This window comes from Littorina saxatilis, linkage group LG14 (genome assembly GCF_037325665.1).
Source record: "Littorina saxatilis isolate snail1 linkage group LG14, US_GU_Lsax_2.0, whole genome shotgun sequence".
NCBI classification, from domain to species: domain Eukaryota; kingdom Metazoa; phylum Mollusca; class Gastropoda; order Littorinimorpha; family Littorinidae; genus Littorina; species Littorina saxatilis.
Window position 1 is genome coordinate 3,491,862 of NC_090258.1, and position 141,835 is coordinate 3,633,696.

At 42.6% G+C, this 141,835-nt stretch overlaps 4 protein-coding genes and 3 long non-coding RNA genes across 10 annotated transcripts; 2 read left to right on the forward strand and 5 right to left on the reverse strand.

Moving 5' to 3' along the window:
- The first annotated feature begins 21,696 nt into the window (after positions 1 to 21,696).
- LOC138946911 (nucleolin-like) lies at positions 21,697 to 40,889 on the forward strand. Its single transcript, XM_070318311.1, has 11 exons — positions 21,697 to 21,906; positions 23,407 to 23,489; positions 24,709 to 24,760; positions 25,065 to 25,178; positions 26,918 to 27,039; positions 27,905 to 27,974; positions 28,308 to 28,476; positions 29,328 to 29,385; positions 30,211 to 30,282; positions 33,212 to 33,326; positions 39,914 to 40,889. The coding sequence occupies exons 1-11, from the start codon at positions 21,806 to 21,808 to the stop codon at positions 40,008 to 40,010; spliced, it is 1,053 nt and encodes a 350-aa protein (XP_070174412.1). The 5' UTR covers positions 21,697 to 21,805; the 3' UTR covers positions 40,011 to 40,889.
- Positions 40,890 to 41,703: 814 nt separating this feature from the next.
- LOC138946914 (uncharacterized) lies at positions 41,704 to 49,344 on the reverse strand. Of its 3 annotated transcripts, none has more exons than XM_070318316.1 (4): positions 49,242 to 49,344; positions 48,305 to 48,895; positions 44,673 to 44,947; positions 41,704 to 42,162 (listed from the first exon to the last, which is right to left on the reverse strand). In XM_070318316.1, the coding sequence occupies exons 2-4, from the start codon at positions 48,475 to 48,477 to the stop codon at positions 42,083 to 42,085; spliced, it is 528 nt and encodes a 175-aa protein (XP_070174417.1). In that variant the 5' UTR covers positions 48,478 to 48,895; positions 49,242 to 49,344; the 3' UTR covers positions 41,704 to 42,082. The 3 variants fall into 3 exon arrangements, with proteins under 3 accessions (XP_070174417.1, XP_070174416.1, XP_070174415.1); XM_070318315.1 differs by having other exon boundaries at positions 44,634 to 44,947; XM_070318314.1 differs by having other exon boundaries at positions 44,630 to 44,947.
- A 3,039-nt stretch (positions 49,345 to 52,383) lies between these two features.
- On the reverse strand, positions 52,384 to 53,443 carry LOC138946634 (histone 24-like). Its single transcript, XM_070318074.1, has one exon. The coding sequence runs from the start codon at positions 53,374 to 53,376 to the stop codon at positions 52,786 to 52,788; it is 591 nt and encodes a 196-aa protein (XP_070174175.1). The 5' UTR covers positions 53,377 to 53,443; the 3' UTR covers positions 52,384 to 52,785.
- Positions 53,444 to 62,705: 9,262 nt separating this feature from the next.
- On the reverse strand, positions 62,706 to 100,277 carry LOC138946915 (uncharacterized). 2 transcript variants are annotated; one of them, XM_070318318.1, is made up of 12 exons: positions 99,768 to 100,277; positions 95,017 to 95,326; positions 84,365 to 85,998; positions 81,397 to 81,514; positions 80,804 to 81,034; positions 79,769 to 79,875; positions 78,185 to 78,318; positions 76,900 to 77,062; positions 76,104 to 76,361; positions 70,925 to 71,026; positions 70,162 to 70,359; positions 62,706 to 69,689 (listed from the first exon to the last, which is right to left on the reverse strand). In XM_070318318.1, exons 2-12 carry the CDS (start codon positions 95,259 to 95,261, stop codon positions 68,395 to 68,397), a joined length of 4,485 nt encoding a protein of 1,494 aa, XP_070174419.1. In that variant the 5' UTR covers positions 95,262 to 95,326; positions 99,768 to 100,277; the 3' UTR covers positions 62,706 to 68,394. The 2 variants fall into 2 exon arrangements, with proteins under 2 accessions (XP_070174419.1, XP_070174418.1); XM_070318317.1 differs by lacking the exon at positions 99,768 to 100,277 and adding an exon at positions 98,731 to 98,843.
- On the reverse strand, positions 86,252 to 94,239 carry LOC138946916 (uncharacterized). Its single transcript, XR_011449470.1, has 3 exons — positions 94,049 to 94,239; positions 92,413 to 92,571; positions 86,252 to 88,278 (listed from the first exon to the last, which is right to left on the reverse strand). It is a non-coding gene; the product is annotated as an uncharacterized lncRNA (long non-coding RNA).
- Positions 100,278 to 109,125: 8,848 nt separating the features above from the next.
- On the forward strand, positions 109,126 to 113,651 carry LOC138946918 (uncharacterized). The gene is made up of 3 exons (XR_011449471.1): positions 109,126 to 109,900; positions 110,688 to 110,778; positions 111,792 to 113,651. It is a non-coding gene; the product is annotated as an uncharacterized lncRNA (long non-coding RNA).
- An 18,603-nt stretch (positions 113,652 to 132,254) lies between these two features.
- Positions 132,255 to 136,919, reverse strand: LOC138946919 (uncharacterized). Its single transcript, XR_011449472.1, has 2 exons — positions 135,365 to 136,919; positions 132,255 to 135,322 (listed from the first exon to the last, which is right to left on the reverse strand). It is a non-coding gene; the product is annotated as an uncharacterized lncRNA (long non-coding RNA).
- Between the last annotated feature and the right edge of the window lie 4,916 nt (positions 136,920 to 141,835).

A 141,835-nucleotide genomic window follows, 5' to 3' on the forward strand; every position in this document is an offset into this window, starting at 1 on the left:
TCTCTGCGAAAAAATGACCACAATGACCTTTTTCAAGTTCACCAGCGAAAACTGGTCTTGGATCATGGCCGACCCGGGTAGCTGTGGACACGGCTGGTTGAGCTCGTTGGGTACATTAGGAGTACATGTCAACCAGGCAAGTCCTTATCGTGATCCCACCTTTTTACCACTCCTTTAGCTGGAAAGCTATATTTCAAGAACAAAACTGCAGATTAAAATTCTGACCCGTTCTCCCCCTTTCTGCCACCAATACTGAAGAACAACTCATATGTTGAAACAGTTCGAATTTTTTATTTTTATTTTCTTTTTGTTTTGTTTGTTCATGTACACCCATGGGGTTTCTTGAATAAAATCATTCTCCTTGCCTTGCCTTGCCACAAGTGTGTGCGCGTGCGTGTGCCCGTGCGTTGGTACGTGCGTGCGTGTGTGTGTGTGCGTGCGTGCGTGCGCGTGCGCGTGCGTTGGTACGTCCGTGCGTACGTGTGTGTGTGTGTGTGCATGCGAAGTTGCGTGCGCGCGTAAGTGCGTGCGTGCGTGTGTGTGTGTCCCTAAGTCGAAACTAGTACAGTGGTCGCCGGTTAATATGACCGCGGTTAATATGACCAGCCGCGTATTATGACCAATTTTACCCGGTCCGGAATTGTCCTTCTTTGTTATGTATTAGAAAAAGCCGCTTAATATGACCACAACGCCGCTTAATATGGCCACATTGTTTCGAGAAAATGGCAACAAGTTCACATCTTTTTCAGTTTGAAATCACTCGGGGGGAAAAATACATACGATTTTTTGAAAAAGGCAAAAAAGCGTGCGATCTTTTCATTATTTCCCGTGAATAAATCTAAAGTGATCACGAACATTATTCTCTCTCCAGTTTTGGCAAACAGAGCACGACCAACCAATCTTTCAGTCTGATTCAAGAGGAAACAATGTCGAAACGAAAACGCCAAGATCGTACAGCCGAGGAAAAGCTAGAACTTATTGACAAATTTAAAGCTCTACCATCCTGTAGTATGCGTGAGAGTGCTGCACAGTTGGGCGTCAACAGAGGATTTTTGACAAACATTCTCAACTAGAATGAAGACAGCGTGAGGAAGGAGTGCGCAACGCAGGATTCACCGCAACGAAAGCGCCTACGACATGGAAAAGACAAAGATGTGGAAGATGGTCTTTTTCAGTGGTTCCAGAAGATGAGAGCAAAGAACGCGCTAATTTATGGACCATTGTTGTGTACAAAAGCAGAAGAATTGGCAACGGCTCTCGGACACACTGAATTCAAACCAACCGATGGATGGTTTTCTCGTTGGAAAGTTCGCAACGGCTTGACATTTCATAAAATTCACGGTGAAGCCCAAGACGCCGATTTTGATGCTGCTTAAGACATGGAAAGACGACGTCCTTCCGAATCTGCTCGCAGATTATGCCCCATCGGAAATTTACAAAGCTGATGAAACCGGGATTTACTTCAGAGCTTGGCCGGACAGCACATACGTCTCGAACAGACACATTTTCTTACAATTATTAATTACAAAAAAATGTTTCGTTTTGCGATTTTTTTTAGTCGTTTTCTCTAACATCGGTTAATATGACCAGCCGCTTATTATGACCATTTTATCCCGGTCCCAAAGTGGTCATATTAACCGGCGACCACTGTAATTAGACATTGCGGCATTCTGAGCTGCGGCAGACTGGGCTGCAACATGATAGTGGGACACGGCAGACTGGAATGACACCCCCATTCCCACCTGCTATGCAGATTTTGTTTACCTGTGTCAGGGCCCCGTGACCGTGACTTAAGAATGCTGAGAATAAACTCACCTCAACCCTTCACACGGTTTTCTCCTACCCGCTCCCATATTCATTTGCTCTACCAGTACATTTGTACCCAGTGCGTCTTCTTCTCTGCTTTTGTGTTCTTTTTACATTTAGTCAAGTTTTGACTAAATGTGTTAACGTAGAGGGGGGAATCGAGACGAGGGTGTGGTGTATGTGTGTGTGTCTGTGCGTGTGTGTGTGTGTGTGTGTGTGTGTGTGTGTAGAGCGATGCAGACTAAACTACTGGACCGACCTTTATGAAATATTACATGAGAGTTCCTGGGTATGATATCCCCATATGTTTTTTTCATTTTTTTTATAAATGTCTTTGATGACGTCATATCCGGCTTTTCGTGAAAGTTGAGGCGGCACTGTCACGCCCTCATTTTTCAACCAAATTGGTTGAAATTTTGGTCAAGTAATGTTCGACGAAGCCCGGACTTCGGTATTGCATTTCAGCTTGGTGGCTTAAAATTTAATTAATGACTTTGGTCATTAAAAATCTGAAAATTGTAAAAAAAATATTTTTTTTATAAAACGATCCAAATTTACATACATCTTATTCTCCATCATTTGCTGATTCCAAAAACATATAAATATGTTATATTCGGATTAAAAACAAGCTCTGAAAATTAAATATATAAAAATTATTACCAAAATTAAATTTTCCAAATCAATTTAAAAACACTTTCATCTTATTCCTTGTCGGTTCCTGATTCCAAAAACATATAGATATGATATGTTTGGATTAAAAACACGCTCAGAAAGTTAAAACGAAGAGAGGTGCAGAAAAGTGTGCTATCCTTCTCAGCGCAACTACTACCCCGCTCTTCTTGTCAATGTCACTGCCTTTGCCGTGAGCGGTGGTCTGACGATGCTACGAGTATACGGTCTTGCTGCGTTGCATTGCGTTCAGTTTCATTCAATCAATCAATCAATGAGGCTTATATCGCGCATATTCCGTGGGTACAGTTCTAGGCGCTCTGCAGTGATGCCGTGTGAGATGAAATTTTATACGGCCAGTAATTGCAGCCATTTCGGCGCATATTTACCTTTCACGGCCTATTATTCCAAGTCACACGGGTATAGGTAGACAATTATTAACTGTGCCTAAGCAATTTTGCCAGGAAAGACCCTTTTGTCAATCGTGGGATCTTTAACGTGCACACCCAATGTAGTGTACACGGGGGGGAGTTCGGACACCGAAGAGAGTCTGCACACAAAGTTTACTCTGAAATAAATTTCCGCCGAACCTGGGATCGAACTCACGCTGACAGCGGCCAACTGAATACAAATCCAGCGCGCTACCAACTGAGCTATATCCCCGCCCCATTCTGTGAGTTCGACAGCTACTTGACTAAATGTTGTATTTTCGCCTTGCGCGACTTGGTTTTTATATTTAGTCAAGTTTTGACTAAATATTTTAACATCGAGGGGGAATCGAAACGAGGGTCGTGGTGTATGTGTGTGTGTGTGTGTGTGTGTGTGTGTGTGTGTGTGTGTGCGTGCGTGCGTGCGTGCGTGCGTGTAGAGCGATTCAGACCAAACTACTGGGCCGATCTTTATGAAATTTTACATGAGAGTTCCTGGGATTGATATCCCCGAACGTTTTTCTCCTTTTTTCGATAAATGTCTTTGATGACGTCATATCCGGCTTTTCGTGAAAGTTCAGTTGAGGCGGCACTGTCACGCTCTCATTTTTCAACCAAATTGGTTCAAATTTTGGTCAAGTAGTCTTCGACGAAGCCCGGACTTCGGTATTGCATTTCAGCGTGATGACTTAAAAATTAATTAATGACTTTGGTCATTAAAAATCTGAAAATTGTAAAAAAAAAATAAAAAATTATAAAACGATCCAAATTTACGTTTATCTTATTCTCCATTATTTTCTGATTCCAAAAACATATAAATATGTTATATTTGAATTAAAAACAAGCTCTGAAAATTAAAAATATAAAAATTATTATCAAAATTAAATTTTCCAAATCAATTTAAAAACACTTTCATCTTATTCCTTGTCGGTTCCTGATTCCAAAAACATATAGATATGATATGTTTGGATTAAAAGCACGCTCAGAAAGTTAAAACGAAGAGAGGTATAGAAAAGCGTGCTATCCTTCTCAGCGCAACTACTAAACCGCTCTTCTTGTCAATTTCACTGCCTGAACGGTGGACTGACGATGCTATGAGTATACGGTCTTGCTGAAAAATTGCATTGCGTTCAGTTTCATTCTGTGAGTTCGACAGCTACTTGACTAAATATTGTATTTTCGCCTTACGCGACTTGTTTATATTTAGTCAAGTTTTGACTAAATATTTTAACATCGAGGGGGAATCGAAACGAGGGTCGTGGTGTATGTGTGTCTGTCTGTGCGTGTGTGTGTGTGTGTGTGTGTGTGTGTGTAGAGCGATTTAGACTAAACTACTGGACCGATCTTTATGAAATTTGACATGAGAGTTCCTGGGTATGAAATCCCCGAATTTTTTTTTCATTTTTTTGATAAATGTCTTTGATGACGTCATATCCGGCTTTTCGTGAAAGTTGAGGCGGCACTGTCACGCCCTCATTTTTCAACCAAATTGGTTGAAATTTGGGTCAAGTAATCTTCGACGAAGCCCGGACTTCGGTATTGCATTTCAGCGTGGTGGCTTAAAAATTAATTAATGACTTTGGTCATTAAAAATCTGAAAATTGTAAAAAAAAAAATAAAAATTTATAAAACGATCCAAATTTACGTTTATCTTATTCTCCATCATTTGCTGATTCCAAAAACATATAAATATGTTATATTCGGATTAAAAACAAGCTCTGAAAATTAAATATATAAAAATTATTATCAAAATTAAAGTGTCCAAATCAATTTAAAAACACTTTCATCTCATTCCTTGTCGGTTCCTGATTCCAAAAACATATAGATATGATATGTTTGGATTAAAAACACGCTCAGAAAGTTAAATCAAAGACAGGTACAGAAAAGCGTGCTATCCTTCTTAGCGCAACTACTACCCCGCTCTTCCTGTCAATTTCACTGCCTATGCCGTGAGCGGTGGACTACGAGTATACGGTCTTGCTGCGTTGCATTGCGTTCAGTTTCATTCTGTGAGTTCGACAGCTACTTGACTAAATATTGTATTTTCGCCTTACGCGACTTGTTCTTCTTTTGTGTGTGTTTCAATTCCCAAAGCCAGTCTGTGATTGCCCCCATTTCCAAGTTCTCCAATGGCCTTTCTGTGAGAGCATACGAATGACAGCTTAAGTTTGTTTCTTTCTGCGTGGGAAAAACGACCCTCTTTCTCGGTGTTGTGTAATATGAAAGTAACCCCATGAGTCGATTTGTTTGAGTTTAGAGTGTTTGTTTGTTCGTTCGTTCGTTCGTTTGGGCGCGCGTGCGTGTGTTCGTTTATTCGTTCGTTCATTCGTTCGTTGGTTCGTCTGTCTATCAGTCTGTTTGTTCGTTTTTTGTTTGTTTTTCTGTGTTTTCCTGTAATTGTTTCAAAACAGAAAAAAGGATTTTTTAACAAAGTCGCTGCCTTTTGTTGGGAATACCTACCTGTTTGCTGCGTCTTGACACCCCTTAATTAGACACACTGTTAATGCCCGTAAGCAAGAGACGGGTACAGGTGAACGTGATCGCGGCTGATTGTGTTTTCTGTCAACCATGACCAAGTAAGTTCTTTACGCACTGTTGAACGGCCTCTGGGTTCTCTTCCCATGTACCCACAGGGTGCAGTCGTCTGGTGTGCGTGTACGTAGAGTGAGAAGGGGGCCGGGGGGTAATGTTGTTTTTATATTTAGTCAAGTTTTGACTAAATATTTTAACATCGAGGGGGAATCGAAACGAGGGTCGTGGTGTATGTGTGTGTGTGTGTGCGTGTGTGCGTGTGTGTGTGTGTGTAGAGCGATTCAGACTAAACTACTGGACCGATCTTTATGAAATTTGACATGAGAGTTCCTGGGTATGAAATCCCCGAATTTTTTTTTCATTTTTTTGATAAATGTCTTTGATGACGTCATATCCGGCTTTTCGTGAAAGTTGAGGCGGCACTGTCACGCCCTCATTTTTCAACCAAATTGGTTGAAATTTTGGTCAAGTAATCTTCGACGAAGCCCGGGGTTCGGTATTGCATTTCAGCTTGGTGGCTTAAAAATTAATTAATGACTTTGGTCATTAAAAATCTGAAAATTGTAAAAAAAAATAAAAATTTATAAAACGATCCAAATTTACGTTTATCTTATTCTCCATCATTTGCTGATTCAAAAAACATATAAATATGTTATATTCGGATTAAAAACAAGCTCTGAAAATTAAATATATAAAAATTATTATCAAAATTTTTTTTTCGAAATCGTTTTAAAAACACTTTCATCTTATTCCTTGTCGGTTCCTGATTCTAAAAACATATAGATATGATATGTTTGGATTAAAAACACGCTCAGAAAGTTAAAACGAAGAGAGGTACAGAAAAGCGTGCTATGCAGCATAGCGTAACCACTACCCCGCTCTTCTTGTCAATTTCACTGCCTATGCCGTGAGCGATGGACCACGAGTATACGGTCTTGCTGCGTTGCATTGCGTTCAGTTTCATTCTGTGAGTTCGACAGCTACTTGACTAAATATTGTATTTTCGCCTTACGCGACTTGTTATATTTAGTCAAGTTTTGACTAAATATTTTAACATCGAGGGGGAATCGAAACGAGGGTCGTGGTGTATGTGCGTGTGTCTGTGTGTCTGTGTGTGTGTGTAGAGCGATTCAGACTAAACTACTGGACCGACCTTTATGAAATTTGACATGAGAGTTCCTGGGTATGAAATCCCCGAACGTTTTTTTCATTTTTTTGATAAATGTCTTTGATGACGTCATATCCGGCTTTTCGTGAAAGTTGAGGCGGCCCTGTCACGCCCTCATTTTTCAACCAAATTGCTTGAAATTTTGGTCAAGTAATTTTCGACGAAGCCCGGACTTCGGTATTGCATTTCAGCTTGGTGGCTTAAAAATTAATTAATGACTTTGGTCATTAAAAATCTGAAAATTGTAAAAAAAAAATACAAATTTATAAAACGATCCAAATTTACGTTTATCTTATTCTCCATCATTTGCTGATTCCAAAAACATATAAATATGTTATATTCGGATTAAAAACAAGCTCTGAAAATTAAATATATAAAAATTATTATCAAAATTAAATTGTCCAAATCAATTTAAAAACACTTTCATCTTATTCCTTGTCGGTTCCTGATTCCAAAAACATATAGATATGATATGTTTGGATTAAAAACACGCTCAGAAAGTTAAAACAAAGAGAGGTACAGAAAAGCGTGCTATCCTTCTTAGCGCAACTATTACCCCGCTCTTCTTGTCAATTTCACTGCCTTTGCCATGAGCGGTGGACTGACGATGCTACGAGTATACGGTCTTGCTGAAAAATGGCATTGCGTTCCGAAGTTTCATTCTGTGAGTTCGACAGCTACTTGACTAAATATTGTATTTTCGCCTTACGCGACTTGTTCTTTCTTTTTCCCCCGTATCGCAATGACTAGTCTTTTGTGTTATACCTGTAGGACAGGAATCTTGCTTTTAGTAATGTTGGTTTTAGAGGTACAGTGCTGTCTGTCTGTCTGTCTGTCTGCCTGTCTGCCCATTATTGTTGTTGATGGTATTTTTTCTTATTGGGGGTGAGCTTTGGATTGTAGTGCACATTGTGCGACGCACTGCGTTGCGAAATTTGGAATGATGAAGTCACCGGCGCAATAATTTTATGAAGACTCGAGTCGTAAATAGAGAATACTACATTTCGGTAGTAATGAAATGTTTTGAACGCATCCTTCTGCCTCGTCTTCTCAACTGCACACAACCTTTCATGGACCCTTCTCAGTTTGCCTACAAGAAAAACAGAGGCACAGATGACGCCACACTCACACTTCTGCAACAAGCATATAGTCACTTAGAAAAACCTGGTTCCTTCGTCCGTATTCTATTTATAGACTTTTCATCTGCTTTCAACACAATACAACCTCACCTGCTTGTTCAAAAACTGCTTTCTTACAACGTCACTCCCAGACTCGTCCTTTGGATCACACAGTTTCTAGTGAACAGAACCCAGTCCGTCCGTTTCCATAGCGCACTTTCATCCATAGTTAGTACTTCTACTGGAGCCCCTCAGGGCACAGTATTGTCTCCAGTTCTGTTCACATTATACACTAACGATTGTCAAGGCACTGTTACGACCCCTCTTGTGAAATATTCTGACGATTCTGCCCTTGAAGACCTGTCTGACTCCGATTCTGTTTATTTTTCTGAAGTTCAAAATTTCAGCTCCTGGTGTAAAGATAACTATTTAGCCCTAAATGTGACAAAAACAAAAGAGCTAGTTATTGACTTTCGCAAAAACCCAGCTACAGTTTCAGATTTATACATAGATGGTGTGAAAGTTGAGCGAGTGACTGAATACAAATATCTCGGTACAGTCATTGACAACAAACTAAATTTCTCCTCAAACACTAAAGCTATCCACAAGAAGTGTCAGTCAAGAATCTACTGCTTACAAAAGCTCAGAAGTCTGAACATCAACAGCCGCATCCTCCAAACATTCTATACTTCATTCATTGAATCCATTCTCACTTTCTCTTTCATCTGCTGGTATGGAGGTCTGTGTGTGAAGAGTAAGAATGTGCTTGGGCGGGTGGTGAACACATGTGGTAAGATTGTGGGGGTGAGACAGGAAGGACTGACTGTGCTGTATGAACGACGTGTGGTGCGAAAGGCCCGCTGCATCATCCAGGATAGTAGTCATGTGCTCGCTCACCACTTTGAGGTCCTGCCCTCAGGACGTCGCCTCCGCACTCCCAGATTCCGCACGCTCAGAACTAAGAACAGTTTTATTCCAAAGTCAATTGGCTTTTTAAATACCTAAGTTAATTAAAACTAGTATGTGTGCCGGTGAACATATGCACTGATTTCTGTGATGAATATTTTTTATATTCTTTGATGTGCACCCTTATGCTGAGTGTGATAACCCTCGAATGACTAGTCCTGTGATAAATATTGTTCAATGACATATCTAGTCCTGTGATAATGATAGTTTTTAGCGGTAAACTTTTAGCTAAAGCTGACGGCAATTTACCTATTTGGAATCATGTTACTATTCCTGTTAGTGTACATATGCGTGCGCGAGTGTAGTATGCTTCGTATGGTATTTTTATCTGTTGTCTTATTATTTGTTTTGTCTTTTAATGTGCACCACACTGAAATTTCTCTGTATGAGATAATAAAGTATTCGTATTCGTATTCGTATTCGTATTCGTACATGGCTTGCTGTGTCGTACCAGATTTACACGAGTTGTTTTTTTAAATATTGAACTGCGAGCGAAAGCGAGCTGTTCACTATTTGAAAAAGCAACGAATGTAAATCTGGTACGGAACAGCAAGCCATGTAGTATTCTGTTTATCCTACATACTGTACTTACGTGTGTACAACAAGGAAAACTTAGTTTGAATTATCGAACACAATCTGTATCAATACCGAAAACAAATACAAAACAAGAACAAAAGACACAACAAAATATCAAAAAGTAGATGGGCCCCAAGTAATATATATATTTTTTTTTAAACACCAACACCATCGAACTAAGGTGTCCCAAAGCGGTTTGATTTCTCAATATAGCTTTGGACAACAACAAAAATAGCACTATTTTCAAATATGGAAATGTTTGAATCACCTGTCAGGAATGTGTCAATATTAACAAATTCTGGAGCTAATGTACCGATTGTTGCGGTTCTTGCATCATTAAACAGGGGACATGATAACAAGTAATGAAGAACAGTTTCAGAAAAATAACCACAAGAACATTCCGGGTTGTTTACTAGATGGCGATTAAACATATCATATTGTAAATCACTCATTCCAAGTCTTAACCTGCAATGCAAAACTTCAGTTTTGCGATTTGGGGAATAGTATTAGTAATATGGTGGAATTGAAATATCAAAAGCTGTGAAATGTCGCTTGAACAGACCAACAGAATCACATTGTTGTATATTTTCAGGCAACTTATTCCAGAGACTAGTTGTAGATAATAAAAGATGACTTGTACAAATCTGATTTACACTGGGGAGTCTTACACTCTAGTGGGTGTCTGCGGTGGTAGGGATTTAGGTCAGAAACAAGAGGTGGCAATAAAACGTTGAGGTAATTAGGTACTTTGTTTTGATCAAAGTAAGATATGATTAGGCCACAAAAAAAATAGGTCTGTTTACGGTAACATAGGCCAAAAAGATAGGGTCGGTAGGTCGGGATTTTTTTTTTCCCCCAAAAAACCATATTTTTACTTTTTTTTTTTTCTCCCCCAAATGCCAAAAAAAAGTCTAGGGTCGCGCGAAAAAAATAGGGTCGGTCGGGTTACCGTAAACAGACTTTTTTTTTTTTGGCCTTACAATCATTGTCTTCTGTTGTGTGTACTCTCATCTGTGTGTGGGAGAATATTTGACACATATGTGTGTGTGTAATATATCAAAACAAAAAGAAAACCACAGCAACCTGTCTTGGTAAATCCATCATCAAATTTTCGTCACACTTCTTCAGGATGGTAGGAAAAGTGAGGAATGATGGCACGTGATGTACAGTGTATTGTTATGATAGATATTATGTCATTTTCTTAAGCGCATATTCTTTCTTTCAACACACACACACACACACCACATACACACACACACACACACACACACACACACACACACACATCATTCGGGTGTCTTTACTGGCACTTGTGTACAAACCGAGCAAACACCAAATGACCATTCTGACAACCATACAACAGGGCGGGGATGTAGCTCAGTCGGTAGCGTGCTGGATTTGTATCCAGTTGGCCGCTGTCAGCGTGAGTTCGTCCCCACGTTCGGCGAGAGATTTATTTCTCAGAGTCAACTTTGTGTGCAGACTCTCCACGGTGTCCGAACACCCCCGTGTGTACACGCAAGCACAAGACCAAATGCGCACGAAAAAGATCCTGTAATCCATGTCAGAGTTCGGTGGATTATAGAAACACGAAAATACCCAGCATGCTTCCTCCGAAAGTGGCGTATGGCTGCCTAAATGGCGGGGTAAAAACGGTCATACACGTAAAAGCCGTGGGAGTTTCAGCCCATGAACGAACAAACAAACAAACAACCATGTAAGACTGAACTTTGATGTTCATTTTACTTCCACATTCAATTGAACAATCAGATCAATCAATCATAAAAACAATACACATTTACACAGAAAACATATAATGCACTTCAATGGACTACAGACGTTCGGATGAACCCAGTCCATACCAAGAAAGAAGATGTGTATTTATCACTCTTGTCGTGCTTACACCACTTACACTCACACACCCACACACTGCACAAACTAATATGTACAGTTACAGCACTTGAGTATCACGAACAAACATACACACCCTGCACAAATTGATGAATTCCCTTACACCTATTCGCCTGCACACACACACACAAAAGCAAACATACACACACACACACACACACAAATGCACACACACACAAAAGCAAACATACACACACACACACACACACACACACAAATGCACACACACACAAAAGCAAACATACACACACACACACAAATGAACACATACACACACACCAAGAGTGACATACAGACACATGTGGTCTCCATCGCACTCAATTCTCCCTCCTCATTAAACGACACCATTTCTCGCCCAACACTCTCCAAATTGTATTACGACACTAATTTCTCTGCATCCTGCTGTCTTCTCATCAGCTCAGCTTCCTTCTCTATCTGTTCCTGCGCAATCATTTCCTCCGCCATCAGCCGCTTTCTCTCCGCCTGCATGGGACGCACATCTAGAACAAAGGAAGAAGGAATGAATCCGTTACAGTCATAGCGTTCTCCAAAGATCGCCATGGTTACAGTGGAATAATCCCTCTTATAAGACCCCGTATTTAAGACTGCTCCCTTTTAAGACTCTGTGTTCACAGATTTTTTTTTCAAAACCTCTCGAAATGTACCCCCACTTTAAGACTACCTCTCTGTTTTCTCAGATTTTTTGTCGAACACCTCGATCTGCACATTAACCCACATTTTAATTAAGTCTTCCTCCTTTCTAAGATGTTATGTTTTCTCAGATTTTGTGTTCAAAACCTCTGTACATGAACCCCCATTGTAAGACTTCCTCCTTGTCAAGACTTGCATGATTTGCTCAGATTTTAGGAGGAATTAAAAAAGGGGTTCCACAGTAGTTTGAAAGGTAAATATACCTGCAGCAGAATATACAGAAAACCTGAGCAATGCAAGCTGAAATCAACACATCTGATCCCAAAATGAACCTTACCGGAACAGTAAAAGGCAATCATCCATTAATGAGCATAGTTAACGAGCAGTTGCCATTTTTTCAACTCATTTCAAGGATCATCATGCTATGTCGAGTACAAGTAGTACACTGGAATCCCCCTTTTAAAAATAACAAATTTGAGACTTCACCCTTTCTTTGACCTTGACTTGTCAGATTTTCTGTTCATTACATCTAGAAATTCACCTCCATTTAAGACTCTCCTTTTTAATTTTCTCAGATTTTTGGAAATCTTAAAATACGGGTTCCACAGTACTGAGTGAAGTTAACCAAGGGACACCACCCAAGCAGGAACAAGGTGTCTGGGATGGATGATGTCCCCTGTTTAAGCTCCTGCTCATTGGTGAGCTGCTTGGATGGACCAAGTGTTCCACTGTCCAACAACAAAAACTCACACATCTATTTGACTTGAGGAAGAGAGTCGCTTGTTTATTTCAATGCTTGTTATTCTCTTAGGTGAAGGAAGACTGGTTCCACATACCTGTCACTTACTCATGTCCTAATTATACGCATTAAGAGCGCTCATTTCCCTCTGTTTATCAGATCTCACACATTCATTTTTTTTAAAGTGAAAAGTTACTTCCCTTTGTTTATCAGATCTCACACATCGAATAATTATTTTTTTAAGTGAAAAGTTACTTCCCTTTGTTTATCAGATCTCTCTCATTTAATAACTTTTTTTTTTTAGTGAACAGTTACTTCCCTTTGTTTATCAGATATTGCACATCTAAACAAACAAATTTTAAGTGAAAAGTTACTTCCCTTTGTTTATCAGATCTCGCACATCTAAACAAACAAATTCTAAGTAAAAAGGTACTTCCCTTTGTTTATCAGATCTCACACATCTAAACAAACAAATTTTAAGTGAACAGTTACTTCCCTTTGATTATCAGATCTCGCACATCTAAACAAACAAATTTTAAGTGAAAAGTTACTTCCCTTTGATTATCAGATCTCGCACATCTAAACAAACAAATCTGAAGTGAAAAGTTACTTCCCTTTGTTTATCAGATCTCGCTCATCTGAACAAACAAATCTTAAGTGAAAAGTGAACTGACATGTGAAATATCTGTAGGCCCTGATGGTAAGGAGGTAGGCAGGAGTTTCATTCCGCATAACTCTCATTTATTCTATTACACATGTCATGTATTATGCATTTAGAGCGCTTACTTCCCTTTCTTTATCAGATCTCACACATCTAACAAAAAAAACTATAAAAACAAAATTTAAGCAAACAAGAAGGGCAAAGCCCATACGACTCACATGCTTTACACATTTTTCCTACCAAAATACATGTGACCTTGACCCAAGGTCAAGGTCATCCAAGGTCATGCAACACAAAGCTGTTAATTCAAGACATAGGAAGTACAATGGTGCTTATTGGCTCTTTCTACCATGAGATATGGTCACTTTTAGTGGTTCACTACCTTATTTTGGTCACATTTCATAAGGGTCAAAGTGACCTTGACCTTGATCATATGTGACCAAATGTGTCTCATGATGAAAGCATAACATGTGCCCCACATAATTTTTAAGTTTGAAACAGTTATCTTCCATAGTTCAGGGTCAAGGTCACTTCAAAATATATATACAATCCAACTTTGAAGAGCTCCTGTGACCTTGACCTTGAAGCAAGGTAAACCAAACTGGTATCAAAAGATGGGGCTCACTTTGCCCTATATATCATATATAGGTGAGGTATTGAATCTCAAAAACTTCAGAGAAAATGGGAAAAATGTGAAAAATAGCTGTTTTTTAGGCAACATTTATGGCCCCTGCGACCTTGACCTTGAAGCAAGGTCAAGATGCTATGTATGTTTTTTGGGGCCTTATCATCATACACCATCTTGCCAAATTTGGTACTGATAGACTGAATAGTGTCCAAGAAATATCCAACGTTAAAGTTTTCCGGACGGCCGGATGGCCGGCCGGACGGACGGACGGACGGACGGACGACTCGGGTGAGTACATAGACTCACTTTTGCTTCGCATGTGAGTCAAAAATGAACTGACCATTGAAGTATCTGTATGTCCTGACGGTCAGGAGGTAGGCACCGAATCCAGTCAAGGCCAGCATACTGATCACCCCCGCCTTGTGGATACGATCAAACAGCTGCGTCCTGCTCAGACGCATTTTGCCTCCTGTCTGCAACACAACCAACAAATTTGAATAAAATTATACATATTTTTATAACTGGAACACCCCTTGTATGCCCTAAAATAAATCTGAAAAAATCAGGGTCTTAAAATAGGGGTAAAATTACATAGGCTTTAAACAGAAAGTCTGACAAAAGAAGGTCTTAAAAGGGAGGGAGTCTTAAATTGGGGGGTTTTCAGATACAGTAGAACCTCCAAAGACCTCCAAAAACCTAAAAAAAAAACAAGTCCTTACAAAGGAGGGAGTCTTAAAACGGGTGTAAATATCACCAGTGACTTGTGAGTGCTGCAGAAGTTTACTAGCTTGGTGACTGCAGGTGTGCTACTGGAAAGATTCAGTAAAGTGGAACCCCTCCCCCCCCCCCCCCGCTGTAATATGATTGCCTACACTACGATCGAGTATACGAAACCATAACATAAGTAAACCTAAATGTCGCATAGCTCTGTATCGTATAATGCACGCGCATGCGCTATGCCTTCCTATGCTTGCAGCTTCCTGAATAAACCACTGAAAACATTTGTTTATTTGTTTATTTGTTGCTTAACGTCCAGCCGACTACGCAGAGCCATATCAGGACGAGGAAGGGGGGGATGAAGGGGGCCACTTGTCAAGCGATTCCTGTTTACAAATGCACCAACCCATTACTTGTGTCCCAGCAGGCCTTAGTAAAACTAAATCAATACCTACTGGAAGATTACCAGTTTCCAGTATGTTAAAACAGGCCCAACCCATCCACTGCTGGACCTACATCAGAACACTAACAGATCAAACTATACATGAATCGCGAGACAAGCGGCAAGAGAAGAGACCCCTGGAAAAAACACAGGTGAATGAGCAAGAAGGCAGAAAAAAGAAAAGAATTCATGAAGAAAAAGAGAGCATGACAGGAAAGAGGAACCAAAAATCCACCCAACAGCAAACCAGAAAGCTCCTGCGGTTCCAAAAACAGGAGGGGCCTTTAATTTCATAACCGCAGTGCCCCACTGCGGGAACTGAAAACATGAACAACATGTTTTGCCTTTGTGTCAACAAATAACATTATATGGTGGCAGCGGAAAAGGTAACAAGCAGCAGATCCAGTCCCCGTGAGTGTGCATCTAGTTAGAAGCCTACAATCGGACTTTTTTGGGCTGAATACACTGTTGTGTTGTTAGTAATAGCCTCTTCGCTCGAGCACGTGTTCGCGACCGTTACACAGATTACGGTTAGAAAAAGTCGTCTCCAATCATGTCTTCAAAACAAGTTCCCGAGATGGTATGGGACAGTGAAAACGTCGCAGAGTCTTTCAAAATGTTCAAGCAAAGACTAGAACTGTATTTTATCACAAAGAAGGTGCCGAAAGAGAATGAGGTTGCCCACATACTCCTCCAAATTGGTGAAAAAGGCCTTCGCATGTACAATGCTATGACCCTCACAGATGAAGAAAAGAAGAGCTCCAAGATTGTTTTCCAAAAATTGAGTGAACAGATCGAACCAGCTGAACACTTTCGTGTGAGCAGGCTCAAACTCATGAGCATGAGGCAGGCCAAATCAGAGTCACTCGATGATTTTGTGACAAGGGCACAGCTCCAGGCACAGAAGTGTGTTTTTGACGCTGCAGCAGAATTGGAGGAGAGACTGATAGAATTGATCATCTCGAGCACACCCATTGAAGAATTCCAAAGGAAACTCCTGGAACAAGAGAAGGGTGTCAAGTTGGCTGATGTGGTAAAGATGGGTCGCACGTTCGAGGCTACTGCATCACATGTAGAGCAGCTACAAACAATGGCCGGCTCTGCCAGTATCAGTACCATTAAGTCTAACAACCGTCCCTCTCAAACTCATCCTACCTGCAGAAACTGTGGCGGACGACACAAACCACGAGAATGCCCAGCCCATGGTGTTACCTGCCATGCCTGCGGCAAAAATAATCACTTTGCCAAAGTTTGCCGTTCCGAGCAACACCAGTCTCCACGCATCCCTTCACATGGACGCGGGCAACGACGTGGCGGATCAAGCAGCCGCGGTGGAGGACATCACCGGAGGTCAGAAGCGAAAATCAAGGCGATGCAGGCGGAAATCGACGAAGAGAACTTCGACGAACTAACTTTTAGTCCGGTCGTCATCTCTTCAGTCTCTTCAACGCCCCAACAACGTGACGAAGCATTCGTCAGACTCAAAACACAACTTCCACGTAGAGCCGGACAACACAACGTCATCGTCAAGGTCGACACAGGTGCACAGGGGAACACACTGCCCCTGCGCATGTTTAGAGACATGTTCCCTGATCTACTGACAAAGGAGGGGACACCTATCAACAAGATCTTGAAAGAGAAAGGCGGCACGAAGCTGACTGCCTATAACGGCACAGACATTTCCTGCCTTGGCAAGATTACGTTTCCCTGTCGCTACAGAGGCGAGTGGCAGGAAACGGGGTTCTACATTGTAGATGTAGAGGGACCAGCCATCATTGGGTTGCCGTCGTGCGAAAAGTTGAAAATCGTGACACTGCACTGCAGCATTTCAGCGTCACCCCCAGCAGCTAAGAACAAGATCACCTGTGTCCAAGACCTGCTGAAAGACAATCCGGAGCAGTTTGACAAAATTGGCAAGATGCCTGGTCCTGTCAAACTTGTGGTGGATCCAGACGTCCCGCCACACATTGACGCACCAAGAAAAACTCCAATCGCTCTCAGAGACGCGATCAAAGAAGAGCTCGACAGCATGGTAGAAAGTGGTGTGATCAGAAAGGTGACAGAGCCGACGGACTGGGTGTCCAGTCTCGCCTACTCCAAGAAGCGGTCGGGAAAGCTTAGAATCTGCCTTGACCCCCGTCATCTCAACCTCGCACTGAAACGCCCACACCACAAGATTCCGACCATTGAAGAGCTGACGCATCAGTTCTGTGGAAGTCGCTACTTTTCCAAGCTAGACGCCAAGAGTGGCTACTGGTCAGTTCAGCTCGACGAAGAAAGCCAGCTCTTGACGACGTTCCAGACTCCCTATGGCAGATATTGCTTCTCCAGACTTCCATTTGGTCTCAAGGTCAGCCAAGATATTTTCCAGCTTAAAATGGATCAGATCCTTGAAAACGTGAAAGGAGCCACCGGCATCTCAGACGATGTTGTAGTCTACGGCAAGACAGAAGAAGAGCACGACGAAAGCCTGTGCAACCTAATGAAAGCCGCAGCAGAGAATGGATTGGTTTTCAACTCGGAGAAGTGTACCATCAAGACACAGTCCATCACATTTTTCGGCGCAACATACACTCCGGAAGGCGTGCATCCTGATCCTGACAAGGTCAACGACCTGAAAGCCATGCCAGCGCCGACGTCCAAAAAGGAACTGCAAGAGTTCCTTGGATTTGTGACATACATGTCGCCATTCATCAACAACCTGGCCGAGAAAGCAGCTGCACTCAGAGAACTCATCAAGAAAGACTCAGTATTCATCTGGGGTGAACACCATCAAAAGTGCTTCCAGTCCCTAAAGGATGCAGTCTCAGAGGATGCCACGCTGGTCTATTTTGACACAAGTGCTACACCAACACTGGAGACAGACGCCAGCATCAAGGGTCTTGGCGTAACACTGCTCCAGCAGGGAAAGCCGATAGCATATGCATCAAAGACGCTGACGGACGCTGAAACGCGATACGCCTGTATTGAGCGAGAACTTTTGGCCATCGTCTACGGGGTTGAACGATTTCACACCTACCTATACGGTCAGAAATTCCTCGTCAAAACGGATCACAAACCACTGGTTATGATCCTCAACAAACCTCTCGTCAGAGCACCCCCAAGACTGCAGCGAATGCTCCTCAGACTACAACAGTATGATTTTACAATCGAATATAAACCCGGCAAGGACATGACAGTAGCAGACACACTGTCCAGACTGCCGAGCCCTGGCAACGTCAAGACCATTGATCTCGACCTCACTGTTGGCCAGGTCAGATTCAGCACGGAGAGAACCAAGTCACTCCAAGAGGAAACCAAACATGACCCCACTCTGAGCAAGCTTATCCCAACAATCATCAACGGATGGCCAGACACCATACAAGAAGTCCCCGAACCGATTCGCAGTTTTTGGTCATTCCGAGACGAACTTTCTGTGGAGGACGGAATCGTACTCAAAGGTGATCGTGTGGTCATTCCGCTAAACCTCCAGCAAGAGATGCTGAGACAACTGCACGCAGCCCACCAAGGGATAGAGAAGACCAGACTAAGGGCACGAGCCTCGGTGTACTGGCAAGGTATCTCGAAGGACATCGAAAAACTGACATCTCAATGCCCCATCTGCCAGGAGCACCAAAAGAACCAAGTGCCGGAAACACTCAATCCTCATGAGATTCCGACACAGCCCTGGGAAGTCTTGGGTGTAGACTTCTTTGCAGTGGACAACACCCAACACATCCTCGTCGCTGATTATTACAGCAAGTTCTTCGTCTGCAGGAAACTCCCAAACGACTACACCTGCAAGACCACCATCGCAGTGATGAAGCAGATATTTGCCGAGCACGGAATTCCCAAAACGCTCAAATCGGACAACGGGCCCCAGTTTTCGGCAAAAGCATTTCAAGAGTTCGCCAAGGAGTGGTGTTTTGACCATGTCACTTCTTCCCCCATCTACCCCAAGTCAAATGGCTTCATTGAGAGACAGGTGCAGACAGTAAAGCAAGCTCTCATCAAGGCAAAACAGGACGGCAGTGACCCTGACCTTACCCTATTGTGCCTTCGCACAACTCCAGTTTCCCCCAAAATTCCTAGTCCCTCAGAGCTGATCACCGGAAGAAAACCTCGTGGAAATCTTCCTACTCGACACACCGGAAATCCAACCGACGACCTCATTCGCGAAAGACTACAGCACCGCCAAGACAACCAGAAGTCATACCACGACACCAAGGCTAAGGACTTGCCACAACTGACCCCAGGCCAGCACGTCAGATTCCAAGACGAACCTTCAAGCAAATGGAAAGAAGCGGTGGTCAAAGAGAAATGTCAGGAACCAAGGTCATACCTGATAGAAACACCAACCGGAAGAATAATGAGAAGAAACAGAGTCAACATCAGAAACTCGCCACAGCAACAATTAACTGAAAACACAGACTCGCCGGTTGCTGATAAAACTCCGACTCCAGTCAACGCTTCAGTCAACACTCCAGCCGACACCCCAGTCAGAGCCCCAGTAAATAACACAGCATCTCCAACTGTCAACAACCCAGCTGCACACTCACCAGCAGCAGCACCAGAGCCATCTGCTGTGTTCACTCGTAGTGGTAGAAAGATCAACCAACCTGTTAGATATAAAGAATAAACCCATGGCCTGTGCACAAGTAGACAGCATGTGTAGCTAGGCTGTTCTATTTGTCTAGTATCTGCCAAAGTATGAGCAGTTGTGTTTTAAAGTTGGTAGAAGCATTAGTATGCCTTTAGTTGTGAAATTCATGGCCTGTTATAGGTGAACAGCATGTGTATGTAGGCTGTCACACCTGTATGTATGTAAGTAACCGTGTAGCAGGTTACACATTATAGTGCATAGCAGCTGGATATTCCATATCTTTTTGTTATCTGACCACAGCCAGCTGAACAATCCAAAGACAGTTCCAGAAGATGTCATCATATGTGCCAAAGACAATTTTAGTCAAATCGTGTTTCTAGCATGTTTACCTGAAGCAACTATGTAATGTTAATAATACAAACTTGTAACATGAACACTCCAAAGCTGAAAACAGACTCAGAAATGTTCAACAATATTGTGTGCTCTTGATGTATGAACATTGAAATAGGAAAGACATTTGTTTGAAACAATCCAGCATAACTCCCTGTATGGAATTTTTATCTTGGAAAGGGAGATGTAATATGATTGCCTACACTACGATCGAGTATACGAAACCATAACATAAGTAAACCTAAATGTCGCATAGCTCTGTATCGTATAATGCACGCGCATGCGCTATGCCTTCCTATGCTTGCAGCTTCCTGAATAAACCACTGAAAACATGAACAACATGTTTTGCCTTTGTGTCAACAAATAACATTATACCCGCCTCCCCCTTTTCTCAGGCTTTCTGTTCATAGCCTTTGTAACTGTACCTGCATATTAAGACTCCCACCTTTTAAAGGCCCGATTATCTCAGATTTTAAGGGGGCACTGTAGTGTGATTGTCTGCTGGATAGTTAATTCAGTCACATGTTTGAGAGCAATTGCCACCTACATCAGAAGCAGGTGTCAACATAACACCAGAGCTTGCCTGACTAAACGACATCAAAAGCAGTTGTCGACACAACACCAGAGCTTGCCTGACTAAACAACATCAGAAGCAGGTGTCAACATAACACCAGAGCTTGCCTGATTAAACAACATCAAAAGAAGGTGTCAACATAACACCAGAGCTTGCCTGACTAAACAACATCAAAAGCAGGTGTCGACATAACACCAGAGCTTGCCTGACTAAATGACATCAGAAGCAGGTGTCAACATAACACCAGAGCTAGCTTGACTAAACAATATTACCTCAAGGATTTTTAAAACAAAAAAATCTGCTTTCAGTACATGTGACATTAAATTCCTTCCATGGGGAAAATGGCACCGCAATGCATGGGAGTATACATAAAACACATGACAGAATAAAAATTGGTTTAAATTGACTCTATGGACTCTCTTTGCCGGCTTCAATCACAAACACATTCCTTCATCGTTACACCACTGTCAAAATCATGTATAACTAAACGAACCAGACCAGAAAAGTCGTATGGATGTGTTGTAACTGTAACTTAATTGTAAGTACAGGCACAATGATTGTTATGAAAAACAGATTGCTGCGTGTGTAGATTCCTCGCTACAGCAACACGTTGTTGGTAAATGTACTCAAGAAACATTGACATTCGGACTACGTGTGGTGCTACTTTCTCAAGTGTGCGCTTTCTGCTGGGTAACCTCGCTGAGGTCAATTTTTGTATACAAACACTTTGCACAACATCATTACAGAAGATCATGACACAAATAAATACCCAATATCTTGGAAAAATACAAAATTCACGTTCAAATAAAGAATGTACAACAAGGTCTTACGCAGTATTCTCTGTCCGTGCAAAAATGCAGAAAGATGATAAATTTTACTTCGAAAACACCTTCACAATCGTGTCTCCCACGCTGATTCTGGCAGAAGATTCACCTTGACCTCTGTTTACGAAACTGAACTGCGGAATTATAAATATTGTAAATCCGTTAAGCGGTTACTTTGTGGCCATTTCCACTTACTTCAATCAATATCGCGTATTGAGATAAATAGAAAAACAAAGATTTTTAGGAGTTGAGTACAAGTTTGTGGTGCTGCGAAACTAAATACTACAGCTTTGTTTACGTATCTAGTTGTGACGTCACATGTAAACAAGATGGCTGCATTTTTCACGTCTGGATTGCATGTCGGATGACTCATAGTACATTTATCACAGTTGTAGGTCTGCGAAAGGGTAAATAAAAATAAAAATGAGTGGCCAGGTGAGAACATCTTCTAGGAACAGCAAAGTTGACACGAAAGATGCAGCTGGCGGTGGTGCAGGTGACGTGTCAGCCAGGCGAAAACTCAGGTGAGAACAACCCCTTATTATCACTAGTATCGGTAAAGGTAATGGGGACAAGGGATAGACCTTGCGGCCTTCTTACGTTCTCTAATTGACATCCAAATCGTTTTGGATCTGAATATGCACGCGTTATTCTGAACTTGTGTGACAGCTGTCACTCATTATAATCATTAAAAAAAAATGTCATCGCTCGCGCTCACCGCAACCTGTTTGTCTACCGTATCACCATGTTGTGTATTTCTGACAGTCATAATTTAAGTGTGTGGTAGGCTCATGTGCTGTGCTAGTTAAATTTGTGCTGAGCTAGTGAATTACTTGAAGTTACTCGCCCAGCTGGCGAGTTAACTTTTTGAGATTTAGCCATCCCTTGAAAAGGGTATCAACACGCTGCATGACACCCTCATCAGAGTTAATTGTTCTTCCCGATCACATGTCAAACCCAATCGGAAGCCTGGTACATGATGTACATGCTTTGCCTCATTTTGAAAAGCTTGTACCCATAAATGAGGTTCTTACTCTTCTACACGGCTTACAAATCCAGTTATTTCCACAAAATGTCAATTGGAAATTCATCAAGAAAGCACTATGTATCTTTCTGTAGAGAAAGAGATTGTGTGTGTGCAGGTGGGGTTTTCCTTTTTTAATCTTGTTTTAAGGCTCTTTTCTTCTTCTTCTTCTTCAGCGTTCCAGAATTGTCTGGTTACGTGTGAGCTCATTGCCCATTTGGGTTCCCCACACTATACTCAGAGAGCATAGTCAGCTCACTCCGCTTTCGTTGAGTAGGCATGCTGGGTATTTTCGTGTTTCCATAACCCACCGAACTCCGACATGGATTACAGTATCTTTTCCGTGCGCACTTGGTCTTGTGCTTGCGTGTACACACGAAGGGGGTTAAGTCACTAGCAGGTCTGCACATAAGTTGACCTGGGAGATCGGAAAAATCTCCACTCTTAACCCACCAGGCGGCAGCAACCGGGATTCGAACTCACGACCTCCCGATTAGGAGGCCGACGTCTTACCACCACGCCACTGCGCCCGTCATGGGCTCTTTTAAAACTGCTTGTCTCTCAGGTTGAAACACTTTTAGTATTGAGTGCTAATTTATGGATTATTATAAAGCTAATAAGCAGTGATTTATGTCTATATTTATGCATCAGAGTATTTGTTTGTCTGCTTACTGTAATTTTGTTTACAGTCATAGACCTGGTTCAGTGGTTAGCGCGTTACCAGTTATGGTGTACAATTGTCTTGACATATGCAGGTGGAAAGGCACTATTTATTTATCATTGTGACTACAGTCAGAATTGGCAATGTAAAAAAAGCACAATGAAAAGGGTTAATTATCATTAATCTTCATTTTCAGTAATCTTACTAGAACAGCTTAATTATCTTGCTTTTTTCAATTGATGATTGGTTGGATAGGAGTTGTTTTGAGGGTTTTTCATGTACATGTATTCTTCGTTTGTTTTTGTTTTGAAGATGAATTTGTATACATGTCATGTTCAGTTCCAGAAGAGAATCTTCTTTGGCCGCCAAGCAGTCTGATGCTGCTGCCAGTTCCCCTGCCATGAAGGTCCTGGAACAAGGAGGTAAATTCATGTACTTGCCGTCAGGTTCACTGTGACATGGTCAAACAAAATCCATACATTTGCAAATATACAGACATCAGTGTATTTGACGACGGGCGCAGTGGCGTGGTGGTAAGACGTCAGCCTCCTAATCGGGAGTTCGTGAGTTCGAATCCCGGTCGCTGCCGCCTGGTGGGTTAAGAGTGGAGATTTTTCCGATCTCCCAGGTCAACTTATGTGCAGACCTGCTAGTGACTTAACCCCCTTCGTGTGTACACGCACGCACAAGACCAAGTGCGCACGGAAAAGATACTGTAATCCATGTCAGAGTTTGGTGGGTTATAGAAACATGAAAATACCCAGCATGCCTCCCCCGAAATCGGCGTATGCTGCCTGCATGGTGGGGTAAAAACGGTCATACACGTAAAAATCCACTCGTGCTAAAACATGAGTGAACGTGGGAGTTTCAGCCCATGAACGAAGAAGAAGAAGAAGAAGAAGTGTATTTGTGTGTGTGTGGGGAGGGATGTTTCTTTCTCACTGTAATTCATGGATATTATACGTTAATTGGATCTGTGATCCAAACATGGCTTTTGGGGCGAGTGGAATAAACTGCCATCGAGATTGACCAAAAGGCATGTTTGGATCACAGATCCAATTAACATATATATATCTCGACATTCACTGGTCTTAGGGTTTTTGTTTTCAAAGAAGAAAGAAACTTGCTTGCTTGAACACGGACCACTTCTCCGAGCAAAATCAACAAACCTAATCACTCGCATTCCATCTCAAGGTCTCGGCCAACCAAGACTATGGCATACTCGTAGCAAAGTCGCCGAATGGTACCGTAAACCAAGAATAGTGACGTAAGAGAATAGAATGTCGTCTTTTGATTTGGAACGTGACGTGTTTCAGAACTTCTTCTGGACAACTCGGATGGTCTTCTGCGTAGTGGTTGGCACGAGATTCTTTTTCTTCTTCGACAGTTCATCCTCCGATACTGTAGCAAAATGTTTCATCTTTTTTTCACTTTCGAGTATGCGGACGACTGAACTTGACCGCTAAAAAGTAATCTTTTCGGAATCATTACGCCGAGTCTGAACATGAGGTCTGAACATTGTTTTTAGGCAGGATCGAGGTGAAAGCGAGGCTGTTCTTATCTCTGTATACAGTCGAGAGAGAGAGAAATACATGTCGAGACATACTATGCTTTTGCAACTTAATTCTTGTTTTGTCTCAGATGTCAGTACAGCATCGAGTCGAAGCAGCAGTCGTCTCTCCCTTGGAAGCAGGTATGATAATACAGGCTTACAAACACACACACACACACACACACACACACACACACACACACACACACACACACACACACACACACACACACACACACACACACAACACACACAAATCACGGATAAAAAAAAAGGACCTCATTAATAATAATCCTACATTAGCTGAGCTAAAACAAATCTTCTGTGACAGTATTTTTCATTCAGTATTTCTGCAGCACCTGCTATTACATCTCAATGAATACAATAACAGAGAGGCACGAAAGTAAACCTGTTCATGACCATTGACACGATTATATTTCTGCAGGTCAAGGTCAAACTTGGGTCAGGTGTCCCCAAGAAACGAGTCATCACTGAGTCAACGTGCAGGCACACCCACCAAACACGTGGCTCTGACAGCTGTCAGACGAAAACAGGACAGGTGTGTCATCAATATTTTCAAGAAAAGAGAAAGTGTGATGTGAATGCTTTGGGGTGTGCACGTTAAAGATCCCACGATTGACAAAAGGGTCTTTCCTGGCAAAATTGTATAGGCATAGATAAAAATGTCCACCAAAATACCCGTGTGACTTGGAATAATAGGCCGTGAAAAGTAGGATATGCGCCGAAATGGCTGCGATCTGCTGGCCGATGTGAATGCGTGATGTATTGTGTAAAAAAAATTCCATCTCACACGGCATAAATAAATCCCTGCGCCTTGAATATGTGCGCGATATAAATTGCATAAAATAAAATAAATAAATCCCTGCGCTTAGAACTGTACCCACGGAATACGCGCGATATAAGCCTCATATTGATTGATTGATTGATTGATGGATACTCTGTTTTGCCCAAATATCTTTTAACCCTGTTTGATGATTTCTGTTATACTGTACAGTGGAGCCCCCTTTTCAAAGCACCCCAATGTAAGACTTCTCCGCTTTTAAGATTTTCAATTTTCAAATTTCTGTACATAAATTCTGTAACTTCGCTTCAATTTTAAGCTTAACTCCTGATTTTTGGCTCACGTAAGTGTAGCCTATGCGATCGTAACTTTGTCTGTCTGTGCGTGCGTATGTGCGTGCGTGTGTATGTCTGTGGTAGAAACTTTAACATTTCGTCATTTGAAGACGTCACATTATGACGTAAGAGGGTTAGACGTCACGCGAAGGAATTACTGAAAGTCTCGGTCATTGTTATTTTGAGCGGGCCGAGACTAGTTGGCAGTCGTGTCCCTGTAAGTAGGCTACATGCAGACAGACAGATCTAGATCTAGTGTCTCGCTTTCTTGCACAGTGTCACCTATGCTTACTGTGTGTGTGTGTGTGTATGTGTGTATGTGTGACGGAGTGATTGAGTTTGTGTTACTGTTTGTCGATTTCTTACGTGAGCCTTGAAGGCTTCGCCTCTTGTTTGTTAGGTCTTAAAAAGCACAACAATCACCTTTGGAGGCAAAGCCAGTCAATCAGGGTTGTGAGTGTTAGAGCTAAGTCAATAGCCCTACAAAAACTGCCATGGCTACACAAAGGTTCCCAAGAGCATACAAGGTGACAACAGCAGCCAGGCCCCATCACAAACAGCTACTCACATCTAACTGGTGTGCTGCCGGGGTCAGGCTATCTCCAATTAGGTGGCGGGGCGACCATCCCCAACCCGGCGGGTCCCCAGGTGGCGGATAGGGGGTGTCCCTTAGATATAAGGGATTGCAGCGATATAAGTCGGGCTTGCCCGGACGAATAAGCTGTCCTGGACCAACTGGCGGTGTTCCTATCAGAGCGGGGTGGTTAACAGGTGGCACTGTTGACTTGTAAATACCCTATGTGCTCATACGGGTTCATCACGCGGGTAAGAGGCGCGTTAAAACCCCTGCTACCTGTGCTCCCAGGTAAGGTCCCTGACCAGGAGCTAAGGGTGGGGTAACCCCGACAGAAACCTCTAGTGCTGAAGTCGGCGGTACTGAGCGAGACAGCGCACTTTAACGGATCACAGTACCACGCACACCATCGCCATGAATACACACTGGTGTGCTGTCTTCCAACATACAAAAAACGTCGAGCTACTATAAATTGCTCACGATTTGGCAGGGAGACAGCTCCAGCAATGCAGAGTATCTGCCTGTGACAATGGGACTACTGCGTCACCCTGTCACAGACCCTTTAAATAATTGTTTTTTTGTGACAGTGACTATGATCTTCCAGTGGAGCCAGAACTTGACTGGAGAGAGTTCAAGAGGTCCAACAGCAATCTGAACCGAGGGCCATTGTCACACAGTAACTCCTTTCAGCTGTCTGAAACTTCTGAAGGTAAATTGTCGTTAAATATTCTGGTTGTTTGTCTTTCTGATTTTCTCAGTTTACCTGTCTGTCTCTCTCTCTCTCTCTCTCTCTCTCTCTCTCTCTCTCTCTCTCTCTCTCTCTCTCTCTCTCTCTCTCTCTCTCTCTCTCCCACACACACACACACACACCCTCCCCTCTCTCATTACTCAGTGAATGCATGTGCATACTTCTACCACATTTTTATGCAAAGATAGATGTGTATTATATTAACAACACTATTCAAGGTAGACAAAGATACAAATATAATGTATTAAAAAAAACACCAGATATTGCTTATGATACATTTGACGTTTATTATGTTAATGTATGTAAAGTACATGTACTTGCACATTTTTGGCTCACGTAAGTGTAGCCTATGCGATGATAAACTTTGTCTGTCTGTGCGTGCGTGCGTGTGTGTGTGTGTGTGTGTGTGTGTGTGTGTGTGTGTGTGATAGAAACTTTAACATTTCCGAGTCTATGGATAAAGCTCGCATAAGAAGATTACGTCTCGGTCAAAAGTGTTTGACGTGTGTGATAGAAACTATTTGAAGACGTCACATTATGACGTAAGAGGGTTAGACGTCACGCAAAGGAATTACTGAAAGTCTCGGTCATTGTTATTGTGAGCGGGCCGAGACTAGTTGGCAGATCCAGGGTCTCGCTTTCTTGCACAGTTTCACCAATGCTTACTGTGTGTGTTGTGTGTGTGTGTGTGTGTGTGTGTGTGTGTGTGTGTGTGTGTGTGTGTATGTATGTGTGACGGAGTGATTGAGTTTGTGTTACTGTTTGTCGATTTCTTACGTGAGCCTTGAAGACTTCGCCTCTTGTCCTGATTGTTTTCCTGTGACAGAAGAGAATCCTAACCATGTGGAATACACAGAACTTGCGTCTGCCAAAGTGGAATCCCATGTATTGTCAGAGTAAGTTTGGTTTTTCAGTCCATGTCATTCACTTTTTGCTTCAGGTTTTTTCTGTCACTCCTCTGTGTAGCTAATACTCATTTGGAGTTACAAATCTTCCACGAACAAAACTAAATCCGGCATTTTTCCAAACCTGAAACCAAGAGTTTAGTGCAATTTCCATTCTTTTATGACTTACAGAAGCTTGGAAGGCAAAAGCGGTTATACCTTTCTTGGGTTTTTTAATTTTGTTTTTGTTTTTGGTTTTGTTCTGTCTTTAATGGTACATCTAGAATCATTCTTAATAACCCTACATGCTGCGTACTGAGAGACATTTTTATTCCTTTGCTTCAGGGATAGGGACGGGGTGTCAGAGGTGACCGTCAGAATGGAGGCAGTGGAACTGAAGACAAGTGAAGAACGTTCACAAGACGCAGAAGACAAGAAAGATAGCAGTGATGATGATGACGACGATGATTCTGACGAAGAACCCAGGAAGGCTCCAAATGAACTTCTCATGGAGGTCTGTCTGCTTGTCGTGTTGCCTGTCTGGCTGTCTCCCAGTCTGTATTTCTATCTATCTATCTATCTATCTATCCATCTATCTATCTATCTATCTATCTCATTGTCTGCAGAGCTGGACCTACTGTATGAGAGGGAGGGGCTTCCAAAATGAGGCAGGGGTACAAGGGGTACAAGGGATGGGTAGGTGGGGGGGTCTGGCTTTCTCGCCTTGAAATAAAAAGGTACATTTGCCGGGTAGGTGCAGGGTGGGGGGATTCCGGAACCAAGAACTCCCCCCCCCACCCCCCCACCCCACCCACATCAAGCCCTAGTCTGTACACACTTCCTTTGGTCTGTCTGAATGCCTGTTTGCCTGGAAGCGCACTTATCTGGATGCCTGTCTTTCTATTTGCCTATGAATCTGTCTGCCTGGCTACCTCGTGTGTCTGTCCTGTTTGCCTGTCTGTACACTAGCTGTTTTCTTATAAGCCCTGTCAGCATTTCTGCAATAAAGTCCTGTAATTAGCATCAGGGCTGCACAAGATTAAATATAATTTATTTTGGGGACAATTTTTTTCAAAACAGGTGAGATATAATTATGTGCTGACTCTCCATTTTGCTAGTCTGGCAGTGTCCTTTTATCTTCGACTTCTTCTGCATGCTAAAGCTCCCTCATATACTCAATTTTTTGACAAGCAGGATTACAAATGTGACTGCTTTCCCCCCGCCATTTTGGCAGCCATACTCCAATTTGGGGGAGAGAAGTATTTAATGAATGTGTAAGTTGGAGTTGCGGCGTTTAAAGGGGGGGGGGGGGGTGGATGATGTGTGTTCGTGTTTTCATTCTTTGGAACTGTTGATTTTTTTCAGTTTTTGGACTGTATCATAAAAAAAGACTTCAAAAATGCTGAAAAACTATGCAGAATGAGTAAGTTTGTGTATGTCTGTCTTTCTGCATGTGTGTGCCTGAGTGTGAGTGTGTGTGTGTCTGTCTGTCTGTGTTTGAATAATAATAATAATAATAATGGACATTTATTAATCGCCCTTTCTCACAAGAGCTCACGGCGATTTACATATTAATTTCTGCCGTGTGAGATGGAATTTTTTACACAATATATCACGCATTTACATCGGCCAGCAAACCTCAAGCCTATTAGGGCGAGCATTCACCTTTCACGGCCTTTATTCCAAGTCACATGGGTATTTGGTGGACATTTTTAGCTATGCCTTTTCAATTTTGCCAGGAAAGACCCTTTTGTCAATCGTGGGATCTTTAACGTGCACACCCCAATGATGTGTGTGTGTGTCTGTCTGTGTTTGAGTGTGTATGTGTGTGTGTGTGTGTGTGTGTGTGTGTCTGAGTGTGAGTGTGTGTGTGTCTGTCTGTCTGTGTTTGAATGTGTGTGTGTGTGTGTCTGTCTGTGTTTGAGTGTGTGTGTGTGTGTGTGTGTGTGTGTGTGTGTGTGTGTGTGTGTGTGTATGTGTGTGCATACATATATGAGGATGTGTGCACTGTGTGTGCGAACAGTGTACTTTTATTATTGCAATGGGCACAACTGACATGTTAACCTTAACAACAAAGTATAATACAGTATAGCAGGAAAAGTAAGACTATAAGAGAACGTGGGAATACATTATTACACTGTGGTAATATAAGCAAATGAATCGCGTGGAAAAAAAACGATTTCTGCACGTACATGCAGCAGAATATTTGCTCACCAAAGCCTAATTTTTATCCATGTCTTTGTTTCAGTTTTAATTTATGAACCCAACCACACAGAAGCTCAGAGTTTCCAGCCTGTGATACAAGAAAAACTACGCTTAGGTAAGTGGAACATTTGTTTTCTTCATGTGGCCGAGTGGTAACGCACTTGCGCTCGGATGCGAGAGGTTGCGAGTTCGACCCTGGGTCAGGGCGTTAGCAATTTTCTCCCCCCTTTCCTAACCTAGGTGGTGGGTTCAAGTGCTAGTCTTTCGGATGAGACCAAAAACCAAGGTCCCTTCGTGTACACTACATTGGGGTGTGCACGTTAAAGATCCCACGATTGACAAAAGGGTCTTTCCTGGCAAAATTGTATAGGCATAGATAAAAATGTCCACCAAAATACCCGTGTGACTTGGAATACTAGGCCGTGAAAAGTAGGATATGTGCCGAAATGGCTGCGATCCGCTGGCCGATGTGAATGCGTGATGTATTGTGTAAAAAAATTCCATCTCACACGGCATAAATAAATCCCTGCGCCTTGAATATGTGCGCGATATAAATTGCATAAAATAAAAATAAAAAAATAAAAAAATAAATCCCTGCGCTTAGAACTGTACCCACGGAATACGCGCGATATAAGCCTCAGATACCGTGGTACCCCTGTCTTAAAACACCCGTTTTAAGACTTGCCCCTCACATGGCAGGTACCATTGTATGGGTCCAAGAGGAGGACGCTCCTGTCCCATCAACAAATAAACTTGATTGGTATGTTCTCTTTGTATACAGTTGTTCATTATCGGAATTATGGTTTATTTGTGACAAAATCACGAAGATTTGGCTCTGTAATACATTTTTTTGCTGAGCTAATGAATTGTTGCAAAGTATGCTTACTTTGCGTTTATCTTTATTGCTTTACACCCAGTTTTGAACACTACCTTATGATCTACAATGCTTCTATATAGTGCGCTTCGGGCGGGGATGTAGCTCAGTCGGTAGCGCGCTGGATTTGTATCCAGTTGGCCGCTGTCAGCGTGAGTTCGTCCCCACGTTCGGCGAGAGATTTATTTCTCAGAGTCAACTTTGTGTGCAGACTCTCCTCAGTGTCCGAACACCCCCGTGTGTACACGCAAGCACAAGACCAAGTGCGCACGAAAAAGATCCTGTAATCCATGTCAGAGTTCGGTGGGTTATAGAAACACGAAAATACCCAGCATGCTTCCTCCGAAAACGGCGTATGGCTGCCTAAATGGCGGGGTAAAAAACGGTCATACACGTAAAATTCCACTCGTGCAAAAAACACGAGTGTACGTGGGAGCTTCAGCCCACGAACGCAGAAGAAGAAGAAGAAGAAGAAGTGCGCTTCATGTACATAAACTTATATGTTCTACCATTAATGATGTTTTTATGTAACCTTTTTTTCCCTAGTCATAGTTATAGTAAAATAGTTTAGTCCCTCTTGAGGGCGAGGGCCAGATGCAAAAAAGCATATCTATGCTTATTCTTGTCACCCTCGAAAAATAAAGATTTGTCATTGTCATTGTAAAAGTCATTGTCATAGTCATAGTCATTGTCATTGTCATTGTCATTGTAAAAGTCATTGTCATTGTAAAAGTCATAGTCATTGTCATTGTAAAAGTCATTGTCATAGTCATTGTCATAGTCATTGTCATTGTAAAAGTCATTGTCATTGTAAAAGTCATTGTCATAGTCATAGTCATTGTCATTGTAAAAGTCATTGTCATAGTCATAGCCACAGTCATTGTCATTGTAAAAGTCATAGTCATTGTCATTGTCATAGTCATTGTCATTGTAAAAGTCATTGTCATAGTCATTGTCATTGTCATTGTCATTGTAAAAGTCATTGTCATAGTCATTGTCATTGTCATTGTCATTGTCATAGTCATAGTCATAGTCATTGTCATAGTCATTGTCATAGTCATGGTCATAGTCATTGTCATTGTCATTGTCATTGTCATAGTCATTGTCATTGTCATTGTCAAAGCCTGGACAGATCTCTGGTGTTGGACATGATTCACGGGTTGGGAAGTAAGGTACAGTGGAACCCCCTTTTAAGACATCCATTGAATCTGATGGGGTCAATTTACGTAGATTATCAACAGAAAGTCAGAGAAAACAGGGTCTCAAAAGGGAGGGAATCTTTTTTTTTTTTTGGGGGGGGGGGGGGGGGGGGGGATGGGGGGGTCCTAAATGGGGGGTTCCACTGTATCATTCATTTGAAAGTTGTTTTTCATTGTCACATTCCTGAAGGAAAAGTGAGGTGCATGGCGATTGGTGTGTGACACAGATAACAAAACAAAAAAACGAAGAATGAATAAAATAACAAACAAGGAAGAACAAACATTAACAAGACTTAATTGACAAATAGAAGAAAAAAAATACCTCACCCCTAACCTAAGAAAATAAAGCGTACTATAAGTATGAGAATTTACCAAAGAAAGCTAAGACAAAATATGAAAATAGAAGAGTTAGTCTAACCTAAGTATTCTACCACATACCTTACTACACATCTACACAGTAGGCTGTCCTAACCTGCACCGATTCAAACACAGCTCACACACTTGTCATTGAAAAACCACTCAACCACGACTATAAACTAATTCACATGCATCCCGAATCTCTCGTCACAAGCGTACTCTGACTCGGCACATTCATACCCCATTCATTCCATACACAAATCTAAAAACTGCCAACGTTCCAAAACTCAGAATCAAAAACAAGATTTCAAAGCGAGCTCCGTCAGATAAGATTATTTTCTGTATTATAAGTGTTTGTCTGTCTGTGCACTTAAAAGACTGCTGGGTCAAAGGTCAGTGATTGTAACGTTTTGTTGTGAATATAACGTTCCAATAACATACATCTACTGGCCGTATAAAATTTCATCTCACACGGCATCACTGCAGAGCGCCTAGAACTGTACCCACGGAATATGCGCGATATAAGACTCATTGATTGATTGATTGATTGATGTACATGTACCTTTCTTGTTTTTTCATTCCAAACACTAACACTTGTGACGTTCATTTGACAGAGCAAGAAGCTGCCGAGGCAGGGGAGGAAGAGAGCGGGGAAGATGATGATGAAGACGACGATGATGATGATGATGATGATGATGATGATGATGACGACAGTAATGACGATTCAAGGTATGAATTTTTATTTTTTATGCATACTATTTTATACATTTGAAATGGTTTTAAGTTGATGATTATTTTTTCAAATGAAGTGTGTGCCTGCCTCCCTGTTATTTACATGTACATGTTGACTTTACTTTCTTTACTTTATTTGGTGTTTAACGTCGTTTTCAACCACGAAGGTTATATCGCGACGGGGAAAGGGGGGAGATGGGATAGAGCCACTTGTCAATTGTTTCTTGTTCACAAAAGCACTAATCAAAAATTTGCTCCAGGGGCTTGCAACGTAGTACAATGTATTACCTTACTGGGAGAATGCAAGTTTCCAGTACAAAAGACTTAACATTTCTTACATACTGCTTGACTAAAATCTTTACAAAAATTGACTATATTCTATACAAGAAACACTTAACAAGGGTAAAAAGAGAAACAGAATCCGTTAGTCGCCTCTTACGACATGCATGCGGGGGAGCATCGGGTAAATTCTTCCCCCTAACCCGCGGGGGGTACATGTTGACAGTTGCATTGTGTTTTGATGCTTGTTGAAAGTGAAAGGAGAATTAAATTACATATCTTACCCAACTCACATATAGCAATTAACCCTGGTTCAGTGCTGGTATCGCTGTACGCGTCCCCTTGGTAACAAGAAAGACGCCTCTAAAAAAGAGTGACCGAGACCCGTAAGGGTGTCTATGCCAGCCCGGAAACGAGGCTGCCTTCCGTATGCGCGCGCATACTCCGCCATATGCATCATTCTAAAAACTCAGCGTCAGTGGGACTGGTCGCATTTTGTACGCTCTGGCTGTTTCAGCCTTTGTTACTTAGTCTTTTTGACTTTGTTTCGTTCCTCTTGGTCTCTTCTTGTCATCTGGACTTCACAACTATGTTGAGGTGAGGTCGTTCCTTGTATTTTGCTTGATTTTGGCAGTTTTGTTGGCCGTATTTTGGACTTGCGATGTTTCTCAGAAATTTTTTCGTGAGTCGTTTTTCCGTCATGGCTGACAATGCTAAGAAGAGGGCAGCTTCTTAATAGGTAGCTGCTGTGCCCTTTTCTCCTTAGAAAGCTTTTAGGAAGTCTAAACAATCCGGTCTATGTCCGTTTCTGTTGTAGATTCTCTTGCTAAAAATCTTTTGATGTGTTGATTGTTTTACCCGCTTAGCCGGTAGACAAGTCCGCTTCCAGTTTGTTTACTACACTGGTGACTATTCCGGAACCCCCATTTTGCCGGCCAACGGCCTCGCCACGTTGTAAGCACCGGTTCTCGTCCTTTCATCGAAGTTAAGCAACGTCGGGCCCGGTTAGTTCTTGGATGGGTGACCGCCGGTGAACACCGGGTGCAGTGGCCACCTTTGTTTTAAGCCTACGGATTAGTCCGGGCTCGGTGTTAAACATGTTGTTATTGGGCTTGCGTCTGTAGACGTGGCCTCTTTGCTTTTGACTTTAAGTTCACAGGTTTCTGCTTTGGCAGCTGGCACTGCGTCATCAAAGGCAGAACTACGTGCTCTCCCGGCCGGGGTTGCTGTGTGTTCGTCTCTGGACAGTGGTCGTTCGTCCCCTGCTGTGACCTTATGTGGGGAGTTCACGGTCTCCGGCGTCTGTCCTTCTTCACAAGGTATGTGTACTCCACGTGAGCGTTGTCTTGAGGGAGTAGCCTCGGGTCTAATCCCAGGTGAAAGTTCTGAAACACTGGCTGATATCCACCGCTTAGTCGGGGTGTCAGTGGGTGCTAAGGGCCCTGACAAGCGAACAGATGTTCCTTTTCTTCCCGCCTCGTCGGTAGACTGTGGTCAGGTTGAAAGGCATCTGCTTCCGCCCAGGGGGCAGGAAGGGGTGCGTCCACGGTGGTGGACGACATCCAGCTTACTTGCCGTTCAAGTTGTCCAAACGCCGTGACGCGGGCAGCGGAAAACGGCATTTAAGTTTTGTGGAAGTTGGTGGACCGCGAAAGGCGGGGGTCACCTTCCTGATTGCGACTGCGAGCATGAAGGAAAGGATAACGAGGATACTTCCATTTGAGGGTGCGTCCACGGGGATGGACGACACCCAGCTTACTTGCCGTTCAAGTTGTCCAGCGCAGTGGCGTGGGCGGCGGAAAACGGCATTTAAGTTTTGTGAAGGTTGGTGGACCGCGAAAGGCGGGGGTCACCTTCCTGATTGCGATTGCGAGCATGAAGGAAAGGTTAACGAGGAAACCTTCTTATGAGGGTGCGTCCACGGGGATGGACGACACCCAGCTTAACTTGCCGTTCAAGTTGTCCAGCGCAGTGACGTGGTCGACGGAAAATGGCATTTAAGTATTGTGGAAGTTGGTGGACCGCGAAAGGCGGGGGTCACCTTCCCGATTGCGATTGCGAGCATGAAGGAGAGGATAACGAAGTTACTTCCATATGAGGGTGCGTTCACGGGGATGGACGACACCCAGCTTAACTTGCCGTTCAGGTTGTCCAGCGCAGTGACGTGGGCGGCGGAAAACGGCATTTAAGTTTTGACTGGAGGGGGTGGTTGAGAGCAAAGCTTTACTTCCTCCACCTCTATCCGGTTTGATGACTTCTGGAAGTTCGGAGGAACAGGATGTTCACTTCAGCTTCCGGGAATCGTTGTCCATTGCCCTGGAGTTGGCAAAGGGCCGCGTGTAGCCGGGTTCTCCGGTGAAAGTGGTGTACGTTCGCAGGAGGTAGCAAGCTTTGTGCGGTGAAGTGTTGAAACCGTGTCTGTTCTTCCGCTTTCTGGCGCACGTTCAGCAGCGGCTAAGAGCCCTAGGCAACGTAAGCTTCCGCCCTGGGGGGCAGGAAGTTGGTGGGCTGGGTGATTCTGGGGTTGACCATGCGAGTCTCTCTGGGGGTCACTTTCCTACCTTTGATACCGAGCAGGGGGGCAGGAAGCGAGCAGTAGGGCTGATTCTTTGTTGGAGATTTAAGTCTAGCATGGAGTCAGCTTCCGGATTGCACGGAGGTGCATGAAGGCTGTTCAGATTAAGGTGCTCCTGTTTTTCTGTAAAGCACTGATTTTAGGTTCTGTTTCAAGTTAGCAAGTGCAGTGGCGCTCGCAGCTGAAATGGTTCGAGGTACAACGGGATCGTCCGGTGTGTTTCTGTGCAACCGGGTGGTCCCGATGTTTACTTATCCACGGCCTGTTGCGCTTTCGCTTTTGCGGCTGTGACTTCTGGGTGCAGGACGGGATATCCTTCTACTGTTAACACTGTGGTGTTGGTAGTCGGCACTTTTCAGCTTTTGGCTTCTGGTTCCGTTTCTGCGGTTCCTTTGCCTTTTTTACAGGCTGTTTTCACTTTCTCTTCCAGTCTTCCAGCTGGCGTGAGTCAGGTGGATGGAGATCTGGCATGGTGTTATGACGTTTGAAACTTTTCAAAACTTTTCCGATTGTTGGCAAGTTTTTGCCTTATCGGGATGGGTGACTGGTTCTCATCATTTCGATGTTCGTTATGATGCTGGAACAAGAGGAGGAAATGGGGAGGCTCATACTTCAGCTGTGTCGCGGTTCGCGGCATTTTGTAGTTGGTTTGAGCTTTCTGAGGAGAATCTTCGAGTGTTAAGTTCTTAGATCCTCTGGCGGGGTCATCTTGTTCTTGCGGAAGTTTTCGCAAGCGAGTCTTCTTTGTCACCACTACTTTTGTGGGCAACGCACGACTATTTGCCTGTGGTGGTGTTGGTGCTTTAGCTTGTTTCTTACGCCCAAGTAGCGTGTCACTCGCGGAGCGCTTTCTGTAGGCTTCGGGTAACTCCAAGCTTAAGGACTTAGGTTCTCTTGTTTTTCCTTCTATGGAACCGCCCTCGGGTTTGGTGATGGCGATAGCAAGGAGAGACTGTCTGTTGGATCAAGGTCTCCTAGCTCTGGGAGATTGCGGCATCTTTTCTTTATGATTGGCTCGTTTGTACGTAACTGGCTTTTAGTCTCTCGCTTGGGCGGTTTCGTTTAACAGGTTATCTTTGTGGTCCGACAGGACTCATATACAAAGATTTTACTTTGCCGTTTTTTACCTGAGAGTAAGCCTCTGCCCTTTAAGTATTATTCTGTTGGCTAGAGGTTAATCTCTTTCTTGTTTGAAAGGTCTCTTTTTGAGCCCGCTTCTAGGCACGCGGGTTCTCTAACTAAGAGAATCTCACGGTAAAAGGAAAGCGCAGGGCAGGTCTTGGCTGTTTTTCGTTTCCAAACGAAAAGCTTCAGGCTGGCTGTTATCCACTTTGGGTTGGGGCTCCATACCCTCGCTTTCACAGGGCTCTTTTTGAGTTAGTTTGGGCGACCTGTTGGTCGCACAGTACGGGTCTTTGCAATCTTGGTTTCCAGACCTCTTTAGGCTGGCAAGAAGGCATCTTTGCTTTCTCACATTGGAATTACTTGAATGTCTGCTGTAAGGGTTCACTTGAGATACTTAGGGGCGTCTGCCTCAACTCTGGATTTGGTTCAGAGTTTCTGTGTTCTATGCAGAAGGTTTTTTCTGGCTAGGTTTGCTATGGACAGCTCTTTGGAGAAAGACTGATCTATGGTTCTTAGGGTTCCTTCAAATTTTCTGGCAAGTAAGCAGAATTTGGAGAATCCAGCTTCGTGCACATTTTAAACCTTTTAGCAATATTCTGGCTCCTCCAGAGCCATATTTAGCCTTTTGATCATTTCGGGTTCAATGATTTTTCTAGCTTGCATGGATCTTTTCAGATTATTGATTCTAACAGCTCTTGTTCTTATTTTTCAACTCCGTCGCTTTTTAACCCTGAACGGTTAGAAACGACGTTAAACACTGGTTAAGGATAGAAAGTTTTTCTATCGACTTTGGTGGAGGTAATGACTTACTTAAGTCAACCTTAGCTTTATAGACTGCCACATTGTTTAGGCATGCCTTCAAGTGTTGGCAAGGAATTAAAAGGGGGGGGGAGCAGTCAGTCCTCTCTCTTCAGGTGGCGCGGACTCAACTTTCCTCTCTTGAGCAAGTTTATTGCTCTTGGAGATCCTGATGTACATTTTTGTCCTGTTAGAGCCCTCAGCAGATTTCTGTTTCGGACTGTGCACTCTCGTTTGGAGACTCAGAAACTTCTTTTTATCTCATTCATCATGGTACGGTTTAGAGATATGTTGAAAGTCTCGTTAGCCAAGTGGGTCTCCACCATAGCTAGGCAAGCTCTTGGCTGGTGGCAGAGTCAGGCAGGGAATGTCAGGGCAGTCTTGCCCTTTACTACAGCCAGGCCTCATGAGGCAAAAGATTGGGCTTCCACTCTAGTTGATCTTCATTTTAATCTCCTGGCGGAAGTTCTTGAGTCGGCTTACTGGCTTTCTTGAAATGTTCTTCATTGATGTCTTTCTCAGGGATTTCTATGCCTTGAGACAGGATGCGTTTCTGGGTTACCTGCTCGGGTAGAGGCAGGACAAAATCTCGATTCCTATTTGGGTAAAGTGCCCTCCAACCTTTAGTAGCAATCTGCTATATGTGAGTTGGGTAAGATATGTAATTTAATTAAAAATTTTAGTAATAAATTTTCATTTGATTAATATACTTACCCAACTCACATCGTTTATTCCCTCCCGCCTCCCCGCTGTGGGGTTATATATGTCTAAAAAAGAAGTGAGTTGGGCTTCGTTTTAGAATGATGCATATGGCGGAGTATGCGCGCGCATACGGAAGGCAGCCTCGTTTCCGGGCTGGCATAGACACCCTTACGGGTCTCGGTCACTCTTTTTTAGAGGCGTCTTTCTTGTTACCAAGGGGACGCGTACAGCGATACCAGCACTGAACCAGGGTTAATTGCTATATGTGAGTTGGGTAAGTATATTAATCAAATGAAAATTTATTACTAAAATTTTTAATTTAAGACGTCAGATTAGGGGGCTACGGGCCCAATAACCTCATGGATAAGATATTAGCCTTTGTGGAGGAAGGTTGAATGTTCTAAACCCAGCCGAGCCTGGTGGGTTAAGGGTGGAGATTGTTTGGATCCCCCAGGTCAACTTATGTGCAGAACTGCAAGTGCCTTATCCCCTTTGTGTACGCACGCAAGCTCATTTGCCTTCAGGTCAAGCATTCTTTGTCTGTCCTTCTGCGTAGGTATGTGTGTGCATAGACCATTTATCCTGGACCGCCAACTAGCTCTCTCTCCGCTCTTTCTCTCTATTACGAGGTAGCGGCCTCTCGCATTTAGGAACTTACACTTACATGGCCTTTCAAAAATCAGGGGGATGTCATATCCGGTGTCGATTGTAAACATGGACGAAGTTGCCGAGGTAAGTTCTGAAAATGCTAAAATAAACTCAGCTAAAGTGCATATGGAACATGTTTTTCGATGAGTTTTGTTAAGTTTAGTTTGGAGTTTTAGAAAATCCAGTTCATTGTCACAAATAACTGGAGCGTGCTTTCTTTTCACTGTCTTCGAATCGCTGGCCTTTCAACCGGACGCTAAGCGCCCCTGAAAGTCGAGCGTCGTAACCTCGAAGGGTCACGTGACGAGTTGGCGGTCCAGGTTATTTGGTCTATGGTGTGTGCGAGGTTTATGTGTGCATGTGTGTGCGCCTCTCTCTTTCTCTCTCACGCACACACCTCTCTATCTCTCTCTTCATTCACTCAAGTAAGCAGTCTTACTCATTGCTATTTGCGCAGTTTGGAGGACTCTTCAGATGACGATGACAACAATGAGGAAAACAATGAAGAAGCGGCAGCACAACCACCGCGACCAGACTCTGGCATTGGCATGTGATGAGCACCTCTTTATAAAGAAGCTAAATGCATTATTTGGGCTAATTTATTTAATTTTCTAAAGTGAAAATGTTATCTTCTTTACACTTTGGATCAAATGCTTACGTTGGAACATTTTTAAATTGATAACATTTTGCTACAACCTACAACAAGGAAAACCACTAGGAATTCCAGCTACCATATACCCTGTCACGTGAAGAAACATGTGCAGGAAACGCACCCTCTTTGGGTCGAACTACACCCCTTCCGCCTTAGTGACAACGCTTCAAGAAACAATGGTTGCGGCACTATCACAGTGCGAGAGTGTTTACTGGAGATCTATCTTCATAATACATGTACATGTACTGTGTTTTAGCCCTGAAGCAGTTTATATTTTCATGTTGATAGAACTCAGGTTGTGCACTTTAAAATAACTCTTATCTCTAGATCATTTACTTAGTCCGCTTTGCAAGGGGCTGAGGGCAATGCCAGCAATGAGGTGCATGTACCACTAAATAAGCCGTCTTTATTTTGTAGTTTGCATTTGTAGGAAATGGGCATGCATTTGTGCGAAAGTGACCATGTGTGTGTGCATGTGAGAGAGAGTGTTATGGTGACCGAGTTGGGAACAAATCACGTTTCTTTTCTTTGAGAGGGAAGGATCCGTGTACATGCGCTTGTGTAGTATAACATGTCAAATCATTATCTCAGAAGAACCAGTTCAGTATTGTGATAAGAAAATGATATTTGAGACGTGAAGGAGGAGCCAGGTTTAAGATGTGAATCTTATTGAAGAAGTACAAGTTGTGTTACACTTTTTCATTCCATGATCTTTTCAAGGTAAACATTGTAAATAATACTAATTTCCGTCCAATTATTTAATACGAAAGATCGAACATGATTTATACTCCGGGGGTTGTTCTGAACTTTTGTAATGTTATGTGTGTGTGTGCGTGTGTATGTGTGTTGTTTGCTCTTTCTTCCTGCAGCTTTTTTATTGCTGTTCAGTACAAGAAGAGCAAACGCTCGATCGAGTCACTTTCGCAGTTCTGAATATTATATGAGGCATCAGATGGACAGGAAGAAATTGCTATTCACAACACAATGAGTCACGTTCACATAAAATTTGAGCCCGGTCACTTTTATAGTTTCCGAGAAAAGCCCAACGTTAAGTTGTGTGTTGCCGAACAGAAAAGGCTAGTTATCTCCCTTGTTTTTCTGATAACGTTCGTAAAAGGCTACAGATGTAAATACTTTGATGTAAAGAATAATCCTACAAAGTTTCAATCACATCCGATGAACTTTGTCAAAGATATAAAATGTCTAATTTTTCCTTTGACGCTGACCTGTGACCTTGAAAAAGGTCAAAGGTCAACGAAACCATCGTTAAAGTGTAGAGGTCATTGGAGGTCACGACTAAACAAAATATGAGCCCGATCGCTTTGATAGTTTCCGAGAAAAGTCCAACGTTAAGGTGGTGTCTACGGACGGCCGGCCGGACGGCCGGCCGGACAGACTAACACTGACCGATTACATAGAGTCACTTTTTCTCAAGTGACTCAAAAATGTATATTTAACTCTTCTTTAATGATTGTCAATGAATTAACTGTGACTGATATAAATAAAGAGCATATCAAAACTGTTTATGTTACTATCCCTCACACACACACACACACACACACACACATCAAAACAGTAAAACACACACACAAGTATTTGAATCTATACAGTTTTTTTCACAATCAAATGCTTCCACCTAAAACAAAAGATTGACTGCAGTGTCAATAAGTTTGCGGAAGCCTCTCGTCTCTTTAGCCTAATCATCAGCCTCTGCAAGATGACGGTGCTGTGTCAACCTACTCCCGAGTTAACTCAGGGTAGTAATAGTGTTCTACTACCACATGGTCTCTCTCCGCCACGATCACATCCTCTACGTCAGACTCTATGACTCTCCCACCTCGCCTTGTTTTGCATCCAGTCTTGTTCCCCCTGAGCACACACACACACACGCACACCGGTAATCCCTCCGACTGAAGGCGGCATACCACACCATTGGCTGCTGATGTCACCAGGTCTGTGTCAGCTGTGACGACATCATGTAGCAGGGTACTTGGCTTTGACGACGAAGACATCGCTGTAGCTCAACGGTCCAGGACTGTCGCAGACTCTCTCTCCTGCTGGACAAACACTGTTGTTACTGTTCCAATCTTCTTAGCTGATTATTTATCACTAGAGGAATACCCGGCTTCGCCGGGGTGAATCGCGAGACAGAGACAGACAGAGTGGCGGTTCACCACAATCACCTTTGAAGGCGAAGTCCTGTCAAACGGGATTGAGAATTTTAGAGCTTATTTCTTAGCCCTATATTATCTGTTGTGGCTTCTCAAATGCCAGAACATACAGACAGACAAAAGCCGCTAGACCCCATCACAAACAGAACTCTATAATCCACAGGTGTTGCATACACACACACACAAACACACACACACACACACACACAGAGAAGCCGTATATATATATGTACTAGAGGAATACCCGCTTCGCCGGGTAGCCGGCTTCGCCGGGATGAAATACTTAGAGCCGTACGCCGGCTTTGCCGGGTCCGAACAATGGACCCGCCAAGCTTAGGTCCCTCCCATATTCGTGGAATGGGAACAGCTTGAAAATGATTCAGTGGCCATAATGCCATTCCTGACCATATCGAGTCCCATCCTTGTCGACGAATGTAACCGTGTTAATCACCTTTGGAGGCGAACTCCACTCAAACAGGATTGAGCAATTTAGAGCTTATCTGTAAGCCCTTTCGGACTGTTATGGCTTTTCAAAGGAAGGCCAGTACATACAATTACACAAAAGCCGCCAGACCACATCACAAACAGAACTGAACAATCCCCAGGTGTTGCTCACATAGAGAGACACACACACACACACACACACACAAACACAGAGAAGCCGTATCTATAGAGAGATAGATGACAGTGTATTTTTCGCGTGGCTATAAATTGATTCGACCTTTGCACTTTTACAGTGAGGATAATTTACGGGTCCAATTTACGTTCTGGACACTGCGCGCTGAGAGCACGTGTTGAAATATCGACCAGGTTGTGTCCTGTCCCGGGTCTACCTGAATATGCCCACCAAATTTGAAGCAGATCCATCGAGAACTTTGGCCGTGCATCGCGAACTCACACACAGACACACACACAGACACAAGTCGTATATATATATAGATATCTATAAATATATAGAGATAGGTGACAGTGTATTTTTCGCGTGGCTATAAATTGATTCGACCTTTTCACTTTGACAGTAAGAACAACTTACGGGTGCAAGGGAAGCGTTCTGGACAGCGCAGTGACATTCTAAAAATAGTAACGTAGAAACGAGAATATGGATTGAAGCCACACGAAGGAAGGGAGATAAACGGGGTGAATCGCGAGACAGAGACAGACAGCGTGGCGGTTCACCACAATCACCTTTGAAGGCGAAGTCCTGTCAAACGGGATTGAGAATTTTAGAGCTTATGCCCTATATTATCTGTTGTGGCTTCTCAAATGCCAGAACATACAGACAGACAAAAACCGCTAGACCCCATCACAAACAGAACTCTATAATCCACAGGTGTTGCTTACAAACACACACAGAGAAGCCGTATATATATATGTATATCTATCTCTATAATATAGAGATAGGTGACAGTGTATTTTTCGCGTGGCTATAAATTGATTCGACCTTTTCACTTTGACAGTAAGAACAACTTACGGGTGCAAGGGAAGCGTTCTGGACAGCGCAGTGACATTCTAAAAATAGTAACGTAGAAACGGGGATATGGATTGAAGCCACACGAAGGAAGGGAGATAAACGCAAAACACTGGAGAAGATAAGGAAGAGTTACTGGGAATGGTGAAATGAACAGAAAAACCAAAATCGGTTCAGCGCTGCGCGCTGAGAGCACGTGTTGAAATATCTCATCGATGATATTGTGTCCGGGGTGTAGCTGAATACGGTGTCCAAACTTGAAAAAGATCCACCGAGAACTTTGGCGTTGTGATGTGGTCTAGCGGCTTTGGTGTGTCGGTATGGGGGCCCGGGTAGCTGAGGTGGAACCAAAATCGGTTCAGCGCTGCGCGCTGAGAGCACGTGTTGAAATATCGACCAGGTTGTGTCCTGTCCCGGGTGTACCTGAATATGCCCACCAAATTTGAAGCAGATCCATCGAGAACTTTGGCCGTGCATCGCGCACACACACACACACAGACAGACAGACACAAGTCGTATATATATATAGATGTGTGCAAGCAAGAAATAGTCCTACCTGAATTCATGTTCTCCCCCTCCCCCCCCCCCCCCCCCTTGAAAACACGCACACATACACACACTTACAAATACATGCACTTGGTGTGCTGCAAAAATTATCAGACAACTTTGTCATATATAAGTCTTGAATGCTCCTTTGCATACAAACGCACATTCACATGTGCATGCACGAAATCACATACTCAAAAGCAGACACACGAAGATGTTCGCACGCATACATGCATGCAAAGACATGCATGTAGTCTTGCGTGTACCCAAATAGACACAAACATTTAAACACACATCCATGCAAACACAATGTAAGAAGAAGGCGTGAAGACCAACTTGCCATCACACAGCTCCTCATCCAGTATTACATCTACCCTGCCATCACACAGCTCCTCATCCAGTATTACATCTACCCTGCCTGGCTTCCTATGCATTAACAGGTCAAGGACTGTCCACTGCGCACTGCCCACACTGTTGGTGAAGTCATAGGGATGGTGAGACAAGGAGTCGGGTAAGGCTGTGGGTCTGCGCTCAGCGATCTCTGTAGTTGAAGATCCACGTTCATTCGCGTGGTGTACTGTGTTGATATGACTTGAACATGGTAGCCCTGTAGCAGCCACCTCAACCCCTGTAGTACCAGCAACACTGTCGTACCTGTTGGGGCACAAAGCTCAATTAGTCAATATCACAAACACAGCAACACTGTCTTACCTGTTGGGGCACAAAGCTCAATTAGTCAATATCACACACACCGCAACACTGTCGTACCTGTTGGGGCACAGAGCTCAATTAGTCAATATCACTAACACAGCAACACTGTCGTACCTGTTGGGGCACAAAGCTCAATTAGTCAATATCACAAACACAGCAACACTGTCGTACCTGTTGGGGCACAGAGCTCAATTAGTCAATATCACTAACACAGCAACACTGTCGTACCTGTTGGGGCACAAAGCTCAATTAGTCAATATCACTAACACAGCAACACTGTCGTACCTGTTGGGGCACAAAGCTCAATTAGTCAATATCACAAACACAGCAACACTGTCTTACCTGTTGGGGCACAAAGCTCAATTAGTCAATATCACAAACACAGCAACACTGTCTTACCTGTGGGGGCACAAAGCTCAATTAGTCAATATCACAAACACAGCAACACTGTCTTACCTGTTGGGGCACAGAGCTCAATTAGTCAATATCACAAACACAGCAACACTGTCTTACCTGTTGGGGCACAAAGCTCAATTAGTCAATATCGCAAACACAGCAACACTGTCTTACCTGTTGGGGCACAAAGCTCAATTAGTCAAAATCACAAACACAGCAACACTGTCTTACCTGTAGGGGCACAAAGCTCAATTAGTCAATATCACAAACACAGCAACACTGTCTTACCTGTGGGGGCACAAATCTCAATTAGTCAATATCACTAACACAGCAACACTGTCTTACCTGTTGGGGCATGAAGCTCAATTAGTCAATATCACAAACACAGCAACACTGTTTTACCTGTTGGGGCTCAAAGCTCAATTAGTCAATATCACTAACACAGCAACACTGTCTTACCTGTTGGGGCACAGAGCTCAATTAGTCAATATCACAAACACAGCAACACTGTCTTACCTGTGGGGGCACAAAGCTCAATTAGTCAATATCACTAACACAGCAACACTGTCTTACATGTTGGGGCACAAAGCTCAATTAGTCAATATCACAAACACAGCAACACTGTCTTACCTGTTGGGGCACAGAGCTCAATTAGTCAATATCACTAACACAGCAACACTGTCTTACCTGTTGGGGCACAGAGCTCAATTAGTCAATATCACAAACACAGCAACACTGTCTTACCTGTGGGGGCACAAAGCTCAATTAGTCAATATCACTAACACAGCAACACTGTCTTACATGTTGGGGCACAAAGCTCAATTAGTCAATATCACAAACACAGCAACACTGTCTTACCTGTTGGGGCACAGAGCTCAATTAGTCAATATCACAAACACAGCAACACTGTCTTACCTGTGGGGGCACAAAGCTCAATTAGTCAATATCACAAACACAGCAACACTGTCTTACCTGTTGGGGCACAGAGCTCAATTAGTCAATATCACAAACACAGCAACACTGTCTTACCTGTGGGGGCACAAAGCTCAATTAGTCAATATCACTAACACAGCAACACTGTCTTACATGTTGGGGCACAAAGCTCAATTAGTCAATATCACAAACACAGCAACACTGTCTTACCTGTTGGGGCACAGAGCTCAATTAGTCAATATCACAAACACAGCAACACTGTCTTACCTGTGGGGGCACAAAGCTCAATTAGTCAATATCACAAACACAGCAACACTGTCTTACCTGTTGGGGCACAGAGCTCAATTAGTCAATATCACAAACACAGCAACACTGTCTTACCTGTGGGGGCACAAAGCTCAATTAGTCAATATCACTAACACAGCAACACTGTCTTACATGTTGGGGCACAAAGCTCAATTAGTCAATATCACAAACACAGCAACACTGTCGTACCTGTTGGGGCACAGAGCTCAATTAGTCAATATCACTAACACAGCAACACTGTCTTACCTGTGGGGGCACAAAGCTCAATTAGTCAATATCACAAACACAGCAACACTGTCTTACCTGTTGGGGCACAGAGCTCAATTAGTCAATATCACTAACACAGCAACACTGTCTTACCTGTGGGGGCACAAAGCTCAATTAGTCAATATCACAAACACAGCAACACTGTCTTACCTGTGGGAGCACAAAGCTCAATTAGTCAATATCACAAACACAGACACAAACACGTCTCAGAAAACACCAACTGCGAAGACATTTTCATCTGAAGATACAACCAATACATACATGTATTTTCAATTTACTTGCAGTAATTGTTCACATTAGTCTCAAACTTCTTGTTCTTCTTCGTTGATGGGCTGAAGCTCCCACGTTCACTCATGTTTTTGCACGAGTGGGTTTTTACGTGTATGACCGTTTTTATCCCGCCAGTCTCAAACAATTTACAGAGGTACAGTGGAAAGCCCCTTCTGAGAACCCCTGGTCAAAGATTCCCTCTCTTTCAAGACCATTTTTTCTCAGATTTTCCTTTCATAACCTCAGTAAGGCCAAAAAGAAAAATATGTCTGTTTCCGGTAACATCGCCGAAAAAAATAGGGTCGGTCGGTCGTTTTTTTTGTTTATGTTTTATTTTTTTATTTTTTAACATTTTTCTTACGTTTTGTTAGCGTCTTTTTACGTGTTTATTTTTTTTAAACGCTTCCTTACTTTACTTACAATTATTTAGCACATGATTTTGACCTAGATATATTGAAACTAAATAAAGTATACTTGACTTCATTTTTTTTTTTTTTTTTTAACGAAAAGCGAAAAAAAACTTTAGAGTCGGCGCTTAAAAATAGGCTTGGTCGGGTTACCGGAAACAGACATATTTTTCTTTTTGGCCTAAATATATCATGTTTAGACTCCCGAGAACTCAAGCGAACGAGAAGAAGAAGACTCCCTCCGTTTTTAAGATCTGATTTTCCAGGTCTTAAAAGGGGATTTTCATTGTAACTAAATCTTTTTTCTACACTTTCTACACTTTCTACAGTTTCTACAGTTTCTACACTTTTTACAGTTTCTACACTTTCTACACTTTCTACAGTTTCTACACTTTCTACAGCTTCTACAGTTTCTACAGTTTCTACAGTTTCTACACTTTCTACAGCTTCTACAGTTTCTACAGTTTCTACAGTTTCTACACTTTCTACAGCTTCTACAGTTTCTACAGTTTCTACAGTTTCTACACTTTCTACAGCTTCTACAGTTTCTACAGTTTCTACAGTTTCTACAGCTTCTACAGTTTCTACAGTTTCTACAGTTTCTAACAGCTTGAATAACATCAGACGACCAATGTGCAAGCAGCCCCTCTGTTAAGAGGACTACTCCCAGTAGAGGTCACCTTCTCTTGTCCTTTTCTCTATTGTATTGAACAACATTTACCTCTCATAAGAGGCCACCTGCAATGTAGGGACGTTTTGGGCTGGTCCCAAGGGTGTCCTTTCATTGCAGGTACCGCTGTCCTTTTCCTGTGTATGATGATCCACGTATGGCTCAGTGTTGGTCCCAGGCCTCAGTCTTCCGTCTTTGACGCACACTTTCATGATCCGACACATTGTTCCGAACCCAGGCCGGTTAAATGTCTGATCGCTTTGACACGTAGGATCAGGATGTCTTCTAACGCAACAATGTTCTGTGTCCAAGACAATTTTACCAGTATGTTTTGAAGCCAGGTCCAGCTGACTTATTGTGCTCTGTGTCTGGGTAAATCTCTGATAGCATACTACCTGCCACAAATCAAAGCAATGGGAAGCAATAGAATCTCTGCGTTTCCTTCTTCCTGGTGGCCCAGTGAGGCAGCCGCAGACCTTTAGCGGGTCTCTGTTCACCAGGTCGAGTTGCTGCAGGGTCACTGCCAGAAGTGCCAGCCTCTGTCCCAGTGCCGCCACAGCCTGTCCTGCAGTCAGCACCTCCACTCGGACACCGTTGTAGCAGGGGACTCACACCGTGACCATGGTGGCCGGTCTGACAAACCTGCAACACAGATGAGCTTTAGATTTCTTTAAAAGACAATGGCACTACAGTCAAACCGGTCCTGGCAACCACCTCTGAATAACAACCACCCGCCAATTACAACTAATCCACAGAATCCCTGACAGTTTTTTGTTTTACATATAGATATTATAATTCAACTTGACACAGAGACCACACGGCCACGTACTTTGGCGGGTCCTAGCTTTGCCTTTGGTACTGGTACTGGTAGTGGTAGACAGGTTTCGACCATGAGGAAAATACAACAATAAACTGTATTTTTCAGCACTGAATTGTATTACACGCTAAACTTCAAGATCAACTTTACAACACTTAAGTTCAAGATTACCGAAACAGAAGACTACTACGAAGCTTCAGGAATCGGGGCTTTGTTTCGCTGTAAGGGTGTTACGCCATGTTGAAATCAAGCTTCAAAGGTACATAACTCCAATGGCAATGGACAGGTGATTGGTTACGGTTGCTTCCCTTAGACCTATATTCTCAAACCACAGGCACAAGACGGGGGAAGGGGTGTGAGCACAGGCGCTTAACACAGAATATATTCACAATTCAATTTTGTTTTAAACACACACACACGCATGAACACCTCACACACACACACACACACACACCCTTACGCAAACGCACCTCACACACACACACACACACACACACACACACACACACACACACACACACACAAAGATTCTGGAAATAGATAGTACAAGAGTGGGGGGAAAAATAGGACATTATGAAGATCTTATTAACACTAGGTTGCTAAAACATAAAACAAATAGTAAATTAAATTAGATATACTTTTGGGGAATATATTTTGTTCTCACCCACATATCAAAATGTGTATAGTTGGCACTATATTACTTTAAACAAAATTTTTAAAAAAAATATATATATATATATAAAGATAAAACAACTGTTTCAGACAACTGCAAACGGGTAATAACGTACGTTATTTGTAGTTTTGACCAAAATATGACATTTTACACAGAACGAGACAGTCAGTGTTCCTGCGAGACCGTATACCTGAGATGCTTGCGCGAGCATATCTGACCCACTGAGTATAAATACATACCATATTTAACTAGGTGATCTCACCTAGCCCCTCCAACCTAGTGTCAAGTGTCTGTAATCGGAAAACTCACCGTCTGCATGAAACCTTCTTGTGTTCCGGCATAGGAATAGATTGGGTTTGATGCTCTTTCGTGAGAAATCATTCTTTGATTTGTGCAACTTAAATTAACCTACCACCATGGGCTTCTGCCTACCACAAATTAGAAATAGAAACGTGTCTTTTCCGGCAAGACCAGCTAGCGATGGTCAGTGGCAAATACCTTTTGCCAGGATCTTCTCACGTCATTTCAAATCAAAGCCAATCAAAATTCACACTTTGTTTCCCAGTTCACAAGCTTTTTGTCACTTATCTTGTTGGCCTTACTTTGCAGTCTACCTATTAGAAGGGAAGAAACTGTGCTTTTTCTGTACGCAGGTATGTTTTCGATTACTTCCCTTGGATTTATTGATAAATAAATGATGGGGTACTAATTTCTTAATGAAGTCATCAGGGCCGGACTACCGGGGGGGTTATGGGGGTTGCGCAACCCCCCCCCCCCCCCCTAGCCTAAACATGTACCTTACTTATTTTTTTTATTTTTTATTATTGCTTATTTTATGCCGTTTCATGCAAGGAGCGACCATTTTCCTATCTCAGAATATGACCTACCCGTCAGCTTCAGGGGGCTTCGCCCCCTGACCCCCACAACGTGGGGGGGGTCTAGGGTTTCCGGACCCCCCCCCCCCCAGCCAAAAAATAAAAATATTGAATGAGGTATGCATTTCTTTATTTTACATTGAGTTTCAATTTTTGGGGTATTAATCAGTGACAAAATCTGCTGCCTGAAACTGGTAATGATCATCCTCAGAATGTACCAGATTGCACCATTTTGCATCCTTTTTTTCAAAATTTTCCGGGGGGGCATGCCCCCGGACCCCCCTAACAAGCTAGGCGCTTCGCGCCTTCACACCCATATCTTCACAATCTACTTTTGAAAAAAAACAGTCATAAAATGAACTGATCCGCCCCTGCCGCCAGGGGGGACATCCCCCTGGGCCACCACTGGCAACCCCCCCCCCCCCCTCCTCTTCGCCTAGTCCGGCCCTGGTCATCAACTTAGGGTATCATCAACTCATGTCCCTAAAAGGAACATTTCCTGTGAGGACGTTAAGGACCCCTAGTTCAGTTTCTTAATGAAATGTATCAACACGTGAGATATGGATCTTAGATAAAATGTACCATTCTTGTCTTGCTTTATGTGTGTGTGTGTTACGATAGTACTTTGTGATTCTTTAAAAGTATCTCACCCATACCCTCGGCAAACAAATGTGCGAGTCAGAGCAGGTTAACATAAATATGTTCAAACAAGCAGCAATTGTTTGTCCAATAAATGGTTGAAAGATGTCCACTGAAGGAATTAGTGTGATTACTTTACTTGTTTCTTCTCACTGTCTGACGGAAAATCTCAGTCTAACAGGAAAATGCTACATTGAAACGTCTGTTCACAAACACTCTTCAGCAATTCATTTTTTTCATTTTTTTCTTAAACAATAATTGCAAGGCTTCTCCAACTTTTTGGGGGGGCGTGTATTCTGCATCTCCTATCAAACTACCAATGAAAGAAAAATGTTTTGGTCTTTTTTTCGCTCCAAAGTTAAACAAAGAAAATCTTGCAAATAAAGAACATGTTTTTTTTATCAAATTTATCTTAGGGAACAACACTCGTTTCATTCTGAGTCCTACGTTTACTGTGTCGGTGTACGACTGCCGGTAGCGATCTGAAGTTTCTCACTGGACCAACTTTCTCTTTAGGTCACTGTGCCAGTGAAAACATAGAAGAGAAATTATGACGGCTTACTAGTGCCAGAACTACATAATTGTAATTATCATGTGAAAAATAGTAATAAACACGTGAAAATTAGTAATTAACACGTGAAAATTAGTAATTAACACGTGAAAATTACTAAATTTATGTCATGAAAATTAACTGTACTAATTTTCACGTGTTTAATGACCTAATTTCATGTGAAAATTACTTATTTTTAGTTTTGGCTTGCTTTCTGACGGATTGTTAGAGCCAACACTGAAAATTAGTAACTTTCACGTCAAAATTAGTAACTTTCACATCAAAATTAGTACTTAACACGTGAAAACTGACAGTATTAATTACTCATTTCCACGTGATAATGGTAACCCCAGGTTTTGGCACAAGTAAGCCCTCATAAGAAATCTCTGATTGTGTTCACTATGATGTTGCGTCTATCATTCTCCCCTCGACAATCTTTCGTGCCATCTGGTTAAAAAAAAAATATCGGATACCACAAACAGGAACACAGAAACATACAAATTATGAAATATCGAATGACAACGCAAACAGATACACAAAACGGACCTACACACAAATAGCGAACGACTACACAAACAGGAACACGGAAATATATTTTACTCACTGAAGGATAACACAACGTACCCAACATACAAGTACGGAATCACACCACAATGAGGAACACCACCTCTGAATGACAACATAGAGGATATTACTGAATCACAAAGCAAAGTGGAACACAGAAACACAGACACTGGACGGGAAAAGACATCCAACAACAAAAGGGAAACAGGAACACACTAACATACACATACCTCAAACGAACACAAAAAAGGTAACACAGAATACAACATTTATACTGTCATACATTAAAATGGAAGTCACTTTGTGACAACCTTTGGCAACGATACATTCTTCCCTTTTGGGAAAAAGAGGGTGGCCCTCAGGAGGGCCGGGGTTAAAAAGAAAACAAAATGGCAGGTGAGTCGTGAAGCCCGTTCACTTCTTTGCAGCCTTCTTGGCAGCGGCCTTCTTGGCGGGAGACTTGGCCTTCTTGGGCTTGGCGGCCTTCTTGGCAGGAGACTTGGCAGCCTTCTTGGCAGGAGACTTGGCAGCCTTCTTGGCGGGAGACTTGGCCTTCTTGGGCTTGGCAGCCTTCTTGGCAGGTGACTTGGCCTTCTTGGGCTTGGCAGCCTTCTTGGCGGCAGGCTTCTTGGCAGCAGCTTTGGGCTTCTTTGCCTTCTTGGGCTTGGCGGCAGCCACCTTCTTCTCTCCCAGACGGAAAGACCCCGAGGCTCCGGTTCCCTTGGCCTGCTTGAGCGTGCCAGCCTTGACGCCAGCCTTCAGGGCGGTCTTGACTCGGGCGTTGATCTTGGTCACCTCGTTGCCGACCTTGTAGTGGGCCATGATGTACTTGAGGATGGCCTGGCGAGAAGAACCACCACGCTCCTTCAGGGAGGTGACGGCGGCGGCGATCATGGCATTGTACTTGGGGTGGTCCGCGGGCTTGGTGGGCTTCCTGGGCTTGGAGGCCTTCTTGGGGCTCTTGGCCGGAGCAGCAGGGGCAGCGACTTGTGCGGCGTCAGACATGGTTGATTTAAGCGGTACGAGCGGTGAGACGAGAGAAGTTGAAGTGGAGCGAGTACTCTTTGCTAGCGAGCCGACAAAGCGAATGGCCCCACGGCGGTTTTTCCAGGCCTTTTATAGCCTACGCGCGGACTGCTCTGAAAGCACCACGCCGCTGCACGCGAATCGGCCCTCGCGAACGCTCGTTTGGCCAAATTTGTGTTAGTTGTCATTTGTTTTTTGATTCGTTCTTTTCCTACACGCCGAAAAACATGTAAACATTGCATATTGCTGGAATCAGCAGTACCTAAGCTTTCATTTAATATTAAATTGAACTGTATACGCTCTTTCAGCACAAAGATATAAGCAAAAAACCTGCTATCTTTCCACCGTCAGAAACGATTACGCTTGACAAAAACAATCAAAACATAGATACTGCCTTACGCAAGGATCAGAAATCAATATACACATTTAGACAAACCTTTCATGTACCTGCGGATATAATTTTCCAAGTATGATTTGCGTTTTTAAGGAGTTTGTACTTACTTTTTTAATCAGCATGAAACACAAACTCCGCATAATTTGGTTTCTTCTTTACGTTTACTATTTCATTCAAATCATTGTTTTCCTTATCTATCTTGTGCAGATAATTCTGAAACTTTGCCACACTGCTCAAATAAGCTTTTTCTTTTAAAATCCATCCTTTCTGTGTCCATGGAATATATATCAGAGGCTGATTTTGCTGCATATTGTTTGACATTTTTCCCTCCCCAAGATTGTAGATTTCCACAATGGCGTCTCTGTGGCCGTTGTAGCTTCGAATTGTTTCTGCTTCTACATCAAATTGTAGGCATAATGCTATAATTGCCACAGAATGAAACATGTTTATTATGACAAAAGCTATCTTTCTGTGTGAAAATATGTGTCAGATCGTGGATTTTAATGATAAAAAGAAGGGTGGCCTTTGATCGTTTCTGTTCGACTTTCAATGTCCCTGTCCCCTCTCTTCATATGCCATGGCAGCAACATTATGATTTACGGTTTCTCGCACAATCTAGCAATCCTACACACAAAATAAACATGCAGAGAATAACATTATGTTTGTATATTTTTGAAATGTTCATTACTTTAAGTTATAGCGTAGAAAACAGACGATTTTCTATAATAAAGGATGAACGGGAATGCAAGAAATGGCGGTCGATTTGTACAACCGGTTGTGCGGGCGCTATAGTGATGTGCGTTTGAGTTTCTTGTTCGTGGAAACGCTAAAGCAGACTGCTTTGCAGTGAGAATGCTTAGAATATCATATAATATTTATTAGTTACAGAAAACGGTATTTTATTTGGTAGATTGGCTAAGAAGTGCGGGGGAAATTTGGTCCAAGAGGGCGTCTGATCAGTTGAAAATGGCGGAAGCCAAAGCGCTGTGACTGTTCAGTTTCCTTCCCCAAAAAATATTTTCTGGGGTTTATGTTTGAAGGTTTTCAAAAAACATATTTCTGTTACAAATACGCTTTAAATGTTTGTTACTGTAAGAAAATCGCGCGAAAATATCTTCGGACGTTTTTAAACGAAGTGGGCAGTGCTGTTCAAAGATTTAACAGTAGCACACTGTGTGAAAATTAGGTCACTGGCAGTCTTGCGGGCCGCTGATGATGTCATGCGCGTGTATCAAAAGAACTGACGTGAAAAAAAGTTTAAACTAATTAAAGTTAAATGTATAGATCATTAGTGGACTATGGAAGTAATTTTTGTTTTCGAGTTCTTCTCTGCAAGTGTCTGTCAGTTCGGTCACAGCGTTTTACACGGTGAGGTTTTGGGCTCACTGCATCAACAAAATAACTAGTGCGCAGTAGCGGTGAGCTGGAACAGGGCGACGGTGCACAGCTGAAACTGCTGCAGCGATGCCCTGATGCAACCTCCACTCTTTGATGCTAGCACTGAACTGCAGCAGTGATCAGTTCTAAGCAGTTATTACGATGTCTCGTCGGGACTGATTATAGGCTCGTATTATTAGACTTGAGTGACATTTATCTCTTGGCATGTCATTCTTCAATCGTCCCGTTCCAGTGCTGGGACGCCGAAATCAGCCTGGTTATTATGATCGATATCTACTCAACTCAACTCAACTCAACTCAAATTTTATTGGCTTCAATTTTCAGAGAAGAATTTGTCTTGCGCTTGGGAGAAAGTAAGAGTATAACATATAAAAACAGCATTCATATCACATTTCATGTATCACACACAGTAATCACTAGTATAAGCCTACAATTATCACATTTGTACCTGTATCATACATGCAAATAAATAGTATCACATTTCCACGTATCACACACAATATATACATTACATAACATACAGCAAGCTTCCATCTCCCGCGCCCCCCCCCCCCCCCCCCCCCACACATACATATCCTCGCACGTGCGTCGACTCCATACAATGACATCATCAGTCCATTAACTAAAATGCACAATAACTAGTAGTGGGTACATAATACTTAATACGTGCTCAACTAGACCTGCTAACTAAAATAATAACAGAAACAAAAACAAGGACTGGGCACAACATTTACACGTGTGTGACCTACTTACATCAGGTGCCTGTGATCTATAAATAACAATGATTGCGTTTAAAGTAAAACATGAATAATGCCGATGTTTACTAACAATAAATACATAACAACTAAGATAAGAAAGTATGTGCTTTCATAATATGATTATTTTATAAAACACAGTGGGGAATTTTGGAAAATAATTTTTATACGAAACTGCGCACATCGATATTTTTGTCCTGCTTTTCTTTTCAGTCAATCATTCTAAACTTTTTTTTATGCGTGTTTTAATGGATTAACGCCGCCATGAGGACTCGAATAGCTGTCGTTATGACTGACTGATGACACTGAGGCCCAATTAAGTTCGGCAGTCCGTCGGCCACTGACTCCCTGAGTAATGACTGATGCCGAGTTTGAGAGTCATGGTTGATTAGCTGCTTTAATTACTAGTTTTCCAAAAGTGTTTTCCATTTCATCGGTTAATCAATTTATTGATCAATTTTCAATTCATTTCTTTATTATAGTTCAAGTTAATTTTTCATAGTAATTACGTTGCGATGACTGATTTTCATTTACTTTTTGTTTTTTCCCCATTGATGTTTCAGCCGTACTACTGCAGGATGGAAGACCGCTCAAAATATTCACGCTTTTTCAATAGTTTTATTTTATTTTTTATTCAGTCTTACTATTACTAAAACGGAGTCGCTGACGTCAAAATCGAAGTTCCTCTATAGAGAGAGAAAGTTTTAAAAATCCTATTTTTCATCAGTGACACTCAGTTACGGCGAGCTTTCTCTGTATCTTGACTGACAGAGCAATTTTCGGCAAAGGACGGCAAACACAATAAAACACAAAGTAAAACACCGCACACATTAAAAAAACCAAAACTGTTTATGCCGGAAAGGCAGAGTACCCTCCCCCCCCCCCCCCGCCTCCCCCCATTTGAAACACACACACACACACACAAATACACACCGCACACACACTGACAAACGCCGCCCACACCGTCACACGCGGCACACGTGCTGCACGCACACACGTGACACCGACGCACACACACAAGCACACGGCACACGGTACACACGCACTGGCACACATGACTGACACACACACACAAAATAAACAAAAACAAGTAGAGACAAGAAAATTGGTTGATTAAAATCAACATGGCCGAAGCAATGTTTACATAAACTGAGAAGCGGTATTGTACGGGCACATGTTGAATTTGGGTTACATGTGTTGCAGAGTATTTGAAAATCCGTAGGCATAAAAACATGCAAAGAAGAGTGATAGGTCCCTGTTGTGAATATAGTCAAGTGGATAGATTGATTACTTATGTTTCACACTAGTTTTGCTGTTACAGCAGTCCCTCTCATGAACGGACACCCTTGGGCCAGTGCAAACCTGTCCGTACATTGCAGGTGGCCGGTCACGGAAGAGGGGAGAGCCCCCCCCCCCCCCCCCCATCACACACACCCAGGCACACTGACGGGCTGAGTGAGTCTTTGCTACTGGTGAACGAGCTCTACTTGTCCTAAAACAATAAGGTCAAACTACTACAACTTATAACTGAAAGGAAAAAACTGTCCTGTAAAAATGACGTTAAATCAACGGTGTCAGAAAAAGAGAGATAAAAGAAATCCTCAAATTCCTGAGGATACAGGCACTCCGTGAAAGCAGCCACGAACACTCACAGAGGCACACATGCTTGTGCAGATACTTTGCAAAAATATGAATTGAAAACCTGCATAATTATGTGGTAATTTCTTTTTTGTGTGTGTGGCTTTATTGAATACTTCAGGCAGTGACTTTTCCCTGTCCAGTTTTCGCTTTCGTCTCTCTTACCCCTCGCTTACCCACCCTCCACTCCCTTTACCCAGCCCCGACAGCACAAATTTTTAATCTGCAAGGCAGAGTACACATTTTCTAAAAGGAAGACAACTCCTCTTCAATTATATCCAGAGATCTTCCAGCTGTCTCCACCATAAGCCGAAGTGGTCGAGTCTTATACCCCCTTTCCACACAACCGTTCTAGGTTCCGTTCCCGTACCGACCAAGGAACGGTGCGGGCACGGGAGGGATCGGGACAGAACCGCAATGAACGGTCAGTAACTGATCGTTAACGGAACTGCTTTGAACGGTAGGGTCGGTAGGGACGGCTGAGTTTGGGCTGCATGTTCAAATTTTTAGCCGTTCCCCTCCCGATTAGAATGAACGGTAATGGAACCTCAACCCATCGGTAACGGAACGCTTGGACTTAAAACAAACGATAACGCAACGGTAGCGCTCTCACACACTGAGTTGTCATACCCGCATTCCACACATCCGTTCTAGGTCCACGTTCCCTTACCGACCAAGGACGGCTGCCACTATGGTCAGACGCTGCTGAAAGATGCCAAAAAACGGTCGTTTGCGCAGCGTTCCATTGTTGTGGCAGTATTCCTTGGTTGGTACGGGAACGGGACAAAGAACGGTTGTGTGGAATGGGGGTATAACTTTTGACACCGACAAACTCAGTGAAGAATGAACAGATCTATGAGGTAACCGTCTCAATGGTCCAGGCTCAGGAAACAAAGAGTATTATATGGCCTGGTGCGATTGTAGCTTCCCTTCTTCGTGTCCGATAGACGGGGTCGGCCCGCTATTGCGCGGGCCGCTATTCAGTGCGCGGGGCCGCTATTGCGCGAATCTTTAGGGTTAGGGTTAGGGTTAGGGTTAGATTCGCGCAATAGCGGCCCCGCGCAATAGCGGACCCGCGCAATAGCGGCCCAGCCCCCGATAGACAAGGACAATAAATAGTAGAGCATAGTGCAATTCCATGTTGGCATCTTCTCCACAGAAAGCTATAACCCAAAGACTAAAGACCAAAGTGCTTTTACCCCACTTCTGACCCGAATCACCCCCCTCCTGTGAGGTACACGTGCACTCAAGTTAACCTCTGCTTTGACCTGTGTGCCAGGAGTCAGATGAGAGAGAGAGAGCGAGAGCGAAAGAGAGAGAGACACACACACACACACACATAGACAGAGACAGACATAGAAAGACAGAAGCGGAGAGACTCAGAGGGAGACACAGACAAAGACATACATACAGAGAGAGAGAGAGAGAGAGAGAGAGAGAGAGAGAGAGAGAGAGAGAGAGAGAGAGAGAGAGAGAGAGAGAGAGAGAGAGAGAGAGAAAAACACACACCTGTAACTGATCTCGTGAGAACGGTAACAAAACGAGACATGTCACCTCTCCGAATGCATTCCAATAGATGACCGCTCCTGCGGCCATCAAAAAACAAGAAAAAAAGAAAAAGTCGCGTCAGTCAAGCCATATTACAATTCTCAGTCAAACTGGCGACCTAAACATCAAAACGGAATCTAAGATTCTTTACCGAGAGTCTTGGCTGACTAAAACCTGTTGACGGACGAGACAGTACTGTTTAGTTATTATGTAGCATAGCATCAATTCAAATATAACTTTTCTACCGTATACATTTTTAGATACAGAAAAAAACATAACAATGCAATAGAACATGTTTGTGTATGTAAGTTATATGTAAGTTATATGTAAGTTATATGTAAGTTATATGTAAGTTATATGTAAGTTATTGCAATTTTGTTTTAATCTACGGAACACAAAGTCCGGGCCAAGTCAAAGAATGTTTGACCAAAATCTGATTTTAAAATGCGGCTGGCACAGTGCCACCTCAACTTTTTTCATTAGACATTTATAAACAAAATGAGACCGAACAAACATTACTGGGAATGATTATCGGCAATAATTCACAGTGTGGAAAGTTTCATAAAGATCTAAGGTGTCCATAGCCTGTGTGTGTGTGTGTGTGTGTGTGTGTGTGTGAGTGTGTGTGTGTGTGTGTGTGTGTGTGTGTGTGTATGTTAATCAGTGTGTGTGTGTGTGTGTGTGTGTGTGTGTTAATCAGTGTGTGTGTGTGTGTTAATCAGTGTGTGTGTGTGAGTGTGTGTGTGTGTGTTAATCAGTGTGTGTGTGTGTGTGTGTGTGTGTGTGTGTGTGTGTGTGTGTGATTAACACAAACACACCGTGCAGAAATCATTTAGGCTACCTGTGGCGCGCGAGAGTCGTTCTTCTTTGGATTTCACAGTCGGACATCTCCTCCGCAAATGCTTGGTGTAAATATCATCTCCCGGTTTTGGAATTATTAAATACCTGCATGAGCAAAAAAAGAAATTCCGGACATAATCACGGGATACACCAGGGGGTTCACGCCGTTAATGGTATTTACAGTAAATACAATTATGATACTGAGCAGATCTGCAGTTTTCGAAAGACAGAGGCCGTCCAAACAGTGTGTGTTTGCTCGATATCATATCTTTTTCCGTTTCGAAAACACACAAATCAGCCGGTTGGAGTTCATTCAGCATTTACACCGAGTAGCACAAACGGCGTGTCTCCGCTGGTAATTCCCACTATAAAACCTGACTCACCTTCAACAATCTGGCACAAATTTTCCACAGGCATTCAAGTTGAATGACACAAAAATCATCTGTTTTCTTTTTACGTGCATGACCGTTTTAACCCCGCCAATTACTCAATCAATCAATGAGGCTTATATCGCGCATATTCCGTGGGTACAGTTCTAGGCGCTCTGCAGTGATGCCGTGTGAGATGAAATTTTATACGGCCAGTAATTGCAGCCATTTCGGCGCATATTTACCTTTCACGGCCTATTATTCCAAGTCACACGGGTATAGGTAGACAATTATTAACTGTGCCTAAGCGGCAATTTTGCCAGGAAGGACCCTTTTGTCAATCGTGGGATCTTTAACGTGCACACCCAATGTAGTGTACACGGGGGGGGGGGGGGGGGGGGGGGGGGGGGGAGTTCGGACACCGAAGAGAGTCTGCACACAAAGTTGACTCTGAAATAAATTTCCGCCGAACCTGGGATCGAACTCACGCTGACAGCGGCCAACTGAATACAAATCCAGCGCGCTACCAACTGAGCTATATCCCCGCCCCAATAAGACAGCCCTACGCCGCTTTCGGGGGGAAGCATGGTTGGTATTTTCTTCTTAATTTCTTGAGGAAATCCAGGGCAACTACCCTTATTTCGTGTTTCTATAACTTCCCACCGAACTTTGACATGGATTACAGGATTTTTACCGTGCGGATTTGCCTTGTGCTTGTGTGTACACACGATCGAAGGTGAATAAGGCGCTAGCAGGTCTACACATAAGTTATGCACTAGGCGGTGACAGGACAAAAGCTCACAAGACAAAAGCTCACAAGACAAAAGCTCACAAGACAAAAAGCTCACAAGACAAAAAGCTCACACCATTTGTAAAAAAAAGAAAGACAAAAGCTCACATTTCGTTATAAAACAGTTATTACCATTCATAAAACATTTATACAGTTTTTATAAAACACAAATCTACACGTATCACATTTTAATTAACAAATTCACTCCAGTCGGATGCAGTGCCCCACTGCACTGAGGAAGTCCTCCATAGACCTACGCTCGGCTAATAAGTCCTGGCACAGGTTCTGGAGGCGCTTTTGAAGTACCGCGTAGCGTCGTCGCTTTTTCGCCGAGATTGCTCTGCCACCGGATCCAGTCAGTGTTGTAGCTCCTTTTCTCCAGATGCAGGTAGCCATCCAGACAAAGCTTGGCACCTCCCTTGTTCGTTTTGACATAGACCTATAATTATTAGATATAGGCCCCTGGTTTTGATGATCTCCATGGTGAATGATTTATGAGTGATTATCAAATTGACATCCTTATACACTAACACAATTGTAGCCCATCACTGGTGAGAAGTTAGGAACTGCTCAAATGACTAACTGAGGTGTGGAAGGTGAGAAGTTAGGAACTGCTCAAATGACTAACTGAGGTGTGGAAGGTGAGAAGGTGACAACAACTCTACAAGATAAAGATGTGAAAAATGTGAGCTTGTGTCAAATTTTAGCAAACGAAAAATGTGAGCTTTTGTCTTTTTTTTCATAAATGGTGTGAGCTTTTGTCTTGTGAGCTTTTGTCTTGTGAGCTTATGTCTTGTGAACTTTTGTCAGGTAACCGCACTAGGCCATTGGCGCCAAACTGTTACCTATTGGAGACAGATGTCGGTGAGGTGTCGAATCACCGAGTTCGATCACGTCGACATGGTGAATGTTTTCATCCGTCTCTGGAGGTTGCTTGTTTCCGAGAACCATTCTGATAATCATCGGTCCACGCTATCGCTACTGTGAGACCCGTAGGGAAGGAACTCATTTGACCTGCGTTCAGGATGTCCGAGAACGACATCAGCTAGAAGAGAGTGACGTCAGCGTCAAGGTCAATGCATGTCACGTGTTTGCGAAAGATGAGCAAATGGCAGTATGTGTGTGTGTGTTTTTCTGTGCATGTGTGTACGTGTGTTTGAGTAAGGCAATAATTGTATAGAGTATGAGCGGTCTAGTTGAAATCATTGTGAGGAGTCCCTTTACTGCCAGAGAAATCAACATTCTCAATTTTCACCTGCCATTGGTTCTCTATTGTGTATGTTGTATTTCAAAGACATGTAGGTTTACTGGGTTTATTGAATATTGTGTATCGAATGTCTTGATTTTGAATATACACTGTATCTGTTTGGGATTTCTGCGAAATATGGTTCTGTGTATGTAGATGGTTTATTATTTCAAATAAAGAAATAGTTAAACTAAAGTCTGCCACAAACACAACAACTTAGGAAGGTGAAGAAGCAGCCCCTCACCCCCCTACATACACACACACACACACACACACACACACACACACAAAACCCAACACACACACTCAAACTTTAAATGACACCTGCAAGCATTATTCAATTTGTATTTATTGCATCACAACAGTCACTGAGTTCAAATGGATGATGATAATGAGTAACAAGAGTAGTGAGATTGAGAAGATGATATTTTCAAAGCAGGCAATAAGAAAAAGACGTCAACATTTCACACAAGCGCTCTGTCATAATGCAATAACATCACCTTCATTTACATATATATATTACCTCACCAATCACGTCACCAAGAAAAGATATTACAAGCCCAAAACTCTCTGAGATAAAAAAAAAAAAAAACAACAACAGAGAACATGTTTCAAAATAAGTTAAAACCCTGCCTCACTTTCTAAATTCTGAAGCTGACAGTAAACGGTATCTATAACCCTTATTCCTCGACACAAAATTGGGTTTGAAACAGATCAAGAATAAAAATTGCGAGAAAGAATTCTGAACCATAGTCAGTTAATTGCACGCAGAAACGGTTATAGCAGACTTCCAGAAAGAATAGGAAAGTACAAATGACACAAAACTCCTAGAATGATAATCACCGGGAAAAGTATGTTAAACGTTGTAAAGGAACATACCTTCCTCCCCATGTAAGTGATTGTGCACACACAACAGATCTATTGAGATTTCTACAGTACGTGTGAGAAAAGCATCTCACCCTAGACGTTCATAACCAAAACTACTCAGCCTGGTTCCTGCGCAGAGCAAGACTTTTTTGCTCTATTATTTCCATCTCCGACACCTTTATGTTATATGTTATATGAAGTCTTATATCGCGCGCGTATCTCCAGACTCGGACTCAAGGCGCAGGGATCTATTTATGCCGTGTGAGATGGAATTTTTTACACAATACATCACGCATTCACATCGACCAGCAGATCGCAGCCATTTCGGCGCATATCCTACTTTTCACGGCCTATTATTCCAAGTCACACGGGTATTTTGGTGGACATTTTTTATCTATGCCTATACAATTTTGCCAGGAAAGACCTTTTTGTCAATCGTGGGATCTTTAACGTGCACACCCCAATGTAGTGTACAATCTGCTAAATTAATTCAGCACAAAGTCTCCACTGTGCAAAGGAAGCAGCCGGTCTGTTGATTGTGGGTAGTTGTTCAAGTAGAAGGATGCTCTAAGCCTAGACAGATCTCTTGTGGTGCACATCATGTTTACATGAGAAGGAGGGACCCTTTCAGTTTACATGAGAAGGAGGGACCCTTTCAGTTTACATGAGAAGGAGGGACCCTTTCAGCGTTCGAACATTGCGAAAAATGAGACTGACAAAATGAAAACTACAATCACATTCACAACCAACCAAAAACTGCAAATAAATATTTTACAGCTGGAGTACGCTGAATTCTGTTTTAAGTAAAAGTTTTTATGTGTTTTAAACAAAGAGATCAACTGGTGTCAATGATGAAGAGGAAAGCAAGCTTTGCACTTTAGAAATATACTAGAGAATGCAAAATAAATCAAACTTTCGTTCTAAAAATGTTTCTCATGAGTCAATGAAAGTCCAGACACTAAAATCTTCAAAAAGACATCCAAGAAACTGATCAGCTTATACAAATTAAAGTGATGTCTCATTACAAAATACACTCCCTGCAGACCAACTCTTCAGCAGCAGTACCTCTTCATAATTTCAATAGAGTAGCAACACTTTTCGGAAATTTCATTTAAAAAGATTTCATGATTGTGAGTTGAGCGTGCTTGACAAAAATCCTCCCTGTAAACACACATGGGAGAAACAATTTCTCTGTGACATTATTTTGATCATTCTCTTGTAATTTGTTCTTTTTTTCATTCCTCCGTTTCACCATGCATTATGTCATCCTATTTCTACACACACGCTTTCTCTCTCTCTCTCTCTCTCTCACCTTCTTACGCACTGTACACACCTGGCTGCACAAAACGTGTAACTACTCATCAAAACACACTCAACACAGCATTACACATGTAGCTACAGCACATCAGCCTTACCATTCACACAGATCCTACCATACGGACCATTTACAAGAACTTGAATTTTACACTCTTAATATCATGTGATCAACAGTCTAACAACAACGATATACATACATGTACAAGACTCAAAACTTCTAAAGTCACAGACACAACATAGATTTTTTTTTTTACATACACGTAAGATTTTTTAGCTGCCTCTCTGAACAAAGTGTTGCGGTCAATACAAAATCTTCTCCCAGCAGAAAGTACACACAAATTTTAACAGGCACACAAAACGACGTACACACACTACTTTCCTTCCCATGAAATATTCAACATCATCTTCTTCAGCGTTGGACAGGACATTCTCAGCGAAACTCACTGCGATCACCATACCATCAACAAACCCATGTACATTTTTCTTCACCTATATAACAGATGACCAGGATAGAAAATCATGGTGAAGAGGTAAAGTTGATCAGGCCAAACAAAAATATATGTTGGTTTAGGGTAACCCGACCGACCCTTTTTTTCCGCCGACCCTAAAACTTAAAAAAAAAATCCCCCTAAAGCAACCTCTGGCACATTTTGCGAACTATACCAAGACTAAAAATATAATTTTTTTTTTTAAAAAGCCGACTTATTATTTTGTGGTCATGTTACCCTAAACCAACATATCTTTTTGTTTGGCCTTACCTGCAAGCCTTTGTTACAACTTACACACAGTACAGTCATTTGATGTACTACCTGGGATGACAACATTCTTCCACTTGGACTCACAGCTAACCAATCAACAGCCTTCTTCCTGTGTAGAGTGCAGTTTTTTGCAGAATAAATTTCGTAACTGAACTTCCGTCAATCTACATAATTAATTCAGCACAAAAGAATCCCATGCTGCACAGGACACAGCCAGACTGTTGTTTTTTGGTACAAGTCCAAGTGGAAGGATATTGTTACTCCACATAAATAACTGCACTGTGTGCAAGTTGTAACAATGGCTTGCAATGCAGATATTGAACTTTAGCTCCTTAGACCTGTGGCGGTTTACATGATTACTGACAAGGGAAAAAGGGTTCCACTGACAGCAATACTATGAGTGACAATTGAGATTGAACAAGTCAACACTCAAATCTAAGCTAGACGCATCCTGTCTGTTACCACTAACAAACAAAGGGGTTGCAAATGTGGACCGAATATTATGCAATTGTCTCTCACACTTGTAAATAGAGGGTAGTAATCTGACGCATACTGAACTCCACCTGCCTCACTCTCACCTGCGGATCACTCTCACCTGCGGATCACACTAACAATCTAACATAACATGGGCCAGCTAGGTACCAAAGCAAGTAGCTATAATAAAAAAAAAAGTCTACAAATCTAATTCATCACAAATGTTATGTAAGATAAGCTGCTGCCTGTCTATGAATCACTAGTCCAGCACCGGCTCTGCTGTTATATACAAAAATGGTACCTCTCACGAGAGGACACCCTGGGACCAGCCACAGGTGTCCCTACACTGCAGGTGTCTGCTCACAGTAGCTATACCTTTGTTCAAGTTTATAGATGGAGGATCGACAGAAAGTGTCCTTTCCTGGCAAGTGTCCTCTCACTGGAGTTTTATCCCCGTACGGTTTGACAGTGAGGCCGTAAAACAATGGAGGGGCCACACACCCCTGCCAACACTGTCACTTGAGTGAAGGCCAATGAAGGGGAGTGATGTAACACTAACAGAAACACTTGAACATCATCTGTGTAGTTCAACGTCCTTTGTCAGTCAAATGTGCATGTAATCAGACTTCTTTGCACAATAAAGTATTGAAGCCCTTTCCCCTCAGAAAAAAAGATCAAACTGCCTAATGACAAAGCTAGGGATTCTAACCATGCAGCATGCCACTGCATGTCCTCCTAGCAGACTTTCCATTCAAAACATTGACAGAAAAAGATCACTCATGGCAGTCTACATATTCAACACCTTCCCACTGAGATTCAAACCCAACAACCACTCCCTTTAGCCTTCAATGTGCCGCAATGACACAACACTGATGTTGCATACAATCTTGACAACACTGATGTTGCACACAATCTTGACACAACACTGATGTTGCATACAATCTTGACACAACACTGATGTTGCATACAATCTTGACACAACACTGATGTTGCATACAATCTTGACACAACACTGATGTTGCATACAATCTTGACACAACACTGATGTTGCATACAATCTTGACACAACACTGATGTTGCATACAATCTTGACACAACACTGATGTTGCATACAATCTTGACACAACACTGATGTTGCATACAATCATGACACAACACTGATGTTGCATACAATCATGACACAACACTGATGTTGCATACAATCTTGACACAACACTGATGTTGCATACAATCTTGACACAACACTGATGTTGCAAACAATCTTGACACAACACTGATGTTGCATACAATCTCAACACAACACTGATGTTGCATACAATCTTGACACAACACTGATGTTGCACACAATCTCAGTCATTGGCTCGCTCAGATCACATGACACAGTCTCCAGTCTCACCTGCCCCCTCATAGGCGACAAAACACAACCTCATTTCTTAGCACACAAGTCCCTCATAACTTGTCAGTCAATAAAATGAAGGTACATGTTTATATATATGTATATTTATCAGTCAGGGGTAGTATTCTCTAGTCAGGAATAAATTAGCTGTTTTCACACTCTGCCAAGCTATCTGTATTCTTCAAATCTAAATGAATCAACTCTGCAACTGTTTTATTGCCCGCGGAATACACTTCAAGCAATAGTATTATCTGAACTCAAATGAGTGCTATGTTTTAACCCTTCGTAGACACAAAGGAATATACTGCATGCCAGTGTGCAATGAGGTGATAAAAGTAAGCTTCCCAAAAGATTACACAACTTTAAAACATTGCACCTTTAACGACTAATGTGCAAAATTGAATAGCGTAAGAAAAGCAATAGCCAATATGTAAAACATGCTTCATTTGCATTTTGGAAAGATTCACTTTTACAATCTAAATAAAAATGTACCAACAAATAAAATAGAAATACCCTACCATTCAATTTATGTTCTGGATTCGTGTTAAAAGGTTTATTCTTTCAGAAGTAGTGACCAATCAGATTGTTTGCAAAATATGATTTCATCTGGTGCAACTTGCCAGCAAAAAGTCACATCTTTAATGGAAAACAAGAAAATAAGTGTTCAAAAATAGAAGGAGAAAAAGTAAACCATGTCACATGATGACAATTTACAACACTAAAGACTATATATACCCTTTTAAAAGAGAGGAAAAATGACACATGGGAAAACCTGACACAACAAACATATGCGAATTCAAACAGACTTGGTTTCTCTCTCGCACACATGTATACATCCACACTCTCTCTACCATAACGTTTGTCCAGTAAGATTTGAAACGAGAACCAACCTGTTTCCCTCACTATCCACCCCTCTCTCTGTCTGTCTAAAAAACCTCATGCAAATCTCAAAGATGCACACAGATGAAGAACCTTATGTAAGCCTCAAAGATGCACATAGAAACACTCACACTGACGCACAGTAACGCTTGTTCAGTCACATTAGACACAAGAAGAATCCAATGCAAGCCTCACAAACACACACACCTTAACGTTCGTGCATTCAGAAAGCCATGAAAAGGAGAAGGTTCCAATGCAAGCCTCACAAACACCCCTAACGCTCACACATTCAGAGTGCCATGAAAAGTAGAAGCTAAGGTAAGCCTGTGCTAGGACCCTGTGCCAGTGCTCTGATAGGCGGGCAGGGCGGCCGGGAAGGGAGGCAGCGCCTGGTTGAGTCCTTGCGGGCTGTGAGTGGGGGAGGGGGAGTGAACAGGCACGTATCCAGGGGAACCCACGCTCCCCCCAGTCCTGGAATGTTGCTGCGTCAGCACCGCCATGCGAGGGTCCTGTTTCAGCCCCGTTGCCGGGGACGACGGCGACTGGTTGGCAAGGAGGGCGGTGGCCCCAGCCATGTGTTCGCGTTTGACCAATTTTGACAGAGACACCGTGGCGTTGCCGCTCCCTGCCAGTGACACGTTGTTGACGTGGAGAGCGTTGAACTTGGCCTGCTGAGCTGAAGTCTTGGCCGCTGTCGTGTGCGCTATTGACACAGCGTTTGTGAAGGACAGCCGCGTAGCAGGGAATCCGTTGACGTGATAGCTGCCTGCGTTCCCCGCCGCTGCTGCCCACTTTGGGTGCACCCCACCGGCTAGCTGGGCAGCTAGCACAGGCTGTGCCTGGAGTTGTGAGGCGAGACCAGAGGAGCTGGGGCCCTGGTGGGGTTGCACCGTCACTACACTGGGCCCCGCCTGGGTGCGCGAAGTAGCAAGGACGGCTGTGCGGGGGGGCAGACTGCTGACTGTGGTGGATGGGCGAGGGGGGGCAGCGTTGGGGGCTTGTATCCCCCCTCCCCCCACCACCTCTATCTGTGATCTGACCACCTGATGAGAGGAGGCGGCAGTGGCGGCCGCCCTGGCTTGCTGCTGACTGGCCAGACGACTGGCTAGGAACGCTTGCTGCTGTGCCAAGGTCAGCTCCCCGCCCGCTCCGCTCAGCAACAAGGCACCTGACGGAAGTCCCTGCAGGCCTTGAAACGCTGCCAGCTGACCTTGACCCTGGCCGGCAGCTTGCACCATGTGATAACCTTGGGGCAAGCAGCCTTCATGGAACACCTGCCCCCCAGAGGAAAGGGTCCCGGGGTGGTGGTGGAGAGCGGAGGTGGTGACGAAGCCTGCAGACAGCGACCCCGGGTTGTACACCACCGAGTTGTGCTGCCCCGCACCCCCCACTGTCATCCCGTTGACCGTCGTCGACACGCCCGCCTGGAGAAAGGACGCCAGTGACACCGGCGGTTGACCGGCGACAGTGACCAGAGGGCCAAAGTCTGTGAGGGGGGTCTGTGGTTGCTGCAGGGCCATGGTGGGGAGAGGCTGGTGGCGAGGGATGCTGCTGTAGGGGTCCAGGGCAGGAGCAGTGGATGTCGGGGGGATGTGGTCCGACTGTACACCTTCCCCGGAGATACCTGCACACCACAAAACACACCATCAACATCTGCTGCTGTCTCTAGCATCTTCACAACACGTACTGCCATGTCAGGGATGCAAGTTGATTATGTTTTAAATAAGGAAAACTTGCCTGAAGACTGGGTAGCTCTAACAGTTTTCAAGTGTTGCTCTATGAGCTTAATACACCGTACGGTTTCAAAATCAAGAAAACCATTTTCCTGAAAGGAATTATCATCCCTGGCATACTCTGAGTTTAAGGGCAATGGAGTGTGTGTGTGTGTGTGTATAAGAGAGAGAGAGAGAGAGAGAGAGAGAGAGAGAGAGAGAGAGAGAGAGAGAGAGAGAGAGAGAGAGAGAGAGAGAGAGAGAGAGAAAGAGAGAGAGAGAGAGAGCAAGTGTGTGTGAGGGGGGAGAAAGAGTGTGTGCATCTGTTCACGTAAGCCTAAGGTGCCCAACTATTCCACTCAGACACCAAAATGATGTACTGACTTGGCAGGAGTGAGATGGCCTCGGCGAGCTGCTTGGTCTCGTGTTCGGGCAGGTCCTCCATGCTGATCTCCCCTGCCAGCAGCTTCTCGAGCGTGTCTTTGGTCTTGAGCACGTTGTCGGTCACCAGGGCCAGCTGTCGCTCTAGCTTCTCGTTCTCCTTGGCCAGCGCGTCAGGCTCACCGTTCTTGTCCGCCATCGCTGTGGACACAAGGGAACACATGGTAAAATACTTTCCATATGACAAATGGGAATGGAACATGGACAAGAAGGATGGAAAACGCTTTACACGGCAATACTCGTGAGTTATACTTCATGCGAGAGATGGGAATGCAAAATGAACAAGGATGGATAATGCTATACAAAGCAATGCATGGTGAGTTTCCTAACGCTGTGGGAACACAAGCAATATATACGACTTATTATGGCAACACAAGGCGAGTTATTTTTTACATGACGGCTGGGAACACAAGAGAATACATGTTGACCTATTCCTCATAACGCTGTGGCAACACGAGGCAATCTATGGTAAAATATTTTGTATAACTAAGACCTACGGCTACGGGAATGGAAAAAACAAGGAGGAAAACGGCTTTACGAGTTTCAAAACAGATATGCAGAATATTCACCCGCAAAACGTCAGAATCGCTTGGAAATACTTGTGAATCTTGTGGCTACCTTTGCCTTTGATATCTTGTCAAGGAAATGAACTGATTTAGACCCATGCAGTATGCAGACACAAATATACTATCTTTCGAGAACTCACAGAATATGTCGTTGAAAGCATCATCTGGGAAGTTCTCAAAGTCCTGATCTTCCAGCAGACGTGACGCTTGCTCCAGGGGAAGTTCAAACGGCTTGTCAAAGTCTGAAAAGTAACAACTTCATTTTAACCATTTAGTAACATACAGTGGTCGTCGCTTAATAAAGCCACTTCTGGACCGACAAAAAATGGCTTTAATAAGCGGTGGATTTATTAACCGGCCGTCCAGGAATACGTCATTTTCGAAAGAAAAAAAAATCTTCTCTTTTGTTTACGTCACTCATTTGCTGAAACCATCTGAGAAGACCCTCCTTAACTTCTTTGTCTTTACCAAACCGCTGTCGTTTTCTCATTGGAGAATCTTTTTGGGCGCTTTCATGTTTTAGCCTTTCTTCGTTCTTCAAAATGTTCGTTAGCAAAGTCCTGGACATCCCCAGGTTTGCTGCACCTTCCCTCAAGCTGCATGCGGGAAGATCTTTAAATTTCTTGTAAATTTCCAGTTTCTCGTCCGTTGTCAAATCCTGGCGTTTTCTTTTCGGCATGTTTGATTCAATCCCTCTTGTTCCAATCCGATAGAAAACAGTAAACTGATTTAATTTAGTCATGAACACAACACGCGACCAAAGCTACACAATTTATGAACTCAACACGTGCGGTTTTTATTGACTGACATTCTTTTCTGAACTCAGTTACTTCGTGATACGTGTGAGCGTGGACATAAATAGGCCTATGACTTGAGCGATTACAAGAACAGAATAATGTGAGTTTTAGTAACAAACTACGTGATTTCTCTGAGAAAACTGGCTTTAATAAGCGGCGGGTTGGGTTTATTAACCGGCTTTTTCTAATACATAAGATATAGTGATAAATCTGGACCGTCTGAAATTGGCTTTTATAAGCGGCTGGCTCTATTAACCGCGGTTTTATTAAGCGGCGTCCACTGTACTAACAACCTGCAGGGATATTCCAAACCGTACCAACAAGAAAATATGATCATCTTAGATCCTGCAGAAACTGAAACCGGAGATCAATGATACAAAACTACTGAAAATACACTGTAGTGAACACGTTACAGCAAAATACACATCACTCAGCTGAATAACACTTCACAATCTTGTGCTGCTTGTGATGTGCACGTCATTATCAAGCCTTTCCAAAAATCTTGCTTTAGTTTTGCAGTACAAAGTGCCTTGAAATATCAGTATATATATATATCTAGCAAGAATTCTGGTTCCCTTTTAATACATCCAAACAAACGAATAGTAATGTTGTAACACTCAACACACAGAATAAAATCGCACTGAAGAAAAAAAATAACATTGTCTTACAGCTACCATCCCCTTCTAATCCAACTTTGATCATGCTAACTGGACTGAAGGTGTAGAGGCGGAGGAAAAAAAAAATCAAACAAACACACCAGTGACCACACACACACACACCAGTGACCACACACACACACACCAGTGACCACACACACCAGTGACCACACACACACCAGTGACCAGACAGACCAGTGACCACACACACCAGTGACCAGACACACACCAGTGACCAGACACACACCAGTGACCAGACACACACCAGTGACCAGACACACACCAGTGACCACACACACACCAGTGACCAGACACACACCAGTGACCACACACACACCAGTGACCACACACACACCAGTGACCACACACACACCAGTGACCACACACACACCAGTGACCGCACACACACCAGTGACCACACACACACCAGTGACCACACACACACCAGTGACCACACACACACACCAGTGACCACACACACACCAGTGACCAGACACACACACACACGTGACCACACACACACACCAGTGACCACACACACACCAGTGACCACACACACACCAGTGACCAGACACACACCAGTGACCAGACACACACCAGTGACCAGACACACACCAGTGACCAGACACACACCAGTGACCACACACACACCAGTGACCACACACACACCAGTGACCACACACATACACCAGTGACCAGACACACACACACCAGTGACCACACACACACCAGTGACCACACACACACCAGTGACCACACACACACCAGTGACCAGACACACACCAGTGACCAGACACACACCAGTGACCAGACACACACCAGTGACCAGACACACACCAGTGACCACACACACACCAGTGACCACACACACACCAGTGACCACACACACACACCAGTGACCACACACACACCAGTGACCACACACACACCAGTGACCACACACACACCAGTGACCACACACACACCAGTGACCACACACACACCAGTGACCACACACACACCAGTGACCACACACACACCAGTGACCACACACATACACCAGTGACCACACACACCAGTGACCACACACATACACCAGTGACCACACACACACACCAGTGACCACACACACACACCAGTGACCACACACACACAGTGACTGCACACATACACCAGTGACCACACACACACACCATTGACCACACACACCATTGACCACACACACCAGTGACCACACACACCAGTGACCACACACACACCAGTGACCACACACACACACCAGTGACCACACACACCAGTGACCACACACACACACCAGTGACTGCACACATACACCAGTGACCACACACACACCAGTGCCCACACACACACCAGTGACCACTCACATACACACATGTGACCACACACACACACCAGTGACCACACACACACACCAGTGACCACACACACACACCAGTGACCGCACACACACACACCAGTGACTGCACACATACACACCAGTGACTGCACACACACACACCAGTGACTGCACACATACACCAGTGACCACACACACACCAGTGCCCACACACACACACCAGTGACCGCACACACACACACCAGTGACTGCACACATACACCAGTGACCACACACACACCAGTGACCACACACACACCAGTGCCCACACACACACACCAGTGACTGCACACACACCCCAGTGACCACACACACACACCAGTGACCACACACACACCAGTGACCACACACACACACCAGTGACCACACACACACCAGTGACCACACACACACACCAGTGACCACACATACACCAGTGACCACACACACACCAGTGACCACACATCCTATCAGGGCACTTTCCCCCTGGATTTTTTCCCCCCTGACTTTATCCCCCCGAATTCTTCCACCCGGATTATTTCCCCCCGTGACTTTTTCCCCCTGGGACTCTTTCCACCCGTGACTTTTCCCCCTCGGACTATTTGCCCCGTGACTCTTTCCCCCTGTGAATTTTTAGCAATGTTTTTTATATCAATTGATGATCACGTGAGAAGACACAAACATTTCCACCCCTTTACAAATTGGTCGCACGTTTGTATTATCACACGAGAAGTGAGCAGTGTTAGACACAAACATTTCCACCCCTTTACAAATTATTCGTACATTTGTATTTTCACGTGAGAAGTGAGCAGTGTTAGCCACTGTAAGTGAAATCTGTGAATGTGTGAATGATAAATCTGCGATATCAGTATCGGTGACTGTCAACTTGATTGAGTACGAAAGAACTGATGACGATATGCCAAGGACAAATAACCACTGTGAGGGATGGCACAGAAGATTCCAGTCAAACGTTGGAGCGCACCACCCCAACTTCTGGAAGTTCCTGGAAGTTCTCAGAAGAGAGGAAGCAGCTGGCCGAGCAGAGATTGCTCAACACATCACTGGTCATCCTCCACCACCCAAAAGAAGGAAATACAAAGACTCTAACGAGCGCATTTTGCGGCTCGTTCGGTCATATGACAACAGAAACCTTGACACATACCTACTCGGAATTGCACACAATGTTTTCTTTTAGACGCTTCTTGATGTGAACGTAGCAGAGATTGTTCAACACGTCGCTCGTCATCCTCCGACACACACAAGAAGGAAATACCAAGACTCTACCCAGCGCATTTCGCGGCATACAGTGTTTTCTTTTAGACTATTTTAGACTCTTTTAGATGTGTATGTATGTGAATGTACGTGTTTTAAACCAAAGCTGCTGAATTAAAAGTAGGAACCACACATGTGTAAGAATACACATTTTATTTATCCATTTTATCAAAAAATTAAGCATTAAGCATTAACAAAAAAATTAAAATAGAAATAATAAAATAACGGAAAGAGTCAAGAGGGGAAAGAGTCAAGGGGGGAAATAGTCACGGGGGAAAGTGCCCCAGGGGGGAAAAGTCACGGGGGGAAAAAGTCTCAGGGAGAAAATGTCACGGGGGGAAACAATCTGGGTGGAAGAATTCGGGGGGATAAAGTCAGGGGGGAAAAAATCCAGGGGGAAAGTGTTCTAGAATCCCACACACACACCAGTGACCACACACACACACCAGTGACCACACACACACAGTGACTGCACACATACACCAGTGACCACACACACACACCATTGACCACACACACCATTGACCACACACACCAGTGACCACACACACACCAGTGACCGCACACACACCAGTGACCACACACACACACCAGTGACCACACACACACCAGTGACCACACACACACACACCAGTGACCACACACACACACCAGTGACTGCACACATACACCAGGGACCACACACACACCAGTGCCCACACACACACACACACACCAGTGACCACACACACACACCAGTGACCACTCACATACACACACGTGACCACACACACACACCAGTGACCACACACACACACCAGTGACCACACACACACACCAGTGACTGCACACACACACCAGTGACTGCACACATACACCAGTGACCACACACACACCAGTGACCACACACACACCAGTGACCACACACACCAGTGACTGCACACACACCCCAGTGACCACACACACACACCAGTGACCACACACACACCAGTGACTTCACACACACACCAGTGACCACACACACACACCAGTGACCACACACACACCAGTGACTTCACACACACACCAGTGACCACACACACACACCAGTGACCACACACACACCAGTGACTTCACACACACACCAGTGACCACACACACACCAGTGACCACACACACCAGTAACCTTACACACACACCAGTGACTGCACACATACACCAGTGACCACACACACACATCAGTGACCACACACACACTCACACCACCAGCAAAGTCTCTCACCAGGTGACAGGGTGTCATCCAGATCAAAAGCTCCCAGCGCGTGTTCCAGGTGCTTGTTGTCCTTGGGCCCCCTCCCCCCTGAGGTGGAGGGATGGGTAGACTTTTCCTTGGCAACACCCACACAAATGGAAGCTGCCACTGGGGGTAGAGGGACAGGGCGGTGGGGCTGGGTGGTGGGGGGAGCACTGGGGGTGGAGCTGTCTGGTTGAGACAGGGGTGTAGCGGGGGTGAGCTCCATGTGCTCTGTTTCCGGCATACCTGTGTGCAGAGAAAGAGATGTATTCATGTTGGTAACCAACATTCTGATAGCAATTACAACATTCTCAACACCCCTAAACTACACTTGTTTGACACCTGTGAGCAGAAACAGATGTATTCATGTGGGTACCCGCCATTCTGATAGCAATTACAATGTGCTCAGCATCTCTATACTTGTTTGAAAGCTGTGTGAACATGCAATTTGCAAAGAGTTTAAAAACTCTGGTAGCAAAGCCCCCTGTGAGAATTGACAGTTAGCAAGTTTAAAGACAATTTGATGACCACTTCTGGAACATATGGCTCACAAAATCAAGTGGATGAGGAAGTGGACTCAGATGATCCTTCATTATTTTCTCCGAGGAATATTTTTCTCTAGTCCAATTTCCTAGAAAACAGTCCCTTCCCTTGGAAAATACCTGATCCGAGGAGACTTCTGCAGCCTGTAAATTAATACTAAATAGGCAAATGAAGAGAAGGTCCACAGAAACGATGTGTTAAAATGGAGCAAGTTTTTAAACAATGGTTTCATTGCACTTACTGATATCTCCTGTTGGTTTGTCCGGTGGCATCGGTTTCTGTGGGCGGGCGTTCTTTCCCTTCTTTTTCTTCCCTTTGCGAGGCGGTCTCGTCAGAGCAGGTGGCTTGGTCTTCTTACGGGGTCGCTTCTTCGCTTCTGCGGCTTCCTCCTTCAGCTGATGTTCCTGCAAGGATGAACAACACTCACAAGAATGAACAACACTCAAAAGAATGAACACTCATAAGAATGAACAACACTTATAAGAATGAACAACACTCATTACTTTTTGTCAGTGTGTGATGATAACCTATTGATTCTGATCACTGGCCACTGAAGGAGGAAGCAAAGAGCTTAAAAACCCTGGTAGCAAAGCCCCCTGTGAGAATTGACAGTTAGCAAGTTTAAAGACAATTTGATGGCCTCTTCTGGAACATATGGCTCACAAAATCAAGTGGATGAGGAAGTGGACTGATGCTCCTCCATTATTTTCTCTGAGGAATATTTTTCTTTTGTCTAATTTCCTTGGAAAATACCTGGCCTATTTTCATTGTAGCCGAAAATAGCTTGCTGCGTCTTTCGCCGGGTTTTCCCATGCAGGCTCACATATGGCTCTATCTGACCCGGTACGGATATATCCGCTCAGACTGTTAGCTTCAGTCGCTTACTGTAACGTCGATATAACGCCTGCATTCCAGCGTGTTGATACACAGTTACTACAATTCTGAGTGACCTGCTAAAAAAAAACTTGGTCAACATAGGTGGGGTAGAAAGTGTTAAGGAGAAAACAGATGCATAGCAAATCACAAACCTAACCAACCAAGTAACAGAAGTCTTTTCCTGGGTAGGGTGACAAGACAGGGCTAGGGGGTAGAGGGGGGGTGGGGGTGGGGTGGGGGGCACTGCAAGCTCCCAATTTGGCCCTGGGGAAGGAAAATCACATACTAATAAAAGTGAACAATTTAACACTTTCCACCCAGCCTATGTTGACCAAGTATTTTTTAGCCGAGACCAGCTGTGCTGCAGCAGGTTACTCAGAATTGTAGCAACTGTGTAGTAACTGTGTATCAATACGCTCGAATGCAGGCGTTAGATGGACGTTACAGGAAGCGACTGAAGCTAACAGTCTGAGCGGATATATCCGTACCTGGTCAGATAGAGCCATATGAGTGGTACCTGGGAGACAATGAGTTAAGTATGGTGACGAACTCCATAGTCACATGGGGCTAATTTTGGCCATTGCCCCCAAAAAAAAACACACAGAAGACATACAAACGAAAAATGTACTAAACATAAGCGAGCAACTTACGGCCTGCAAACCGTGAGGGAAGCAGAGAGAGAAGTCGTGCCTGATGTCGATGACGGGCATACAGCACTGAGTGTTGTCCGAGTTCTTGGCCGTACAGAACTGGAACAGCTGTTGGTCGACATTGTACATCACATCTGATCAAAAGTCAAGGACTACAAGATTTCCTTCCGGTACACCGGGGTGCTAGGGCTACATTATTAGGTCCAAACCTAAAACTGAAAATCCTTGTAAGCCTAAACCTCAACATACACTGCTGAACCGCCCAAACTTCCTTTCTATAATACCTGGGATGGATACGTTGTCCTTTGTACTCCACCTATTGTCTTCCTTGCCTGAAATTTTGCTTTCGACAAATCAGTTAGTAGCTTTCAAAAGCTCTGTTCAATTCAGTAATACATGCACTTAAAACCTCCGTAAAGTTCGGTTAACTCAAAAGCATTTCTTCTTCAACTTTTTATAATTTGAAAGCATTTTTTCTATCACATAGAAGTCTACACTTTTCCATACTCTATGCCCATTTACAGGGTGGGCCATAAAAAGTGTCCACATTTAATTTGTTAATATTTTTCCTGTAAAGTGATATTTTCTTTTCTGTTTCAGATAGAATTTGAGACAAGCATCTTAGAATTCTTTTAAAGCCTGAATGGATCGCATTCCAGTACAGGAAAGGACCAAAATCGTTGAACTTTACTTTGCTACCAATTCTGTGGTTCTCGCCCAGCGTGCTTTTCGGAGAGAGTTCCCTGGCACACACTGTCCATGTGCGAGAACTGTGAAGCGCCTCGGGGATAAATTCAGGAACACTGGTAGTCTCGCAGATAACAATAAAGGACATAGTGGTCGACCATTTTCTGCTAGAAGTCCACCTAACATTGAAGCAGTAAGGGACCGTTTGCAGGAATCCCCACGAAAATCAACAAGGCGGCTGTCACAGGAAGTCGGTATCTCGAGGACATCTGTACGAAGGATCATACACAAAGACTTAGGATTGTTTCCGTACAAGATACAAATTCTCCAACAACAAACTGATGCAAACAAAAGAGAAAGGTTAGAATTCAGTAAAAGCATTTCTGAAAGAATTGAAAACAACCCAGGAGTTCTCGACCTCATTTTCTTCAGCGATGAAGCCCATTTTCATTTGAGTGGACATGTCAACAAACAAAACATGAGATTTTGGGCAGAAAATGGTCGACCACTATGTCCTTTATTGTTATCTGTGAGACTACCAGTGTTCCTGAATTTATCCACGAGGCGCTTCACAGTTCTCGCACATGGACAGTGTGTGCCAGGGAACTCTCTCCGAAAAGCGCGCTGGGCGAGAACCACAGAATTGGTAGCAAAGTAAAGTTCAACGATTTTGGTCCTTTCCTGTACTGGAATGCGATCCATTCAGGCTTTAAAAGAATTCTAAGATGCTTGTCTCAAATTCTATCTGAAACAGAAAAGAAAATATCACTTTACAGGAAAAATATTAACAAATTAAATGTGGACACTTTTTATGGCCCACCCTGTAGATCGCTTCAATTGCAGGGAATATGACGACAGAAAAACATGAAAAGGCCAATGCAACGACAGAAAGGATACGCTTCCGACAGTGGTTTGTGTACGGCAGACACATGACGGTGCACTGTTGATCCGCACCGTCCTTGTACTGACACACCTTCCGCCACACCGCCTTCCGCAGTCGTTTCCTGGAACACACCACAAACACCATCATGGAATATCGCAAATAGCAGTCAGAAATAAAGACATGACCGACCAACCAACCAACCAAGAATTGCTTTCAAAATAGACACCATAAGTGCACAGAACACAAGCACAATGAGCTTGTGAAGACAACTGTTGCGTGGCGCCCAAAATGAAAGGACGACATTAGGACCAGTCAAGTGTCCCTAAATTAGGTGGCCGTTCACAGCATGTACATTTTGGTAAAGATAACATAAAAAATATGACAACAAAGAGTGTCCTTTCTGGGAGGTGGCCTCTCTTCAAATGGGTATCACACTGTAACTTTTATTCTATTTTATCATGTCATTTTTAATTTAATAGAAATTGTACACATAAATATTTGGAAGATAGGTGTACAGAGAGTGTTTCAAATCACAAACTGCCTTTTGTGCAAATCATAAAATGTGGAACATTCACTATTCATGAGGACTGGGTGGCCGAGTGGTAACGCACTTGCGCTCGGAAGCGAGAGGTTGCGGGTTCGACCCTGGGTCAGGGCGTTAGCAATTTTCTCCCCCCTTTCCTAACCTAGGTGGTGGGTTCAAGTGCTAGTCTTTCGGATGAGACAAAAAACCGAGGTCCCTTCGTGTACACTACATTGGGGTGTGCACGTTAAAGATCCCACGATTGATAAAAGGGTCTTTCCTGGCAAAATTGTATAGGCATAGATAAAAAATGTCCACCAAATACCCGTCTGACTTGGAATAAAGGCCGTGAAAGGTGAATGCTCGCCCTAATAGGCTTGAGGTTTGCTGGTCGATGTGAATGCGTGATATATTGTGTAAAAAATTCCATCTCACACGGCAGAAATTAATATGTAAAGCGCATTGAGCATATATATGATTATGCGCTATAGCAAATGTCCATTATTATTATTTAACCAGCTTCTACCTTTCTTGAGGCCACTGGAGAGGTTTGGTACAGATAGCCGCCAGCGTATGGGCTGCAGTTGACGGTCTTTCCTTGGCCAGCCTGAGGAGTGCCAGTGTGAACTTCTTGTGTGACATCATGGTTTTTGTGTTGATCCGCGTGGCGTGCTTGGTCTGCGTGCAGTGTCGCCGGTACCTGGCTCTCATCACTCCCAGTTTCACCATGCGCAGGTCTGACGGCAACTCTCCGTCCCTGCAAATAAAGGTCAGTAGTCTCTCATGAAGGTCATGTTGCTTCACTGTCATCATAACAAACATGTTACTGTCGATGAGTCAGACAGAACATTGTGACAGTAACTGACACACATATCAACATCACATATGATAGAGAGCTCTGTATAATTGTCAAATTTGAATTGACTGATGGTTTTCAAACAAACAAGGCTTACGGCTCCACATAAATGTATGGCTTTACAAGAATTCAGAATGGCAACCAGGGAAAGTTTGCTATCATATTCATTTTATTTATATACCTCAAAAAGTACAACTGAAGCTGACAGCAGTTGACTTAATTCTAAAACAACACATGATATCTGCAGTCCATTGTATACTTACTCTTCGAATTCATTATCTTCTTCGTCATCCGAGAGGACCTTCCAGTCTCTCTGAAAAGGCAGGAGCTCGTCATCCATCTCTTCTTCCGATGTTCCCTCTTCATCAGACGCACACAAACCTGTGACAATCATCACCCAATGTATTAACATGTGACCTACAATATCACTCAGGTTCATTTTTCTTATTCTCTTCCTGTATCAAATTCAAAAACTTTTATAGCCCAATTCATCATTGATCATATATAATTATAAACCAAACTCATATTCCTTTTGAATCCTCTAGATACCTTCCTTTCCACATAAATCTAAACAATTGTATAGTGTTCACCACCTACAATGGATGATCGCCTTATGTTGTACTGTCATGCAGGAACACCACTATAAGCTTCTAGCTTGTTGCTGTTTCTGTGAACTTTGTATACATGTCATGATTGTAACCTTTGTTAAAATAAACTTATGTTTAAACCAATGGATGATCAGGATCTGTCAGGGGATTGACATGGGGTACTATTGAAAGCATCCTGTCACTGGGGCACACACAAAGTGACCAACAACAAAATATCAACAGCCTGGCCACTTCCTGTGCACAGTGCAACATTCTTGTTGAATTAATCCTGCAGATTGACATAGGTGTCTGTTAGGAATGTAATTCTCCCCTCCCCCCCCCCCCCCCCCCCCCCCAATAAAAAAAGAACCAAAAGAAAACAGCCTGGCGGATGTTTTTAGGCGTCAGAGAATCAGACATAGTCACATAGTCCAATCAACTGGCTCAACTGTCTGGTTAACATGGCCACACACCAGCCACACATCCTGTGAAGTATCAATCTTAGAAGTTAGAAGATGGTGGACAGAGTATGACTAAATTTAATTTGAAGTGATCACGGCGCTGATAATTACACTACATTCATTTTACATCGCAGAACTGGGCCTCAGTCAAACTCATGCAGGTCTACGTTCTACTTCTAAAAACCACAACATGTATTTCAATATCAGACCTGGGAACCCCTGTTTTGCACTTAGAGTATTCTCAAACAAACTCGGTGTATTTTCAGAAAAATGAACGTGCCAAACCTTAAAAACAGTACCATACCGTAAAAAAAAAAAGCCTCCGTAGTGCGCGGTGGACGAAGTACACGGTTCAGTCAGAGTCGGCAGTTTTGTCGTCTGCTACAGTTCATTATTTTGTTGTACACTTTAATTGCTCACAAAAAAGATGTCAAAATACTGGATCGGCTTCAAGATGGGCTTGTGAAAAAAAGTAGTCTAGGATTTTTTTCTCGTCGTATTTTTTTCCCACTGACCGTACTGATCGTATTCTTGACAATCATGCGTACAGAATACGGCAAAATCGTATGGGTTCCCAGGTCTGCAATATATGTGAGTAGAGAAACCAAAACATAATCAACACAAGCCACAGCTTGCAACTAGAACTTCTAGAACTTGAACTTCTACTGGAAGTCCATTGAATTGATAACTCAAAAAATTTAAATATTGTCAGTCATAAAGATCTGTACTAACAACTTAAAGCCCAATGGCATAGAATCACTCAATGAGTCTATCTGGTAGTGGTAGAGTACTTACAATACATTAATGCCCTTAGCAGTTGCTTTGGGTACATGGAATCCTCAGTTCGCAAATTTATATATGTACATGTGCAGACCTGTTTACCCCTAAAACATTGCATGTGTATTTTCTGGGAGCAAAATGAGGCAAATGTGTAGTTTTGTAATTGAATGTGTAGAATTTCTCGTCGACCTATCACAACAACAAGAACAATGATTGCTACTTTTTACCACATGTATTGATTGACTGACGGAAAAATGGGAATTGCAGACAGTGCAATGAGCATGATGTTTTCCTTTCCGCGAAGACAAGGCATGGGTAGTCCTGATGATATTTTGGCAGAAAGACTTGGTTCGGCGCATTGCTCGTCTTTTTCTTTTTGGTCGGTGGCCTTTCGGAGTCATTTTCTTCACAGTTCTCATCTTCACTTTCGTGTGCTCTGCGTTCAGCCATTGTGTCGAAACGCCCGCATGGTTTGGCAGTAACGCTTTCAGTTGTGCCCGGCATTTGCTTGGAGAAGCCTATTCGGCATTAACAAGCTACAACGCAACACCCGTGGGCGCTTTACGCGCTGCACGCAGCAAACGACTGCTGGCCGAAAACATGGAAAATGGATCGGTCAAGGGAGATGAAGAAAATTACGGATTGTGATATGCGTAGCCGAAACAATACCGTTTGCGTGCAGGGACGGGGCGGTGTGAGAGCACAACGGGACAAGGAACAGGTGTAAAGACGAAAAAGAAAAAAAAAAAACCCTTTTTTTTTTCTTTTTTAAATACCGTTTGCGTAGAAAACGACAGACTTGCGTAGTTGCGTAGTATATTATTCAAATTCGTAGTTTACTACGCTCAATGTGTAGTGTAAACAGGTCTGCATGTGTGAAATGCATTTCATTGTATAACTAGCTTGTTTATTTCAAGCTGTCATTCAACAATATTTTGCTAATTTAGCATCGATTTATGTTGAAAGAAAGGATGGGGGAGGGGAGTGTCAATATCTGGTTCAGGTAATGCCCCTCCCACTATCTTCATAGACCAGCTCACTTGAAGTTCAACATTCTGTGGGCCGATCGCGTCAGATGTATGTCATTGTCAATTGTCATAAAGCGTGGATTTGAATCTGTCGCTCTCTCGGAGTCGGAAACAACGAAAGGGAAAAGGTTCCGCATACTTAAGTGACCGTTCAGAATGTGACATTCTTGTTATCAGGTCAGCGAGTCACTGCTACTAGGTAATGGTGTAATAATAGATTCTAATTCTACTGTTGCATCAGCAGTTCAATTTAACTTGCTGCATAAACTCATGAGTTTTGGAAAAACTGCCTATGGGCAAACCTGCTAGTGGTCGCGAAAAAACATAATACTTATAGTTAAACTGTTAATACCAAGTGAAGAGTGTGGTACTTACTCATACATGGCTCCATGAACACGTGGTTGTTGATCCTCTGGTGAACATACATCCCATAAACTTTCACAGCGTCATCATTTCGTAGACGAGCACGAGCCTCTTTCTCTGTCAGCACACCTTTGGGCCTATGCACACGAATGTTCAATACTGAACTGTTGACTGAGGTAGGTAGAGAGCTAACAAGTGAGCGAGGAGCATAGGGAGGAGGAGGAGGCCGCAGATCAAGTGATGATGGTTTCAAGTCCACTTTGGAGGGTGACACAAGCGGGCTAGCTTTCACATTCTTTGATGTCAGTATGGCAGAAGTCTGCGGAAACGAATTACCAGCACTGTCAGCAAACGATTGCCTGCCAGGCAGACTTTGATTTAACACAGACAGGTGGTGAGGAGAAGACCATAATTCTTTGGGCAAACCAGCGAAGACAGCGGCCTGCGAGGCTTGTGGTTGATGTGATGGCTGCTGCTGTGATGGTTGCTGACGAGGGTGTGGTAGTGGTCGCTGCTGCCGTACATGTTGAGGCTGAGACTGGGCAGGACTGACCACAGGCGCGGAGACCGAGGACGCTTGTGAGAAGGACAAGAAAGGGCTGACGGGGGTGTGGGAAGGCAGGGTGGTGGTAACAGGAGGCTTGTCTATCGGGCTGTGACCCGGGCCTACCACCTGTCCGTGTGTGGGGGAGAAATGCTGCTCCCTCTGCAAAGGGGGCCCCGGGTAAGGAGGGGGAAGGAGGTGCAGAGAAGACAAGAGCTGTGGAGGTAAACTCTCCGCAGCCAACCGCTCCATCCCCAACAGACGGGACCCTGCGCCTGGCAAACCAGTCGCCCCCACCCCTCTACCACTGCCACCGTCAATCCCAGGTAAACCCAGACCTGGTAACGTCAAAGGATGCAGATGGCTGGGACTCAAGCCGATGGAATTGGCGTCAGAACCTGCAACAGCTCCAAAGTCAGAGCCCACAATCCCTGAATGCAGCAAAGCAGCGGTGGCTGCGTTCAACGCCATGCGCTCAGGACTGGCCACCTGACTGGGGCTAAACTCAGCCTGACTCGACTCCTGCGACTTGCGCAGTTTGTCCTTGATTTTGTTCTGGGCGATTTTTGTCTGCAGTTTGTTCATGGTACGAGAGATTCGGGCACGAGACTTGGTGGGCTTGGTCTCTTGGGTCATGCGCACCTTTTCCAGTTTTTCTGCCAGCTCTGGGTACAGCTTGGCTTTGGACAACCCCCCTCCCCCCATCATGTCCCCTGGTGTGCGGGACTGCGAGGGGGAGGGCAGGGACTGGGGGTAGGGAGACCTGGACGCCATGTCCGCAAGACCTCCACTCATCCCGCCCATCTGGGAACTCGACACTGGCGACCCCTCGGGGATAGCATCGTGAAAGGCGTAGGGGTCATCAGGGTCATCCACTGGGTTAAGCACTTTACCCAACAGGGGGGAGTTTGCCGTTTTGGACATGCTCAGTTTTTTGGACTTTAGTCGATCTCCGAAGGTCATTTTGTTGCTATCGGATGCTGTCGTCACGTTATCCTTGTCCTTGTCTTTATCTTTGTCCTTGTCTTTATCCTTTTCCTTTTTCGGTTTGCGTTCTCGTCTTGGCAGCATACCCAGCACTTGCATGTGATTGTTGCAGTACCTGTGAACAGAGACGGAGTAGACCTTTCTGTTACTCTCAAATTCAACAGCATAATCTGCATCAAAATACCTTCTACAGAACAACTGAATGGAAGCAAAAGCTTGTGTACGGTACCAGTTCCTACTAAGTGCTGCAAGCACAACCTAATACAAAAGAAGTGAAACTGGAGTCGTGGTAAACTACAAATTGGCTTCATACCTTCAACACAACTAAAATGATGCAAAAATCAATCAGAATTAGACTCTTTGTTATATTGTACTAGGTATTCCAAAGTGATTTTCAAATTTTGAATAACCCATATGAAACTTAGTTAAACAAATAGTTTTTCATTCTGAGCACAGGAATACTTTTTTTTTAAGGTGGGCTGGAAAAAAAAAATTTATGATTTTTTCCCCGTATTTTTTGCACATCATTCTTCCGCACATTCAGACATGCCTCCAGCACACAAATAAAATTACATGAGTCCAAAAATGAGTTTATGAATACTGTATATACTTTTCAGATTGATAATGCAAAATACATTGACAGGAAATACATCGTAATAGAGATACAGAGCTACAAAAATGGCACAATATAGCAAAATAAGCCCTCTGCTACTCAAAACAACTGGGCAAGAGCCAATTTTCTAACTCTTTCATCTCTAAATCATACAATGCATTTTCATTGTAATACATTTTCTAGGAAGAGCAGGATATGATATCTAAGCCTAATTTTTTTCAACTCCATCTGACAACTGGTTAATACGATATCTTTGATCAAAAATGCCAAAAGTGCTGTTTTGTCAAGTCGAGAAAAATGACGACTAAGTACTTTAAGTAGTCATTTTTGGTCTGCCATAACTTTCTTGCTTTAAAAGTTACAAAGCTGTTTTTGGTATCCATTTGTTCAGCATTAAAAGCTCTTTATAAATGATACACAATTGGATTTCTACATGCTTAATGAAAACAGCAATGTCTTGAAAAAACAGATATTTTGTACAAAACGTGAATTTTGGCTTCTTCAAAATGGTTCAATGTTTAAGCTAATGCAAGTACCTTATACCAAAATGATCAGTTTTTAATGAACTGTCAGAACAGCAAACAAGACAATGAACGTCTTTTCTTCCGTTGAGACCATAACTGTTTTTTATCTGAGGTAAAAAATAAAAAAAATAAAAAAACATTTCTAAATGAAAAAGTATGTCTTGATTAGCTTACTCTGTCATGCTTGCAAGTTGACTTTGTAAAAGCTCAATTTTCTGCCTCAGCTTTGAAGATTATTGTTGCACAGCAACTTTTTCTGCCGTCAGTGATAAAGCTTCCTCTTTTGAAATGTTTAGTTCTTGCTCAAGAATATTTTTTTAGCACAAGATCTCCTTGGTGGGTAGCTTTGAAATTTGCACTTCTTCTGTAGAGTTTGGAGTTTCTCACTCCTGATAAGCTTTCCTTCACATTTCTGTTCTCTTGCTGTAGTTTCTTGACTAAAACTGGCATGCACTTGTTTGAGAAAAGTCCAGTTTTTCTTTAGCATTAGTCAAATCAGCAAAGTCCTTAGTTTGCCAAGTGGTAGTCAGATTTGCACCACCTACAATATACTCCAAATGTTCAAGCTTTTTTTCTGCCTTTTCTTTCTCTTCCTGTAGTATTTTGTGGTATTCCAGCGTAACCATTGTAGCAGCTGAATGTTGAACTTGCAAACTGCTAATGCTATGCTGGTTTTCTTCCCTACTGTCAAGTATTCCTGCTGGTTCAACTGTGCTGTGATTTACTAACTTCTCTTGCTCCTGGTTTGAGCTGCCCAGATTCTTGTTGGAAACACTTCTTCCTTGGCAACTGTTTGACTGCACACTAAATTCATGAACCAAAAAACTTCTCAAGTTCTTCAGGGCGCCTATCTTTAACTTTGCTTAAGGTTTTGTACTACATCATACTTTTCTCTTCAGACTTAGCAATCTGTGATCTAGAACATTTCAATCCCCTCCCCTAACACATTCAACCATTCAGAAGCAAAATCATGTTTTACATGTTCTTTCTTTCTAAATTGTTCAAGTGCAATCACAATTTGGTTTGTCAGTCGGATACCTGTTCCTAAAAATTGAGAACATGAATGCACATTTAACCAGTCAATGCCAACATCATCAAGTTCTTTGTTTATCATGTTCACATAAGAGATCTCTTTCAAGAATGTAGCATCAGCTGAAACAGCAATGTTGTTGAAGGATTTTTCAGTCTTCTGGATCAGTGCCTTCACACCTTCTGGATATGAAGAGTCACAAAGCAGCCGACAGAACCAAACAGATACCTGCACACAAACACATGTATATGGGTGCGTCTCAGAAACTGATCCTTTTGTGTGTGCCATAATCAAATTAGCCCACAATTGAAACATACTGAATTTTAAATCATGATATTGGTATTTTTGAGAAGTAAAATGAATAAAGAAATAGTACAAACAAAACTGAGTATTTTGCATGATTATTATGAAGGTTGTTTTGCGAAAGAAATGATTAAATGCGTGAAAAATGGAGGTCTGATCTGTGACATGAACCATCAACTAGTTTTGTACCTCACTACAAGAATCGTTTAGAATGTCCAAGGACTGCTATTCTTGTTATGTGTGTTTGGTTTAAGTGTACTTGACAGTTGAAATGTTATTTTGTCCACAGAATTGTTTTTTTAAACGAAATTAATCGCTTGAAAGTTTGCCATCACTGTCGTAACATAGGTTTCCGCACGCGTGCAACAGCAACAAGTCCTAAATTTGAACTTTAGAATTTGCATATTCATCTTCAACACGATCTAGACATGAAAGGGCATAGAACATCGCTGAGCTAAATGTTATTTAAGTATTATTTTCTCAAAATTGCATCTGCAAACTAAGTTGAAAGTTGCGCAATATGACATGCTTCTTCAAAATTCAGTTACGATGGTGAACGGTTTTGCAAATAATGTTCAGAGTTTTGAAGAAAGATTAGAACTATTTTGCGCGTAGTGACTTAGAGGTGCGGGTGACTACGCATGCGCAGTTACAGAGAGAAATAGTTCAGCTTCCAGCAGCGAAGAAAGATTTCGAGAATGTTTCCGAAGTCTGTGATTTTGTTACGACAGTGATCAACACCCCAGGTTCTTGAGAAAAGGTGAGTTTTTGCTGCTATGATATTCTATGAAGTGAAAAATTAGGCTAAACATTTGTTAATAATAGTTTTTCTTTCGATTTCACCTAGTCAAAACTTGACTAAATGTTTTAACATAGAGGGGGAATCGAAACGAGGGTCGTGGTGTATGTGTGTGTGTGTGTCTGTCTGTCTGTGCGTGTGTGTGTGTAGAGCGATTCAGACTAAACTACTTGACCGATCTTTATGAAATTTGACATGAGAGTTCCTGGGTATGATATCCCCGGACGTTTTTTTCTTTTTTTCGACAAATACTTTTGATGACGTCATATCCGGCTTTTTGTAAAAGTTGAGGCGGCACTGTCACACCCTCATTTTTCAATTAAATTGATTGAAATTTTTGTAAAGCAATCTTCGACGAAGGCCGGACTTCGGTATTGCATTTCAGCTTGGTGGCTTAAAAATTAATTAATGACTTTGGCCATTAAAAATCTGAAAATTGTAATAATTTTTTGTTTTTATATAAAACGATCCACATTTACGTTCATCTTATTTTACATCATTTCTTGATTCCAAAAACATATAAATATGTTATATTTGGATTAAAAACAAGCTCTGAAAATTAAAAATATAAAAAATTATGATCAAAATTAAATTTCCGAAATCCATTTAAAGGAACGGTAAGTGTCAATGTTTTCTTTAATTGTAAAAGTTGTATGTTCAATGGAATGGTAAGTCTGAACAAAATAATTACTTTATTTTGTTTTTAGCCAGTGAATGTGGATGCATCAAAATCTTGATAGACATCAAACAAATTCATGTTAGTGAAACTAGTACACATATTGCATCAATCTTTGGTTGAAATCGCTGGTACTTGCATGTTTCAGGTGCAAGAGATTCGACCTGATGAACTGGTGGTACCGTTCCTTCGAAGGAAACCGGAGGGGAACTACTATTGCTTTCCAGGGATCGATGATATTTCCTTAGTCCCTGCATCTGATGCAACCATGATTCGTGACCCCACCTTCAATGCCAGGGGGCATTATTTCTTTTAAAATAAATTAATTAACTGCAAGTGGCAACTGTTCTATATGTAACCAATGCCTTTGGTTTATTGTCTTAACAATTGAATGAACCACTTTTGAACATTTGCATTCTTCATGTCAAACCTTATAATACATGTCTGGTTGTTCGTTTCCGAGTTACGTCGGTGATGAACTTTTCATTAATGTTTCTCTTTTTTGGGGCAAAGTTTTCTTGATTTTGTCCAGCTTTTTTTCTTTCTGTTCCTGTTTTAGTGTTTGGCATTTTACCTAAGAAGAATCTGGTTGCAAAATCAGCTTCATTTAGTAAAGTTTGTGGGAAAAAGCATAACCGTTTCTTTGTTACAAAAGTGATGTTTCCATGTTACATCGGTGACCATTTTGCATTCTTTTGGGATAACTTTCTAACATTTTGTCTTAGAGCAACAAATCTTTGTATATATGCTATTGTGAAGGTTAAATGTCAATAAGACTGAATGAATGCCATGTATCAACATGTTCTGATCAGGATATCATTAATTAATTTTCATTTTTGTATTGAAATTTTGACGAATGCATGGAACATTGAAAAAAACATTATTTTGTTGTTTGCATGTAGTCATTTCATATTGAACTCTATAATGGCTTGTGATTCAACAATAATAACTGAATAAAAGTCGTTTTCAGCCTTATAAATGCAGTTTTTTTGTCTTTTATTTTTTCCATGTTACACGGGTGATTTTGCACACATGGTCCAAATAATGCTCAACATATGGCAAACTAAAGGCAATGTTATATTTTTTTCTTGTTTAAACTGAAAAGGTACACCCTGAGAAGTGTGTAAATAGTATTATCAAAGTTTTCTGGGAAGATTTTACTTTTGGTGATAATGTCACAAACAGAGGACGAGATTCTGAGACGCACCCATATACACTGCTTACTTTTTTTTCTTAGCTAGAGAGAGAGAGAGAGAGAGAGAGAGAGAGAGAGAGAGAGAGAGAGAGAGAGAGAGAGAGAGAGAGAGAGAGAGAGAGAGAGAGAGAGAGAGAGAGAGAGAGAGAGAGAGAGAGAGAGAGAGAGAGAGAGAGAGAGAGAGAGAGAGAGAGAGAGAGAGAGAGAGAGATAGGAGAGAGAGAGAGAGAGAGAGAGAGAGAGAGAGAGAGAGAGAGAGAGAGAGAGAGAGAGAGAGAGAGAGAGAGAGAGAGAGAGAGAGAGAGAGAGAGAGAGAGAGAGAGAGAGAGAGAGAGAGAGAGAGAGAGAGAGAGAGAGAGAGAGAGAGAGAGAGAGAGAGAGAGACAGAGAGAGAGAGAGAGAGAGAGAGAGAGAGAGAGAGAGAGAGAGAGAGAGACAGAGACAGAGAGACAGAGACAGAGACAGAGAGTTTGTTTGTTTATTTGTTGCTTAACGTCCAGCCGACTACGCAGAGCCATATCAGGACGAGGAAGGGGGGGATGAAGGGGGCCACTTGTCAAGCGATTCCTGTTTACAAATGCACTAACCCATTACTTGTGTCCCAGCAGGCTTTAGTAAAACTAAATTAATACCTACTGGAAGATTACCAGTTTCCAGTATGTTAAAATAGGCTTAACCTATCTACTGCTGGACTTACATCAGAACACTAACAGATTAAACTATACATGAATCGCAAGACAAGCGGCAAGAGAAGAGATTTTTGGAAAAATACAGGTGAATGAGCAAGAAGGCAGAAAAAAGAAAAGAATTCATGAAGAAAAAGAGAGCATGACAGGAAAGAGGAACCAAAAATCTACCTAACAGCAAACTAGAAAGCTCCTGCGGTTCCAAAAACAGGAGGGGCCTTTAATTTCATAACCGCAGTGCCCCACTGCGGGAAGAGAGAGAGAGAGAGAGAGAGAGAGAGAGAGAGAGAGAGAGAGAGAGAGAGAGAGAGAGAGAGAGAGAGAGAGAGAGAGAGAGAGAGAGAGAGAGAGAGAGAGAGAGAGAGAGAGAGAGAGAGGGGGGGATGGATGGATGGATGGATGGATTGTTTATCTAGCAAGGCAATAGCCCCATATGAAGGGGTGTGTGAAATGAAATAAAAAGTATACATACAAATAGTATACATGTATGCAGAACATCAAACGTGACAGACCATAAAATATCAGATTATTAACATAATATAGCAGAACAATATGAATACATAGAATATGCAGAGAGAGAGAGAGAGAGAGAATGTAAGTTGCAACACTTATTTAGAAAAATGAATGTCAACAGAAGCTAATACTAAACAGTGCCATCATATACTGAAGATAAAACTTCTTTTTTTCCCATATGAATGCTTACTTCACTGTATGGCCTTGCTCCCAGCAAATCAGTCTCCGGAGCTTAAGTTAAAGCTTGTTTGAACACCTGCCATCAAGTTAGTCAGGAACTGAGGAAGACTTGGTCTTCTCCCTCTGCCAGTCATTAAAAATGTCTCCTTCAGTTTCTGGAACCGATCATCTGAGATTGAGAAGGGAAAAGTTGGAGGGCATTAGCACAGTTAAGAATTACCATTTCAAGAAGTGAACACAATATGATTGTATGGTGGTATGTGATGTTTTATGCTCAGATGACACAAAAACGTACTTGATGAAAATTAAGCCATCAAATTTGTGATGATTACACGCATTTATATGTCTCACCAACGCATACTCCAACACATACATACTCGAAGAAGGAAAGTTTATTAAGAAAAAAATTTAAACAAATAAAATAAAAATAAAAAGTGTGCATGAAAAGTTTAACCCTTTCCCTGCCAATCAAAACTTAGTACTTATGTGCATTCCTGATTGCCAGGGAATTTTGGAGTTCGGGGTGTAATAATTCACAAAAAATTCTAGCTCCAAACTGGCAGTAGGTAGGTAAGTAAAACCCATGTTATTTTTAAAGGAAATTGAACCAAAAATCTGTTTTTAGTGTCTAAACATGGAAATAATAATTAGTTTGGCTTATAATGATGTTAAAATATGAACTTTTGAAAAATCAGTCCGGCGCATCTTCTGGTGCCTGTGGATCAAACACAAGTGGCAGTTTTGCTTGCTCCAAGAAAGGATCATAATCACTGTCATCTACCTGTTTCCAACGAATCGTCCGAAAGAAGATCTCCCCCTTCCCCTGTCAGTATCCATAATCATTTGCACCGCCTGTAGCGTCAGTCCGTCTTTGTTTTTCCCTTCTAGGGCCCGGTCGACAGTCACCGTTAGCCTTTTTGACGAGTCAAGCTTTCTCTCCCCTTTCCTGCCCGCCAAGGCCGAAAATAGCCTTCAGACGCAAAAACGCGTCACCATTTATGTTTATTCATGAGAATGAGGTATCCCACCAAGCCATTGGCTGCTATTTGTGTGTCAGCAGTGACGTAGCATTTCTGGAAAATTCCTAAACGGAGAAGACGGGTTTACCCGTCCTAAGGCGCTGCGGCTGCACAAGCGCATGACGGGTATACCTGTCCTAAGGCAGTCAAGGGGTTAATGTCCATTGTAAGTCAACCACATTTTCAAGGAATTTTGTTACAACAGTGAAATAAAAAAAGAAGTGAACACAATAGTTAGAAAAGAAAACGGAATTATTTGACGTAAAAAAAGCGAAGTTGTTTGCACGTCGCAAAATGTAAACAAGGAGATAAGGGAGATCACCCAGAAGACAACTATCAAGCACGCATGCAAAAAAGCTAATTTCTAGTAATTCTCTTTGTTAATGATTCAAATCAATGAACAGATTGTTAAAATTGTGTTTCAAGACTTTATTCCTTGAGTCATAATGCTTTATTTTCCTCACTGTAAAAATACAGCGTGCCGAGAAGTTCACAACTCCCACCTTCACAAACACTGTACTTCGTCTGCTATCAACTCGGTTCGTCAATCCCCGTGTTTTTTTTAAATAAGCAAATATATCTTAAAGAATTGAAAGAGAACACATTGTAAGACATATATATGCTTACCTTCTAGACAATCTGGATCGAATGGTTCCTCAAATTTTGGGTGCAAAATCGAACTTTCGTGACCGTGACGTGCCATCGCTTGATCTTCGTCAAACGCCGCCATTACACGGCGTACTCGACAACGAGAAAAACGGGTTGCCTCGTTTTCGGTCCTCGCGGAAGCAAGCCGTTGGTTGCATCAGTATGAAAATAGACCAGGTGAAAGTTCAAACTCCGACCTTGCCATTCGCATGCATAAAACCGGATATTGTTCGTTCTGAGATGGCAAAATTTTCGAGCGAAGTTTTAAACTAGATAATATTACTCTTAAACGGAAGCCAATCAAAATAATATTGATATCGTCGGAAAGCTTAATCTTTCCTCTTTATGTCCTTAGTAGCGGGTTGTTGCTAATTTTAATGGCTTATCTCCGCGAACGGAGTTTTCCCGGTTGGGGTCAAAACAACACAGCGAAAACTTCGTTCCGACGTCAGAAAAGCACAACTTTGCAACCATTTTCACACGCGTATTTCAAATGTTAGATTTTGAATCTAATACTTTATTTTTGTATTAAAGTAACTATGAAGAATCAATTATCATCTTGGTGTATTCTTTTTATTCATTTCTGATTTCATCTCATTCCGGCGAGTTTGAACAAGTTAAATTTAAAAACCAGTGAAAAATCACACTCGGCATCACTTTTTGCCACCCGCGAAGAGCACTTTGGAATACCTAATTGTACAAGATGTGAAAAGGATCCACAAAAGTAAAAGTAAATAATGCACACAAAAATTCAAGTCCAAATCGTCTTATCTGAACGAGTCATTACACTTAGAGTAACAGCACCTTATACAGTTATAGTTATAAAAGTTATAGACATCTCAAGACTCAACACCTTGAATTTTGTCGTGCAACAAAAACCTTAAACAAAACACACACACACAAAATCCCTGAAACAAACGAAAGAGAAGACAAATATTTGTACTTACTGGCGCGATTCTCCATAAGGAATGGCCTGAGTACACAGGTGCTGACTGGACTTTGCCACATACGCACATCTTCGGAACGGCGCCGTCGGATCCTCCAAGATGTGGCGAACGCAGAATCCATATCCATTGAGACGCCGTTGGTTGCATTGTTTCTGGCTGAAGGAACAGAGAGGTTTGTTGTCCACCGGGGAGTAGTGAATATTTTTGCCTTCGTACATTTCACAGCTGAGCAGCCACCTGCACATGGGCAGCTGGAGGGATGGGGAAAGTGATCCAGGTAGCTGAGTAATATCTTCGTCTCATTGCCCACCTGCAAATGAAAAAGCAACAGTCTGTCATTTCACAAACAGGGGGTTCACAGTCACAAGCAAATGAGAGAATTCACTGTTGTACTAGTTCTCACTCTCAGAAATAACAACAAAATGGCTAAAAAAAAAAGGGTTCACCTTTCAAAAGGAGAAAAATATGATTATTCCCCGAGATTGTCTTGTCCTTGACTAAAAAGAATACAAATAAGGGTTCATACATGACCATGGTGATGTTTACTGCTTCACAATGAACATCAGGTGTTCAGCTTTTCATACTGGTCCACCAAACATACCAGGTGAGGTAAAAAAAAATGTTTTTTAAAAAGGAGCCAAAAAAAGTGGAATTCCTCCAAAAGCAGGAAGATTCTCAAGACTGAATTATGTATAAGATTTTCAACCAAATATAAATCTGATCTCTCGTAGAAACCAGTCACTCTGTCAAAGTAAGTGGGAAAAAACGGCCAGTTAAATCGCAGCATTGAGCAAGTTACACGGGTCAGTTTTACTTTTACAGAAGAGAAATACCCTACTAAACAACGGCAAAGCCTATGATGACCAAGATTCGGAACCACTATGCTGAAAAGTGTGTCCCTCTACTAATACTAATGTTCACAATCAATTTCACTTGCAAGGCATTTTTTCATTTCTAATTTTCCGTAAAATGTTTCATGTACATTTTCAGGGTTCAGCCTTGGAGAGGAAGACAATTCTTAATTTGACCCTCTCAACCAAATTCTAATGATGGAAGGTTCAAAGCATCCCGACTGACAAGGGTGGTCCAGGGGCATGTAACCCCCCCCCGAAATTTGCTTTCCGAAGAAGATACTATGAGTATGATGCAACATAGTCTGAGCTTAGAATGTGAATTGCCACTAAATCATATCATATTGTGTGTATGTGTTTTGATGTCGGAGACAAGGCTGACAGAAAGTGAGAAACATTTCACTGTGAATAAGGTGGAGCAGTAGTAAGTAATCTCAATGCAGCCCTTCAAGTTTGACTCGCTGAATAGGTTTCTTGTGCGTCACGGTCCATTTCAGATGTATTCACCTATGACACATGGTGCACTTGTAAACTCTGCTCCTCTACTAATCATTGAGTGTAGCTCAGACTTCGTTTGGTCAAATTTACCATCTTTTTCAAGAACTCATAGTCATACAACTATCTATGTAACTGATCTCTTATTATCATTATAGTTCGTTACTGGTTTCCTTTTTAATCTTTTTATAACTTATAAGTTTAAGAATACAGTTACAACTTACAACAAAGATATGAAACTATGATTGGTATAATGGTAATAAAAAAAAACCCAACTCAGTAACAATGAAGTATCAACCAGCAAGTCGCGACCAGTTTCACTGACTGATATTTTGAAGAATGTCTTCAATAGTAATAGTAGTACTAATACTATATCATAGAACTTAGAAGCTGTACAAATTTTAACCAGTAATTGTAAAAATACTGCAGCACTAGAAACTACGTACACCATGTGATGTGATCCCTACAACAAACAAAATAAAAATCTTGACCAAACATTTGAAAGATAAGATAAATTGTAATTCAATCAAGTTTGCGTTTTAATGAAACAGATCCTGTGATTGGTCAGAATGCCCCAACTCATTAAAAATTACCGGTGACTAATTGTCGATAGCCACTCGCTAAAAAATCCATTAACAACCTGCTAGCGAGGCGCATTGATACAACCTCAACTATAGTCTCGGTTAGCTTTGAGGGTCATTTTACAAGTAGGAAATATGAAGTACCAACGAAATACCGAGACCATAAGGTATGCGAAGTGATGACGTCGAATACGTGACGTAAGTTGATGCATTAATTCTTTTGGACTACGTCAGTCAATTCCAAAGATCGCTTTTGTGATGAAAAGAAGTTGGTTTGAGTTTGCTGTCCAGAAACCCGTCAAAAAAGATGGGAAAATGTATGTGAAAGAAAACAAAACAGGAGGAGAGTGATACGATAGGAATACAGAGACATATTTCTTGGGACTTGACCCTTGCAGGTAGGTGGACTGAAAGTAGTGTGTGAACAGAACAGAACCAATTCTGTCTGTTTACCATCGCATGAAAGCAGGAAAGAGATCGTCATCAGATTGAATTACAATAACATTAAGTTGATTAACACGCTTCCATTTGAAACTTCTCGGTCTTCATCGGGGATTGACGCCCTCCCAAAGTCTAATTGAAGCCCTCCGTCGCTTCGCTCCGTCGGGCTTCAATCACCTTTGGTCGGGCGTCAATCCCCGATGAAGACCTCGAAGTTTCAAATGGAAGCATGTTAATGTGTAATTGACAAGCATAGAGATGAAAACAAATTTGTAAGAAGCCTCTGCACATTTCATCATGAGATAAATTGCAATATATGAAAATACTTATAAATATTTTGAGTCATAAAGCTCATTACATGTAAACTGTCCTGATCATTAACATTATTGGTTCTATTATGGTTGTCTGATTTTTGTGATATTAACTAATACTATCCTAATATCAGATCGACCATATGCCTGACTTTCGCCTCAGTTTCATTCTTCAACAGTCCTGGTTTTATGGTGTTACTGTTTGATTAGGATCCTCCTCCATATACTAACTTTGTCAAAATAAATAGAAGAGGGAAGGGTGAGAGAAAGTGAACGCAAACAATTCCATAAAACAATGCACATTTGATTTGCAACGTCTGAACGAGTCAACGCCATGATGGTTGATCAAGGTTCCACTAAACACTAACATTTAGGCTAGGCTATCTTACGTACAAATATCACGGTTACTGCTGGCCAAAACATAATCAATAACGAGCAAAATACGCTTAGAAATAACTCAACGACAATACTCTTGATGAATTACCCAGTTACGTACACAAAAAACTCCCCATTTGATAAAATTCTGCCCAGTTACAAAAGCGGAAGTGGGTTTGTTTTCAAAACAAACAAGAGGGGTTTTCCCAAAAATGTCACGACAACAACGGCAGAAACTACAGTATGATCAACACACATTACCAAATAACCATAGAAAACAACATCCACGTACATTTAACTCTCCATAAGTTTATATCTAACGAAAAATGAGGGATGCGAAACAGGTGCGCAGATTAGGGGGGTACCCTTCCAAGATACATTATTTTGCCAAACCCCTCTCACTAAACGAAGAAAAGAATCGTTATACATAATCCATATGGGTCGTTCTTATTCCACACCCAAATCATACATTTATATCCCGTCTGCAAATAATGTTATTTGTAAACAAACCGTGGCTCACTTGTGAAACTTTCTGCGCGAAAACTGCAAAAATCGCACGAACGACAACCCCACGATTAACACTTACTTCGACCCCCTCAGTCTACATTTGGCTCCGTTTCAAGCTCCCTAATGACCGATAAACAACAATTCATGTCTTACCTGTCAAAATTTGAAAAATCATACTCCAATAATTGCTTCTAAATAATGTTTTTCATTGCAAATGGCTGCCACCAAAATGGCGGCCAGAACTGCGTGTACAGTATGCAGATTATTTATTCCGTGTGTGACAACAAAGCGAGGAAGAGGGAGGTGTGCGGTTTTTGATATTTTTGTTCTCGGTCATTATGGGAATCTGCATGTACATCACCCGAACTGGCGATACCAACATACTTTTCTGGGGCCATAGATTGATTCAAATTGCATATTTTGTCAATATTACCCTTTTCTTTCAAGAAAAAACCGCAATAACACGGCGGCGGATTTATACGTTACATTCCTCCGCTGCAGAAATGAATTTTCCACTTTCGATACAACCGCTACCCAGACAACCCAATATCTTGACAAACGGCGACTTATCTGGCCAAAATACCATTGTGAGACGATATTTATGTGGTGTATTTGCAATCAAATGCTTTTAATATTTTCTTCGAAACCCCGTGTTGGTTGCAAGTAGTACCCAGCCAGCCTTTCTCAGCCCTTGACAGAAACGAGCGGCCCCAACGCAACACCACCTTTTGATCGGACGCTAAATATAGCAACACGAACCGCACTGATGGTTGGTGTCTTGCGAGCTAATTTTCTGTGCAATAAAGCCAAAAAAGATGGGCGAAATGAATAAAACTCGTAAGTTTAAGTATTACTGTAATGCACTGCACCGGTGTGCACAATTAATCGACGTTTTTATAAAAGTAAAACGATGTTTGAAGTTGGGGCAAATTAGTTCACGAAATGTGTCGTACACCCAGCGAAGCACATCGTCGCGTTCTGGCTTCCGATTGGCCAAACAAGCTATCTGGCCTCAGAATGCGAGCTGCGATTGGCTGAGCAGGGCACATGGCACTAAGAACAATCAGACACGACAGCTGTCGGCGATTTACATTCAACTGTTATCCGAAGAAAATAATAAAAGCTACAAATCAGAACATACACATACAGAAGAAAAGTTAAACAAACAAACATATATTCCCATCACTTACAGCCATGTCTGCCTCTCTCAGTCTGCAACACACTAACGTCTTGCAAGGGTAGTGCGGTGGCCTCGTCTCGTCCAACTGGCGGCACATGTTTCTCGTCTGCTGGGCTACCTTCTTCCAGTGTCCGCTTTGCGACTACAAGGCAGACTCACGGTTATAATGTCAACGCGATAAAATGAAACTGCGTTCTCCACCTGTACCTTTATCCCATAGACTTTAACAAAGCAGACAGCACCCGGTCACAAAATTGCACTTTTGGCGGCTTCTTGTGGAGTAAATCGACGCACACGTCGCGTCCTATTTGCTGGAGCGGCGTTCCTACAATGTATACAAACAAAACATGAAAGCGGTGTAGAGAGCTCCGCTCTTACAGCTGGGATGATGTCACAGGAGGGATTCCCCTGCATCTTGTCGTGACGGCCCGTGACCCGTGCGGTTCAAGGCCATAGGCACACGAGATGAAACTATTTTTAATCAACAGATCCCACAAATTTGACGCTTGTTTACTGGAACTGGTGGACGAAACCGTGTGCCTACAGACAGAATCGAGATGGGCTCACAGAAATAGATCTCTGAATATCCCGGCAGCGTTTGGGGCAAACCACACAAAAAGTAATAAGCTTAGCAGCTAGAGAGACAAACAGGCATGCAACCCGCATGGCTGGCTGTAGAGTAGAGTACATCAAGATCACATGCAGGTGACGAAAAGAACACTTTACATCCTGCGATAGGTCAGTTGAGATTACTTCACAGAGCTTGGTAGTGTCCACGTAGATCGAGTTTACACACACATACACTTTAGATGGTAGACGAAACCGGTGGGCTGAATAGAAATGAAGTACTAGCTAGAGAGGTTTGATTTGGTTGAGGCAGCCGACAGGCACGCATGCCTACGAGGGGTCGGTGGACGACATACACGGCACAGGGCTCAGAGTATGACTCGCCGCTGTGCCGTTGACTGCCACACAGACACCGCTTGCCCCTAGTGGGTCACGCATTGACCCGGCCCGGAGCATGTAGGCCTGTGCAGACACATCTATGGCCTGTGTTTAGTGGAGTTTGGCTTTTGACTCAAGGACCGAGCCCTAAACACCGACGTCGCTCGCGCTTAGGCCTATTGTCCGTTATGTTGTTGTAGTAGCCATGATCACTTTTGACCGCTTATTAGTGAGCTCGGTACCGCCATGATAACTTTAGTGTATTTTGGGTTTGGTTTACTCTCTTCCGTCATTTTTTTTTCGGGCTCGTCTTTTTTCCGGGCTCGTAGTCTGTGGCATAGCAATTAAATGGACAACAAAAAGACTGCTTGTGAGTTGTCACTTGTATGTTGTATAATAGCCGTGATCTCTTGTGGCCGCTCGATCATTAGTGAGCTTATTATTATGGGGGCGAGGACGCCCCCATTCTATACGGATAGTTTCGAGGTTGACCATGGGCAGCGCCATTTTGTTGTGAAATACGTCATCAGTTTGTGTACACAGGAAGTTGTGACATCCGTCACCCTATGGGAGGGGTGACGTCAAAATTGTTCATCTGTAGAAAGTTGTGAAATCCGTCACCCTATGGGAGGGGTGACGTCAAAATTGGTCATCACAGAGTTTGTGTAACACAGGAAGTTGTGAAATACGTCACCCTATGGGAGGGGTGACGTCAAAATTGTTCAACAAAAACATGATATGTCGCATTGTGCAGGGTCAACTGCAACAAACTCAAACCGAGCCATTCATACCTAGTTGTATTTGAGTGACTTATATACCCGACATTTTTATTTCTTATTTTTAGCACAGGTGTAGGAAAAATCATGAACCAAAATGTTATTTATTTTCTAATTTAACATTTTTTTTTACAAATATGACCATGGTCTTTTAAACATACAGTGACATTAAACATTGTTATGTTAAAAAAAAGAAAAAAGAAAAAAAGCTTTTGTGCACAAATCAGAAAATACATTGTACATTTTACCTACAGGCCAAACCGTGAGTGTCTGTGGCAAAGCCCGACCCAGGAAATTGCACTGATTTTATATTTAGATCAGAGAGAAATTGTCAAGAACAGGCGCTTGCATTTGGATGTGTCCAATGATAGTAGGTTTGGTTGTGATCAATCAGAATAATGTAGGAATAAAAATGTATGACAGTTTAGTATGATGACATGTAATTCACATATGCTGAAATATGATATTATACATCATGTAATATTATTATGGCTGTTGCCATGACCATGAAACCCAACAAAGGTTTAATGTAATGTAATTCAAAATACCAAAACCGAGCACCTATTAATCTCGTCTTTGCGCGTGAAGATTGAGGCCGTCTGCCAGCAGCGGTTAGGTCATACAGTGGAACCCCTCTCTAGCGACCTTTAAAATGTTGACAAAAATCGGTCCTTGTGGAGGGGGGTCCTTACAGAGGGAGGGGGGCGGAGTCAGGGGGCCACAAAGAAAGTCAGATTTAAAAAAAAAAAGAAAACAGAGAAGTTTGAGTTGCTGACGACCGTTCTCTCTGAAAGCAAACTGCTTCGATTTCATGTTTGTCCTTGGTGTCCACCAGTTCTGGTGCATGTACTACCCTGGCCAAGTTTCCTCTCAAGACATCAAAGAGACCGCCCCAGTATACTCTACAGCCTCTGGGCGAACCACCTCTCATAGCTAAAACTGGGTCAATGACCCCTGGGAAGAAGGTCAGTGTCTATAAAATTTTACTCCTAGGCCTGCGGCCAGGGGGGGGGGGGGGGAGTATACCGGTACCATTTGAGAATCAGACCAAATGAGAATTGAACCATTTGAGAACATCCTTTTTTTTCAATCACTACATCGAAGGCCTGCGGCCCGGGGTTCACAAGGGTTGGTTTGTTTGTTTGTTTCAAACCCACACCCATATACACACATTTCCCATTTAAACCATTTGTCGGCCCCCTGTCGATATTTATCGACTAAGTTCCTTGTTAGTACTGCCATGCAAACCTTAAAGGCACAGTGCAGCTCACAGCCTTCGTTTTGCGTTTTTGTTGCAGCTGAGTGCATTTACAGTTCAAAAATCCTCCTATGGTAGTAAAGCAAACCCAAAACTACCCAACGACGACATCTGTGAAGCTCGACAGTTTCTTGTTCACGCGAGTGCATAACTTGAATTAACATAGTTATTAGAGACATCCAGATTTGCCTTCGTCAAAAGTTCGTGAGTTCCGATCTTCGCGAGTTTGTTGAAGTGGTGACGTCACATCCCGTCACGGTCACCACTTTCCAATTTCGGTCCAGATCTACGCCAAGTTCTTCGTGCGCGTTCGTCTGTTTTTCGAAACAGTGACGACGAGTGGTGTTATATATATATATGACGAGTCTTTTTTATCGGAATATTCCAGACATCTGAATATGCTGGGTACACACGCAACACTGACAATGTTTTTCGATTTTTAGATTCATTCCTGTAAAATCTCCCAACTCTAAAACAAATAGGCCAAGTGGAAACAAGTGTCTTGTGCAAGAGAGATCAAGGGAGATAATTGGCAGGATATGTCGCCCGTCGACTCAAGTTCTGAGTTTTGTGTTGGTATCCGTGTTCATATCCGTGCAAATAGATAAGACTGCTTGTGGCTTGTCACTTGTCTCAGTGTTGCCACGTTGTAGTAGCAACGATCACTAATTGTGCCGCTAATTACCGGGTAACTGAAGCACATAATAACAGAAGTAATAATTATCATTGGGTTTTTGTTACATTTAGTCAAGTTTTGACTAAATGTTTTAACGTAGAGGGGGAATCGAGACGAGGGTCGTGGTGTATGTGTGTGTGTGTGTGTGTGTGTGTGTGTGTGTCTGTCTGTGCGTGTGTGTGTGTAGAGCGATTCAGTCCAAACTACTGGACCGATCTTTATGAAATTTTACATGAGAGTTCCTGGGAATGATATCCCCGGACATTTTTTCATTTTTTCGATAAATGTCTTTGATGACGTCATATCCGGCTTTTTGTAAAAGTTGAGGCGGCACTGTCACACCCTCATTTTTTAATCAAATTGATTGAAATTTTGGCCAAGCAATCTTCGACGAAGGCCGGACTTCGGTATTGCATTTCAGCATGGTGGCTTAAAAATTAATTAATGACTTTGGTCATTAAAAATCTAAAAATTGTAAAAAAAAAAAATTGTTTTTAAAACGATCCAAATTTACGTTCATCTTATTCTTCATCACTTTCTGATTCCAAAAACATATAAATATGTTATATTCGGATTAAAAACAAGCTCTGAAAATTAAAAATATAAAAATTATTATTAAAATAAAATTTCCGAAATCGATTTAAAAACACTTTCATCTTATTCCTTGTGGGTTCCTGATTCCAAAAACAGATAGATGTGATATGTTTGGATTAAAATCACGCTCAGAAAGTTAAAAAGAATAGATATAAAGAAAAGCGTGCTATCCTTCTCAGCGCAACTACTACCCCGCTCTTCTTGTCAATTTCACTGCCTTTGCATCGAGCGGTGGACTGACGATGCTACGAGTATACGCTCTTGGTGTAAAAATGCAGTGAGTTCAGTTTCATTCTGTTAGTTCGACAGCTTGACTAAATGTTGTAATTTCGCCTTACGCGACTTGTTTTTTTCTCTGTAGATCCTCCTGTTTTGATTAAGTTCCCCATACCCCCTTCCTACATTTTGTTCTTCTGGTTAAATAATTGTGTTGTCCACCATCATGAAAACTTGTGTAACTTAGCATTGTTAATGGTCACGTCAAATAAGCATTTGCTTGAGTTCGTGTCCTAGCTGCATTTTTGTCAATTGTTTCATGTCATGTATTTTGAATAAAATTGTGTTTAAACCAATTGAAGTACAATCGGCACTGAAACCGCCCAACTTCTCCCATTAACACCTCTCTCTTTCTCCCTCTCTCTCTCTCTCTCTCTCTCTCTCTCTCTCTCTCTCTCTCTCTCTCTCTCTCTCTCTCTTTCTCGTCATATACATAAATTCAGATGTGCCGTATAGGTTTTTTGCTCGTACGCTGTGGAAGAAAGGTAGCAAATGTTTTGGTGAGTTGTCTCAGCTTCTTTTACCCCCCCCCCCTCCTCCCCCCGCCTCTCGCTGTCTGGCTGTCTGTCTGTCTGTCTGTCTCTCTCTGTCTGTCTGTCTGTCTCTCTCTCTCTCTCTCTTCTGTCAGTCTCAGTGTCTGTCTCTCTGTCTCCCTCTCTCTGTCTCCCTCTCTCTGTCTCCCTATCTCAGTCTCTCTCTGTCTGCCCACGGTGTCCCCTCCCCTCTCTCTCTCTCTCTCTCTCTCTCTCTCTCATTTTTCCTGTTCGTGTGCTGTGGCATAGCAAACGGATTGTCAAGGCCTGGTTGTGATCTCGAGATGTCAGTTGACAGCAAAGGTCTGGGTGTTGTCAGGGGGACTATATGTTGCTCTGTCTCGGCACAACTGACACTCGCCGTGCACAGCGCCGCTGTACCCGGTGTGGAAGTGGCACTTGATTAGACTCGGCTATCGCTGTCAAGGTTGTTGATGCTGATGTGCTTTGTATGCTGATGTGCTTTGTTTTAGTGTGTATGTGTGTTGTTGTTATTGTTGTGTGCGTGTACGTGTTGTTGTTGCTGTTTTAATCTACATATTTGCCAGTTGTGTTGTTTTCTAAATTTGGGTTAGATTTTCAATTTTCAAGTTAACATGCTACCTTTGACACTTCGTCAGTCCAGTCAGTCCGTCCAAGTAAACACACTAACCCTGTACGTGCTCCCAGGTCAGTGATGATCATGATAACCATAACATTTAAGATAGGGTTGGTCCCCGAGTTTCTGACACTGAACTAGTGTCAGTTACACCGGCCGGGCAGTGACTGATTCGTACTTCTGTTGTGGCCTACTTTGCAAGGTTAGGAAGCTCTGAATGAGTCGCCACAACTTTAGTCTAAATATATCTATAGATGCAACAGCGTTTGTTGTTGATGTTTTCATCGGTGTTTGCCGGTGTAACACGAAATTCTCAGTTACTCCACGAAATAATTATTTACTCCGGAGTAAAAATTTCGTACGAAATTCTTACTCCGAGTACACCTTTCGTACGAGAGAAGAACTCCCCAAGGCAAGAAAAAATTACTCCCCAATTTTTGTACTTCCAGTAAAAATCTCGTACGCGAAAAATCAAAATGACACAGGTCAAGTTATGTGTAGTTGTAAAGCTGTGTGCAGGCAATATGTTTGTGAGTCGATGAGCTTCAGTGATCGGTGTAACTATCTTGTTATGGCCCCCACACGTGTTCACATGGCTAAATTGTTTTGTAACAGAAGTCTATTACCTAGATAGTATTTCATTCACTTGTGATTGTAATTATATAGTTATGTATAGCGCGTTACAACTGTGTTCCACGCAGTCAAGTTGTTTGTGAGTAGATGATAAGTTACCGTCAGTGTAATTATCTTCTTAAGTTGTTATGCCTCCCACACTGTCATGTTCCCACGGCTAAATTGTATTGTAACTAGATAGTTATAGTGCGCCGTTACAACTGTGCTCCACACAGTCAAGTTGTTTGTGATTAGATGATAAGTTACCGTCAGTGTAACTATCTTGTTAAGTTGTTATGCCCCCACACATGTTCACACGGCTAAAGTGTATTGTAACTATAGTTATATAGTGCGTCAGTTACAACTATGCTCCCAACAGTCAAGTTGGTTGTAGTGCCCCGATGAGCTTTTACTGATCGGTGTAACCATCTTAATATTATGACCCCCGCACTAGTTCGCCTGCCTCGCTGACGTGTGGGAACACATATCCGGCTGCGTAAGCTGTGTTGAGAGAGTGTGGTGTTGTCAGTCTGCTGTAGTGTGTTTCATTCCTCACTGACACACTACTGAGAGGGAGACTGATGTCGGTTCTCCACTAACTATGTCAGTGAAGGCAGTGGCAGGGGAGTGATGGCGTGCGCGTGCAAACAGCCTCGTGCACCGTGCATTGGAGGCAAGCGAGCAACGTTGCGGCTTTGAATGAAAAGCAATGTTGGCTAACAACCCGGCTCGGAGCGCAGACTTTCACTTTGGATTCAGCCGGCCCGCCATAACAGCACTAGCTGTGCTATTGCCAGAGCTTTTCTACCGCAACAGAACACTTAATACAATGAATCCCTCTTTTTTTTTTAGACCCCGCTCCCTCCCCTTTCTCCTCGAATTAGAACTCCACCCCGGATTTTCAAGTCACACCTTGGTGTGTCCCCCTCCCCCCCCCCCCCCCACTTGCATCGGTTTCGGACAGCATTAATTAAAATGCTGAAGAGGCGATAAACAATAATAACCCACCCCCCCCCCCTCCCCCCCTCCCCAAGTTTCTGTCGCGGAATAGTCTACCTCAATTCACCTACACTCAGACCCCCAAAGCGCCGCTTTTTTGTGGTGTTGTGTTCATATTACACGTATTATCTTTCAATATACCTCCATTTTAAGATTCCTTCCAACCATGTTTTTGCGGTCTTTACAGCGGGGTTCCACTGTATCTTTGCAATGATGGCGATCGAGCCAGACTGCGAATGCAGAACAGGAGAACGGCATTGTGCGTGAGGATGATGAAGGCGGATAAATGATAGAGAACGCCGAGAGAGAGAGAGAGAGAGAGAGAGAGAGGGGAGAGAGAGAGAGACTGGAGTGGCGGTGTGTGTGTGTGGACCACAGAACTTATATCAGATCTAAGTTCTGTGGTGTGGACTGAGTGTGAATGTGGCTGTTTTTAGGGTCTGGGACGTGGCTGTGGGTTGTCTGACTGGATGGAAGCGGACAGGGGATCTGTGTGTACGGCGGCATGTAAGGCGCGGCGTATCAAGAGATTTGAAGAAGGTCTGGCCAGTTTTCGCAAATCACGACTCAATTCAAGCCATATAATACATGTACTATGTAAACAAGAAAACAACATTTTTCCTTTGACTCTTTTTGGATTCAGTTTGTTGTTGTCATTTGTTGTTGTTGTTGTTGTTGTTGTTGCTGTCATTTGTTGTTGTTGCTGTCATTTGTTGTTGTTGTTGTTGTTGCTGTCATTTGTTGTTGTTGTTGTTGCTGTCATTTGTTGTTGTTGTTGTTGTTGTTGCTGTCATTTGTTGTTGTTGTTGCTGTCATTTGTTGTTGTTGTTGTTGTTGTTGCTGCTGTCATTTGTTGTTGTTGTTGTTGTTGTTGTTGCTGCCATTTGTTGTTGTTGCTGTCATTTGTTGTTGTTGTTGTTGTTGCTGCTGTCATTTGTTGTTGTTGTTGCTGTCATTTGTTGTTGTTGCTGTCATTTGTTGTTGTTGCTGTCATTTGTTGTTGTTGCTGTCATTTGTTGTTGTTGTTGTTGTTGTTGTTGCTGTCATTTGTTGTTGTTGTTGCTGTCATTTGTTGTTGTTGTTGCTGTCATTTGTTGTTGTTGCTGTCATTTGTTGTTGTTGCTGTCATTTGTTGTTGTTGCTGTCATTTGTTGTTGTTGTTGTTGTTGCTGCTGTCATTTGTTGTTGTTGTTGCTGTCATTTGTTGTTGTTGCTGTCATTTGTTGTTGTTGTTGCTGTCATTTGTTGTTGTTGTTGCTGTCATTTGTTTTTGTTGTTGTTGTTGTTGTTGTTGCTGTCATTTGTTGTTGTTGCTGTCATTTGTTGTTGTTGTTGTTGTTGTTGTTGCTGTCATTTGTTTTTGTTGTTGCTGTCATTTGTTGTTGTTGTTGCTGTCATTTGTTGTTGTTGTTGCTGTCATTTGTTGTTGTTGTTGTTGTTGCTGTCATTTGTTGTTGTTGTTGCTGTCATTTGTTGTTGTTGTTGTTGTTGTTGCTGTCATTTGTTGTTGTTGTTGCTGTCATTTGTTGTCGTCGTTGTTGTCATTTGTTGTTGTTGTTGTTGTTGCTGTCATTTGTTGTTGTTGTTGTTGCTGTCATTTGTTGTTGTTGTTGTTGTCATTTGTTGTTGTTGTTGTTGTCATTTGTTGTTGTCGTTGTTGTTGCTGCCATTTGTTGTCGTTGTTGTCATTTGTTGTTGTTGTTGTTGTTGCTGTCATTTGTTGTTGTTGCTGTCATTTGTTGTTGTTGTTGTTGTTGTTGTTGTTGTTGCTGTCATTTGTTGTTGTTGTTGTTGTTGTTGTTGTCGTCGTTGTTGATTTGTTGTTGTTGTTGTTGCTGTCATTTGTTGTTGTTGTTGTTGCTGTCATTTGTTGTTGTTGTTGTTGTTCAGTTGCCACTGAGTATCCACAGACGCATAATTATGCCGTTTCACTCAGTTCAGGACTGAATCTACGGTGATTTTACTTGGACAGGATGCATTAGCCAGCCTCACGACCAGTCGGTCAGTGTAGGCGGCGCATGCATGACATCTTCCCGTGACAGCACTGACTTGATTTAGATGTGACACCCTCACATTCAGTTGAGCGGCCTCACTGACTTCAAACACTGTACATAAGGAAGACGTGGAACTTGCGAAGAAAATGCGAAAAAGTGTTTGTGGGTTATCGTCCCTAGTCACATGCTGGCGGCGAAAACAAAATGGCGGATCGCGTAGGTACCGATCGTGTGCGAGGTGGTGGTAAATTGTGCTCGGCTTTTTGTTGCAAGAACGCCCGTTACAAACAGAGCTGCTTCGGGAAAACTTTCCACAAGTTCCCTACAGAAGAAAAAAGGTGGGTTGTGCAGTGATTATTTCATCAGGTTTACCTTCTTCAGAATGAGAATGGCAATGGCTCGAGTCAACTCACTCAGTAGACTACAGCGTCAGCGAGTACTTACGACTGTGAGTGTGAGACAGCAGTCAGTACCATACAAAACAACAGTTTACACTTGATGACAAACCCGTGGGCATATTTGCCGAAACCTTTATTAAACCTTGCTTACGGGAAAACTACAGTACAAAGGTACATCACTCATCCGTTTTGCGTTCAGGCAGAGCGTTAGATTTAGACTGAAGATCTGATTTAGCTTTTTTTGCCTTTCCTTTTTGCTTAGTTTAACAATAACATTGTTGTTTTTATTGTCAAACTAGGTGCAGAATATGGATGCAATTCACAAGGCGAGAGGACTTTGAAAAGCTGCAGCCAGCTGATGTTCAAGGTCTCAAGCTTTGTACTGATCACTTTGAGGCCAACCAGTAAAACAATCCTGCAGAGAGGATCACTTGTGTGGAATGCTGTCCCAACATTGTTTGCAGTGCCCAATCCACCACCGAAGGTTATTTATTTATTGGTTTTAGGTTTTTGCAAACCAAAGAAGCACACTATTAAATGCAGGTTGAGTAATGACAAGTTTGAGGCTGATGTAAGAATTGAAAACAACAGCATTGTTCCCATCAAATAATGCCTGTTTGCATTTAGCGCAAAAAAATGATAAGGCCAACAAAAAAAAGTTACTTATTTTGGATCGACGTCTTGATTATGATGATAAGATGAACTTATTTTGCAAAAAAACAGCCCCAAATGGCAAAAAAGGTATACGGTCGGCGTCAACAACAAAAAAGTTGTATGTTTCTGGTCACCTGACCCTACCTATGTTTTCCCGACGACCCTAGACTTTTTTTTTTGCATTTTCAAAAATAAAAGGGGTATTCGAAAATCAATTGTTTTCCTGTTTTTCAACAAAATAGTTAAAAAGATGGTTTAAAAAAAAAAGTTTAGAAAAAAAATCTCCACCTTTAGTCATGTTAGGTCACAAAAAAGTCTGTTTAAGGTAACATAGGCCCCCCAAAAATAGCGTCGGTAGGTCGGCTTTTTAGTTTTGTATTTTAGCCATCTGAATATTTTTATTTTATTTTTTAATGCCCCCAAAAAGTCTAGGGCCGGTGGGAAAAAAAATAGGGTCGGTCCGGATACCGTAAACAGATTATTTTTTGTTTTGCCTTACCAGAAACATACACTTTTTTGTGTGGCCTAAGACCAATGCCATGAAATTGGGAGAAATGTTTCATTGTGACTGGGTGTTGGTTGTGAGTTTGTCAGTTAAAGAGCTGTGCAATTTGCAGGTTGCTAGTGGGAGGAAGCCACCATCACAAAGGGTAGCTACAAATGAAGCCAGCACCGACCTGTCGCCTGATGCACAAATTGTTCAACCAGGTAAGAGATTTTTAACCATGAAGAACACCCTGACATCAAAAAATGTTTAAACCCATCCATTACATAGTTGATAATTGCTGTATAGGGTGACGGGCGCTGTGGCGGGGTGGTAAGACGTCGGTCTATTAACTCGGAAGGTCGAGGGTTCGAATCCCGGTCGCGGCCGCCTGGTGGGTTAAGTGTGGAGATGTTTCCGATCTCCCAGGTCAACTTATGTGCAGACCTGCTAGTGACTTATCCCCCTTCATGTGTACACGCAAGCACAAGACCAAGTACGCACGAAAAAGATCCTGTAATCCATGTCAGAGTTCGGTGGGTTTTAGAAACACAAAAATACCCCGCATGCTTCCTCCGAAAGCGGCGTATGGCTGCCTAAATGGCGGAGTAAAAACGGTCATACACATAAAATTCCACTTGTGCAAATAAATGAGTGCACGTGGGAGTTTCAGCCCACGAACGCAGAAGAAGAAGAAGCTGTATAGGGCGGATGCATGGATGGATGAAATTGTACCTGTAGTTCCCACACGTAAAGATGGGAAACATATCCTGTTAGAGGCATGGTGTAACAAGAAACAATTAAGTGGCTCTATTAGTATTCCCACCCCCCCCCCCCCCCCCCCCCCCTTTCCCCGTCGCGATATAAGCTTGGTGGTTGAAAACGACGTTAAACACCAAATAAATAAAGAAAGAAAGAGGCATGGTGTGTGAGGAGTTTACCTGGTACTGTTGTCCTAATCAATCAATCAATCAATCAATATAAAGCTTATATAGCGCGTATTCCGTGGGTACAGTTCTAATGGCCTCACCCATTCAGTACCAAACAAGGTCAATTCCATCATTGTTCCACATCGTATCCATAGTTGCTAATACACTTCATTTCTGGCCTGCCCTCCTACGCTATTGTTTATTTTCATTTTGTGATTGAATTACACATGTTTTAATTTCTTCCAGGTTGTAACTTGTTATGGTTATGTTATTTTATGTGTGTTTTGTGTGTGTGTTTTCTTTTTTAGATGACATTCAGGCGATCCTGGAGGACATAGGATGTAAAGCATCAAAGTCGTCATCCTCCCCATCCCCTCGTGAAGCGGAACTTCGGCAGAAGGTCAACAAACTGAGGAGCAAGGTTTTCCGATTAGAAAAGAAAACGATGGAACCCCGTGTAAAACGAGCGAGTAAATTAGCCAAGCCTCCCAAGAAAGACTTTGTAATAGAACAGTTATCTCATATATTATCAGGTGAGGCGAGCTATTTTGCCATTTATGCCTGTTACATATTTACCGGTTATCTGCTGCTGTGTCCAATCCTGGCAGAGACGGAACGCATGTTACCAAGGAGCCGAAGGAGAGTTGAGATGAGAGAATGTGATTAACAATTGCCAACTCTCTCCGTACAAAGAGGGTCCAAAATTGTATCAAAATATAGATCGTAGGGAATTCAAAATAAAAAAAAGACAAAAGACAAAACATGTACTTCGGCTCATAGAGCCTTCTTTAATTTTTGACTCAAAAGTCCATGCTCCGAGAGACTCCTTTTTTTTAATTTTGAATTGCCTACCATCTATATTTTTATACATTTTCAAAAAGATTCATTCAACAGTCACCTTCCGTTATTCTTGAACTTGGCTATCCCAGCCTTACCTCAACATTCGATATTCCTGTGATATTTTTGACGTAAAATCAATTTTTACTGTAAAACACTTCGGCAAGAGGATTGGTCCAAGCAAACAAATAATAAACTTGTAAGATTTTTCCTGATATTTCCGATCAATTGCCTATGGTTTTATTTAGCTAAAAGATTCAAACGTCACACCTATGACTCATGGCTATTTTTAAGGGGAGAGTAGCATCCCTGGTGTGTTGTTTTTGATGTACCTTTTGGTCTGTTTACAGTAACATAGGCACACAAAAAGAGGGTCGGTAGGTCGGCTTTTCTTAATTTTTTTTTTATAACCATCTTTTTAAATTATTTTGCAAAAAAAACAGGAACAAAATTGATTTTTTTTTTTTTTTTCTCCAAATGCCAAAAAAAAGGTCTAGGGTTGGCGGGGAAAAATAGGGTTGGTCGGGATACCGTAAACAGACTATTTTGCTTTGTTTTGCCTAAGCAATGACTAACAAACTTTCTTTAGGGTCTGACATTGTATATACTATACAATTTTTGGGGTATTAACTAAATACATGTATACAGTTTTTGATTCCTTTTATACTTTTTCACAAATTAGCCCCCCCCCCCCCCTTTTTTTTTTTAGTCTGCCCTGGGGGCGGGAGGTCTCCTAATTTCGGTTTCTAGGGTCATCTTATGCTTCCCCATGAGCTGAGAACTTAATTTAAAATGGGCCACGATTTTTTTATTTGTATTTTGTAATTGTGCCTTTGTCCAGTCACATGATTTCACTTTGTACTTAAAAACTTGGCACTGTCATCATTTATTGCTATTTATTGTTCAGTTGTTCAGTATTTATTGCTATTGGGCATCAGTTGTTCAGTTGCCCTCTTTTGAATGAGCCATGCATGCATTATGGATGTGTTTAGCGAATTGGGATACCTCAAGCAATGTAAAAGAAGAAACAATGTGAAGCAAACATATAGCACCAAATAAAATAACCGAATCAGAATGGAAACTTCTTCAGTGTATGTGTGTGTGTGTGTGTGTGTGTGTGTGTGTGTGTGTGTGTGTGTGTGTGTTTGCTGTTTTAAATACCGAAAATGTGAAAATAAAGCAAGTCACAACATGAGAAAGATCGACTGTACTAGTCATAACAAAGCAAGAGACAGCCTGATCAGCATGCAGCAAAGGGGAATAACTCATATTTAGCCATTCTCATTTCTAAGCATGCCCAATGAGGAAGTTATCCTTCTTCCCATTGTAGTTTCTTTGATGACTTCAAGGAGGTCTTGACAAAGGGCGTTCTACTGCCATTGCTTAGAAAAAAAAAGAAGAAAAAAAAGCCATGCCAAACCTTCCCTCCACTCCCCCCACCCCCCTCCGACTTCGACTGCAGTGAACCGGGCGATTAGGCGACTGAAAGGGTCGAGGTCGTGAACACTGGAGTCATGGCACTGAACTGGTTAGCCCGATACAGAGAGAGAGAGAGAGAGAGAGAGAGAGAGAGAGAGAGAGAGAGAGAGAGAGAGAGAGAGAGAGAGAGAGAGAGAGAGACAGAGAGAGAGAGAGAGAGAGGAGGTAGGGAGGGAGGGAGGGAGGGAGAGAGAGAGAGAGAGAGAGAGAGAGAGAGAGAGAGAGAGAGAGAGAACGAACGAACGAACGAACGAACGAACGAACGAACGAACTTTATTACTCAAGGATGGAGATTTTAGGCTCACGCCTAGTCTTACAATCTGTCCCTGCTAAACTAAGACATAAAAATTAAGTAGAAGTGCAGTGCCTGGCACTGCATACCCCAAGCGAAGGAGCCATCATTGAGAGAGAGAGAGAGAGAGAGAGAGAGAGAGGAGAGAGAGAGAGAGAGAGAGAGAGAGAGAGAGAGAGAGAGGTTCCACACCTAGAAATCTTGTCAGTTGTTGTGGTTGTTGTTGTGGCTGTTGTGTTTGTTGTTGTTGTTGTTTTGATGACAATACTGTCCTTTTTTGTGTGTAATGTTCTTGTTGTTGTTTTGTTGTTATTGTTTCATACTTGTTTACTCTATCTCTCTCTCTCTCTCTCTCTCTCTCTCTCTCTCTCTCTCTCTCTCTCTCTCTCTCTCTGTTTATGATGATATCTTTCCTCGGAAAATGCAGTGCTTTGGATGGTAAATGCATATATGTTTGGCAGAGAGAGAGAGAGAGAGAGAGAGAGAGAGAGAGAGAGAGAGAGAGAGAGAGAGAGAGAGAGAGAGAGAGAGAGAGAGAGAGAGAGAGCGATTACAAGCAAATGACGAAGTCTCGTCCAACATCTCGTGCTACGAGATATGATGTACACCTAGATTACCTGATTACAAGTAAATAACGAAGTCTCGTCCAACATCTCGTGCTACCAGATTTCATGTATACCAAGATTACCTGATTACAAGCAAATGACGAAGTCTCGTCCAACATCTCGTGCTACGAGATTTGATGTACACCTAGATTACCTGATTACAAGTAAATAACGAAGTCTCGTCCAACATCTCGATATCTTCAGTAAGGGACAACGGACCTTTTCACAAATGTTCATAAAAATCGGTTGAGAAATGGAAAATAACGGTTTTTAATGGATTTTTGTTGTTGGTGGTTGTGGTGGTGGTGTCGTTGTAGTTGTTGTTGTTGTTGTTCTTGTTAGTGGTGGTGGTGGTGGTGTTGTTTTTTTTTGTTGGTGGTGGTGGAGGTGTTGTTGTTGTTGTTGTTGTTGTTGTTGTACACACACACACACACATGTACATCATTTGGTTGAAATCAACTCTAGTGTGGGACCAACCTAGCTTCGCTCGCTTCGCTCGCTTCGCTTTCGTCGTCCATCATATCAACCAACTCACCAGGATTGCAAGTAATTCACGGTGTCTCTTACAACATCTCGTTGTTGGTAGTTGTGGTGGTTGTGGTGGTGGTGTCGTTGTAGTTGTTGTTGTTGTTGTTGTTGTTAGTGGTGGTGGTGGTAGTGTTGTTGTTTTTTTTGTTGTTGGTGGTGGAGGTGTTGTTGTTGTTGTTGTTGTTGTTGTTGTCGTTGTCGTCGTCCATCATATCAACCAACTCACCAGGATTGCAAGTAATTCACGGTGTCTCTTACAACATCTCGTGCTACCACCAGATTTGATGTACACAAAGACTTTAGCTTGGAAATGGAATCCTCAAGTTTGACGTCATGGAAGATGAGGGCCCCAAAGGGGGGGTATCATCACGATCACGGGAAGGGAAATTTTAGCTTTCACGATCACAGTTACCTTGATTTTTGTTTTCACGATCACGAACACCAGTGGCAAATCACGGTCACGGTAAAAGTTGCATGTACAGAAAGCACGTGTCAAAGCAAACACAACCACACAGTATTCGCTCCTCTGGATCTATTGTTTATTCAACACAAAGTGAGAACTGTTGCACTTTATTATTATTATTTTTTGAATTCTCTTTCATACACACATAGAAATACATATCATGATTTGTAATCAGTAACAAGAATGTTGTTTTCATTGTTTTCTCTCTCTCTCTCTCTCTCTCTCTCTCTCTCTCTCTCTCTCTCTCTCTCTCTCTCTCTCTCTCTCTCTCTCTCTCTCTCTCCACTCATACACATTCAACTCCCACACCCTTACTCACAAAGATGAATATACATATACTTGCACAATTTCACATTTCCAGAGCTAAATCTTGTAAACCCATTTTCTCAAAAACTATTGCGTGGATTGAAATCAAAGTACATATATGGGTTCTTTATTTTCAACTTTGCCATTCAATTTGAGGTACACCATCGTTTGGTTTCATGGCTTTGAAACACAAACAGGAATGCTACAGGCCAAAAATGGTTTTACCTGAAAGAAGCGCGCAGTGCCAGTGGCGAAGCCACAAGCCTGAGCCTGTGAAGCAGGCGAGCCAACTAGGGGGGTCCGGGGGCATGCACCCCCGGAATATTTTTCAAAAAAACGGTTAAAATCTGTGCAATCTGGTGCATTCTGGGCATCATTTTCAGGGCTGTAATAGTGTTGTGATCTTGTTAAAAATCCCATTTTAGCCTCCCCCCACCACCATTCAACACACCTTCAAACTGATGAAAACAACATTACTGTGCGCTGGCTTCATTGAGACCGGCGCCCGGTCGCGTTGCGCGATATTCACACGGATCGTTTTTGCGGAAATTTTTTGACTTCACCGGAATAAATTTGACTTTACCGGATTTTGAAAACGGCGGGTTTATCGGATTTCCGGCAATTACCGGAAAAGTAGCATGCCTGACAAAATCCCCAACGAACATGACTTTGATCGTCTTTGAGTTTGACATGACTCATGAGGATCAAGTGACCCAAACTGGCACGTCTCCCCGCCATTGTTTCTGAATTTAACCCATTGTTGATATTAAAGTTTACAGGCGCTAAAATAAATCCAAGCTTAATGCAAAGAAGCGACAATTACTAGAATTAGAATATATGCCAAGCGTGTCCACGTCCGTTGCTGGGATGAAAAACACATTTCTAGTTTCGGTTTTGGCTACACGCAGACTCTCGATATCGAGCCAGTCGAGGTCACACTGAGCGAGTGACAGCCGGACGTGGCAATGTCGACAATGTCAATGATCTCACTCAAACTCAAAGATCTTGAACAAATTTCAAGATCTTTGCCTACATTCAAAACAGTCATAGAGCAACATAGATCAACATACCATTACCTTGATATTTCGTCTTCGGAAAGACCGACCCGTAGCCTGACCTTTCCACCAAGGAAGGCATTCTCGCCGCCTGCTTTGGTCTGGCTTGAATCCACAAAATGTAACGGTACCGCTGCACGCCATTTTTGATCTTCGAATTCGAATTTGACTGAATACACTCAAAACTTTTGCACGAAGCCCTTCCATTGGATGAAGTTTGACAGACTTTTGCAATTTGCCTTCTGATTGGATCTCTTTTTTTGTGAATGTGTTGTTGCTTCCCTTCAGTCGGGATTGGCTCCTTGACGAATAGAGGATCATAGAGTGATACAGCTGTGAAAAATGTAAGTTGAAAATAAAATGCTTTGCAATAATGCCCATCACGATCACGAAAACAAATGACGATCACGTTCACGAGACTTGATTTTTTTGTCATCACGGATCACGGGCAAAGTCCCATCACGATCACAGAAATGGAAATTTCGGCAATCACGGTCACAGAAAGGTCAAAAAACGCCAATCACGATCACGATTTTAAACCCTTTGGGGCCCTCGAAGATGTCATAACATTTTGAATTCAGCTCCTTGTGTTGAAGAGAATGATGTCATGAGTTTGACGTCATGAGTTTTGATTGTCTTCTTGACCTGGGTTTGACCTCCTTCTTTGTTATGACTTAGAAATTGGAAGCGCTTGTAACTGCCGTTGTCGATGTCGGATCAAAACGATTTATGTCTTAAAACCTTCCTGGGATCAATAACATTGCCTGTGCCAATTTGTGTTGTAGTCGAGTCAAAACTGTGAAAGTTTTAGGGGTTCTAACACACACACACACATCATTTGGTTGAAATCAACTCTAGTGTGGGACCAACCTAGCTTCGCTTGCTTCGCTCGCTTCGCTTGGATAAAGACAATAAAAGGACAATTGTCAATCTCAATCATACAGTATTACTAATTACAACATTACCTATACGAATACATAATGCATGATAGAACATTGAAATGTACATGTATGTCAATATAATACAAAGGAAAAGAAAAGTCGACTCGCACACACACGCGCGCCGCATGCCTGCAATCACGTTCGCACTCAATACAACACACACAAGAGAGAGAGAGAGAGAGAGAGAGAGAGAGAGAGAGAGAGAGAGAGAGAGACACACACACACACACACACACTGAGAGGGGCACAGAGAGAGAAAGAGAGAGAGAGAGAGAGAGAGAGAGAGAGAGAGAGAGAGAGAGAGGCATAGACAGACACTGAGAGGGGCAGAGAGAGAGAGAGAGAGAGAGAGAGAGAGAGAAGAAAAACTCCGTCTCAGACAGAGGATGGCTGCGGTGGCTGAGCCACGGTCACACGCGGCGTGAAGATGCCGGACCCTGTCAAGGAGTGGGCCGCCATCGACCCAACATTTTGCAGCAGACAGGCATGCCCCCCCCCCCCCCCCCCCTTACCGCCACGAGTTCTGTGACCAGTGCCGATTCCTCATCTATGTCACAATGGATATCTCTGTCACAATATAAGACTCATAGCTAGGCACCTTACGTCGATTTTTTGACCGGATCATGGGGACAGATCTGACAAAAGTGTGACATTTTTTCCTAGCTATCTTCATCCAAAATACTTTCAATTTTTGCTAGGCCCCACGTGCACAGGTCATACTGACAGCATGTACGGGGCAAAATGCCATTTTTGAGGTTTCGCACTCCGAGAATAAGGAAAATCGCCGTTAGATGGAAATGATGAAATAGTAAGTGGCAAGTTGGAACTCTCAAAACTGAGTGACATAATCTGCCTAGCTGGTGGTAGATTTATGATGCACAATGGTTATTGTGAAAGGGTCTGGTGGTGCTGTTGGACTCACTGAAAACCCGTCAGCATTTCGAAAGTGGATGCTTGCAGGACCGGAACAAGCAAGAATGCTGAAGGAGTTTGAAGCAAGTCTCTCTGAGGGATCTGAGATGCACTATCACCATGAGGAAGGTCTATCAACTCAACAGAGCTTCAGAGGGCAAGTTTTGAGCCTTGCCAAGACTATCAGTGATATGGGCAATCCCTTCATGAATGACACTGCAGAACTGTTGATGCTGGATACTTGTGATGTGATGAATGAATCAGTGACCAACACTGTCCGTACAGTGGAAACAACTTGGAAAGAGCCAGTATGATGAGTACCACCAGTCAGTTTTGGTAGACTGCACTCGATCAATTCATGACCCCATCAAGAAAAACTCCCTTCCACTCTTCAAGTGTCCAACACCAAAGGAAAAATCGAAACAAGCTGGCAAAATAGCAACTTTGAAGGCTGATGTCAGCCTTTTTTCACAGCTGTACATTGTGGCTCAAAACAGGGAAACGGATGTGGCTACCTTTTTCCAGCACGAAAATAACCCATCTCTTTCAGACAGAGGAAAACTGCGCCTGGGCAAAAAGTCAGACTTGCTGAAGTGCCTGATACACGCACCTGATACAGACACTCCGGGTTCACTTGAGACACAAGACCTTGATGATGACACTGATCATCTGGCAGCTTGTCTTCAGCATGTGGCAGAGGCAGACAGCTCAGTTGGAGAATTGGATGTTGTAGAGCTCGATGCAGGTCTACTTTCTTCCATTGAGCAGACACCAGCATCAGAGCAGCTTGACCCCCCGAGTACTTTCGACACAAAGATTCTGGATGGCACTGCCGTTTTACACTTCCTCCCGACTGCTGGAATCTCAACGTTTGAAGATTATGCCAATGATGTTTTCCTTCCATACATCAGACACCAATTGCCGGGGAGGTGCTGACAGAGTGGATGTGGTGTGGGACACATATCACAGCAGCAGTATTAAAGAGAGTGCACGAGAGAAGAGAGGTAACGGAATCAGGAGAAAAGTTGCTGGTCAAAACAAGATCCCTGGAAAATGGTAAGAGTTTCTCAAGGACTCAGACAACAAACAAAAACTCTTTGCCTTCCTGTCAGAGAAAGTTGCCACAGCTCAGTTCCCCGATGGAAAAGTAGTTGTCATTACATCAGGCCAGAATGTTCTCATCAGAGGAATGGATCACAGCATGCCAGACAATGATCATGAGGAAGCAGACACAAAGATACTGCTGCATCTGCAAAATGCACTGCAGACTGGGTCCTGTGCTTGCTTAGTTCGCACTGTGGACACTGACGTCATCGTCATCATCATTGGAAAGTTCCGTAAGCTTCAAGCAATGTGTCCAGCGGCAGAGATTTGGATTGCTTTCGTAACAGGAAAGAATTTCACGTACTTTCACATCAATGCCATTGCTCTAGCCTTTGGAGAGGAAACGTCTACAGCCCTCCCCAGTTTCCTCAGCTTCACCGGTTGCGACACGGTCTCTGCCTTTTTTGGCAAAGGAAAACTGTCTGCATGGGCTGCATGGAAATGTTATCCTGCAGCAACAGAGGCCTTTAGGTTCATTGCAGAGAATCCTTTCGTTGCCATGGAGTTGAACAGCCACCCCTTCAAATTGCTGGAACGCTTCACAGTTGTCCTGTATGACAAAACCAGCCAGCTGAGCTCTGTTGATGAGGCCCGCAGAGAGCTGTTTTGCCACAGAGACAAGATGATGATGGAAGCCCTCCCTCCCACACAGGGAGCATTATTACAGCATTCAAACCGTGCTGTCTACCAGGCAAGCATTTGGACCACTGCTGACCAGGCCCAGCCAGAAGCACCATCTCCAGAGGGATGCGGCTGGACTCTGGATAGGGACAGCAAGGCTTGGCTCCCTTTTTGGACGACACTGCCAATAGCATTTGAAGCTTGCAGACAACTAGTCAAATGTGCATGCAAGGGTGCAAGAGGATGTGGCACCACATGTGGTTGCAGGAAAGCTGGATGGCAATGCACAAGACGGTGCAAGTGCAGCTGTGACAAATAGATCAATGGATATCCACATACTCGTACCAGCTGCGGTTGCCGATGTACATGCCAGAATTGCTTTAAAGACGTTTTCCTAACTGTTGAAAACTTTAAGGGGCTGAATAAGCAGTTATAAACACTAATATTTCTGAAACAAATTAATGTTTAATTGTCATGTTCACTGATACTATGGAAGCAAGTTACGTACAATGTCGCGACATGATTTTTGGGGAGTATTTTTGAGTTTTGTCAAACCATAAACAAATATCTCGCAAAAATATGAATGTTTATTGATTAAAAAATTATTTTAAATGTATCCTTTTCTGATTTTATTCATTGAATTGATCATATTGCCTTTACATTTTTAAAACATCTTGCTTAGACATGACTATGCAGTATTTTCCTTTATTAATGCTATGGAAAAATTGATGGCGTCACATGACTGGGCTTCATTGGCCAAATTTGATGGGGCCTAGCAAAAAATTAATAAGTAGGGTCTACAGAATTGCCTCACAAAGTTTGACACTTTTGTCAAGTCGGTCCCCATCATATCGCTAAGCTGCCTGGCTATCAGTGTTAAACAAAAGAAAAAGGATTTTAAAAGGTCTTGGGTGGCCGAGTGGTAACGCACTTGTGCTCGGAAGCGAGAGGTTGCGAGTTCGACCCTGGGTCAGGGCGTTAGCAATTTTCTCCCCCCTTTCCTAACCTAGGTGGTGGGTTCAAGTGCTAGTCTTTCGGATGAGACGAAAAACCGAGGTCCCTTCGTGTACACTACATTGGGGTGTGCACGTTAAAGATCCCACGATTGACAAAAGGGTCTTTCCTGGCAAAATTGTATAGGCATAGATAAAAATGTCCACCAAAATACCCGTGTGACTTGGAATAATAGGCCGTGAAAAGTAGGATATGCGCCGAAATGGCTGCGATCTGCTGGCCGATGTGAATGCGTGATGTATTGTGTAAAAAAAAAATTCCATCTCACACGGCATGAATAAATCCCTGCGCCTTGAATATGTGCGCGATATAAATTGCATAAAATAAAAATAAAAATAAAAAAATAAATCCCTGCGCTTAGAACTGTACCCACGGAATACGCGCGATATAAGCCTCATATTGATTGATTGATTGATTGAAAAGGTAGCCACAGACACAGAAGAAGCTTTCAAAACACGACCACATAGAACCCAAGCAAGCCCAATGCAGTTCGGTTGAAACAATGTTGTATTTGTTCATCCATTTGTGCTGTCGGTTTTGGCGTGATGATAATTAGTTTTAACGTCCTCTTAGAACCAATTGGCCTATCTTGGGACAGGTAGAGTTAATATGCTTTATGTGGGGACAAGACACTGGACAAACATGCAAACAGAGAACACATATGATCGTGTTATATATCTGGAAGTCTGTTGTTGCGATATTTCAAAATGGGGATGGAAGTAAAGATTGTGTACGCGGAATATGGTTGGACTAGAGCGGTTTTGTAGGCTTATTGGCTTTTTATTTATGTAGAATATTTTTATATTTATGGCTGAATAAGTAAATACATACATTTTGGCGTGTATTTACACACCAATGAGTAAAGATCAGGCAGTTACGGATGGACAGACCTCAAAAATGAATTCGCACGCACACTGAAGATTAGTGAAGGACCTCTCCCTTCCCGGCGACCACGCGCCGCCTGGATCCTCGCGCTCCTTAGTCAGGATCACCGGTCTTCATCGGATCGATCACGCCTGGCGCGATAGCTGCAAAACTATGGAAAGCCGTTTGGCTCATAACCATTACACGTGTAATAAAACATAAATACACGCGTAATAAATGATTAATACACGTGTATTTATTTCTTATTGCACGTGTAATTTATCTTTTTTCTTATGCTATGGAATAGCATAATGATTAAATACACGTGTAATAAATATTTCATACTCGTGTAAGAAATGATTAAAAACACGTGTAATTAACATTTCATGCGCGTGTAAGAAATGTTTAAATACACGTGTAATTATTTATTACACGTGTATTTAATCATTTCTTACACGTGTATGAATTATTTATTACACGTGTATGAATCAATCATTACGCGCGTATTAATTATTTAGTACGCGCGTATGAATCATTTCTTACGCGCGTATGAATTATTTATTACGCGCGTATGAATTATTTATTACGCGCGTATGAATTATTTATTACGCGCGTATTTAATCATTTCTTACACGTGTATGAACAATGTTTTACACGTGTATTTCATCATTTCTTACACGTGTAAGACATGATTAAATACACGTGTAATACATTTTTCATACACGTGTAAGAAATGAATAAATACGCGTGTAATAAATATTTCATACAAGCCGGTTAAAAATGCAGGAGTCACGTGGTTAAGCGACTTAAAAACTCGGACTGGGAATCCACATGAAAAACACTCTATGCGTCTTCATCGCCTCGCTTTGCACGCTTACAGCTCAAGATGGCGGAAGCGGCAAACGTCAATGTCACTTTAGAAGGTTTGCAACAAATTGATGCAATGGTTCACCTTTCGGCGGGTCTGATCCAAAAAAATCCCCTCTAGCGGCGTCGCCATTTTGAGAGATCAATCGCGCGCGAACCGGAAGTAGAATAGACGAGAGTTGTTGCTTTGCAAGTCGTATATTTTCCGATTCAAGTTTTAATTTATTACAGGTGTATCTAATGATTAAAATACACGTGTATTTAAATCTTTTCCTACACGTGTATTTAATCATTTCTTACACGCGTATAAACTATTTCCTGCACGTGTATTTAATCATTTCTTACACGTGCATGAAATATTTATTACACGTGTATTTAATCATTTCTTACACGCGCATGAAATATTTATTACACGTGTATTTAATCATTTCTTACACGTGTGTGAATTATTTATTACACGTGTATGAATCAATCATTACGCGCGTATTAATTATTTAGTACGCGCGTATGAATCATTTCTTACGCGCGTATGAATTATTTATTACGCGCGTATGAATTATTTATTACGCGCGTATAGGTTATGAGCCAAACGGCTTTCCATACAAAACATGATACACTCTCCGACACAGTGCACGTTATCTTTTCTACGCCCGCAGCTGCAGTCACTGATTCAGATGCACAACTTTTGTCACAAGTCAGTCCTCAAAAGTACGGACAACCTGAATTGAGTATAATTGGGCCATATGTTCATTACATTTAGTCAAGTTTTGACTAAATGTTTTAACATAGAGGGGGAATCGAGACGAGGGTCGTGGTGATACAATACAATACAATACAATAATCTTTATTCATCTCTAAAAGAGAAATTACAAGCTTGACTGTGTGTCTGTAAAATCAATCAATTAATCAATCATGTATGTGTGTGTGTGTGTGTGTGTGTGTGTGTGTGTGTGTGTGTGTGTGTGTGTGTGTGTGTGTGTGTGTGTGTGTGTGTCTGTCTGTGTCTGTGCGTGTGTGTGTGTAGAGCGATTCAGAGTAAACTACTGGACCGATCTTTATGAAATTTTACATGAGAGTTCCTGGGTATGATATCCCCAGACATTTTTTCTTTTTTTCGATAAATGTCTTTTATGACGTCATATCCGGCTTTTTGTAAAAGTTGAGGCGGCACTGTCACACCTTCATTTTTCAATCAAATTGATTGAAATTTTGGCCAAGCAATCTTCGACGAAGGCCGGACTTCGGTATTGCATTTCAGCATGGAGGCTTAACAATTAATTAATGACTTTGGTCATTAAAAATCTAAAAATTGTAATTAAAATAATTTTTTTATAAAATGATCCAAAATTACTTTTATTTTATTCTTTATCATGTTTTGATTCCCAAAACATATAAATATGTTATATTCGGATTATAAACAAGCTCTGAAAATTAAAAGTATAAAAACTATGATTAAAATTAAATTTCCGAAATCGTTTTAAAAACAATTTCATCTTATTCCTTGTCGGTTCCTGATTCCAAAAACATATAGATATGATATGTTTGGATTAAAAACACGCTCAGAAAGTTAAAACGAAGAGAGGTGTACAGTAAAGCGTGCTATGCAGCACAGTGAAACCGCTACCGCGCTAAACAGGCTCGTCACTTTCACTGCCTTTTGCACTAGCGGCGGACTACGGTCTTTGTGAAAAAATACAGTGCGTTCAGTTTCATTCTGTGAGTTCCACAGCTTGACTAAATGTAGTAATTTCGCCTTACGCGACTTGTTTTTAAATTGAAGTTGTACAGTTTTCTTTAAATGGGGGTGTACAGTTGTCTTTAAATGGGGGTGTACAGTTGTCTTTAAATGCGGGAGTACAGTTGTCTTTAAAAGGGGGAGTACAGTTGACTTTAAATGGGGGAGTACAGTTGTTTTTAAATGGGGGAGCACAGTTGTCTTTAAAAGGGGGAGTACAGTTGTCTTTAAATGGGGGAGTACAGTTGTCTTTAAAAGGGGGAGTACAGTTGTCTTTAAATGGGGGAGTACAGTTGTCTTTAAAAGGGGGAGTACAGTTGTCTTTAAAGGGGGAGTACAGTTGTCTTTAAATGGGGGAGTACAGTTGTCTTTAAAAGGGATAGTACAGTTGTCTTTAAATGGGGGAGTACAGTTGTCTTTAAAAGGGGGAGTACAGTTGTCTTTAAATGGGGGGGAGTACAGTTGTCTTTAAAAGGGGGAGTACAGTTGTCTTTAAAAGGGGGAGTACAGTTGTCTTTAAATGGGGGTGCACAGTTGTCTTTAAATGGGGGAGTACAGTTGTCTTTAAAAGGGGGAGTACAGTTGTCTTTAAATGGGGGAGTACAGTTGACTTTAAATGGGGGAGTGCAGTTGTCTTTAAAAGGGGGAGTACAGTTGACTTTAAAAGGGGGAGTACAGTTGTCTTTAAATGGGGGAGTACAGTTGTCTTTAAATGGGGGAGTACAGTTGTCTTTAAATGGGGATGTACAGTTTTCTTTAAATGATTGTGCACAGTTTTGTTTGAATGGGCGTGTACAGTTTTCTTTAAACTGGGTGTGTGCAGTTTTCTTTAAACCGGCTGTGTACAGTTTTCCTGAAATGGGTGTATTTATTCTTCTTTAAATGGGTGTGTATAATTTTCTTTAAATGGGGTTGCTGTCTGTCGTTTTGTCCGCGCTAAGATTTTACGTGTATGACCGTTTTTCCCCCGCCATTTAAGGCAGCTATATAAGTCAATTTCGGTGGAGGTATATGTATATCGTATAAAAACTCATGTCCAATATAGGCACTTAAGCCCTAACGGACAATAAGCCCCTTAAAAAAAATTTTTTTTTCGTTCGGTATGTGTCCAAGTGGAAGGCGGGTGTTATTACCGGATGTCCTCTCCGATGCACTGTCTGCCTTGGAAGCCCTTGCAGGAAACAAACTTCCTCGTCTGATGGAGAAACTCCAGGAGCTTGCCAAGACTCGACGAGTAGTCCTGCATTGGGTTCCAGCACACTGCGGAATTCCAGGCAATGAAACAGCTGATGAGCTCGCCAAACTCGGAGCCAGGGAGGAACAACCAGACAACCCAGTCAGCTTCGCTGAAAAGAAAACCCTCGTGAAGGCAGCAATGCGACCACAATCCACGAGAGACGCATATCATCTCCTAGAACGATGGCAGCAAGTAGTGATCATGCGACTACGAACTGGTCACTGTCGCCTCAACGCCCACATGTTCAGGAAGCTGAAGCTGACCCCATCACCAACCTGTCCCTGTGGTCTGGAAGACCAGACTCCAGAACATGTCTTAATGACATGCCCCCAACTCAAACCGATCAGAGACAAAGTGTGGCCAGCATCAGTCCCTCTCCGCACCAAACTCTATGGGAGGAGACAAGACCTGGAAGCCACGACGTCATTCGTCTCGCAGACTAAACTGATGGTGTGACGGCGAACGCAAGAAGAAGAAGAAGATTACCGGATGTCGTACAAGCCTGGACACAATCAATGTGTAGTGGTTTACGGAACCAGGGACCGATGCAAGGCGTTTCCATGGTACGGGAGACATCTTTAAATGTAAAAAGATGGTTTGCACGGTACGGGAGACATATTTAAATGTAAAAAGATGGTTTGCATGGTACGGGAGACATCATTAAATGTAAAAAGATAGTTTGCATGGTACGGGAGACATCTTTAAATGTAAAAAGAAGGTTTGCATGGTACGGGAGACATCTTTAAATGTAAAAAGATGGTTTGCATGGTACGGGAGACATCTTTAAATGTAAAAAGATGGTTTCCATGGTACGGGAGACATCTTTAAATGTAAAAAGATGGTTTACATGGTACGGGAGACATCTTTAAATGTAAAAAGATGGTTTACGTGGTATGGGAGACATCTTTAAATGTAAAAAGATGGTTTACATGGTACGGGAGACTTTCTTTTTTTCTTTATTTGCTGTTTAACGTCGTTTTCAACCATTCAAGGTTATATCGCGACGGGGGAAGGGCCGGGGGGAGATGGGATAGGGGAAAGGGGGGAGATGGGATAGAGCCACTTGTCAATTGTTTCTTGTTCACAAAAGCACCAATCAAAAAAATTGCTCCAGGGGCTTGCAACGCAGCACAATATATGACCCCACTGGGAGAATGCAAGCTTCCAGCACAAAGGACGTAACACCTCTTACACACCGCTTGACCAAAATCTTTACAAACATTGACCATATTCTATACAAGAAACACTTAACAAGGGCAAAAGGAGAAACAGAACCCGTCAGTCGCCTCTTACGACATGCTGGTTAGCATCGGGTAAATTCTTTCTCGTCCCAACCAATATGGGACTCCCCCAAACCCGCGGGGGGTACGGGAGACATCTTTAAATGTAAAAAGATGGTTTACATGGTACGGGAGACATCTTTAAATGTAAAAAGATGGTTTACATGGTACGGGAGACATCTTTAAATGTAAAAAGATGGTTTACATGGTACGGGAGACATCTTTAAATGTAAAAAGATGGTTTACATGGTATGGGAGACATCTTTAAATGTAAAAAGATGGTTTACATGGTACGGGAGACATCTTTAAATGTAAAAAGATGGTTTACATGGTATGGGAGACATCTTTAAATGTAAAAAGATGGTTTACATGGTACGGGAGACATCTTTAAATGTAAAAAGATGGTTTACATGGTACGGGAGACATCTTTAAATGTAAAAAGATGGTTTACATGGTACGGGAGACATCTTTAAATGTAAAAAGATGGTTTCCATGGTACGGGAGACATCTTTAAATGTAAAAAGATGGTTTCCATGGTACGGGAGACATCTTTAAATGTAAAAAGATGGTTTACATGGTACGGGAGACATCTTTAAATGTAAAAAGATGGTTTACATGGTACGGGAGACATCTTTAAATGTAAAAAGATGGTTTACATGGCGGTTTTCGCGGGAAGGAAGGTAGGCTAATGTTATAAGACACCGGAACGGGTGATGATCCTGGACCCGAGTGTCATTCTAATTAATCGTTGTTGCATTTCCATGGAAGTTTTGCGTTTAATGACATGACAGCATCGCCTGAAAGGAATGACTGCATGAAGTGACGGACATTGCGATTTGAGTGTCAGGGTGCCGCTGTGGGCTAGTTTCAGAATCAGCGTGTTATCGATTGGTTTCGCCTCCCGTGTCTCCGTCTGAAGACAAACACGTTAAGGGGCAGGGGGGGGGGGGGGGGGGGGAGACAGAGACGGGAGAGACTTCTGACCTTGAAAACGGCGAGACTGAGACACGGTGAGAGACAGAGACGAGAAAGACTCAGTCTGAATTTGAAAACGGCAAGACTTAGACACGGCGAGAGTCAGAGACTTCTCAGTGAATTTGAAAACGGCGAGACTGAGACACGGGGAGAGACAGAGACGGGAGAGACAGAGACCGGAGAGGCAGATACGGGAGATGGCTGAGATCACTGACACAGGGACAGTCAAAGACTGCCAAACGTCAGTCTGAGACTCGGTACTGATCTTGAAAATGGCGAGACTGAGACGGACACAGTCGGACAGTCAAAGACTGCCAAACGTCTGAGACTCGGTACTGATCTTGAAAATGGCGAGACTGAGACATAGTGAGAAACAGAGGCGGGAGACAGTTATAAGGGATACCTTAGGTCCTTCCCGTCCAAACAGTCGTGTTCATTGGGCTTTAACATCATGGGATGAAAGGATCCATGAACGCAATGACTTAGGCTACCAATAGAGAATACTACATGGCTTGCTGTGTCGTACCAGATTTACACGAGTTGTTTTTTTAAATATTGAACTGCGAGCGAAAGCGAGCTGTTCACTATTTGAAAAAGCAACGAGTGTAAATCTGGTACGACACAGCAAGCCATGTAGTATTCTGTTTATCCAACATACTGTACTTACGTGTATTTTACTGAAAATGTCTTGCAGTCGATGCAGCTAAATTGAAGACGCTTGTTTTGGAACCTCGATCTCTTCCAAAGCCTCTTGCAATCTATTACGTCAAAGCAAAGAAACGTCACTCTGAAAGTGTGGCGTGACGTCAGTGTTAGTTCTAAAGATTCATCGAGGGCAATTAGCGAGCGCAATTTGTGTTTCCATAATGACGTTTGTCTCGGTGACTTTGGCATCATGAGCAGTGGAAAAACAGGTCCCTGCCAGACTTGCTTGACATGACCTCATTTACATGATATACACACGTGTGATTTGAACGATTATTATCTCACGGGTGTCTCTCTCACGTATGTAGGATAAAGAAATGTACAGCCTAGGTGCTACCTGCGCAAAGTGGATTTGTGTGTGTGTGTGTGTGTGTGTGTGTGTGTGTGTGTGTGTGTGTGTGTGTGTGTGTGTGTGTGTTGAACTAAATTCGCTGATTGATACAAATGTCAAGTTAAGAAATGTATTCGGCCAACAGATTCCAATCTGCAGAGAGAGCAGTGGATTGGATTATGTGTGTCCAGGTTGAAGGATGTCTTTATCCCAGTTACCGGCCTGGACAGATCTGTTGTCAGTTACCGGCCTGGACAGATCTGTTGTCAGTTACCAGCCTGGACAGATCTGTTGTCAGTTACCAGCCTGGACAGATCTGTTGTCAGTTACCAGCCTGGACAGATCTGTTGTCAGTTACCAGCCTGGACAGATCTGTTGTCAGTTACCAGCCTGGACAGATCTGTTGTCAGTTACCAGCCTGGACAGATCTGTTGTCAGTTACCGGCCTGGACAGATCTGTTGTCAGTTACTGGCCTGGACAGATCTGTTGTCAGTTACCGGCCTGGACAGATCTGTTGTCAGTTACCGTCCTGGACAGATCTGTTGTCAGTTACCGGCCTGGACAGATCTGTTGTCAGTTACCGGCCTGGACAGATCTGTTGTCAGTTACCAGCCTGGACAGATCTGTTGTCAGTTACCAGCCTGGACAGATCTGTTGTCAGTTACCAGCCTGGACAGATCTGTTGTCAGTTACCAGCCTGGACAGATCTGTTGTCAGTTACCAGCCTGGACAGATCTGTTGTCAGTTACCAGCCTGGACAGATCTGTTGTCAGTTACCAGCCTGGACAGATCTGTTGTCAGTTACCAGCCTGGACAGATCTGTTGTCAGTTACCAGCCTGGACAGATCTGTTGTCAGTTACCAGCCTGGACAGATCTGTTGTCATTTACGAGAAAGCCGTCCACACGGGAAGGAAAATAGGGGAAGGGCGCCTGATATGGACCGGCTCCTAATACGGACCACCTCCTGTTCTGACAAACTAACGGCGCTAGAGCGCTCAAAACTTATTTCATCCGCTTTATTCACCCTCTCTGGATAACTTGCACATGTCAAAAGAGTTGCAGAAACACAAACCTCAAAACCGTTAGGCTGTTTCTCTTTTTTTTGGTTTTCACTTTTGGCAGCGTTCACTCTAAACTCTTCTTCTTCTTCTTGTCGTTCGCTGTTAGATCGTCAGACCGGACTGCAGGGCGAAACGTGCTGTCCTCTCCAAGTCCTCTTTGGGGCCGTATAGCTTCTTTTGTGGCGCTGTCTCCTCTGGCCAGGTGGTGTCTCTGAGAGCACTGTGGTATGGACAAGCCTGCAGGATGTGCTCTGCTGTCTGATTCTTGCCACACGGACATAGGGGGGAGGGAACTAGCTTCAGCTTTGTGGCCATATGATGGTTTAGTCTGTTATGTCCAGTGCGGAGTCTGAGTAGGGCGACTTGTCCTTCACGTTGGAGCAGGTGGTAGTCATCTTTCTCCGCTCTGGTTTTCCTCTTGTTTTTGATGATAGTCTTCTTTTCCTTGTACTGCAGCTGGGACGTGAACTGTTCCTTTGACTCTAAACTGATTTGCCGCCTAAAACGGACTAGTTTCTGTCCACAGCCAAAGCTGTTATCCCACAAAAATGGCTATATATGACAGCTAAGACCGTATTTGTTACATTTTAGCAGTGTTGACCCCGAGTTTCTACTGCAAACAAAAATAAAAGCAAATTCTCAAAGTACGTGTGTTGCCTAATATGGACCACCTTCAACAAATCGAAGTAAATAAAAGCTAAAGGCTATAATTTTCCTTAATTCATTAAGAAGCTTTCTATAACTAGAGATTTAAAAAAAATATATAAAAAATAGTCTTCTTTTCGTGGTAGTTGATGATTTCACATGTTTTCACTCTGTTTTGTGATAAGCTTCTTTAGTTTCCTTGTGTGCTTCAAATAATGCTCTCATCAACCCGAAACAGATACATTTTTACAGGTGTTCGCGCGTGAAGGCTTTTTCACTGTTCCTTATTGGACGCCCAGGCTCCTAATATGGACCAATTGTTATTTTTGTCTGTATTTAATATTTACTGAATGTCTATGAAAGCTAATTCACTCCGCTGTCTAATTAGGCCTAGCGGTTAGCCTAAGAGAGAAATACTACCAAACACAAAATGAAACTTCTTTGCAAGAAAATAAGCTAAGACTTACTAGTTATCAGCATGAAACAAAAAGTTGTCCATATTAGGAGCCCTTCCCCTACAATGTATTTTTAATGCCGGAGACCGACCTTGAAAATGGCGAGACCGAGACACAGTGACGTAGAGAGGAAGATGGAACACGCTGACGGCAAACTTGCGGCAGAAGTGAACAACACAAGACAGTTTTATGGGTTGGCATCAGATACATTATCCACAGAACGTTGCGACGTGTCTTGTGTCTGTTCTTCTGTGTCTCTTGCTTTGCCGTGTCGCTTTTTGTATGTCTCTCCCTCTCTCACACACACACACACACACACACGCGTAAACAATACACAACGACACATAGTCCAAACACGTACACATTGCAACACTACATTTTCTCCAAGACACACGGTTACACACACCCCTCCCCGAAAACCACATTGCAACAAACACACACACACACACAGCACACCTTACATTTGTGACATGTTTTATTTTCGTTATCAGCACTGTTAATTGCCGCTTGATATGACGGCTAAGCTTGACATTCGCATGCACATCACATGTAACACATCATCAGTAACAACATACAACACTGGCAGGCATTGGATCAAAACCAACACTCAAACGCAAATAAATAAATAAATGAATTGTAAATGAAAACCCAAGTTATTGATACACGCGAATGAATGAAGGTGTTTCAGGCTTCAAGATGGGACCAAAACGTACCTATACTAAGGTTCCCATTCCCTCAGCACCCATCCCAAATCTTGGTAAGTAGAACGAGAGAGAGAGAGAGAGAGAGAGAGAGAGAGAGAGAGAGAGAGAGAGAGAGAGAGAGAGAGAGAGAGAGAGAGAGAGAGAGAGAGTGTTTGCAAAACGTAATGTTCATAAATAAATGCGCGCATGTGTGTGTGTATGTGGTTTTGTGTGTGTGTGTGTGTGTGTGTGTGTGTGAGAGAGAGAGAGAGAGAGAGAGAGAGAGAGAGAGATACAGAAAGTGAGACCAAAAAAAGAGACATAGAGAAAAAGAGACAGATAAAGAGAACCAAAGGAGAGGGAGATGATTTACCTGTAGCTGGGAAGGAAGCTATCTTTTACTGTTCATTTTAAACCATAGATTGAGTGAAACACAATCAAAATTTAAAAAAACCTGTGTTGCACAGTGACATCAAAGCCTATAGTGTTGTTGCCTACGTCGATTTGTAAGCCTACAGTGCTGTGGCCTCAGCCTGTGTAAATGTGAGAGAGTGTAAATATGTTGCAAGTTGTCAAACAGACATCACAGAGAATATTGATTGTACACCAATCACCCCGCTACCTGCAGGCTGTGAAGAGCGCAGCCACTACACACGCTGATCTGATACAAAGCACCTTGCACATCAAACATTGCACTGGTCACAGACAGGGGAAGGGGGAGGAGGAGAGAGAGAGGGAGGGAGAGTGAAGGTGGGAGAGAGATGGATGGGAGAGAGAGAGAGAGAGAGAGAGAGAGAGAGAGAGAGAGAGAGAGAGAGAGAGAGAGAGAGAGAGAGGGAGAGAGAGAGCATGCTTTTATCTCCATCTCTCAAGGGGAAAAAACTCAGAAAAACACGAGAAAAGAGATGCATCATTATGCCCTAAACTTCTCGCCCCCACCCCCCAAGTGTCACTGCCTCTAACAAGTACACACAACCCTGCACAGTTAAAGTAGAACTGCAAGCAAAGAAAAAGCCACCGACAATGATCTACACAATTTAACCACCATCAAAACATGCATCAGAAATAAGCACCTGGCAACAACAACACCAACATGGAGAAAGAAAAAGATTGCTGCAGTTTCTGGCACAACTGAAATAGGAATGGTATATACATGTCTATATATATATATATATTTTTTTTAAATGAACGGAGAAATATGCCTAAGCAAGCATTAGGAGCTTCTGAGCCTTGCCAAGTTGTCCTCCTTTTAACAGACATGGTGCAGAGCTGAAAGAGCTTTCCCTGAAATGATGTGTCAAGGCCCGAAAAACAGGAGCAGACAGAGGTACCTGTGATGTGAGGACACCTCCCATGGAAGGAGACAGGTCTTCCTGGACATTTAAAACTTTTGTGTTTGACTTTTGAACACAATTTTCTGGCCTTTATCTGGCTTGCAAAAATGCCACACTCAATGCCATTTTAGTACTAGAATCAGATTCTTGATCCTGCTAAAAATCTAGCTTTTCTCTCTCAACTCTCCTCCAAAAAAATTCTTGATTTTTCGTGTAATTTTAATTTTAATTCCTTTTCTTTTCTGTTATTATGGATATAAATTCATGAAATATTCTTGCGGCTGTTTTCTACCCATGTACCATGCCTGTTGCACTGTATGATCTGGATGGCGGGCCAAGAATGCCCAGAAACTTTCTATACAGCAGGGGCCAATGGCAATGGTTGTTGGAATGATTAAATACATCAAGAATTGAAGAAAACAAACAAACATATAAATATTACTTTTTGGCTGCAAAGAAGTTTGAATGACCAAAAGTGTTATGGTATATAAACAACAGAAACAAAAGACATAACATCAAATACAACAAAGGAGCTCTTGTCTAGTTCCCTATGCCTCCAACCTTGCAAGCTCTTCAAAAAGCAAAACCAACAAAGCAAGCAAAATAAAAGAAAGAGACTGTGGGGAAGAAAAGAAGCAAAAAAGTTCTACAAAGCAACAGATACCAAAACAAACCACCTGCATAATCTTGTGCAAGCTTGTGTTAACTGATTACCAGCGGAACACAACAATGAACTAAATGCTACACCTTTTGGGAAAGGCTGAAACTAAATGCTACACCTTTTGGGAATGGCTGAAACTAAATGCTACACCTTTTGGGAAAGCCACGCCTCCACCCCCCCCCCCCCCCCCTTTTCAACCTTGGGAAAAAATAATTGAAAATACAACAACATAATCATCTTTCAACCGCCTGCTTCTTGGAGCAGCTTTTGCGAAGACAGTTCAGAGAAGACAACAAAATGGATGCTCTGAATCAAAGTGATACAACATATATCAGCCTCTAAAAGTCAAACTAGGCTCAGAGGTAGAGGAATCAGACTGACTGGATAATTTGGCATACATGTGGAACCGAGTGCAAGAAGCACAACAATCACCTTTGGAGGCAAAGCCCTGTCAAGCAGGGTTGAGAGCTAGATTAATAGCCCTATATAAACTGTTATAGGTACGCAAAAGTTCCCAAGAACATACAAGGAGACAGCAGTAGCCGGACCCTATCACAAACAGAACTCTACAATTCACAGGTGTCAGCGACGTAGAAAAAACATCGAGCTATAAATAGCTTGCGCTCTTCAATGGATGACAACTGCAGAGCCTGCTGTGAAGGTTGACGCAGTAGTCTCCCTGTCACACATGTACTATAGTGTACATTCAAACCAGCTAATGGAAGATCAGAAACGGGCAAAATGACAAACTGCTACAGTCAAACCTCTAAGGCATACAAAATATATAGGAGAAAAATAGGTCTTATTGAGGTCTAACGAATGACGCCTCACAACATGCGCAGTCGTCCTTGGCGGTCAAGAATGCCGCCGCGATCATTGCGCAGACGACACTTCTAGACCGCCAATATTTTTTGTGCGCATCACGTGCTCCACATCAATCGGCCGGAAACGAAGCAATTTGGAAACCTGGATAAAGGAAAGGTTCCGCGAATGAAGGTAAATTCAGAGACCTGGAGAAGACAAAGTCTTGGAAAACAAATCCGAAACAGATAGACGTTCGAAATCAAGAATCAACAAGAAGGGCAAAGCCCATACGACTCACATGCTTTACACATTTTTCCTACCAAAATACATGTGACCTTGACCCAAGGTCAAGGTCATCCAAGGTCATGCAACACAAAGCTGTTAATTCAAGACATAGGAAGTACAATGGTGCTTATTGGCTCTTTCTACCATGAGATATGGTCACTTTTAGTGGTTCACTACCTTATTTTGGTCACATTTCATAAGGGTCAAAGTGACCTTGACCTTGATCATATGTGACCAAATGTGTCTCATGATGAAAGCATAACATGTGCCCCATATAATTTTTAAGTTTGAAACAGTTATCTTCCATAGTTCAGGGTCAAGGTCACTTCAAAATATGTATACAATCCAACTTTGAAGAGCTCCTGTGACCTTGACCTTGAAGCAAGGTAAACCAAACTGGTATCAAAAGATGGGGCTTACTTTGCCCTATATATCATATATAGGTGAGGTATTGAATCTCAAAAACTTCAGAGAAAATGGGGAAAATGTGAAAAATAGCTGTTTTTTAGGCAACATTTATGGCCCCTGCGACCTTGACCTTGAAGCAAGGTCAAGATGCTATGTATGTTTTTTGGGGCCTTGTCATCATACACCATCTTGCCAAATGTGGTACTGATAGACTGAATAGTGTCCAAGAAATATCCAACGTTAAAGTTTTCCGGACGGACGTCCGGACGGACGGACGGACGACTCGGGTGAGTACATAGACTCACTTTTGCTTCGCATGTGAGTCAAAAATCAAAAAAAGGTTAAATTATTGGAACGTTTCATTCAGGACAAAACAAAACATTCACATTGATAGGTTTTGTCCTGAATTAAACGTTCCAATAATCTAACCTTTTGTTGTTTTTTATATTCTTGGAAAACTAGGTCTTAAAACAAGATTCTCATGACAGACTGCACTCGAAAACTCTCATATGACAGAAAAACAAAAAGAAGTTTTTTTTAACACCGAGTCTTAAAATAGAGATTTCGCTATACTCAGTCCACAGCAAGACCAAGCAAGCCATGCTCCAAGCCATACAGCATACACTACTGTCTACACTACTGTTGCTGACAGGTGTCGAATTCAACCCCTTCCACACGCACTGGGTGATCCCGCAATCGGCAACCCCGTAATGGGTGATGCCAAGCAACTCTTCAACATAATCCACAATGGTAGTGTGGAAGATAATTTATTTGTTATTTCAACAACAAAAAAGGTTGGATTGATAAAAATAAAATGGGTGCAAATGAAAACCTTTTGCTTTGACTTACCGGTATGCCAGAAAAATATGGCAACATTATGATCATTATGACCAAGGCCAAAACAAATTATTTGTTTCTGGTGACAAACGAACAGCCCCCCCCCCCCCCACCCCATGTAGGAGCAGAAAGGTCTTTTTACATTTAGTCAAGTTTTGACTAAATGTTTTAACATAGAGGGGGGAATCGAGACGAGGGTCGTGGTGTATGTGTGTCTGTCTGTCTGTGTGTGTGTGTGTAGAGCGATTCAGACAAAACTACTGGACCGATCTTTATGAAATTTGACATGAGAGTTCCTGGGTATGATATCCTCAGACTTTTTTTCATTTTTTTGATAAATGTCTTTGATGACGCCATATCCGGCTTTTCGTGAAAGTTGAGGCGGCACTGTCACGCTCTCATTTTTCAACCAAATTGGTTGAAATTTTGGTCAAGTACTCTCCGACGAAGCCCGGACTTCGGTATTGCATTTCAGCTTGGTGGCTTAAAAATTAATTAATGACTTTGGTCATTAAAAATCTGAAAATTGTAAAAAAAATATATTTTTTATATAACGATCCAAATTTACGTTCATCTTATTCTCCGTCATTTTCTGATTCCAAAAACATATAAATATGTTATATTTGGATTAAAAACAAGCTCTGAAAATTAAAAATATAAAAATTATGATCAAAATTAAATTTTCGAAATCAATTTAAAAACACTTTCATCTTATTCCTTGTCGGTTCCTGATTCCAAAAACATATAGATATGATATGTTTGGATTGAAAACACGCTCAGAAAGTTAAAACGAAGAGAGGTACAGAAAAGCGTGCTATCCTTCTCAGCGCAACTAATACCCCGCTCTTCTTGTCAATTTCACTGCCTTTGCCATGAGCGGTGGACTGACGATGCTACGAGTATACGGTCTTGCTGCGTTGCATTGCGTTCAGTTTCATTCTGTGAGTTCGGCAGCTACTTGACTAAATGTTGTATTTTCGCCTTACGCGACTTGTTTCTTCTTCCTTTTTTACAGTTTGTTAGTACAATGTAGTACTCATGTTTTTAAGTTTTGGGGTTTAGTTGTTTTTTTTACCAATGTACATGTGTTTTTTATTGGCCCAAACTCATGTGAGTTGTGTGCCCCTGATGTTGAAGAAGAGTAGCTTTTCTTCTCTTGTCTGTAAATGAATAACTGTTTTTGGTAAAGAGTAAAACAAATAATGTTCCGGAGTTATACGAACAAATAGGGTCGGTTGGGGAATGAAAACCTTTATTTTGGATATTTTACGCCTTATGTACATGGTTGGCATTACATCTCCCATTATGGGGTTGCCTATTGCGGGGTCACCCAAACCGGGTGGGAGCGGTCCAGCTCCACCTTGTCAGCTCTACTGTCACACACACTTATTGCAACTACATACGCACACCAACAACAATCTCATCATAGCGAGTCACCAGTAAGTTCACTGTGGGGTGAGTTTGACTTTATCTACAGTGCTTACTGCAGGATATTGCTCATGTAATACTCAATACTGCGTTTATATAACGTACACAATCAGTTACTCAATACTGTGTTTATATAACTTACACAATCAGTAACTCAATACTGCGTGTATAACTTAGACAATCAGTCAGTATGTACACCATTACTTGGCCAATCAGTCAGTCCCTACAACAAATCTGAATCAAGTCAGTATGTACACCATTACTTGGCCAATCAGTCAGTCCGTACAACAAATCTGAATCAAGTCAGTATGTACAGCTCATTTCAACAAAATGTGTGTTTTCTATGTTCAGTCCTCTCGAAGATTCATGCTAATACTACTGGGCGTAGTTCTCATAGTATTCATGTACATGTAACAGAATAAAAACAAAATACAGTGGAACCCCTCCATTCAAGACCCCCAATTCAGGTGGTTTCTTTCTTTCTTTATTTGGTGTTTAACGTTGTTTTCAACCATTCAAGGTTATATCGCGACGGGGGAAGGGGGGAGATGGGATAGGGGAAAGGGGGGAGATGGGATAGGGGAAAGGGGGGAGATGGGATAGAGCCACTTGTTAATTGTTTCTTGTTCACAAAAGCACTAATCAAAAAATTGCTCCAGGGGCTTGCAACGTAGTACAATATATGACCTTACTGGGAGAATGCAAGTTTCCAGTACAAAGGACTTAACATTTCTTACATACTGCTTGACTAAAATCTTTACAAACATTGACTATATTCTATACAAGAAACACTTAACAAGGGTAAAAGGAGAAACAGAACCTGTTAGTCGCCTCTTACGACATGCTGGTTAGCATCGGGTAAATTCTTTCTCGTCCCAACCAATATGGGACTCCCCCTAACCCGCGGGGGGTATTCAGGTGGTAAAAAGGGGGTTCCACTGTAGTACAATGTAAAAGGTAACCAAGGAGGAATATACATAGATACTTGTGTATCTCACTGGCCATTAATATACATAGATACTTGTGTATCTATCTCACTGGCCATTCTCATATCTGAGCGTCCCATTCGTTTCCATTACTGGCTGTAGGCAAAAATACATTTGAAAACAGCCGTTGAAAAAATCAGAAATGCACGTTTCACTTGAAAAGTTGTTCTCACACACACAGAGGTACACACACACAAACACACAGGGCAACAAAAGACCCAAAGCCATTCTACCCCCACCACCACACACACAAGCACCCAAAATCGACATAACTTCTACAAGTACTTAATAAAGAAATTGTTAAAGGGGCTACAATTGTGAGCTTGTAAACAATCTATCCGAGGTGAGATCAGGGAACTGAAGTCCCCGCACTCGTTGAAACAAAAAAACATCAACAGAGCAATGAAAAAAAGGTCTTGTTCAGTTATTGCAAATGTCCGTCTTGTACATGGTATTGCACCCCAATGCTGTGTACACCACTTGCTTACAAACACAACGCTGTGACAAAAATTCTGATCCTAACTCCAACAAACCAAATACAAAAAAATTACAATCACAAACACTGGGACCTTTTTGTTCTAAAAGTTCTCGTACCATGCCCCCCCCCCCCCCCCCCAAAAAAAAAAATTAATCAGGTATTAAAAAGAAGGGTGTCTTAGAATGGGGGTAAATTTACAGAGGCTAATGAACAGAAAGTCTGAGAAAACAAGGTCTTAAAAAGGAGGGAGTCTTAAATTGGGGGGTCTTGCAAGGGGTTCCACTGTAACTCCAAACATACACAACAAGAGTGAGGGAGGAACAAGCACCAACACTGGGACCTTTTGGTCTGAACGTTGTCAACCAACACTGGGACCTTTTGGTCTGAACGTTGTCAACCAACACTGGGACCTTTTGGTCTGAACGTTGTCAACCAACACTGGGACCTTTTGGTCTGACGTTGTCAACCAACACTGGGACCTTTTGTTCTGAACGTTGTCAACCAACACTGGGACCTTTTGGTCTGAACGTTGTCAACCAACACTGGGACCTTTTGGTCTGAACGTTGTCAACCAACACTGGGACCTTTTGGTCTGAACGTTGTCAACCAACACTGGGACCTTTTGGTCTGACGTTGTCAACCAACACTGGGACCTTTTGTTCTGAACGTTGTCAACCAACACTGGGACCTTTTGGTCTGAACGTTGTCAACCAACACTGGGACCTTTTGGTCTGAACGTTGTCAACCAACACTGGGACCTTTTGGTCTGAACGTTGTCAACCAACACTGGGACCTTTTGGTCTGAACGTTGTCAACCAACACTGGGACCTTTTGGTCTGAACGTTGTCAACCAACACTGGGACCTTTTGGTCTGAACGTTGTCAACCAACACTGGGACCTTTTGGTCTGAACGTTGTCAACCAACACTGGGACCTTTTGGTCTGAACGTTGTCAACCAACACTGGGACCTTTTGTTCTGAACGTTGTCAACCAACACTGGGACCTCTTGGTCTGAACGTTGTCAACCAACACTGGGACCTTGTGGTCTGAACGTTGTCAACCAACACTGGGACCTTTTGGTCTGAACGTTGTCAACCAACACTGGGACCTTTTGGTCTGAACGTTGTCAACCAACACTGGGACCTTTTGGTCTGAACGTTGTCAACCAACACTGGGACCTTTTGGTCTGACGTTGTCAACCAACACTGGGACCTTTTGTTCTGAACGTTGTCAACCAACACTGGGACCTTTTGGTCTGAACGTTGTCAACCAACACTGGGACCTTTTGGTCTGAACGTTGTCAACCAACACTGGGACCTTTTGGTCTGAACGTTGTCAACCAACACTGGGACCTTTTGGTCTGACGTTGTCAACCAACACTGGGACCTTTTGTTCTGAACGTTGTCAACCAACACTGGGACCTTTTGGTCTGAACGTTGTCAACCAACACTGGGACCTTTTGGTCTGAACGTTGTCAACCAACACTGGGACCTTTTGTTCTGAACGTTGTCAACCAACACTGGGACCTTTTGGTCTGAACGTTGTCAACCAACACTGGGACCTTTTGGTCTGAACGTTGTCAACCAACACTGGGACCTTTTGGTCTGAACGTTGTCAACCAACACTGGGACCTTTTGGTCTGAACGTTGTCAACCAACACTGGGACCTTTTGGTCTGAACGTTGTCAACCAACACTGGGACCTTTTGGTCTGAACGTTGTCAACCAACACTGGGACCTTTTGGTCTGAACGTTGTCAACCAACACTGGGACCTTTTGGTCTGAACGTTGTCAACCAACACTGGGACCTTTTGGTCTGAACGTTGTCAACCAACACTGGGACCTTTTGGTCTGAACGTTGTCAACCAACACTGGGACCTTTTGGTCTGAACGTTGTCAACCAACACTGGGACCTTTTGGTCTGAACGTTGTCAACCAACACTGGGACCTTGTGGTCTGAACGTTGTCAACCAACACTGGGACCTTTTGGTCTGAACGTTGTCAACCAACACTGGGACCTTTTGGTCTGAACGTTGTCAACCAACACTGGGACCTTTTGGTCTGACGTTGTCAACCAACACTGGGACCTTTTGGTCTGAACGTTGTCAACCAACACTGGGACCTTTTGGTCTGAAC

Excerpts from the sequence above, each read along its gene's own strand:
- LOC138946911 (XM_070318311.1), top strand. The coding sequence starts at position 21,806 with ATGAGTGGCCAGGTGAGAACATCTTCTAGGAACAGCAAAGTTGACACG. Across the intron at positions 25,179-26,917 it reads GTCAGACGAAAACAGGACAG|TGACTATGATCTTCCAGTGG; the intron begins GTGTGTCATCAA and ends TTTTTGTGACAG. Across the intron at positions 28,477-29,327 it reads CAAATGAACTTCTCATGGAG|TTTTTGGACTGTATCATAAA; the intron begins GTCTGTCTGCTT and ends GATTTTTTTCAG.
- LOC138946914 (XM_070318314.1), bottom strand. The coding sequence starts at position 48,477 with ATGTGTCGGATCATGAAAGTGTGCGTCAAAGACGGAAGACTGAGGCCT. Across the intron at positions 44,948-48,304 it reads CAGGTGGCCTCTTATGAGAG|GTACGACAGTGTTGCTGGTA; the intron begins GTAAATGTTGTT and ends GTGCCCCAACAG. Across the intron at positions 42,163-44,629 it reads GAGGAGCTGTGTGATGGCAA|GAGAGAGAGTCTGCGACAGT; the intron begins GTTGGTCTTCAC and ends TTTGTCCAGCAG.
- LOC138946634 (XM_070318074.1), bottom strand. The coding sequence starts at position 53,376 with ATGTCTGACGCCGCACAAGTCGCTGCCCCTGCTGCTCCGGCCAAGAGC.
- LOC138946915 (XM_070318318.1), bottom strand. The coding sequence starts at position 95,261 with ATGTGCAGGTGGCTGCTCAGCTGTGAAATGTACGAAGGCAAAAATATT. Across the intron at positions 81,035-81,396 it reads GAAGATAATGAATTCGAAGA|GGACGGAGAGTTGCCGTCAG; the intron begins GTAAGTATACAA and ends CTTTATTTGCAG. Across the intron at positions 71,027-76,103 it reads GGATGACACCCTGTCACCTG|ACTTTGACAAGCCGTTTGAA; the intron begins GTGAGAGACTTT and ends GTTACTTTTCAG.